At 42.3% G+C, this 113390-nt stretch overlaps 2 protein-coding genes and 1 long non-coding RNA gene across 5 annotated transcripts; 1 reads left to right on the plus strand and 2 right to left on the minus strand.

Annotated features, from left to right (window-relative positions):
* Positions 1 to 956: 956 nt before the first annotated feature.
* Positions 957 to 3267, minus strand: LOC115200817 (extensin-like). The gene is made up of 2 exons (XM_029763944.1): positions 3262 to 3267; positions 957 to 1700 (listed from the first exon to the last, which is right to left on the minus strand). The coding sequence occupies exons 1-2, from the start codon at positions 3265 to 3267 to the stop codon at positions 957 to 959; spliced, it is 750 nt and encodes a 249-aa protein (XP_029619804.1).
* Positions 3268 to 13982: 10715 nt separating this feature from the next.
* LOC115201526 (homeobox protein SIX2) lies at positions 13983 to 17514 on the minus strand. 2 transcript variants are annotated; one of them, XM_029765229.1, is made up of 2 exons: positions 16289 to 17514; positions 13983 to 14836 (listed from the first exon to the last, which is right to left on the minus strand). In XM_029765229.1, exons 1-2 carry the CDS (start codon positions 16852 to 16854, stop codon positions 14533 to 14535), a joined length of 870 nt encoding a protein of 289 aa, XP_029621089.1. In that variant the 5' UTR covers positions 16855 to 17514; the 3' UTR covers positions 13983 to 14532. The 2 variants fall into 2 exon arrangements, with proteins under 2 accessions (XP_029621089.1, XP_029621090.1); XM_029765230.1 differs by having other exon boundaries at positions 16295 to 17498.
* Positions 17515 to 17535: 21 nt separating this feature from the next.
* Positions 17536 to 64076, plus strand: LOC115201527 (uncharacterized). Of its 2 annotated transcripts, XR_003879756.1 has the most exons (6): positions 17536 to 18247; positions 20666 to 20764; positions 21214 to 21285; positions 60047 to 60168; positions 62984 to 63036; positions 63451 to 64076. It is a non-coding gene; the product is annotated as an uncharacterized LOC115201527 (long non-coding RNA). The 2 variants fall into 2 exon arrangements; XR_003879755.1 differs by lacking the exons at positions 62984 to 63036; positions 63451 to 64076 and adding an exon at positions 61097 to 61253.
* The last annotated feature ends 49314 nt before the right edge of the window (positions 64077 to 113390 follow it).

A 113390-nucleotide genomic window follows, 5' to 3' on the forward strand; every position in this document is an offset into this window, starting at 1 on the left:
TGTACTCTACTGTATTCTGAATTAAATCAGAACAAGCAGCTAAATTGTTCATGAAAAACCTTCATAGGCCTACATCATTTTATCAACTAAACAATCCCACCCTCATTTTGAACCCTCCACCTTCCAAATTTGACCTTGAGCCATTCTGTACAGGCACACAAAAGGCAACGTTCCATGTGTCAACTGAACTATGCATTACCAGTGCAATGGCTTAAGGTCACTGACAAATACTCTGACTATCCCTCTCTCTTTCTCTTTCCATCCTCAGTTCTGTGGAGGAAAATTATACCCATGGCATGTTTTCAGCATCTCTCAGTCACTACACAATTGTTCACCATTTTTGCGGGTGCCTAGAAGCTATTGAGGCTCAATGGAGAACTAAATCAAGCAGCAACTGAATGCCAACAAAACAAGAAAGACTTCAAACGGCTGCCACTGTAAAATTTGAGAAGACCTCAGCTTGGAAACCAGTCTGGTGTAAGTTATCGGGAGGGAAGGAGGGAGAGAAACAACAGAGCCTGTGAAATTGGGGGAGGGGAAGGATAGTGAGAGGGAAATAAAACAGAGGGAGGGAGAGAAAGAAAGAGCAATCTGGTTTGCCAGCAGCTACTGTGCAGAGCAGCTGAGCCATGAGTACTAGAGTGTGAATGAGATGTTCAGTTGTTCATTCAGAAAAGCATGTGTGTATGACACTAGAACCCTTTTCACACTATTACGTGACCCAAACTGTACTGTGCTGCCAGCCACCAATTTGTCTCTGTTCCCTTTCAGTCAGTCAACTTCAGTACATACTACGGGGAGTATGTACTGGGCGTGGGGTATGTGGTGTCTCCTGGGCGTGGGGTATGTGGTGTCTGCATGGGCGTGGGGTGTGTGGTGTCTCCCTGGCGTGGGGTATGTTGTGTCTGCCTGGGCGTGGGGTATGTGGTGGCTGCTTGGGAGAGGGGTATGTGGTGTCAGCCTGGGCGTGGGGTATGTGGTGGCTGCCTGGTATGTGGTGGCTGCTTGGGCGTGGGGTATGTGATGTCTGCCTGGGCGTGTGGTATGCTGTCTGCCTGGGCGTGAGGTATGCTTTGGCTGTCTGGGCGTGGGGTATGCTGTGGCTGCCTGGACGTGGGGTATGCTGTGTCTGCCTGGGTGTGGGGTATGCTGTGTCTGCCTGGGTGTGGGGTATGCTGTGGCTGCCTGGTATGTGGCGGCTGCCTGAGCGTGGGGTATGTGGTGGCTGCCTGGGCGTGGGGTATGTGGTGTCTGCCTGGGCGTGGGGTATGTGGTGTCTGCCTGGGCGTGGGGTATGTGGTGGCTGCCTTGGGCGTGGGGTATGTGATGGCTGCCTGGGCGTGGGGTATGTGATGGCTGCCTGGGTGTGGGGTATGTGGTGTCTGCCTGGGCGTGGGGTATGTGGTGGCTGCCTGGGCGTGGGGTATGTGGTGGCTGCCTGGGCGTGGGGTATGTGGTGTCTCCTGGGCGTGGGGTGTCTCCTGGGCGTGGGGTATGTGATGTCTTCTGGGTGTGGGGTATGTGGTGTTTCCTGGGCGTGGGGTATGTGGTGTCTCCTGGGCGTGGGGTATGTGGTGTTTCCTGGGCGTGGGGTATGTGGTGTCTCCTGGGCGTGGGGTATGTGGTGGCTGCCTGGGCGTGGGGTATGTGGTGTCTACCTGGGCGTGGGTTTGTGGTATCTCCTGGCTAAAGCCTCCTGGCTAACATGCTTAACTTCCGGAGAGTGAAACTTACAAGCTTTCCTCCGGCGTTATGGCAACCCCATTCCTATTTTCAGTTTCTAGAGTTGGAGGGAGTGAAGGAAACAAGGTTTGTGTGCACCTCTGATGAAGAATAAGCCCCCCGAGCACTTGGCTGGGGTAACTCCCCTGAGCAAGGGGCCTTGGTACGGGTCTGAGTGACCAGTGCACTCCTCCGCAAAAACATTACTATGACAACAATGGGTACTACATCAGCCATTGCCAGAGCCCCCAGTGCTCATAAAAGGGCTGGACTTCATGCACGCTATACAGTCTCACAGCGTATGTTGGAAGCAGGGGGGCAAGCAGTGTTACACACATCCATGCTACTGTCCCATATTCAGTCTCTAGGCGTCATAAGAAACCAGAGAAAGAGCTATCTGCCTACATCTCAGTGCATTCTGTCTCTAGGTCTCGAGCTATGCTCGCTCACATATCGCGCGTTTCTATCCCCACTGAGGGTGTCCGGGTGCATCTCACAGCCTAATAAGTCAGTCGCTTCAGGTGTCCCTGTCAGACCTACGGGCCATGGCACAGTGGTGAGAACCTCTGCTATTGTCAGGGGTCTCCCATGTGCTGAGTTGTATCCTGCAAGGTGATCACGACAGACGCATCTCCCCCAAGGGGACTTTTCAGGGGGTATGGACACCGGAGCGGAGCGCACTGCATGTCAATTACCCAAAGTATCTGGCACTCAGGCATGCTTGTGCTGGTCAGAACCGACAATATGTCAGTGGTGGTGTGCATCAACAGATGGGGAGGGACTTTATCTCTCCCTCGTAACCTTGGCTTGTTCCCTATTGCTGTGGAGCAGTGCGCACATGCTTTCCCTTTGGGGGACGCATGTTCCCGGTTGCCTTAACTTGGGTGCAGATATTTTATCCAGGTAGAACCCTCTCTTGCAGGAGTGGAAGCTCTCCCAGGTAAGGGACATTTTCGGCAGGGGGCATCGCTGAGATCATTCGCCTTTTAGGCGAGGATCCATGGAAACCTCCGTTGTGCAGGGACCTGTTGTCCCAGGCGCATGGGCAGGTTTGGCAAGTGAGGCCTGAGATATGGTTCCTATGGGCCTTGTCACTAACAAGGTCAATGTGAAGGCTAAAGTTTTACCTCCGAATGTTATTGCTACCATTCAATCTGCAAGGGCTGTATGCGTATAAGTGGCAAGTGAAACATAAAGGACTTGTTCCTTTCAGTGCTCTGTGAGGGACTTCCTTATGTTCCTACAGAAGCATTTCAAGTATTCTCCACTTTAAAAGTGTACATGGCCGCTGTCTCAGCTTGTCATGTGGGAATTGATGGAACCTCACCGGGGTTCCACCCCCTAGTGGTGCGGTTCCTGAAAGGTGTATGTAATCTCGGACCGGTCTCTAAACCAATTGCGCCCACATGGGACTTGCTGCTGGTTTTGGAGGCACTGTGTGCGGCCCCCTTTGAGCCTCTGGAGTCAGTAGATCTGAAGATCCTTTCATACAAAACCTCCCTGCTCATTGCTTTGACCAAGGCTAAATGTGTTGGGTACCTCCATGCGTTATCCGTACACCCTTCCTCTACTCAGTTCTCCCCTGGCGACTCTAAGGTGATGTTGCGTCCAAATGCAGCCTTCGCCCTGAAAGTCATGGCTATGTCCTACAGGTCCTTAGCTTTTGAGCTATTTCCCTTTTTTTGCCTCCTCCTTTTGGTACTGAAAAGCAAGAGGTTACATGCCCTGTATCAAGTGCAAGCTTTACACATGTACATACGGACCAGGATATCCGGTTATGTGACCAACTTTTTGTCTGTTTTGCTAATCCAGCTGGTGGGAGGTCGCTCTCATATAGCAGCAAGGGGCAATGGTTACTTAGCGGTGTACGAGCCCACTCCACCAGGGGTCTGGCAGCATCTTGGGCGTTATTTAAAGGGTTGACTATAGGAGATATTTGTGCTGCAGCGAGTTGGGCATCACCACATACTGTTGTGAGGCTTTAACGCTTTGATGTCACTGCTCCTGGTATAACACACAGTATGCTTACGGCTGGGACAAGGTAACGTCACTAGGCAGCACACAGTATGCTTACGGCTGGGACAGGGTAACGTCACTAGGCAGCACACAGTATGCTTACGGCTGGGACAGGGTAACGTCACTAGGTAGCACACAGTATGCTTACGGCTGGGACAGGGTAACGTCACTAGGCAGCACACAGTATGCTTACGGCTGGGACAGGGGAACGTCACTAGGCAGCACACAGTATGCTTACGGCTGGGACAGGGGGACGTCACTAGGCAGCACACAGTATGCTTACGGCTGGGACAGGGGAACGTCACTAGGCAGCACACAGTATGCTTACGGCTGGGACAGGGTAACGTCACTAGGTAGCACACAGTATGCTTACGGCTGGGACAGGGGAACGTCACTAGGCAGCACACAGTATGCTTACGGCTGGGACAGGGGAACGTCACTAGGCAGCACACAGTATGCTTACGGCTGGGACAGGGGAACGTCACTAGGCAGCACACAGTATGCTTACGGCTGGGACAGGGGAAGGTCACTAGGCAGCACACAGTATGCTTACGGCTGGGACAGGGGAACGTCACTAGGCAGCACACAGTATGCTTACGGCTGGGACAGGGGAACGTCACTAGGCAGCACACAGTATGCTTACGGCTGGGACAGGGGAACGTCACTAGGCAGCACACAGTATGCTTACGGCTGGGACAGGAGAACGTCACTAGGCAGCACACAGTATGCGCAACGCCCAGACTGTCGCATCTGGCGGGGTCAGGTCTGGGTGGCCTGCCATGGGCCGTTTCATCTAGTATCCATTGGGATCAGCTTGGGGCATGATTATATTTCTCCAAAGTAGGTTTTACCGAAGTTGACTGACTGAAAGGGAACGTAACATTATGACTATAACTACTCTTCCCTGAAGGACGGAAATTAGGTACAACACCTGTTTGGCCCCGCATCCCCCATTCCTGGGCTCGGTGAAGAGCGGTATTAAATTGAAGAAACAAATCCGAGCCTCATGCTTATCACCTTGGGAAGGCGGGGCTTCCAGCAAGGCACAGATTTCATTGGCCTTGTCAGGCGTGATTGTTAATCCTTCAACCTATGTCGCGAGAGTGTGACTCCCCATAGTATGTTGTACCTCGTTTCCCTCCGTCATAGAACAGTAGTTATAGTAATAAAGTTATATTCAGTAGTGTGAAAAGGGTAAAGGACTGCTTTTAAATGGATTCTAACCACTTCAGAAGCAAGGGAAATGAGTGACCATGTGAGAACAAGAAAAAGGCAATTGTATCTATAGATATTTATATTTATATATTTATAGTTATATACTTTGCACGATATAGATTCAGTAATTTATCCTGTAAAGTCTTGTGCATAACAAAACCTCCCTATCAACAGATACTGTATTACGATGTAAAGTAATGTATTGGAATATGGGTGCTGGTTAAGCTTCTTTCCTCTAGAGGGTGCAAGTGTTCAATGCATCACTGCCAGGATGGCTCCAAGCGACTCACCTTTGAATAAAATATGGTATTTTGTCAACATTAGGCTAGAGGGTGCTGTTACTCAACAAACTGTGTGTGTGTGTGTGTGTGTGTGTGTGTGTGTGTGTGTGTGTGTGTGTGTGTGTGTGTGTGTGCGTGCGTGCGTGCGTGCGTGCGTGCGTGTGTGATAATGATGGAAAGGGCAAGAGAGAGTGTGTGCTCATTTAGGATTCCACACTTGTCTGCAGTGATGAGGTGTAATTGTTATGGTTTCCATTGCAGCAGGAAGACAGACACACATGCATCCTCCTCCTCATCGTCTTAGGTTGACCCTGGTTCACTTACACAGTCACCCTGTTTAGGCTACCACAGTTTCCTCCTTGTTAGAGTAGGGAGGGACTAGCTGTATCCTAGACCTAAACCATATTATTTACCAATGTTGAAGATGAACTGTATCTCACTAGGTTACCTTATAATTTCCTAGCCCTCGTTTATGGAGCCAACTCAGACATTTCATAAATTCACTACAGGCCCTAAGTGCCACGTATCCATCCTCAATGATAGTTTATATTTATGTTATTAGCATTACAACGTTTTCTGCGCAAATGCACAGACCACTCTTTCAGGTGTTAAAGGTGGTCATGCTCTCTTTATATCTTTGAAAACTTGCCTTTAAAGCACCTAAAGCCAAGTACACTGTATATCAACATAATACACTTATATATATTTTCTTTCTAAAACTGTATTGTCTTGATGCTGCCAACCAACATTGTTTTTGAGTGACAGTGCATTTGATGAGGAACAGTTGTTCTGGGCATCGGTTTGACTTACTCAGTCTACCTAGTAATACCTGTTTGGCTGTTTTTCTGGAAACAAATAAGAGCCAACTGTACACAAAAACTATCATTCTCAGTGATCTGTGATGGAATAGTAGCTATTCCACCTGTTTGTCTAATAGTATCAAGGCTGTAAGGGGTGTTGTGATGTCATAATGAGGTGGAAAATGGCTTCCATATTGATTTAGAATCCTATTGTCTATTATACATAACAATAGGAACACTATGATGAGTATTATGGTGTCACAGACTACAGTCATACATTCTAGCTGATGTCACACTTTGGCATGTGACTTGTTCTATCACAAGAACCTATCATCATCCCCACCCTTATGACACTTTTTGTGTGACTTGGAATAATAATGATATGTTCTATGAAGTGTAAAAATAGAAATCATATGATATACTGAACATTCTGGACTATGCTGTCTATCACAGACTACTGTGATATTTTCTATTTGATTTCAAATGTGAGTTGTGATATCACAAGAACCTACCATTACTACCCCTCTGTCCAGCCACGACAACCATCTATAGAGAGGCTGTAAAAACCAAACAGCATCTTCGACAGTTTAGTAAGATACTATGGATGACATTTTGAAAAGCAGCATCTGTTGTTAGACCAGACCACTTCACTTCATATTCCTCAACCCATCAGTTATTCCAAATAATAGTATCAGTTATTCGAGTGTTAAACAAACCCCCATAGATGGAATGTTTTTTTGTCACTATAAATGCAGTAAGTATAATGAGAGTAACTAGCACCCTTCCTTACGTTATCAAAAGGGCCCCTATTACAGAGACTGATTAGACCACAAAGAATGGAACGGTACACCTAATACTGACACACTCAACGTTAAACCTAAACGAAAAATGTTTATAAAATGTTCATTCAAATATTTTGGGTCTGACAGTCATTTCAGGATAGTCCTAACATAGGCCTATGAAGAATAATTGGACCTAGCTGCTGAGTGGAGATGTAAAACATGTTTATGCTGCCAGTTGATATATAACATCAAAACATCAGCTAAATCCGTTTCAAATATTTTTACTTTCCAATGTAGAAAATACTGTGTGCTATACTTAAAGGTCTGTGAATGGTTTAACCTGCCCATTGTGTTCCAAAGAATAGTGTAGTTATTCTCTGGAGTGGAATGATTTTATGGTAGGGTGTCATATGACACCTCTGGAAAAACTATTGCTGCTGAACTCATTGGAATCAACATGGCCAGCCACATCTGAATTTCTAAATTTACAATTTACGTGAGATGGAGTAGTTTTTCATACAACCAGTTTTTCACACAGCCAGTTCAACTTCCACTCCACTTGTGATAGGGTTCCCATTGTGTTGCGATAAGACTCAGGAGGAGTAGGCCTGAACAGTGACCTTTTACTCAAGCAAAGGTCAGTGTCTGTGATAGGCAACAGAGGTGTACTGTAACTGTATGCGTCCGGTACGGGGGAGTTCAGTGCATTAATGCTTAGCCTCTGGTTATAGCCTATTCCCCTGCCCATTTGAGTGCTCTTTGTTGACCGTAACACAACACCGTCCGTTTCCCCCCCACTGGTTTAATTTGTTTTATGGGATGCACCTGATACACTCAAACTGCATTATAAGCCAAGAAATGTTGTAATCATTGTGTCCATCAATACACATCCCACTGTACCTCACTCCATGGAACGGTTCTCAACTCTACACAAAACATTCCATCACACCTATGTAACAGATAGTTATTAATGAATGTTGATGACTAGTAGGCTACGACAATTAAAAAAAATAATGTATAATTAATATTATAAACCTGGTAGTTTGGGTCCTGGATGCTGACTGACTGAAAGCCGTGGTGTACCAGGCAATATACCACAGGTATGAAGCACATTACTTGTTTACTGTTCTAATTATGTTGGTAACCAGTTTATAATAGCAATACGGCACCTCGGGGGTTTGTGGAATATGGCCAATATACAGCTAAGGGCTGTGTCCAGGCACTCCGCTTCACATTGTGCCTATGAACAACCCTTAGCCGTGGTATATTGGCAATATAACACAACCCCTCAGTCCTTATTGCTTAAATATATAACGACAGCAAGAACAACAATGGATTATTAAAACTAACATTACTACTATCACTACTACGACATTTTACATTTTAGTCATTTAGCAGATGCGCTTATCCAGAGTGACTTACAGTAGTGAATGCATACATTTCATGCATTTTTTAATTTATTTTTTGTATTGGCCCCCCGTGGGAATCGAACCCACAACCCTGGCGTCGCACACACCATGCTGGCATTGCAAACACCATGCTCTACCAACTGAGCCACAGGGAAGCTACTACTACTACTAATACTACTATCACTATTACAACTACTACTACTACTACTATTATTATTATTACTATCACTACTATCACTACTACGACTACTACTACTACTACTACTACTACTACTATCACTACTACTATTATTATTATTACTATCACTACTACAACTACTACTACTACTACTATTATTATTACTATCACTACTATGACTACTACTACTACTACTACTATTATTATTACTATCACTACTATCACTACTATGACTACTACTACTACTACTATCACTACTACTAGTACTACTACTACTACTACTACTATTATTATTACTATCACTACTACGACTACTACTACGACTACTATCACTACTACTACTATCACTACTACTACTACTATCACTACTACTACTACTATCACCACTACTACAACTAGTACTACTACTATTACTATCACTACTACTACTATCACTACTACTACTACTACTACTACTACTACTACTACTACTACTACTACTACTATCACTACTATCACAACTACTACTACTACTAATAATAATAATAATAAAAATAATAATAATAATCATTCTAATAATAATAATAATAATCATTCTTTGGGTGTCTTTTAGTCAATGTAAAAGGACATATTTATATAGCCTGGAAGTTTTGGGGATTAGAATATTCTTTAGTTGTCTTGAATATAATTGGATGTTCTCCTTTGTCAACAGAAGTCCCATCTATGTGACTTTATAGTCCAATAAATATAGGAACAACAACCGAAAATAAACTAAACAGTTGAAATTCCATCCGTCTTGTGCCTTACGTTATCTAGCTAGTATACTCTGGTGACTGGAGCCTGTCAACATGCATATAAACAAACATTTGTGAGTTTAGTATCAGAACACTGTCTCAATTGTACTATAGGTATAGGTAGGCCTAGCTATAGGTCATGTAACATCCTCAAATTCCTATATGTCACAGAATAAAATGAAAGGCAACACCTTCAAATAACTTTTGGTGAAGATTTCAGTGATGATTGTGAAAATCTCTATGTTCTAAATGAGTGTACAGGTAATAGATTGCCTTAGATCCGTTGACGGCCGTGGAGTGTGGCTATATTGGGAGTTTCTCCCATTCTTCTTTGTTGATCCTCTCAAGCTCCTTCAGGTTGGATGGGGAGCGACGCTGCACAGCTATTTTTAGGTCTCTCCAGAGATGTTCGATCGTGTTCAAGTCCAGGCTCTGACTGGGCCACTCAAGGACATTCAGAGACTTGTCCTGAAGCCACTCTTGCGTTGTCTTGACTGTGCGCTTAGGGTTGTTGTCCTGAGCACTCTTGAGCAGATTTTCATCAAGGATCTCTCTGTACTTTGCTCAGTTAATCTTTCCCTCGATCCTGACTAGACTCCCAGTCCCTGCTGCTGACAAACACCCCCACAGCATGATGCTGACACCACCATTCTTCACCGTAGGGATGTTACCAGGTTTCCTCCAGACGTGATGCTTGGCATTCAGGTCAAAGAGTTCAATCTTGGTTTCATCAGATCAGAGAATCTTGTTTCTCATGGTCTGAGAGTTCTTTAGGTGCCTTTTGGCAACTCCAACCGGGCTGCCATGTGCCTTTTACTGAGGAGTTGCTTCCGTCTGGCCACTCTACCATAAAGGCCTGATTGGTGGAGTGCTGCAGAGATGGTTGTCCTTCTGGAAGGTTCTCCCATCTCCACAGAGGAACTCTGGAGCTCTGTCAGAGTGACCATCGGGTTCTTGGTCACCTCCCCGATCAAGGCCCTTCTCCCCAAATTGCTCAGTTTGGCCGAGTCTTGGTGGTTCCAAACTTCTTCCATTTAAGAATGATGAAGGAAATTATGTTCTTGGGGTCCTTCAATGCTACAGAAATGTTTTGGTACCCTTCCCTAGACCTGTGCCTCGATACAATCCTGTCTCGGAGCTCTACGGACAATTCCTTCTCACTCATGGCTTGGTTTTTGCTCTGACATGCACTGTCAACTGTGGGACCTTATATAGACAGGTGTGTGCCTTTCCAAATCATGTCCAATCAGTTGAATTTACCACAGGTGGTCTCCAATCAAGTTGTAGAAACATTTCAAGTATGATCAACGGAAACAGGATGCACCTGAACTCAATTTCGTGTCTCATAGCAAAGGGTCTGAATATTTATCTAAATAAGGTATTTCTGTTTTTTATTTTTAATAAATGTGCAAATATGTCTTCAAACCTGTTTTCACTTTGTCATTATGGGGTATTGTGTGTAGATTGATGACGAAAAAAATAAGGGTGTAACATAACAAAATGTTGAAAAAGTCAAGGGGTCTGAATACTTCCCGAATGCACTGTACATGCCTAGAAATCAATACTGTCTATGCTTATTAACCCCTATCTTTTATTCACGTGTAATTAAAAGCTAGCTACGGGTGAATTGTACCAACATGTCATAAAAGATTTTAAGTGAACATGTTGCTTGGTTAGGAGACTAGCCCAATCACAATCAATAGCATTTTAGAAAACAACAGCGTTGTTTACATAAAAATATAGTCCTTAGTCTGTTATTGATATTTTGTTAAAATCTAAATTTTATCAGGAAAACTATATCAGATTAAATTACAAAAAATAAAACATGAGAAAAATGTCATCCCCAAATCTTGACCAGCACTATATTGTCTAGAATGACATTTCAATTGACTAAAATCTTGCATTTAAATACATATCGGATATACATAATTAGTCATATTTGACAATTACAGAACAATGCGAATGTCATTCAATCCTGCATATGAGTAATTTGACGCGTGGGCATGAACAGAAGAATTAGGCCTACAGACTAATCACATATTCCAATCATTTCCATGATAAAGGCCAGGCTAAACCCATAGTTAAAGTATAAGGGCCCACAATATATTACCTGGTGTAAGGTCTAACAGCAGGCTACACCAGTGCCTGTGTGAGCGAGGTTTCCGTTTGCGTAGAAAGACATTCGCCACTGGATCTGGTGTGGCCCGTGAACCATAAAAAATATTCGTCTGTCAACATTCCTTGGTGGAAATAGAAGAGTCTCACTTTGTATATATGCCATAATGTTATACAATATTGGCAAAGGGGTGCATAAAGATAACCTGTGCGTAAATATTGCATTGCGTAAAGCATGCATTGGTGTCGATGAGAGATATGCGCTATAGTAATGCGTGATTCAACCTTGAACTGAATAGTCATTATATTTATGATTATTTGCATTCTCATTTACTAATTAAGGACTTATTAACTGGCTACTTGGAGTAGGCTCACGTGACCTATAGTGCTTTTTAGAGAGAGAGAACAGTGGAATGTGCAAAAATGCACTATTGTTTATTCTGTTTCCATTACTTTTCGTTGTTGCAGTTTGAGTAATGTTCCCATAAACTGGCTTTCCAGCATTAAATCAACATGTTGCATTGCATTTATAACCAAGGGGTCTGGTTAGCCCAACTCATGCCGAAAGAGTTTTGTAACATTTTATGCCCAAAAGTTTAACAACCTCTCTGCCACTCTTAAGGCACACATGCTGCACTCACACAAACTAGTTAAAATTCGGATTTCAGCTGTTGGAGAAAGAGAGAGAAAGTCAAGAGCAGAACTTTGCACTTCCCAGGAATTAAAATATTTGTTTTGTGAGAACCAAAGTATTTGGTGTTACGCCTATACCCAAACACAGACGGTATTATGGGGCATGGTTGTTTTGAGTATCCACTAAAATGTTTGCTAATAATGAAGTGAGAGAGCTAAATACCAGCGTCAATAACTTCATGGTCCATAAGCCAACAAGGTGTGATGCTCACCACTCAATACAAACGTTTGGTTATAGCCACAATTATAAGAATACTGTGTATAACCTATACATGCACACTTTAAGCCAGCATCTTGCTTATATCTGAATACGTAGTCCAGGGCCACACAGCAAAATCTTTTTTTCTTGTAAAGATCATATTCAGTACATGGAATTGGGTCCATAGGGCATACATTCAATTCAACTTATAATTGCGTAAGGTATCCATGCCTAGGACTCGTGGAAGGGGACTGATTTGAATAAAGAGATGCAACTATCATAACCTATGTTAGGACTAAAACATTTCATATAAAATACCGACAATTCCTGAAAAGAGGAATGAATAGGCCTATGTAAATGTTGTTTTTAGAAATATTCTACAAGACTTTGAAAGTAGAAGAGATTGGATGACGGCAGGTTGTGGGTTGAAGTTGTTCAAACAAAGTGTCCTCTTTCAACACACGTTTCTAGTTTTGTGTTTGTCTCCGTGAACACCGCAATTTTGTTCTCATCGACAAGAGGAAAGAAAAAGTGTCATCACATGAACATCAACCTCCGTTATGGTCTAAATCATTTGTGTCAGATTTTATTGATAATTGGCAATGCACTATTCAGTCCTGTTTTTAAAAGAATGCCATAGACTGACAGCCGTAGTCAGGTTCATACTTTAATTCTATTCCATAGGCATATGACATAGTACTGTAAAAATATCGTAGTGTAAGAAATATTATCTTTGCACCATATACATAGATGAGTAGGCAGAACTGACCTGACACGCATAATACCAAAAAACGGTAGACCCTACCGACTGGGCACACACTGGTTGAATCAATATTGTTTCCACGTCATTTCAATGAAATTACGTTGAACCAACGTGGAACAGACGTTGAATTGAGGTCTGTGCCCAGTGGGTATCTACACCATACTGCAGTCCATGCATGTAGTTAACACACACAATGGACAATGTCCCATTTCAGCAAGTTGCAAAATTGCTGCACTTGTTTTGCATTTAAGATAGATTTCAATAGAGTTTTCATTATCTTTAGCCTATATTGGAAGGGGGGAGGGGGTAATATGTCACGGAATCACAGCACAGCAGTAGGCCTAGAATATAGGCCTAGAATATAGGCCTAGAATATAGGCCTACAGCAAACCTCTCTGTAAAAGTGTAATACGCATAGGCACTGGGGTTCTGGGCCTATACGCGCCATACACCTTCATCATATATCTTCAAACACGAAAATAACAAGACAAGGAAAACGGAATAAACATATAGGCTATAAAAATATATATATTTTACGTTTTCAAAGACTTTGTAGGCTACTTTGAAATGTTGTCTGGTCACATAACATTTCGAGAAATGATATAGACCCAGGTCTAGGCCTAGAGTAAGAAAAAAAAAAAAAAAAACAGGTCTCATATCGGCTGCCTTTGCATCCGGTTTAATGGCTACCTTAGCCCACTTGATAGCCCAATGTTGCAACACGATACTATCGAAATCGGAATCATAACGCGGAGACGTAACACAGATGTATTTTCAGGTTAGACATTCTGTCGCCTTTCCAAAATAATGAATCAACGAAAATCATGCTCCTCCTAGGCTACTTTACGCACTGGTTGACATTATGGTCAACAATATAGTTTAAAATGTGAGTGTGGTTCTAAAGCATTTTGCAAAACATCGTATGAAATATATCTTAATGGTCAACTATGATGTGCAAAAACAAACTCCACACAAAAAAATGAATTGCCATTTTTCAAACAAAAAGCTGAAATAATATAAATCAAACAAGTTCTCCTTTTAAATGAATGCATTTCTTTTTTTTATTGTAAAGGGTATATGAAACTATAGTGAGATCGATTTGTTTATGTTTTATTATTAATCGCAGAGTTATCATGCAGTCGCTTTCCAAATGAAAATACAAATAATAAGATATTATAATCTTTAATCGTTCACATACGGCTCTCATGATAGTAAAACACTTAAGCGATGATACCCCAAAACAAAATCAAACTGAATATGGCTCTCTTGGAAAACCTATGTGTAAACAAAAGGTCATGGGGTACCTGACTTGGAGTTTACGCATCTGTTGATATCTATCCCCTAAAATAATAACGATAATAGTAACAAGAATTAAGACATTTTATTGTTATTGTTTTCAACAATATAACATGTTATTACATTCCGGTAAAATACCTTTCAGCTAAACGCCTACCATCTCACCTCTCACCGTGTGAGCCACATTTTCCTGACTGTCTTTTCGCCTTTGCATCTCGCCTCAGGTGCCTGAAGCTTTTCTCAAACATCCACGTAACTCAGAAAGTCCCTTTCCAACCAGGGTCTCGTGTTTAAGAGCCGAGGTCGACCAGGTTGGACGACATAGGGTTCAGTATAGTATCGTGCAAAGAGTGATGATGGTGCACAGAGTCATGGCTGGACACTGGCATGGCGCTAGGCCCGGGTGGAGGCGCTAGGCCGTGCATCTGCAGCCCCGAGTTTGAAGCGATGAGCATAGCCGGAGTCGACGAGGTGTTATCCGGAGTCCCTGAAGGCGTTTTGTCGTCGTCTGAGCTCCCCAAAAGTGTTTTATTTCCATTCATGGAAGAAGTCAATGGGTTGTGGCTGTTGGTGTTGGAGTTTTCGTTGTTTTCCCTGTGGAAAGGAAAGATGATAATATGGTAAGTCATAATGAACCCTATATTAGCCCATATTGTCAGGTAGCCTATACAAACATGCATTCGCTTGCAAACAACAAATAGTCTTATCATAATTATACCGAGCTATGTTTGGATGAACAATTTAGTACAGATTTTAATATACAAGTTTTAGGCCTATAGACTAAAAGGAACTGGTAAATGAGCAGTGTGGGATATGTCGACGCCGTCATCGGTCTCCAGGATTTTTAATAAGAAGTTATCATATAGCTAGGCTATGCAAGTTAAACAACAACGTGTGAAATTCATGAGTCAAGGCCTATTTGAAACTAGTAACAATGTTAGATTTTCTTGCATCATCTAGTTTCATTGTGCAGATGTTGTTTGCCCGCATAATAAAAACGGGAGAATCTAAGTTCAGGAAATACATACAGGGTTATTTATACCTATGCATTTGGTGGAGTGTGCATGCAACTTATTTTTGAATTCACACAGACGCAAACGACACACCCCTAAACAGAAATGCAATGTGTGAGAGATTTATATTAGTACCTTTACTGTTGCTATATAATTTATATAATTAAATGATTATTAGAAATCTGCAGTGGATTTAGCCGTTTCTAAACACATTTCATCAATCACCACCCTACCCTTAATGAGGACGAATAGACGAATTTGTCACTACTGTATTTCACCAAGTCAATGTTAGAAAAAAAATATGTTAAGCCATTTGAACTATATCTAAACTGGTGTAGGCTATTAGTTTGGGCCTATGGGTATGAAGGCATAATGGAAAACCTTAACTGTGTACACACAAGCTGGCAGGCGCAAATGACAGGCCCAATTATTGCTAAACGTGTATTAGGCATACATTTACAGTCTGAATCCCAATGACTCATGGTTTTAAAGTGGAAAGACATGATTTACGCAGTGGTTTCAGTTTGAATTAGTCGCCAGCGGGAGAAAGCAGACACCCTCCGAGTGAACACCTGACTAAATACATATTAAAGCTCTTCTGTACAGTATCATTTCGAAACTTGAAATGTAGGCCTACAAACAGCTCATTAAGCAATAGCAAAATAACTACCACCCTCAAGCAGAATAAAAACGTCTTGACATTCAAGGAACTTTTTTGAAACGAAATATATGATCTACATTTACATACTTTCAGATGTGATCATGAAGCCAGAGTTAATATTTGGCATCTGTTGATTATGGATAGTTTAAATGGCAAAATAAAAGCATGGTATTAGTTTGCTTTAGCTATCAAAGTTAGAATGATTATCAATGGTAGCTTATAATAAATTATACTATAGTTTACCGTACCCTGATTTGAAATGAGAGGTTAGCATATATAAATCAGTATTTCCTAACAAATAATCCAAGTTAAAGTCAGCGTCCAGACTTTTACGCAAACAAGCAATAAGACAAGGAGTAAACATTCACTTACTCGTACCTTTCCTTAGCTTCTGCCGCGCGGTCTCTTTGCCGTCTGTTTTTGAACCAGTTACTGACTTGCGTGGTTGTCAACCCGGTGCCTTCGGCGAGCTCCCTCTTCTCTCGCGGGGAAGGGTAGGGGTTATGCGTGTACCATTCTCTGAGTACGCTCCGGCTCTTCTCTTTGAAACAGTAACTTGTCTCCTCGCCGTCCCAGATAGACCGAGGCAGGGGGAACTTTCTGCGGACGCGGTACTTTCCCACAGCCCCGAGAGGGCGGCCTCGGAGCTTCTCCGCCTCGACGTAGTGCGCTTTGAGCCACAGCTGCTGCAGCTTCGGGTGATTGTGAGGGGAAAATTGGTGGCTCTCAAGAATCTTATAAAGCTCTCTGAAATTTCCTCTGTGGAATGCGACCACAGCTTTAGCTTTGAGAACACTTTCATTTTTGTGGAGGTGCTCACACGCGGGTAAAGACCACAAAAAGCGCCCGAGCCGTTCAATGTTTCCACCCTGTTGGAGGACCTCGCAGACGCAAGCGACTTGCTCTTGCGTAAAGCCAAAAGTTGGAAGCATAGACATGATTGCAAGTTAATAAACAAGTATGTTTTTCTCTACTTACACGTACCCTTTTATGGCTAAGACATTAAAGCAAGTAACCGACACTGTAAGTCCACAAACGACCATGAAAGTCTCCAAAAGTAGGCTGTATCAAAAATGACGAGGATAAAATCCAATCGAAAAGAAAATATGAAAGTCCGGTTTATGAATAGCAGTACAAAATGCACAGCATTCCCCTCAAGGTACACCGAGAGAAAGTGTTTACTCCTTCCACAGTCGTTCTCCACCTTTTCTATGTCGTTTCAACATTACCTACTCCTGAAGACCAGGCTCGCTCGCTTGTTTTAATAATATTATTCTAAACTGGCAAGAAAAGCGATTATGTGAACTGTGATTGGTTGGTTATCTGACCCGGGGATGGTGAGGATAAGACAATAGTTTTAGTCAAATTATTTGCCATGGTTACGCTGTCATTCAATGTAACCCGATATGGGTTGAGGTGGCTCCCTGGCCCCACTGACTGATTGTTCCCTTCTATTCAAGCCCTCCAACCAATAGAAATATTGCCCAGATTTTTTCCTGTAAATGGGTTTTTTTTCTCTCTCATGTTTGACAGACACTCGAGGCAGCCAAAGAGCGCGAGGCTGTGTAGCAGTGATCCCTCTTTCTGGGGAGGATGGCGCCAGAGCGTGCGACAGATCATGCTACCCAATGTTCATGTCCATAACCAGGAACCACATGTGTATGCACAGTTTCTACAATAACTGCTTATTCATTATATGTCATCTAACGCTTATTACATTGTAATAAGGAATTGTATGTAGGCCTAATTCACCTGGAACGTCGTGGTATAGAAATTATATTTAAACTATAGGCTAGGCGTGAATAAACATATACAGATAGTTTCACCACATATTTTGCATTATTTGCCATGTTTTGACACAGTGACAAAAATCTATAGATACAGTATATCCCCAAGTATGAATAACTTGGGCCACTGTTGACACGTGTTCCAGGAATGGGAGACAATTGAATTAAATAGATTTCTGCAACAACAAAAAAAATCATAGAAAAGTGCCCAGTTTTGAAGACAGTTCCCTCACCTTCAAATCCTAGTTTAACTCCTGTTAGATCATGTGCGCATTGATAACCTCTGGTGTAATTAACCATGCATTGTAGAGTATTTAATGCACATGCGGGTATGACAAATTAACAAGGCAGGCAGGCAGGCCTCCTGTGGGCACACATCCCCAGGAACTGTACAATGTGGAATACTGTAACATTAGAGCAAACGCACAAGGTGCCTGAATAACAAACAAAGGTTGAGAGAGGTGTATTCTGCTATGAGAGCGCGGAGAGCTCGCGCTCTCTACGGCTTTCTGAGGGGAATGAAAGCTCCTACTTGATGCTGCCGGTAAGACAAATTAACCTCTTGTTTGGAGATGACAGGATATAAGACATATTTTACATGTTAATAATGAAATATACCTATGATGTCTTTTTAAACTCTCAATAATAATAATTGTTCTGAGTGAGAGTGCCATAGCTACCTGTTGTGAAGATGTAATTTTGTATTGACCGATGGAGTGAAGAATTGACCAGTTGATAGATTTATATTGCATCACAGAGGGACCTCTTCATTAAGTACATTTACACTCACTAGTATCATATCACACGAGGCCAGGTCTCTTTCCATCCACAGATCTTAAACGCATCTCTGGTATCTGCTTTCTGTAAAATATAACGCAAAAACCTGTTTCAGCTTTCATCCGAAAAGCTTTTTGATCTAACTTAATAACACCTCAGACCACAAGAAAGCTTAGCAAAATTACATTTTGTGTGAAATTATAGAATCGCTGACGCTTGTAGTATAAATGGAAAGGGTGGTAATATGGCAAGAGATGAAAACGTGTTCTGCTCTGTGTTGTTTTGCCTTCAATGAAAATGGACCTCGGTTGCCTTCCCTCTTTCAGGCGAGCTCGAGCTGCTCCAACCTGCGGGGCAGTGATCACAGGGTAGCCTTGCGCGGCGCGGGAGCAGCCTGGCGGGGCTGCTACACAAGTTTCGAACGAAAGTGTAGCCTACTCGTCTAGTCAACAAATAAGATGCGTAGGCCTATATTTTTGGGTAGAGAAAAATTGTCAACGACGAATGTTTCCACGCATCAATTACTTTTAGATGTTAAGATTGATTGCAATTAGGCTAATAGGCCAAATTTGAATTTAGGTAGGCTAATCATCACGCATCCAAAATGATTTGGATATATTTGTTCAAAAAGCTATAATATTTATGGTAGTATCTATTTCTCTTTAATATTGTAGCCTAGTTTAGTTTTACTCTTAATTCAGACCTATGTGCTCTAAATAAGACCCAGGAAACCGAGCCACTTAATTGCAAGAAAATCAGTCCTTAGTGAAAGGACTGTGGTCTGTCTCGTATGCACCTGTAGGTTAAATTGCATGCATAATTTATAGCCCATAGTCATACATGAAATCATGCATTTTAACATGCCGATCAAAGAAAGAGGTGTTAAACAAATGAAAAACGCACACTGACTAGTTTCCATTTTATCATTAAGATGAATTATCTTGTTAGAAGACCCTTATCCGTTTTCATGTTGTGTTTTCACTCGCAAAAGGAACGTGTTTAATACATTGACTTGGGTTTCGCCTGAAGCCAGTTTGCAGAGTGGTATTTCGGCATTAGCTTGACTGATGCTAATCATCAGGGGACAAGGCTGCTGAAATGGGTATTAATAAAAACAACGCTTCGATTTAATCGTGTAAACGAGTAGCCTATATGAAACATTCCTAATTTAACCATATTAGACTGAGCATTAATGAGTTATATATTCCCCGTCTTCGTCCACTTAAAAATAAATTCTCACAAAGGAAATGTAATAATAATAATAATATTAGGCTAATAGGCTATATGCGTGTAATAATTAAACAAGTATTATCATAAATCCCAAGGCTACAAGATGAAAGGGAAACTGTGTAATAAATATTTAATAACTATGTTTAAAAAATAACAATTGCATATAACTTCCAATTGCCTATATCAAATGTATAAGTTCAGTCAATGACACGAAATAGTGCTTCAAGACGGATCTAAAGGAGGGGTTAAGAAAACCCTTTTCATGGAGCAAAAGTGAGAACCCAAACGTTGTTTGACAGACCAGCCACTTCGAGCGCTTTTAAATTCGCGTATCTTCTCTAACAATCTAGAAGAAACAGCTAAATGTCTCTGAATTGAACCATAACATGCATAAAGCTCCCAAATCGTTTATGATAACTTTTGCGATGACCGTGACAATGGTCGTCTGTACCCCCCCCCCTTCTTTTAGCACCATGTCTGATAATGACTGCTTGTGGGTGGACTATTTGACTATTGAGAAACGTTATTTTATTATCGTGTCTAATTGGTCATAGACTGTATAGGCATATAAAGACCTAGGCCAATTGCTCTAGCCACCATATAAAATAATATTTCATGAAATCCATTTGAAATTCTGTTCTGACATATAGGCCTTTATATATTAGCCCATGTGAAAATTGTTTGAGTTATTAGGCCTAGCTATATGCTACTAAAAATGTGTAATTTCACGAAAATCACATCAATCAATACGCCATTCTGTTTGCGAGGGCCTTTAGGGATCATGAACTGAAAATGCTAAGAGCCAACTAGGCGTGGGCTACACATGGCTACAGTGCAACTACAGAATAGGCCTATAGCCTATGGTTCCACCTCCTTGTCAACAGCAATGCAATGTCCTATACAGGCCTAGTCCTTCTTGCAGCTAAAGATGCGCCTATTAATTTATTCCTTGCAGGCGGAAAGTGCGCGCTGTAGGGCGACGGCGCAGTCACAAGCGCCCATCAAAGCCTCTGCTACAAGCGGGAGGAACCTGGCAGTGACAGGCCGAATCAAGGTACCCGTCTCGCCTTGACAGTGTTTGTAAACCTCTTGTTTCCATGGATCATTTTGATCAGAGCTTCGCTGGGCCCGCGTGGCTCGTCAGAGCGGTGATTATTACAATGCTGATGAATGGGGATCGCGTTTCTTCTAATAGCCGCCCCCTATTTTCACAACCTCCCACCGCTAACCCGAGAGCTCTCTGCCACGACCTCCACTAATTGGACTGATTATTGCAAGATGTTTTGGGGGAGCGCAGGGTGGCTGCGGGACGTGGCTTTTCCGTGGCCTACCCCGAGACAGGCCCGACGTGGGTTGATGAGTTACATTCTTTCAGACATGTCATGTTGGGCAGACAGAGAGAACGAATTAAACCCAGGCGTTTGGTGTCTCTGCTGTTTAAGGATCTATGAATGAGGGCCTATGCAATAATTAAATGTTTATATCTACCTTGTTACCCAATAGGCCTACACAGGAAGGAGTACTGGAAGGACTGAGGAGATCTTGTCTTAATGTACAGACAGACCAGGAGGCAAGGTTGGTCAAATATGGTTCACGCAGTAGATGATAGGCTATCAATAACACAGACCTAGCTGATTTTTAGAGCTGTTTTGAAATAAGACCTACGCTGCTCACGAATATGCCAGGTTATTCTATATTCTCATTAAGAAACACATATCGAACAATTGACTATGAGTATAGCCTATCCCTATAGGCTATGTAGCGTAAGATTTAGGCTACTCTGATTTACAGAATTACGCATGGACATTCTCTTGGGTATTGTATACAAATCTCAGATCGCAGATTAGATCTGCGCCCAACGCAGGTGTGAGCGATCACTGGAGCAACAAGTGGCTTTCTTCAACCTTTCCACGGGGGCTGGAGTGTGGGCCCTGGGCCGCTACTGAGACTAATTATTTCAATCAATCATTTGATTTGATTCCTGTTTATTTTCAGTGCTCGCTTAGTTACTTCACCCGTACACTGAATCTATTATGCATTTTCCCTTCACATCCATAGCACGAACTATAATTTGAAGTGGAGTGCTACTCCAGCACCCCTGATACTTCACGCTTGGTAACCGTTATTGTCCCCGGAGACCCAGGCTGCGCGTGACATCTCATGGGCTGCCTCTTGTCAAGGCGCTGGGTGAAAGCGCAAGTAGCTGTGTGGATACAGCTACCTTATGTAAAGCTCGTGCAGTTTTGGAGACCAATTTAGGCCCATTAACTCTGGTCTTATAGGCCTACATACACGGACAAAATTTAGCCTATTCCAGAGCCTCTCAAAGTGTGATATTTTTTTTTATTATTATAGGCCAGCGTCTGCGTAAATTGCATTAAAAAAACTTTTAACAAACAAACGCCGTCTGAACCGCGGGCATCACTGTTTTGCCAGGAAGAAGACCTTTGAAGAGAGGAGAGCACCTGCGGTCTGCATTTTCCCCTGTTGATAGGCATATCTTCTCCAAAACAACCAAAAGGGTTTTAAGTTGTTTAATGAGAAAACAAACTATTGTCTACATTGATTCTCATAAGGGCTAGGGTAGTCTTTATAGTTTATACTCACAGTAAGTGCAAAGTAGAGTGAAACATGTAGACATTTTTATCAAACATTTGAGGGTAGACTTACATTAACTTGCCACTACGCTATAGAAATCAACTATCGATGATTTACACAAAAATATTTGATGATAGAGATAGTGAAGGAAAAAATGAACAACATGGCCCATAGAGCGACACATCAAACCTCCTGATACCATGTCCCAGCACTGTATAACATCTCTCAGGGACCAATGCACGCGTTCAAAGGCAGGTTTGGCGAACTACATGGACAAAACACATACTTAATTGGCATTTTATTGAAGTCGTTGCTGGTGGCAAAACACATTGTGATTTGACTGTCAGCTTGTTTTGTCTATTGACCTCTCTCACTCGTCATAGCATCCTTGTTCTTTAAGATGTGAGACTAATGATATATACACTATAGATGGTGAATCTTGACACAAATGTTAAATTCCCTGAAATATTGGTGAATAAACACGTTCTTCTATTTCTTTCAAGAAAACCAAGCAAACACTTTTTTAGAATTACTGAAAAAGTCTGCTTCAGACTTCTCCCATTTATTCAAATTGTATTTCAGCATTATCTGCCAACTTTTCTTACTAAGCAGTACATTTATTTTCTCAGCGTTTCGCCATAGACTCAATTACTATTTTAGTCATTTTAGTATTATTTTTGGATGATCATGTAATTATTTAACCCTTATCCAAAACATCATCCATTCAGATTCTCCAAACAAGGAACAGGCAAGTGGGAGATACATCTTATAGCTACTCGTTTCAGTACTTATTACAATTTCAGATTCACATTCAAATTCAGAACAAGAAAATCAAAAATGTATCTTTTTTCCTCCTGAGTTGATGTTATTGTTTAATGAGCATTAGACTAGATTAATACACTGGTTGATAGGGAAGGGTTTCTTTACAGTGCCCTCATTACCTCTGCTTCCCCATATGGGCATCTGATAGACTGGATAGGTGTACTGCACTCATCTGCTGTGTGGGACAGAGAAAAGGCTTTTACCTGGGCACATAACAAGGAGTGTAGGGTCAGCTAAGATGGCTTCTACCGCAGAGGATGTTGTTACAATCTGATGCCTCTCATCAACCAGCTTGTGCTCTTTTCTCAATCCCTCCACTCGCATATACTATGACTACAATGGCCTGTTACAGTCTGGGAGGGTATCTCTTTACGTATACTGTAATGCAGTTCGCTCTCTGGTCATAGAAACCTGCAACATCGCTTAATGTTTTCCCCTTATGCAAGGTCCCTTTTATAGCACATGGACTTTATATGTCAGGAAATATTTTATTAACATTGATCCACAGTAATTAGTTATGTGCTAATGCTGAGTTTGTATACATTCCTCTCCTCTGGATTTTACTGCGATTTGTGGTTTCACTTGAAACTAGCAGTTCATGGGGTGTCACAAGCCACATGGCCAGTAAATACTTCCACGATACAGTCAGTTGTAGTAATGTATGATACTGCTGCACCATATAAGTACAGTACAGAATGCAGGATATACTGTAGGCCTACATGTTTTTGTCATATACAGACCATTGACCAATTGATCTTGACTCATTGCTAGCTATTATCATGTCATGCTTTACTGTACTTTGAAGGACTGTTTTATGTGTTTGCGTGCAGCATTAAAACATGTTCACCTCCTTCCAGTACAGTAAGTTCATGAGTTCAAGCAGTGTTTCCCCTAGGATTTTTTTCAGCAGCGATGGGGGCTTCCCCGACCAAAATATTTAAAGGCCCTCCTCTTGGCCCCGGAGACAAAATGTTGCTGTTTTAAAGCTAGTTTCATGCAGTTCTACACATTTTGTCAAGGCTTATGCAGTGTTGTTATGCTATCTGAGTGACTCAAACATAACAAAATCAATGGAGGCCCCATGCCATGCTATTCTTGGAATTTTAGATTCGCTCTGACTGTCTAGTTTTTATTTGGGTAATTGTTAATTCTCAAATATGATCTTATTAACAAATATATAGCTCCATTATATTTTCTACATACTATATTTCTGGTTTTAGTCTTTTAAGTTTACACTGAAAACTTTTCCATCCTGAATTATGAATATTTTTTTGAGTGGCAGCAATGATTTAATGAACATAGGGGGAACACTGAGTTCAAGACAACGGCAGTTCTTGCCTAGTTTTCTCTATGTATAGCGGAATAGCGTACATTAGAATCAATACATTAGAACTTCTATAGTGTCTTACACCAATCCAAACTATGGCTGATCCATCTTTCTGAACATGTGTCTTTAGCATCAGAAAGAAAACTCTATAATTGTATTATTTTCATAATAATGAGTTCCTTCTCAAGATTTCAGATTGTCCGTCAAGCATGTCAGTATTTACAGTGGAGTGCCTTTAATTGTGTTATATAAAAACATGTAGAGATTAGGCAAGAGATATTTGATTTGTAAATAAACGTATACATACTTGTTTATATGGAGGAGTGGAATTTCATGATTGTTTTTTAATTCGGCCAGTCTGGCAAATTAAACGCCTGCAAAATTCAGGAAGCTAACAATTACAATCAATTTGAGTGTGCAACCACAGAAAACGCCAGGAAATGGCCCATATGTGTCATTACAGATACAGTAGTTTTCCTTTCTACTGCTGTTTTTGCTAATGTTAACATGGAAATTAATCATTTTCCTGTTGACCAAAACATTAGATATTTTTTAACACAACTCATTTAGATTAATTCCTAGAACGGATCCTTCTTTGTAACAAATTATTTGATTAATCAAAATGGACTTAAACTTTTCCCATAAAAGTTCAGATGTTCTGAGTCGACTATGTAAGATTTCTTCACCTTATTTCTTCCAAAGTAATAACATATGGCCCTGTAACTGACCTCAGATATTTCACTTGTTTCTCACTTCTGCAAGTCAGTATCACGTTCAATCATCATTGAGGTGGCATAATGTGTCAGATTGTGAGCTTAATGGTCAGTCTGCCTTTCAATGTGGATAAAACTCAACACACTGGTGTGTGGTTCTGGGGTGAAATACCATGAAAAGTTTTATTATGATATTTTGAGAATGTTACTCATTTTACATTTGATAATATTGACATTATATTGTTATTCTTCACCTTGTGTTATTCAAACCCTGATTGTCAATGAGCAGTATGAAATAAAATTAAATGTACATTAGTTGAAGTTCAATAAATCATACTGTACTGAAAATTCATTCTTAAATTGTTCTTCCTCAGCTCTTAATGTTCCTTGGAGAACTCTTGCCCAAAAAATAACCGTTGAGTGAAGTGTGGGGTTCTTGATGTGGCATCTACGGTTCTTCAGAAATCTATGGTTCTTGAAATGTATGGAAGCCTGCAGATGTGTCCCTTTCATAGGACACTGCAAATTGGCCAGTGTTAAATAGTGTTGAGTTTTCAGTGTAACATTTCTACTGTTGATTCAAGAGTTAAAGTAACACTGTAAAGAGTTAAATTAACACTCAGTGGTGTAAAATAACCCCAGGGTTGGTGTTAATAACCACAGTTGAACCAAAACTACACCTATCATTATCATATTTCCCAGCATGCTCTATTGCCGGTATATTTTTTTGAATTGTTTGTTTCAATATCAATGTTTTTGCATGTACATTGATTGATTAATTAATCGTATGCATCTCAAATATAAATAACAAGCACTTTTCTGAAATATTCCAATCTGTTACTTGGCTTATTGCACCTGATACTGAAATGGTTGTTCCAGTTGAGATGTTTAAGGTGTTATATCTTAGTTTTTCCAAGTCTGGCAGTCATTCTTGATGCAGGTTGCAAGTTAATACAAATTCTAAATAATATGACTTGCAGGCCTGATGTGGCCTGTAAACTGTGAGTTTCAGGCCACTATATTAGGGTAAAACTAGACCCTCAAAAGAAGGCCTTATAAAATATGCTGAGTATACAAAACATTAGGAACACCTGCTCTTTCCATGACAGACTGACCAGGTGAAAGCTATGCTCCCTTATTGATGTCACTTGTTGAATCCACTTTATAAGTGTAGATGAAGGGGAGGAGATAATTGAGACATGGATTGTGTATGTGTGCCATTCAGAGGGTGAATGGGCATGATAAAATATTTAAGTGCCTTTGAACAGGGTATGGTAGTAGGTGCCAGGCGCAATGATTTGAGTGTGTCAAGAACTGCTACGCTGCTGTGTTTTTCATGCTCAACAGTTTGCTGTGTGTATCAAGAATGGTTTACTACTCAAAGGACATCCAGCCAACTTGACACAACTGTGGAAATCATTGGAGTCAACATGGGCCAGCATCCCTGTGGAATGCTTGACACCTTGTAGAGTCCATGCCCCAACAAATTGAGGCTGTTCTGAGGGCAAAAAGGGGGTGTGCAACTCCATATTAGGAAGGTGTTCTTAATGTTTGGTATACTCAGTGTATGTATTGTATTGTCTTAAATAATTACATTTCAATTACAACATATTCACTTAGGATCTCACTTGGTGAAGGTCACAGGACTGAAAATGAATGAATGCAACAACCATGTCTTTGTCATAAGCAAACACAGTCATGGGTGGTACTGGTATCTAAAATCCACTCGAATGGCACACTGGGGAATATGCGAAAAAGGCCCTACAGCAGGGCTATTCAATTCTGGTCCTATTTTGTATGGTTCTTCAGAGACCCTAAAATGGTTATCCTATGGCATCGCTCTCAAGAACCTTATTTGGTTCCAACTTGCACCTTTATTTTTAACAGTGTGATATGAAGGCAATGCTAACTGTTTTTGAATTGTTTGTTTCTTAAAGACTATTTTCAGCATTATTCATTTAAAATCAGACAAACCTGTTTTAGCAAACATATTTATGTATAATTAATATCTCAGTAGAAAGCCCTTAAGTATTTCAAAAACAGGGATAGTTTATTAGGCCCAAAAGGAAACGATATTGAACTATGATTATTTCCTAGATAAAAAGAACACACATACAACTTCAGAATGTGTAACAACATCTAACAGTAGAAAAATGTAGGTGTGTCTGTTTCTGACGTTTTAATGGGATTGATTAATAGTTCAAAAACTGCTATTGTAAGCATGTCTCTAGCTGTCTACAGCAGAGCCATATATTTAAATATATGTCTTTGGTCTACAGTATATACAGTATCATGGTCTGTACATGAAGTACATATAGCGGGGGAGTATACATTTTTTGTAGGATGAGGTTTACTGAAGACGTGCTTCCCTGCATGCAGAGGAAAATATGGCCTTCACTGGGAGAGGGGGATTACTGTCAGTTGCTCACAAATTGCAATAATACCCGGAGCTCGGCCACCCACACACGCGTTGAGAGACAAGTGATAAATTGCTACATGTGTCCATTCCACATTGGCAACTCGTGACGCTTAAACGGGCAACACTATATCCATTCTTTTCACTGACACTTAGAAAAAGCTTGTGTGAATTACCAACCCCTCTGAAACCTGTTTATTTATAATTGGTTATAACATGTATGAAAATAATGAAATATATTTTTCTTTCATTTAATGTATTTATTGATAAGATGACTTTGTATATGTACTGTATACCATCTAATGGGTATCTTTAATGAGTATAAACAGCTTCAGTGGAGCAAAAACACCGATCAGGCTACCATACATGTACAGTAACATCCCCACTCCTCTGTTCACTCTTCTCCCCCACAGACAGCAGATGGCTAATCGAGTAACAGAATTTAATGAGCACTGCTGAAAGTAATAATGAAATATGGCCCTTTTGTCTTCATATTGTCATCTTAACTGTCAAGACCTGCATCCATTCAGCTTATAATATTAATCATCTAGGAAATGGGGAAGCTTATACCACATTCATATTTGTTTCCTGTCTTGGCTGGTGGAAAGGCACAGTGTTCAAATTGTATCTCCCCTCAGTGTATCAGTGAAGGAATGGAGTGTGAGTGGTGGACTACATCTGTGGGGGGCGGGGGGGCTCTTTAGCTCCAGCAGTGAAGACAGTAGAGAATTCAATGCTCAGGCATTAAAGCTGACTTAACACCCTCAGGTCAGGGCACATGAAAGACCTAATCACTAGGAGTAAGATCCGTCTGTCTGCACACACTCTGCAGCTGGCGCAGGAGGAGAGGCAAGGCGGCAGGCTATGTGTGTGTGCACACATGCATAAGTGAATGTGTGTGTGTGTGTGTGTGTGTGTGTGTGTGTGTGTGTGAGAGAGAGAGAGAGAGACTGAGCCTCCCCGTGCTACAGAGCATGTGTGCAGTACACTGTACCGACCAACAGTACACACAGTGTCTTCAGAAAGTATTCACACCCATTGACTTTTCCACATTTTGTTGTGTTTAAGCCTGAATTTAAAATGGATTAAATTGAGATTTTGTGTCACTGATCTACACACAATACCCCATAATGTCAAAGTTGAATTTTGTTTGTAGAACATAAATTTAGAAATACATTTTTTTTTAAAGCTGAAATGTCTTGAGTCAAAACTCACTTCACTCCTGCATATACATAGAGTGATGCTTGTGCTGCTGGTGCTGAAGAACTACAGAACTGAAGTAAATCGCACAATCTGGCCAGGTTAATATCAAGATTTTAATTTGGTAAAATCGCACAACGTGACGTGATAATCGTCAAATACTGAATCCGATGTACAGTGCCTTTAACAAATTGCATAATAAGTTGCATGGACTCATTCCGTGTTCAATAATAGTGGTTAACATGATTTTTGATTGACTACCCCATCTTTGTATCCCACACATACAATTATCTGTAAGGTCCCTCAATCAAGTAGTACATTTCTAGCACAGATTCAACAACAAAGACCAGGGAGGTTTTTCAATACCTCGCAACGAAGGCATTCAAAATGCCTTGATAGACGTGAATAAAAAGCAGAACAAAAAGGATGTTGAAGTCATTAATTGGGCTTTGGAAGCTGTATCAATATACCCAGTCACCACAAAGATACAGGCGTCATTCCTAAGGGCATTTTTTTAATGGCTGTGATAGGAGAAAACTGAGGATGGATTAACAACTTTGTAGTTACTCCACAATACTAACCTAAACGACAGAGAGAAAAGGAAGCCTGTACAAAATAAAACATTTCCAAAACATGCATCCTGTTTGCAACAAGAGACTTAAGTAAAAAAATGTGGCAAAGAAATACACTTTTTGTCCTGAATACAAAGTATTAAGTTTGGGGCAAATCCACATCACTGAGTACCACTCTTCATATTTTCAAGCATGGTGGTGGCTGCATCATGTTATGGGTATGGTTGTCATCGGCAAGGACTAGGGAGTTTTTTAAGATAAAAAGAAACACAAAGGCAAAATCCTAGAGGAAAACCTGGTTCAGTCTGCTTTCCACCAGACACTGAGAGACAAATTCACCTTTCAGCAGGACAATAACCCAAAACACAAGGCCAAATCTACACTGGAGTTGCTTTCCAAGATGACATTAATTGTTCCCAGAGTGACCTAGTTACAGTTTTGACTTTAATCCACTTGAAAATCTATGGCAAGACATGAAAATAGCTGTCTAGCAATGATCAACAATCAACTTGACAGAACTTGAAGAATATTTAAATAATAATGGGCAAATATTGTACAATCCAGGTGTGCAAAGCCCTTAGAGACTTACCCAAAAAGACTCACAGCTGTAGTCACTGCCAAAGGTGCTTCTACAAAGTATTGACTCAGGGATGTGAATACTTATTTAAATGAGATATTTCTGTATTTCATTTTCAATACATTTGTAAAAATGTCTAAAAACATGTTTAATTTCAGGCTGTAACACAACAAAACGTGGAATAAGTAAAAGGGTATGAATACTTTCTGAAGCCAATGACCTTTCAACTCTCTAGTAGCAATGAGGCCTGCAACCCCAAGATACAGTTCTGTGTGAAGTTATGGCCTAAAATAAAATAAAATAAATCTATAAAGCAGTACAAAACCTTTGTCAAAAAAGCAGGAGGATATTTATTATGGCGAACGTCACTTACGGGCTTCCTGCAAGCGGCAGCCTGTGCTGTGTGCTCCACCTCGGGGAGCTGTGCGCGGGGGTCAGGGTTTGGTTTGCAGGCCAGCCTCGACCCACGCTGAGGAGGAAGGCCACCGCAGTCATATTTACATCAAGTACTGTAATATTATCAATAAAAGCCTGGAGCCAGGCACCTTGCTGTAACTCACAGCAGACAATTGGCTGTGCAGCTGTTCTGGCCTCGTCCTCCTCAGGGCAAAGGGGGGAGGACGCTGGGTCGGTGAGGAGGAGAGGAGGGAGGAGGGAGGATGGAGGTGAAAAGGGGAGGGAAGGGGAGAGGAGGGGGTGAAAGACGGGCGTCCCAGCTAAGACTGTGCACAAATCTAATCCGCAGGTCAAATTGTGGCTTGTTGTCGTTTGTGTGAGATTTGGCAACACGTCCAGGGAGATGGGAAATATTAATGAGAAGATATACAGTAGGTGACAACAAGTGAATTTGTGAGTTTATTTGGTTATAATGAGGCAAAACAGTTGTACTGATCTCATTGTGTATTTGGTGAATTCGTCATTAGTTGAAATGATTGGATAACTTACAGACAGTAGCTTTAAAATCAAAAGTAGAACTATTATTTTACATGATACTGCAGTGACTTTCCACTCTGTCCCTGGTAGACAGTGTTACTTGGCTTCCAGCAGCAGGTTATCTATATGACCTCATTACATGACCTCATCAGCCAGAGATAACAGCAGGCCTCAGTCCACCTGAGCTGGACCAAATGAAGAGCATGAATAATAACCAGTCTCCTTGTCTCCCTATCTGAAAACACACCCCTGGTACTGTAACAGCGCATTGTAAACAGGTCATTTTTAAAACAGTTCCACGAAGTGAACATAAGGATACATATACACATATTTAATGAACAAATAGATTTCATGAATAAATATTTGTGAGATAATTCAGAGAAAAAGTTTGATAGCGAGTTTGATTGAAATTCTCACTAAGTTGGAGGAGGTGGGGTGGGAAGGCTGAGTGTGTATCATTTACATGTTGCGAGGGGAAGTGGCATGAGATACTTAAAGAAGAAAATTGCCCCACTTAGCCAAACAAACTGCCCTGCGTTAACCCAAGCTCTCTAATGGCCAATAAAACCAGGATGTTCGTCTCCCTCCTTGGTCTTGCAAAAACTAGGCAGAAATTAGCCAGTGTAAATAAATTCCAGTGGAGGTCGAGTTAATGACTGCTTATTTCTGGACGTCTCGTGAAGGTCAGTAAGGTCTGGAACAGATAGGATGTACATAATAGGCCTAACATGCCTTTTATAAGCCCTTGCTCGTTTGAACTTAAAACCACTGGGAGAGAACACAGACCCTCACATAAAAACACACAGAATTCTGAACGTCGACTTTGAAGTTTTCTGTCTGACCTCTCTGTTACAGGCACGTCTTCCCCCCTCTCCCTCTCCATCCCAAATTCCGCCTGACTCACATTCAAATGATCATCCAGTGTCACTCAGTAAATTCACTTTCCTTGAAAACTGTTTGAACTTCACATTTTCCCCTTTTTGTCTAGATACACAGAACTCAGTCATTCTAAGTTGATGAATAATGTCGTTTATTGGGGTGGTGGTTGAGGTGGGGATTGGGGTGTGGGGGCCTGGGTGTCCTTCTAATGGTTTCTTTGGAAACCATATGTCCTTCATGTCAGCTCTACAGTTACAGTTTAGGCTAGAGTGACAGACAGACAAGTTGTAAAATAAGAGGCCTTAGGGCTTTTTAAAACAGATCTCACTGTATTTCCTTACCGTCAATACATTTAGCCCTGCGATAGTGCTGATATAAATTAAGGGTCCTGTTCAGCTGTAACTATACATCCCAAGGTGTCATTGTTGCAGCGGCTCCGCGTCTCACTGCACACTCACACATTGGGTAATTAGAGGGCCACTTCTCCAGCCAGTGCCTTTTCTCTCTGGGTCACTGATAGCAAAGGGGTCTTAAACTTTATATTCCCTGATGGAGCGGAAAAGCTAGCGCAACCTTACAGTTTGATGTTTTGGTAAAATCTCATTACGGACCCTTTCTTTTTTAGGGCGTAGAGTGTTTAACTGGAGTGGAAGGGGTAATTGTAAGATCCAGGGTGTCGTTTCCATGTGCTGGCCAAGTTTGAGGGCCTCATAAATGCTAACAGATACTGCAAACCCAATTTAGACTCAATGTAAAAACTTTACACTGTACATGTAAAAGGATGCGAGGGAAAATGTTTGTTGTATTACCCAGACTGTTCTTATAGTTCACAGCAGGCGTGTTTCCCCTGTATATTCACATAGACAAATAGAGTGACTGGATAAATACAAACAAAATTAGATAAATATATAGTCTGTTCATCTCTATGATAAACCACCCTTATCTTTAAACATTTATAAAATACAAGTACACATTTTATTGTATTGAAATAATATTTATTAAAGTGAATAAGTCATATATTATTTTATCATAAACATAACTATTGTTATTATTAATATCATTAGTAGTCATAGTCGTTGCAGTAGTCACATTTGTATTAGCAAATATTTCTACTCTAATAGCTATCAAAGCTACTGTGTACATCTTCAGTGAATCTCCTGGAATACTTTTTTTAAAGCTATTTCCTTAGTGGAAGAGGATAAATGTGGCACTTAGTTTTACAGGATCCACTGAGTGAAAACTGCCCATGAGCAGTAATTTCCATTCAAAAATGCTCTCTCTGTGAATTACCAGATAGGCAGCTTTGAAAGCTTATCTTGTGCATCTCAGCATATTTGAAGACTTTTTCATATGTAATCTTGGAAGTAATTTAATAAATTCAGTCAGCCCCGTGTGGGATTAGAAGACGTTGGCTCAGTCGGCGAAGGCTTTTATGGAAAGACATTCTAGCCAGAGTCAATGCTAATTGAATGATTCGACACATTTACCTGTGTCTCACCTTTCCTGTTTGTAGCCACACTCCAAACTGCACTTATGAAAGACCCCATCCAGTTTGTTTTCACAATCTATTTATTTTTTCCCTCGAAAATGAAATATTCTGTGTTCGTTTAAGCCGTTTCTTGCCAGGACGAGAACTTCTCCTTGGAAACGGGGGTTAAGCTTTCGACAGACAGAGCAAGGAAAACCTTTTGAAAGAGGGATCCAAGAGAAATAGAAAACACTCGCTTTTGGCTCTGTGGTCAAACATGGGTGTAGAGGACAGGCTGGCACTTGGCCCGGAGAGTGTGAGCGCCCCTGCCCTCTCCGAGACTAAACCGTGCCAGCAGTCACACTGAACAAGTGGGCACAGAGGCACAGGAAGAGAGACAGACAGACAGACAGACAGACAGACAGACAGACAGACAGACAGACAGACAGACAGACAGACAGACAGACAGACAGACAGACAGACAGACAGACAGACAGACAGACAGACAGACAGACAGACAGACAGACAGACAGACAGACAGACAGACAGACAGACAGACAGACAGACAGACAGAGAAGCTCAGGGTGGATCAGCAAATAAGGTCGGAAAGACTTGGAATGGTGGAACAGGAAATGATACGGGATCCTCTTATTTCCCAAATGTTTTCTGCTGCTGCAACTAGAACGGTAAGGCCTGCCTGCTCTGAGTGACAGTGGTGCGGAGGGAAGCTGACATTGTTGAAGTATGAATTTCACAGTTTGTGTTTTGGGAAAAACAGCGAGTCAGATCAGTCCCTCTCGATTGGGGAGATGGGCCTGACCCGCAGTCGACCTGGCGGTGGAGACCTTTTTTTTTATTGGCCAGTCAAGTTAAATTTATAAAGGCAAAGCAACTCAATTCATGGTTTCTCAAAACTACAGTTCATCCCACGTTTAGGGTTAGTGCACACACACCACTGTCCATATTTTTCACTGTCTCTGGCACTTTTGACTTTGATGTAAAAATCCCATGAACTTTTCCTAAATAGTACCGGCGAATAATCTGAAATCTTGGGTTATATGTCTAGCTACACATAGACTAGATTATAGAATAAAGTCTAAACAAATAGTGTATGCTCAGAGAAGTGTGCAAATTACACAACAGGGGCACAACCCATACACACACCTCCACCCACACCTCCACCCACACCCACAGACACACACACAGACAGACAGACACACACACACACACACACACACACACATACACACACACACACACACACACACACACACACACACACACACACACACACACACACACACACACACACACACACACACACACACACACACACACACACACACACACACACACACACACACACACACACATACACACACACACAGCCAAGGTGTCCTCTAAAGGACCTTCTCCTGAACCCTCCACAAGGGAAGAGCTCTGAGGTATTGCGACAACCCTTGTGATTGATGGGTAAAACAAAACCTTCCTGTAATAAAAGGAAACTCTGTGCAACAAAAGATGGCATTCTAAAAATCCTCTCTCAATATCCAAATATGGATCACTTTAGTATGAGGAGAAAAGAAAGGAAAACTATATGGTATTGTGTGAATTCATCTGGTGAATAGACCAGGCCAGTGCAGGATTATTAAGTGGAGGACAGATTCATTTTCAGGACTAGAAAACCAAAGTCTGGAATCAATCTGTGATGATACCTTTTGAGCCACCCCATGCTATTTTACAGCCTCCCAAGTTTATGCCTTCTGTTGTTTTATCAGTTGTGGATGATACATTTTTTTCACTCTACCTGCTCACAACTTCTTTACCAGAGAGCTGAAACATTATAGCGGTAATAAATACTGAAAGGGGTGTAGCTTTCTGCCCCTAACTCGTCCCTCGGCCCCTCTCTGTCCCCTGGGACTTGGGCTGATATGCATCAGTCTCGTCCTACCCTCGGATGCACATCAAACTCCCACACACTTCTTCTCTTTCTTCCACTCTGGCTCTTTCCCTCTTTCTCTCTCTCTCCCTCTCTCAGATAACTTAGCCTATTGAATCATGTCTCAGTTCAGTAGTTGAACAAGTGCAACAACACCTATGTTGGGCCAGAATCTATCCAGCAGGGCTTTATGGTCAAGGAAGAGGCTGGATTTATAGAGCGAACAGACTCGCCGGCTGGCTTCAAGTTCTGACCGCAGCTCCTTGAACAGACAGACGGCTCATTGTTCCTCAGTGACTCGCCCGGTGCGCTTAATTAAAGCTAAATTGCGGGAATGCCCCGCAACTTTGGAACACAGGCCCTCTCCATCCACCAAGGATTGGGCTTCCTCTAGCTCTCCTCTGAGGATGTCTGGATTCTGTCTTTTATCAACTTGTTCAGGAAATTAGAGCCACCCCTACCGCACTCGACCCCTATGGAGTTACATACACACGCACACACAAACACCAGAAAGGCAGCATCCAGCCATGCACCACACACACACAAATTAAGAGAGTTAATTCAGGTAAATTGGTCATGCATGTGGGATGTCTGTTCCCTACTGGCCTGCTTGAGGGTTGTGGTAGGATATGGGTTATAGCACGTCAGACTTGAAAACAAGAACAGAATTAGAATAGAAGTGAGTCATTCCATGTCATTTCAGCAAGCCATGACACCCACCATCTCAGGTAGTTATGAAATTGTTTCTGTAGTTAGAAACAGGTAAGATTCACATTCCTGAAACATTATTTTGTTTAATTAAATTGTATCTCTGAGAAATGAAGCTAATTGATTGCACCCAAATTGGCCATTTTAATTTATAGGATTCAGAAAATATTAAATAAAGAAAGTACCCAACATTCAATTTGAACCAAACTTCTTCCTACCAATGAGTAAGACATGAGGAATCCCCAAAAATTGTCAAAAGCTACCTCCGGACCCCCCCACACCCCAACAACCAGTATACATTATCAGTTCTCTATGTTTGACAAGTAGAATGAAGCTGTGGCTTGGAGTATTGCTTCTCTATACTATGTAATGTATTCCCTATGAATCTAGTGATGTTTTTTTACCCTCTTCAGAGAAATTTGTCATTGAAGTTGCATGCATAATTTACCATAAAGTAGTGTGAAAGCACCAGGTTTTGACCACTAGATACCACTATTCCTGCTATACCGCCACACTATTTTATCCATTTTGCTGTTCTCTTGTGTTTATTAAATAAATCACAACATTTCCTTCACAACATTGAGTAGAAAACCAATAGATTTCACTCATGATGAAAATACATTGTTTGGTCATCCTCACAATTCAAGTCAGTCTTTCATGAAAGCAATTCAGTTTGTCTTTCTTTTAAGCTTAATCCGTGTCAAGGAAACGGCCCCTTCATGTGTGGTTTATTCCCATCAAAAAAGGTCTGGATAAGTTCCCTGTGAACAAGTGAACCATTAGGCTATAGCAGTGGTTTCAATGTTATTGTCTCTATTGGTCTTCAATGCTCCCAAAGACACACTGTATAGAGTTCTGCAATTGTAATGGTATTGGGTTAGACTGGGTTTAATGGCAAATGTCACTAATCACAATACAACTGTTTCCTAATAATACAATTAAAAAACATGACTGCCATGCAATTAATTATTTTATTAGGGCTGTCACATTTTAGGCCCTACCCCATTTGTCCATCAAAGTTTTGGGCTTGTAGGAAAAGTATTCATATGAGAAAGGCACCATAGGGATAGCCCTCTCAGAGAGTGGCCACTTGTTGGGCTATTCAAGGAGTTGAGTTGAGGCATTAGGTTGCTAAGAGAAGGACAAACTGTATTGCTTTTGCGGAGGACTGGCTTGGTACATGTTACATTCACACTACATTATGGTAAATAATACTAGCAACTTCAATGACTAATTTCTCTGAACAGGGGAAAACAACTATCGCCAGATTAACATGGAATACATTACATACTATGGCGAAGCAATACTCCAAGCCACAGGTTCATACTACTTGTCAAACATAGAAAACTGATACTGTATACTGGTTATTGGGGTGGGATTGGCATGAAGTGTGGGGGACCGTGAGTGGTTTTTGACAATTTTATGGTATTGGTAGGAATAACTGTGGATCAAATCAGATGCTGGGTACTATATTTATTGAAAATGATCTGAATCCTATACATTAAAATTGACAATTTGTGTGCATTCAATTAGCTTAATTTGTCAGAAATCTAATTATATTTCAAACAAAACAATGTTTCAGGAACCCTAATTGTATTTGTTACTAACGACAGAAACAATTTCAGAACAATCTGAGATGGCGGGTGTCGAAAGCCTCTTTCTTTTACTTTTTCAGGTGGAATGACCCTTGTGAAACAGAGGTTAGCGAGAGAGAGTTGTGTGGACGGTATAATCAAGAAAGTGATTACTCACCACCTCCTCAGGCTATGGGCTGGCCACACACTTATGTATGTGCTCTAGTTCGAGCCACTGTCTGAGGTTAACCGTATAACCTTAACCATGAAACTTGACAGAATGCTAGAGTAGAGGAGTAATTACATAATTATTTCCCAATTGGTGAGTCACAGCTTAAAGGGTCAATCTGCAGTTTCTACATACATTTTTCTACATATAAATTAATGATATGTACCCATTGATTCTTGAAGAATATAACATAAATGCCTCATGAGCTTAGTTCAACTGTCGTACCACGTCAGAACCCAAAATGTAGCTTGTTTTACTCCAATGTTTGTAAACAAAATAAATGTAAACAATGTATAGCCTCAAAATATGGTTAAAACTATATTTTGATATCATGGATGGTCAGTCCTTGCATCCATAGCTCTGTCTATTTCTCCAGCCTCATCCCTCAGCTTTTTACAGAAACAGTGGCAGGGAAAACGCTTTATTAATGTTTCAACTTTGGATTGCCCCTTTAAGACAAGACAATGGTTTTATGTACTTGGTGGGTCACAAGAAATGTCGCCAAATCTTTATCTGGGTGCAGGTGTTAAAAACATTTAGAGGCCACTGTTCTCAGTCTAGTGGCATTGTACCTGTCTGACTGTACATTTACCCAATTGTTTATTTTTCAGTCACTCTCCTACTTCTCTTGTTCACTGTCTCCCTGTTGGAGTCTTTGTTGTCTATCTCTCCCAGGATAGAAAATCCCTGTCCTGCTGTCGAGGATATCTTATCAGTTGTGGACAGGCTTTAGTGATCCCCTCCTCACAGTGAGTGAATTGAGTTATTGTAAAGTGATCAGACATGGCCAGCCATAGGTCACAGAGATAACATTTGGGAGGCCACCTGCTGTTAGTGTCAGCTTCCTGGCTGAGAAGTCTCATCTGACGCTGTACCAACAGGAGACGTGTGTCCGTTTGTATACCTTCAGCCAAGAGGGGAACCTGTCCTTCTCTCAAAAGCCAAACAGCAGGGTTTGATTACTTAAACTGTTATAGCAACACACACACACATGTGAGTGCACGCACGCACGCACGCACGCACGCACGCACGCACGCACGCACGCACGCACACACACACACACACACACACACACACACACACACACACACACACACACACACACACACACACACATTATACTACTCCATCTGGCAATCTATGATATAGGGCAAGTCCAGCTATGGCCTGTCTGGCCTACCCCACTGGCCATTGGTTAGTGAGGCAGGCTGTGGCCAGCACTAGTGTACACTTATTAAAGTGGACATTAACAAGGTTGTGTACCAGCCAAAAGCCTTGTAACTTGGTGGAGCAAGGTGTCGAGATCATTAATTTTAACAAGGAAAGCTGATATAATCTCAGCGGAGCGCTTATTTCACAGACGTCCTGCTCTGTTGTTGGTGTACTACAGAGCTCTGGGACATAGAGGAGGAAACACAAACACACTGAAGCCCCTGAGACAACACAGCCTGGATGCATAACCCATCAGTGTTAGTTTAAGCTCTATTACTGAGAGACAGCACTTAAAGCAAAGGAATCCGCAACTCGCTGCTTCAATGCTGCGGCAGGGGCAGCCAGCATCGGAATTTTAATTGTCTGAGACAAAGGAGGTTTTAATTTTTCCCCAGCCCATCTATCTTTCGCTCTGGTCCTTTTTCCCCCTGCCTTCCATGAAACAATAAAATTGTCGGGCCTTAAGTTATGGAGATCTTTTGAAGTGCTGGAGGAGCCCGTAAATTTCGCGGGCACCTTTGGGAGCCGGTGCAGTGGTGCGGCCTACCTCTATTTCATAGTCATGCTGATTTGTGGTCGTCTGCATCCGGGTTTCCGAGGAACAGTAAATCTTGGGGCCTGGACGGCTGTCATTAGGGGTGGGGGTTGGTGGAGGGAGGGCCATTTCTCTTCTCATGGGCTAACACTTTCGGTCATTTTACTCCTGGGCCCATTTTAGGGGAGCTACAGTATCCTCCACCCCCCCAGACTATCCGACCCCGCCCGCCCGCCAGCCGCTGTCAGACAGTTTGCCCACGCGGCTGTCTGTCTGGGTCTCTGCTGGGTCTTCATGCATTCCACTAGTGCAGACCTGGTTGTCCTACATGCTCGTAAAATACCATATTCCTATTAAGTTATAAAGGTTTTGTAACAAATGCACAGTTTCATGGGCTTGAAAGAGTGGGGAAATATCAGAGGAGGGATAAAACTGAGTTACTGTTTCCAGTTTCACAAAGCACAGCAACAAGTTACAGATGAAAAGAACAGGGTACAGAGAGATAGAAGAGGGGAGAAAGATGCAGGAAGGTAATGCGTTATCTCCTAACCTCTTTCTCTCACCCTCCCTCCCCCTCTCTTCCATAGACACCTGTGCGAGTCTAATGTTTCAGCTAGCCCCTGAAAAATAAACGCATGTCTCCAATCTCTTAATCTGAGTGGCTCTGTGGAGCGTGGTCACATGATACGGTCTGGGGCTGGGGGGGTAGCTTAATATTTTTTAATTCAAATCAAGGAGGTCCCTGGCGGGGCGCTGGGAAGATACCCTATCCGCTGCAATCAGGCTGACCTCCACTCTGAACAGCGCTCTAAATGATTAATGGAGCTGCCTCCCCGCCCCGTCGCCATGGCAACGGGAAATCCGATAGCCCTCAGGAATTCGCTGCTCGTCCCAAAGTGTGTGTGTGTTTTGCCAGGATAGAGCTGGGTGGGTGGTTTTAGTGGAGAAAGAGGGCGCTTCATGGAGGGTTGGCAAGGAGAGAGGGTAACTATTGGGAATCATTCACCCCAGACCACTAACTAGTCTGGGGGTAAGGAGGTAGACAGGGTTTGGAAAGAGAAGGAGCATTTCTGGTGAGGTTTAGGTAGGGCTGATGTGTTCCGGGACAAATAGCGTGAGAGAGAATGGATGGTACAGAGAGCTGCATTGGCTACTGATGCTCTGAGGCCTTCATAGGAAGGTGAGCGGTGGGGTTTCCAGACAAGCAGAAACAACACCTACTGTTTTCAGTCAGACTGCATGTTATTGGCAATGGGTGTACAACTAGAAAGTGTATCTCATGCAACAGAGTAACAAATAAGCATGGCAGATGATATATCAATCTGTCACAATCGCCAATAAAAGTCCACTTCCATAACTACTGTAGCTGATACAGTCAAGACAAATACAGAAGTCCACTTCCATAACTACTGTAGTTGATACAGTCAAGACAAATACAGAAGTCCACTTCCATACTTACTGTAGTTGATACAGTCAAGACAAATACAGAAGTCCACTTCCATAACTACTGTAGTTGATACAGTCAAGACAAATACAGAAGTCCACTTCCATAACTACTGTAGTTGATACAGTCAAGACAAATACAGAAGTCCACTTCCATACTTACTGTAGTTGATACAGTCAAGACAAATACAGAAGTCCACTTCCATAACTACTGTAGTTGATACAGTCAAGACAAATACAGAAGCTACAGCTATTACTGCGACTACAGTAGCTGCCAAAAATACAGCCACTGTTACCCCTCTGTTTGAGCGCACTCAGACCTGCCGTCCAGACAGTGTGGATGACCCTGATTGAGGGCCAGTCCCGTCCAGTGTGGAAGACCCTGATTGGTGGCCTGGCCCGTCCAGTGTGGAGGACCCTGATTACTGGCCTAGCCCGTCCACTGTGGAGGACCGTGAAATAGTGGCCTGGCCTGTCCAGTGGGGAGGACCCTGATTGGCGTCCTGGTCTTAAATAGTAGGTCAGTCAGCCCCTCTGTCCATTGGTCCAGAGAGCCACTGATGAGGAAATCTATGTTAACAAGATGGGACCTCTTGGGCTCAAGTGCCCCTGTGTCAGTTAAGAGGCAAGGTGGGGATTGCTACTTACGGCCCACATTGATCAGAGTGTCTGGGGTATTTGAGTGAGGCCTATGTCTATCGGCAGGAGAAAGGAAACTACAGCCCCTGAGTCGATAGCAGCCCGATTCAGGATTGAGTGTGGTGGCTCGAAAATACATCAGCGCTACAGTTAAATTCAATACTTGCAGCCGGCATAGACTTCTGTGGGTGTCAATGGGCAGCGGCTAGCACTCATCTAACAGCCAGCCTCCCACACTTCGGTGAAGTCAGCCTGGGCCACATGGAGTGAGCGCTAAAGGACCCTTTCCTGTGTTCGCTCATATTCTGTATTATTTTGTCATAAAAGTGAATGCACATATTGTGAAAATTTCACACCTAAGACATGCGTGCATTATATTATGCCAAAAAAGCTGTGCGTGAGCGTGAGTATGTATATGTGTTGGTAGGTATCGTGTATCAGGCCCATTGTGGCAGTTGAATGATGAATCAACTGCTTGGCTTTCACAGGAAACCACATAGACAGCTCACTGAAAACTCCATGCTGTCCAGGCTGTGGATTGAAATACCATCCTGTGTGTGTGTGCGTGCGTTTGTGCGTGTGTGTGTGTGTATGTGTGTGTGTGTTTGTGTGCATTCCCTCTTGTATCTAAATACCATTCGTTGGTTGCTCATGATATCCCCTTCAGGTAATTGTATATTTGCTTTCACCACAACAGCATGTAAACCTCTGGTACTTCCACAACTCCGCTCTTTGTTCGACAGGGTTTCTTTTAGGGGGAAACAAAAAAAAACATAACTTTTTCTCCTGTTCTTGTGGGAAATGCTATCCTTTGGTACAGCTCCAAAGTGTGTAACAACGCACTCTGAATACATTCAACCTGTTTACACACAATCAGCATTGTGTTGTAGTCTTGGTGTTCTTAGAGATTAGTTTTATAGGAACAAACAAATGAAATAATTGATATGCTATGACTAGAATTAGTTAGAGACCACAATCACCACATTGCATCAGGGAATCATCAAAGGAGATAGGGGTGAAATGGAAAGGAAAATGGCCAACTAATATTGAAGGAATGAACAAAGCTGGCTTTCTTAAAGTACTTTATCTGTCTGTCTGACTGGCAGATACCAATTATCTCTGTGTATGCGTCTGTGTCACTTCTGTGTGTGTGTGCCCGCATCCATGTGTGCATGTGTGTGGCGAGTGACAGACGCTATGGGGATATCGGTGACAAAGTGACAGGCATATAAACCCAGCCTGACCTGGTCCACTCCAGCCCCTGGGTCCCACACACTCCAGACTCTGGTTTCCCCACTTCCTGTGTTCTGACACCAGCCATTAGAAACCTGTGCAAGACCCTGCCGAACCAACCAGCAAGCGTGTGACATACCCCTCAGTCATGGCCCCACCTTGGCTATACCACAGTGAGGCCAGTCCTACCCCCTGACTCACTTAGGCTTACACTGGACTCACAGAACACAATGCAGCTACAGTCAGTCAGTCAGTACCTGAAGGTCAGCTCGGTTGGCCCAGTTCCAATAGCGTTCTACTCTCAGATGATTCACTAGAGTGCTGTCTGTGCCCTTAACCCCACTAGGTACAAACCGCTGCTCTAGCTCTCGTTGCACTGAGATCTAATTAGACAAGAAGATCAGGCCTTTTTCCATGTTCCCAGGGTGCTGTGTTTACGTTCATAAACAAACCAGCCAACAGGGGAAATGAAGACAAATTCCCAGTGAAACGCCACCACCGCAGCAGCAGAAATATTTAGTCATAGTGGAACTGAAAAATGTGTAGAGCAGAAAAAGAGCAGGAGGCCTGTTGGGCGGAGAGGGGTGGTGTGGGGTGGGCTTGAATGTCGAGCACTAAGCCAATTATCCATAGAAGACGAAGCAGAGCGATTTATTAGGGGTAAACACAGCAAGGGGAATGTTTACAGTGAGATGCCTCATGGGAAATGGGCTTGTAGGGGGCTCTGAACGATGTCGCCGTATACCGTTTGTCCTAACCACAAGACAGACACTACACACATGGGACACAGCCCGTCAACATAATGTCACAGTGGTAGACAGTGTTTAGGGCCCTAGAAAATCCACGTTGCGTAGAACGTGGACGGAATCACGGAATCCAGACATTAAAATGGAATTCAACAATATTAAATAATTTATTGAAATTAGTAGGAAATCAACTAAATGTATTGAACTTGAATTAGAAATGTCATTAATGTGCCCAAGTTAATCGTAAGACATGAACAAAATGCATCAGTGATATGTATTTTCCTGCAACTTTCTGAAATGGCACAGGAATGCCCCTGTCTGTGTGTGTGTGTGCGGTGCGCACATTGTCTACACTTTGTGTAGCCATTAGCATGATGTTAATGATAACCTTCTTCTGTTGGAGATGGAAAGGTTTTCCCAAAAACCTTCTCAATTAAATGTTAACTACAAAGTAGCCTATGCCTACCTGGCAGAAAGATATCATGATTATTTGCATCAATTCGGTGGCCATTTGCTTCATAAACTCTGCAACCACATGAGTGCTACAGAAACATCACTAACCAAACAACAGTCTCTTGCTGGTGTATATTTGCATTAAAGGGTAACTACACAAAAAAAAACTAAATGTCTTATATTTTTCCCAGACCTCAAAAGTGGTCTCATGATGTGGTTTAAGCGTTGTTGTGGACTTACAACATCCAATTTTGTTGTTTTTCTCAATAAAAAAAAATGATTTAGAGAGGGCGAAAACCTGAAAAAATTGGGATGAACGTAAACCTGGAAAAACAAAACAGAGAATTTGGGAAATTTGGGCTCTAAGTCTTAGTATCCCGTCTGTCCATATGTGGTCATGGTAGTCATACAAGCTCCATCTCCGCACACATTAGTGATGTGCAGTTCGCTAACGATTCCTTCTTTTTTTTACTGACTCGAGAGTCATGATGAATTTTTCTGAGTGTCTCGTTCATTTCAGTCGTTGGTTTGATCTGCTGGCCACAATGACTAGGTCTACAGCAGGATTAACACGCGCTTCTCCAGCTCAGTGGCTCCGGAGACGTGCTCCGATCATGAAGGCAGCATAGATAGACAAAAAGTCATTGCTTGACTGCCATGAGGGTGATGAGCACCTGCCATGTGGGTGATGAGCACACTTTCACAAGTCTCAGTCACAAATGACAGCTCCAATAAGCCCCTTATGGTGAACGACATGTGAACAAGAGGCTTGTAGAATCATGAATCTTTTGAGTTTTCAGTTCATCGTTTGCCGGAAGGGGGTCCTGCGTGCTATATGCATTGCTGACTCAAATGAACGAAATGAGTCGAAAGATTCGTTCTTTTGACTGAACCAGTCGATAAGATCAGAGTTAGTAAAAATAGGTGAACTTCCCATCACTAGCACACAACCCCCAAAGGATTTGCTCCACAGCAGAACCCAAAGCATTGCATTCTCATAGCTTGTGTACCTCTATTTTGGTTCTTGAATATTCAGTTCCTCCTTCAATCTTTTGAAGGACAGTCTCTCTCCTGCTCGCTTCTACCAACCATATCTCTGAGCATAGGCTAAAATTAGTCATACAGTAATGCAACTGCCTGGGCAATATTTCCTCGAAACTCAAAAAAAAAAAAAGGATCATACAGCTGCAATCATTCCCAACCGCAACAACATCAGAGGCCGCTCGTCCTCCAGAGTTTACACGGTGCCTGGCGCAGGGAAAAGAAAGAGGTCTGACAGGCCAAATGAAACGCAGAGGCAGAGAGGGACGGCGTAAATCGGGTTACATGATTAATGATAGGGGGAAATGGGGTCATGTTGTATTAAGAAAATGTGTGTTTAAACCCAAAACCGGCGCGTATCAGCAGACTAATGCATCAGCTATCGACTGGACACCTGAGAGCTAGAGGCTGTTAGCACGGTCCCAACGGTGAGCAGATCGATCCTAGGCAACCTCTCCTTTCCTCTCCCCCTCTATATTACTCCATTGTCTCCTCTCTCTCTCTCTCTCTCTCTCTCTCTCTCTCTCTCTCTCTCTCTCTCTCTCTCTCTCTCTCTCCTTACTCCCCCATCTCTATTTCTCTCCCTCTCTCACCACTACTGTAAACTCCTCTGTGGGTGTGTACACACAGCACAATAGCCTCTGTGTTTCTGTGTCTGGTTTTGACCAAAGTTCATTTTTGGCACAAGCATGATTGCCAACACTCAATCCCTTCTGAATCCCAACACTAGACAGTAATTTAATCCCTGTGGCTTGTTAGGGGTACAGTAGCGCTATGCTGCCTCAGGGGCAGTAGGAGGGTGTGCTGCTGGTGTTTGTCTCACTACAGGCCAGCCAGGGTGCCAGAGTGATGAGCTAGTGTGTTTGGTTAAGTATGTGGCTAAATTGATTCTGGAATATTCAGAAAAATAATCTGCTATTGAAAATATATTGATGTAGATATGTAAGTGTAACCGATGTGAAATGGCTAGTTAGTTAGCGGTGGTGCGCGCTAATAGCGTTTCAATCGGTGACGTCACTCGCTCTGAGACTTGAAGTAGGGTTTCCCCTTGCGTCGCAAGGGCCGTGGCTCTTGTGGGTGGGTGTCAGTTGTTGATGTGTGCAAGGGTCCCTGGTTCGAGCCCAGGTTGAGGTGAAGAGAGGGACGGAACCTACACTGTTACATTGATGCTGTTGACCCGGATCATTGGTTGCTGCGGAAAAGGAGGAGGTCAAAGGGGGGGTGAGTGTAACCGATGTGAAATGGCTAGTTAGTTAGCGGTGGTGCGCGCTAATAGCGTTTCAATCGGTGACGTCACTCGCTCTGAGACTTGAAGTAGGGTTTCCCCTTGCGTCGCAAGGGCCGCGGCTTTTGTGGCGCGATGGGTAACGATGTTTCGCTGGGTGTCAGTTGTTGATGTGTGCAAGGGTCCCTGGTTCGAGCCCGGGTTGGGGCGAAGAGAGGGACGGAACCTACACTGTTACATAAGTATATTTCACATACAGTACAGAAGTAGGTACTGGGTACTGTATGTTGCAAGCATGTTTTAGTTTAAAAAAATGGTCTTCTCGTGCACGAGCACACACGTGTGTGTCCTAGAGGAAAGGTTACAGTGATGTCTCAATTTCAGGATGAGCAGTCTGTTTTTGCTGTGCTCAACTGAACCATCATTTTCATGGAGGGAGTTTACTTTGAAACGTTCAGTTATGAAACAAATCAGTAGCATGGACAATCATTCAACAAACAGTCGCTGGGGTGGAAATCAAAGTCATACAGAAGAATGAACAAATAAATCAATAAATAGAGATAATATCAGGAGACAGGGTAGTCAAATGAACGCAAAATAAACCAAAACACGTCCTAAATATATAGAAATGATACCTGCAGCATATATATAGTGCCTTCAGAAAGTATTCAATTTTGGAAAATTAAATACAGGAATATCTCATTTCCATAAGTATTCACACCCCTGAGTCAATACATGTTAGAATCACTTTTGACAGCTGTGAGTCTTTCTGGGTAAGTCTCTAAGAGCTTTGCACACCTGGACTGTACAATATTTGTACATTATTATTTTAAAAAATCTTCAAGGTCTGTCAAGTTGGTTGTTGATCATTGCTAGACAGCCATTTTAAAGTATTTTCAAGACGATTTAAGTCAAAACTGTAACTAGGCCACCCTGGGACATTCAATGTCGTGTTGGTATGCAAGTCCAGTTTATATTTGGCTTGTCTTTTAGGTTATTGTCCAGTTGAAAGGTTAATTTGTCTCCCAGTGTCTGTTGGAAAGCAGACTGAACCAAGTTTTCCTCTAGGATTTTGCCTGTGCTTAGCTCTATTCTGTTTCTTTTTATCCTAAAAAAGTCATAGTCACCTCCATGCTTGAAAAGATGAAGAGTGGTTACTCAGCGATATGCTGTGTTGGATTTGCCCTGAACATAACACTTTGTATTCATGACATAAACATTTTTACTTTAGTGCCTTATTGCAAACATGATGCATGCTTTGGAATATTTTTATTCTGTACAGGCTTCCTTCTTTTCACTCTGTCATTTAGTTTAGTATTGTGGAGTAACTACACTGTTGTTGATCCATCCTCCTTTTTTCCTATCACAGCCATTAAACTATGTAACTGTGTTAAAGTCACCATTGGCCTCATGGTGAAATCTCTGAACGGTTTAGTTCCTCTCCGGCAACTGAGTTAGGAAGGATGCCTGTATCTTTGTAGTGACTGGGTGTATTGTTACACCATCCTAAGTGTAATTAATAACTTCACCATGTTCAACTGGATATTCAATGTCTGCTTTTTTAGATTTTGACCCATCTACCAATAGGTGCCCTTCTTTGCGAGGCATTGGAAAACCTCCCTGGTCTTTGTGGTTAAATCTTTGTTTGAAATTCACTGCTTGACTGAGGGACCTTACAGATAATTGTATGTGTGGGGTATAGAGATGAGGTAGTCATTCAAAAATCATGTGAAACACAATTATTGCACACAGAGTGAGTCCAGGCACCTTATTATGTGACTTGTTGAGCAACTTTTTACTCATGAACTTATTTAGGCTTGCCATAACAAAGGGGGTGAATACTTCGAAAAACATAATTCCACTTTGACATTATGGGGTATTGTGTGTAGGCAAGCGATACAAAATATACATTTGTAAAAAAATATATTCGGGCTGTAACACAAAAATATGGAAAAAATTCAGGGGGTGTGAATACCTTCTGAAGGCACTGAAGCTCATAACTGATTCTTGATTGTATTTAATCCAATCATATTTACAGCAGTATGCACCAAACATTTGCTAATTTCGCATACATTTTCCGAGAGGAAAAACTTCATAAATGTTTTGCATTTATGAACAGGTCATATTTAAAATGTTCCACTGTGTTATATTTTTCTCCGCTCTTAAACAAATAAAAAAACCTGCAAGACAGGCTCAGTTTTTCCAGAGCTGGTTTCACAAACAGGCTCTATGTAGGAAGATAAGATGGCCTGTTTGTGTGTGACTCTATCCTGCTGGCCAAAGAGCAACAGGGATGTTTTAAGGCACATGCATAGTTACAGTGTCCCAAAAAGGTCACAATTTGCTCCAATTTCTGACAAAATGATAGAATGAAGAATATATTTGCAAGCAGGATAAAAGGAATGTCATGCTTTCATTGCCATTGTACTGTTCTCAATACCTCAAACTTAGTATTATATACATTATTCTAACTATATTTACTGTATATCTAATGAACATTATGGTAACTACTGGAAACAAAGAAACAAGCTTAAAAGGTTTTCAAGCTCATAGAAACTGCACATGTAATAACCTGCTTGTGATGCGTGCAGGACAGCAGAAATGTGATCTGGTGGTAAAGGTCATGGGTTAGACAGCAGAACTATAGCACACATGACTATACTAGACACCGAACAAAATAGTTTATGTATTATGTCCTGGGTTTGGTTCTCCAATAGTCCTGTCATTACAGCATTCATTAATTGTGTTAATACTGTATATTGAAAAATAAGTTATATGAAAGAAAACATATTTTGTTTCATTACTTTTCTTTATGATAGAGTGCAGAGTTAAGAGTGTGTTGCCGCATATAAGTCACTCACTGAAATCTGTGAAATTTGAGTAAAATGTCCCATTGATTTTCTCAAAGCCATTTTTTCTCTGGGCCAAAAGGTGGTGTTTCTCCTCCATTAAAAGCCTGTATTACTGTACATTAGCTAAGGGCCTAGATTAAAAATAAACGGCATTGAAACTTTATTCAATACCACAATGTCCGCAGAAATGTTTTGTTACACATTGGAAACAGGAGGAGCATTTGTTTGTACTCAGTGATTCCTTTCAAAGTAAATGTAACGTTCGGCGTCTGGTGACGAGGAAGCGGACCAAAACGCAGCTGGGAGCGAATACATGTTTATTCAACACACTAGAATTAAACATGTACACAAAAATCAAGGAAAAACTGCCAATACGTTACGTGCTCAAATAACGAGACAACAACCCACAAACATCGTGGGGGGAAAAGGAACTTAAATGTGATTCCCAATCAGACATAACTAGCGACAGCTGTCTGATTGGAAATCACCTCCGAGCCCAACATAGAAAGGCTATAACAAAGAAAGGCTATAACAAAACATAGAAAATAAACCATAGAAATACCACACCCTGACCAAAAATAGCAGAGTTCCCCTGGTCAGGGCGTGACAGTACCCCCCCTCCAACGGTGCGTACTCCCGGCGCACCAACCTAAAGTCTATTAGGGGGGGACCCGGGTGGGCGCCTCACCCTCGGTGGAGGCTCTGGCCCCGGGCGTGTTTCTCTCCCTGCCTCCACCCTAGCCCTACCCCTCTGGCCCGGACTGGACCACGGTGGAGCGGCATGCTCAGGCTCCGAAGCGGAGCCGCCGACCGGAACAGGACTGGTCACCGGTGGACCGGACACAGGCCGTGCCGGACTGTGGACACGCGCCGTGGGCCTGGTGCGGGGAACAGGGACGGGCCGGACAGGACCGGGGACACGCACCACCAACCTGGTGCGGGGAGCAAGGACGGGCCGGACTGGCCTGGGGACACGCACCACCAACCTGGTGCGGGGAGCAGGGACGGGCCGGACTGGACTGGGGACACGCACCACCGGCTTGGTGCGGGGAGCCGGGATGGGCCGGACAGGACTGTGGACACGCACCACTAACCTGGTGCGGGGAGCAGGGACGGGCCGGACTGGACTGGGGACACGCACCACTGGCTTGGTGCGGGGAGTAGGAATGGGCCGGACAGGACTGGGGACACGCACCACTAACCTGGTGCGGGGAGCAGGGACGGGCCGGACTGGACTGGGGACACGCACCACTGGCTTGGTGCGGGGAGCAGGGACGGGCCGGACTGGACTGGGGACACGCACCACTGGCTTGGTGCGGGGAGCAGGGATGGGCCGGACAGGACTGTGGACACGCACCACTAACCTGGTGCGGGGAGCAGGGACGGGCCAGACTGGACTGGGGACGTCTGGCAGCTCGGGACAGTCTGGGCAGTCTGGCCACTCCGGCAGTTCAGCGCAGTCTGGCCACTCCGGCAGTTCAGCGCAGTCTGGCCACTCCGGCAGTTCAGCGCAGTCTGGCCACTCCGGCAGTTCAGCGCAGTCTGGCCACTCCGGCAGTTCAGCGCAGTCTGACCACTCCGGCAGTTCAGCGCAGTCTGACCACTCCGGCGACTGTTGACTGGCGGGCAGCTCCGACGACTGTTGACTGGCGGGCAGCTCCGACGACTGTTGACTGGCGGGCAGCTCCGACGACTGTTGACTGGCGGGCAGCTCCGACGACTGTTGACTGGCGGGCTGACGCACTATAATCCTGGTGCGTGGTGCTGGTACCGGATATGCCAGCTTGGGAACACGCACCTCTAGGCTAGTGCGTGGAGCGGGAACAGGATATATAGGACCATGGAGGCTTACTGGCGGTCTCGAGCTTAAACCTGGCATCGCCCTTTCTGGCTGAATGCCTACTACCCCCTGGTAACTGCGGGGCGCTGGTATAGCGCGTACTGGCCTAAAAACACTTGGCCTTGCCATAACACCCATTACCCCGAAGCATAAGACCTGTCCATTAACTGGCCTCCGAGAAACAGTCCGGGGATTTGGCCTGGGGCTCCAAACTTGCCCCGCCAAACTACCCATATGCCCCCCCCAAAAATTTTCTTGGGGTTGCCTCTCGGGTTTAATCGCCAGTCGTGTTCCTCGGTAGCATTCCCGGTCTTTGCTCCATTTCCTCCATGTATCCAATCCAAATTCCCTCTGCTCCTTCCTCTGCTGCTTGGTCCTTTGGTGGTGGGTTGTTCTGTAACGTTCGGCGTCTGGTGACGAGGAAGCGGACCAAAACGCAGCTGGGAGCGAATACATGTTTATTCAACACACTAGAATTAAACATGTACACAAAAATCAAGGAAAAACTGCCAATACGTTACGTGCTCAAATAACGAGACAACAACCCACAAACATCGTGGGGGGAAAAGGAACTTAAATGTGATTCCCAATCAGACATAACTAGCGACAGCTGTCTGATTGGAAATCACCTCCGAGCCCAACATAGAAATAAACCACAAAGAAAGGCTATAACAAAACATAGAAAATAAACCATAGAAATACCACACCCTGACCAAAAATAGCAGAGTTCCCCTGGTCAGGGCGTGACAGTAAAAGGCTTTCCACTAGATGTTGGAACATTGCTGGAGGGACTTGCTTCCATTCAGCCACACGAGCATTAGTGAGGTTGGGCACTGATGTTAAGCGATTAGGCCAATTCATCCCAAAGGTGTTTGATGGGGTTGAGGTCAGGGCTGTGTGCAGGCCAGTCAAGTTCTTCCACACTGATCTCAACAAACCATTTCTGTATGGCGCTCGCTTTGTACACGGGGGCAGGAAAGGGCCTTCCCCAAACTGTTGACACAAAGTCGGAAGTACAGAATCGTCTAGAATGTCATTGTTTGCTGTAGCGTTAAGATTTCCCTTCACTGGAACTAAGCGGCCTAGCCCGAACCATGAAAAACCGCCCCAGACCATTATTCCTCATCCACCAAAATTTACAGTTGGCACTATGCATTCGGACGGGTAGCATTCTCCTGGCATACGCCAAACCCAGATTCGTCTGTCAGACTGCCAGATGGTGAAGCGTGATTCATCACTCCAGAGAACATGTTTCCACTGCTCCAGAGTCCAATGGCGGCAGCTCCAGTCGACGCTTGGCATTGCGCATGGTGATTTTAGGCTTGTGTGCGGCTGCTCAGCCACGGAAAGCCATTTCATGAAGCTCCCAATGAACAGTTCTTGTGCTGACGTTGCTTCCAGAGGCAGTTTGGAACTCGGTAGTGAGTGTTGCAACTGAGGACAGACGATTTTTACACACTATGCGCTTCAGCACTCAGCGGTCCCGTTCTGTGAGCTTGTGTGGCCTACCATTTCACAGCTAAGTCGTTGTTGCTCCTAGACATTTCCACTTCACAAAAACAGCACTTACAGTTTACCAGGGCAGCTCGAGCAGGGCAGAAATTTGACAAACTGACTTGTTGGAAAGGTGACATCCTATGAAGGTGCCATGTTGAAAGTCATTGAGCTCTTCAGTAAGGCCATTCTACTGCCAATGTTTGTCTATGGAGATCGCATGGCTGTGTGCTCAATTTTATACAACTGTCAGCAATGGGTGTGGCTGAAATAGCCAAATCCACTAGTTTGAAGGGGTGTCCACATACTTTGTATATATAATGTATATATCCAATTACTCCAAAGTTGTTATTTTGAAAAGCTAATATACAATAAAAATGTACAAATTATTTAAATTCTTTGGAATTTTGTACATAAATTCTAATCTATAGTCAAACTGACATTAGTATGAACAGTGTCAAATCTAATGCAATATGGGACTGCTAATCATCTAGTCGAACAGAAGTATGCATTTAATGACTGGAGAGATTGAGTCTACACTGCAGATGTATCTCAAACGGGATATTTGGCTTGTGTTTTTAGCCAATGTAAATATACCATGGATTATATGTGTATTGCTACTACAAATTAATGTGAAATGCAATGAAAAATGTAATGTATAATGTATTGTGTAATTCAAAATTATAATAATTTATCTAAATAGAAAAAAGAATACATGCTAAAATGTACTGTATGCTGTTTGACTTTGACGTAAGACATTGTTTCTTATTTTATCAAATAATATGTTATCAAACTTCTTTACCCATGTGTTGGGGGTGTGTTGGGGTTTACTGTAACCCTCGGAGATATTGCATTGCGTAGACTGTCAGAGTGTATCAGATAATGTACAGATTAACAGTGGACCGACCCCGCACACAAACAGGATGTAATGCGAGATTCCGTTGGCTGCATTTTTTCCTCTGTTGTCATCAGTCATTGGGGTCAAAGGTCACACGATTAATCAAAACTGTTTCTGCGGTGTGAGATACACAAATGAGCCTCTTAGGATTACCCATGGCTGAAGATGGCCCCGTCTGTTTATATCTGTCAGACCGCAGGGTTACATTAAACTCCCCATTTCCATCCTGGTGTGAACTAATCAGCCATTCCATTTGAGTGACTTTACTCTGTCCTCCATTTCTTATTCTGCTGTCACGATGGACCTCGTATAGGCCTCGTATGGGCCTCGTATGAGGTCCTGCTGGTTACATTAGCTGGTGTTTGGACATCTGTAGGGGCTTGGCTCAATGAGGAGGCCTGTCAACGTGGCTTTTGTAAATCGAGGGATTGTCCAAACACTCGGACACGCGGTAATAAAAACAAGCCCCTGTTCCCTGCATTAGCTCTGCATTAGTGGAGAGGGATGGGTCTGAGTGATGCATCATACATGTCTGTTACAGTTAAAGGGATATCTTCCAACCACAGTTGAAAGGAAAATTATTGTCCTCCTCAACTTTGTGTCAATTAGTAGGATTGTGGGTAATGGTCTTTATAAAGCAGATTGTTTACATTTTATATAAAAAATGCTGAATTTTGTTGACTTTTAATGAAGTGTATTAAATTATAAATTGGGCCATAAAACCATAAGTTTGATACCCTTTACACTCTTACCCGAATACGGGTTGACAATGGCAGATATGGGTACTAATAAGCGCCTAAATTGGAACGTAGTACAATGCTATACATGACGTCAGAGCTCTGGCTCTGCACTTCACAGCTCTGTATGGGTTTTGATGACAGCCGTTCTGAACTTGAGCACTGCATTCAACAAGAAGTTGCCCCCATCCCTCCCGCTAATTGGGCTACTTTTTTGTTGTCTGAGTGAGGGAAATGCTGTACATTAAGAAGACTCTATGTATTTAGAAAGATGAGGCGTTGAGGATTATAATAAATACAGCTTTGATGTCATACAAGCAAGCCAAACATGCGTGAGTCCAAATGTGCACTTCACATTTCCATACCATAAAACTCATGTCATATACAATGTCACTGTTTATGATCACTATGTTTGATGTACAGTTGCAAGATGACAAGGCGTCATATCCTAGGTTGTTCTGAACAGAATGAGCCTGCACCTGAATGCACTCATGATGACTCCTTTCTATGCCTCCTTTCTATGACTCCTTTCTATGCATCGCATAGAGGTCTCTTTCTCTGAATCGCCTTGTGAAAGCCTAACACTGTAAGATCGTATTTTATAACTTAGCTAGTCATGTTGGTAATAGAACAAGCCCACCTGATCCAGATAGCGATTTATAAAAGACCATTTTTGGATTTCGTAAACAACAACAGAAATTGTGTGATGGCGAGGATGCAGGGTTGTGTTCCAAACGAAACAACTACAAGTGTGCTTGCTCTAGTTCCTCAACGGCACAGCTAGGAGAGCAAAAAAAAGTACCTTGTAGTTGAAGACTCTTCTTTGAGTCATAAAAGTGCATTGAAATTACTTAGAAACTGTGCACACTTTGGAGAGGTGTGTGGCCACTTGGGGACATCAGTTAGTCCTGTCACTCAAACCCTTGTAATTCTTTAGACTTTTGTTGTACCTACCCCACATTTTCCAGGACTATTCTTATCATATTACTGAATGTATCCAGAGTATTTTCAGATTTTGTTATCAACAAATGCGGTGAAATGTACAGTAAATGTAAAATGCACATAAAATCAACAGTGTAATATTTGGATTCAGTCTTATGTCAGGTGAACCTTGGTCTAATAATTTTCCCATTATCTCCAAACTGTTCCCTATGCTTTTTATATTTCTTCTCTATAAAACATTTCAATTTAGCCCTATCCATTTAGGCCAATTCCCACGAGTGTAAAGGGTTAATATATCATAATAATAATAATAATAATATATGCCATTTAACAGACGCTTTTAACGAAGCGACTTACAGTACAGTCATGTGTGCATACATTTTACGTATGGGTGGCCTCAGAAGCAATCAAACCTACTACCCTTGGTGTTGCTATCTAATTTACTGCATTTGAACCAGTGTCATATGAGATGATACAATTTATTTTTTATCACATGGTAAATATGAACTGCTCAGAAGTTTTGGGGGGTAACATAAAAAGTGAAATATCCCAATAAGTAATGACCATTATAACTGCTTCCTTTTGATTTTATGCCACAGCGATCTCTGGAAGCTTTAAATTATGCCCTGCTTTATTTTCAGAGGAAAGGCTGAATTAGCAGAGTTTAGCCAACAGCCTAAATAATGGGCCTTATGGGAGATTTGAATAGTTGTGGAGAAATGTGAGAAGCGAGAGCTCTGGTGTCTGTTGCTTCGTGATCGGCTATTCCTATCCAATAGGCTACTACATGTTTCTGTGTGTTTTCAGGACCAATGGGTAGCATTGGTTATATAGATTGGTCATGGGTATAAAAAGTAATGTTCTGGGCATGACATTTATTACCTTCAACAAATAATGTAGCAATTTTTTTGCAAGCATGGAAAATAAAATCACCTCATTTCCTTTGCATAACTTTTGGTTAGCAGAAAGTTTTTCGAGGTGAATTAAGGGAAATGTTGCACTACATTAACTCATTTATTTACATAGGAAAATGACATTTTCCAAGGGTGACCAACACTGTGTAAGTTCTTAAACACACTGTAATCCATTTATACAGTTGGTTAGAATTTGGGCAAGTGAGGTCAGGGACGTAACTCAAAGTGACTATATTAGATTTATGTTCCACATAGGGTTTCAGTGCTACATTGTGTTTAAGTTATTCTTTACTTTGCTTTCTACTCCTCGTAGAAAAGGTTGACCCATATAATCTCTGGTCCCAAATCAGTAATGCAAAAGCCAATGATAGGCGATGATGAGCAGTGTCACTCCTCACTGAGAAAGATGTTGTAACACTCCTCTAATGGAGGCTGCTCACTTAGGAGTTGTTCACCCCTCCTCACTTCTAAACAAGTGTTTTTGTGTGTGTGTGTGTGTGTGTGTGTGCGTGTGTGTGTGTTTTTGTGTGTGTAATTCAGTACTCTGGACAAATTACAATAATATCATAGCATAGCATAATAAATCATTCAGCTCACCTCATTCAATTTTTTCAATGGTTTCCATTCTGCACGTCTTAGTCACACCGTAGATGTCGTTTCATCCGGTGTGAAAATCTGTAATAACAACATAAATAACAATAACTGTTAGAAAGGGAAGATAATGTCATCAGATTGCATTTTCAGTCCCAGAGGAAAGGGATGGAGGGCCACACTTGGCAATAGCTGAGTGTGAGATGGAATTTATCTTTTATTAAAAATGGTTTCTGACTCGGAGTGAATTCATTATCAGTCTATTATCTCAGAAGATAGTAAATATGGAGCCGAGGAGGTACCAACACCTCCCTCAGGCAACTCTCTGTCTGTTATGCTGATGTGAAATCACAGTTCATAAAATGCCAGTTAATAAGGGATCGTGAGACAAAGATTCAACTCTCTTCCCTCAACACACACACACACACACACACACACACACACACACACACACACACACACACATAATTTATCAGCAGAGCAGATGTTTATTTTAGGAACCGAGAGCTTTGGTGAAGTGCAGCTCATCCTCATCTCGGCCAAGCCTGGATTCAGTGTCTTCACAGGCAGAAGAGCCCAACTCACGCCCACCACTGGCTTATCTACTGCCACTTTATTGGGTACTCTGTCTACATTGAGTTGTTTTTCAAGACATCTAAACCCTGCAAAAAGCTTTCTGTCTGTAGCCTATTCCTCAACTCAGAAGGAGACAGGGGATGAAACTCCATGAGAGAAAGAACGAGGAATTAAATACTGAAAGACTAAAATAAGGGATAACCCTTTATAAATGTCAACTTGTCACAAAGAAATCCACCATATGGAGAGAGGAAAGACAATGGCATTCATTATTTGTATCCATTGCAAGGCATGCTGCAATCTAATGTGGTAGCCTACTAAGACAGTGCATCAAATGGACAAAAACTGTGAACAAATATTTTAGCTACACCTTCTTGAATAATATGCATGACTACCTGTGCAGAAGCTTCTAGTCCCGCATGCTCAGTGCATAGTCTGTCCGTTGACTTTCACTCAAAAAATGTACAGTATAACCTACATTCATAGTTCTAGTCTTAAAACTACATTGGCATTAGATAAAGATGAGTCTGTTTCAAGTTTAATATATTTGACACAGTAGAAAGGCTATTTTAAATCGACCTGGCACTCAAGAACACAACCTATAGACTATGCTTCAGACCACATTATACATATTTTTGGGACCATGTGCGCACCACAATGCGTGGATTTTGATGCTTAATTTAGCCTCATCAAAATATTTTTTCTCCCTTCAAAGTGATAGACAGTAGCTAGTCTTCCATCCAATTGGGGGGGGGGGGGCAGTGCCCCTGTGACAACAATTTTGGACCCCCTTGTGCCCCCCCTAAATGTGGATTACGAAATCATTTTTACATAACTAATTTGCTATCTTTTTTTACATCCTATTAGACAGTGGCAATGCGGAACATGGTATTTTGCCTACCAATGCCTGCAATGCAGTGAAGAAAACGATATGACAACAATAACGTTTAATGTAACTGGCCCCTCTAACAGTACAACTGGCCCCAGCTTGGCCCCCCCAGTTGAAATGGTCTTGAACCGCCACTGGCGTGATGACGTATGGCACATAAAAATAACATTTGCAGTTAAATTTAAATGGGTTTCAGTCGGATTTTTAACTCTACTAAAGGTTTATTAAAAATAAACCTTGCTATAGAGAATCTCTGGTCTTGGTATGCACGCTCTATAGCCAACAGCTCGCAGATACAGTGTGGTTAGGCGACCTACATGATGAGAGCGAGATGTCAAACGGCAGCCAAACATCGCTCATCATGTCACCACAATAAGACCGTAGATATTTATTGGAAAGGAGCATCAAGCTCATCACAATGCACTTTCATCACCCTGTGAAGTTATCATAATTGATTTAATCTAGCCTAATAAACTGCATGTTTTCCCGAGTCTTATTGGGAGGACAACATAATATCTTCGCGTAACTCCAAGTTTAATTCGAAATGATGGTTATTATAGCCTATCAATATTTGCGTATAATGGCGTTTCCATCGCCATTTCTCTCATCATTAAATATCCCACCTTTGTTTTGTCAACATTTGGAAAGTTTAGTGACAAATGTTCTGTTTCCATCAGTCCTGTCTTGTCATGTTTTATCCTACATTGATATTGTTTCATCCTTTTGTGTCGTTCTTTCAAGTTGCAGCGTCGACCTCGCTACTGGCTGGCTCGAGCCATGAGTTCATTCCCAGGCGCGCGTGAGTCGAGCCGACTTCCCGCCTGCCCTGGCGGACCATCAGGCTATGCATCTCAAATCATCTACACAGATGTTCTTTTTTACCCATCACAAACCATGTTTCCAACTAGAGTTTTTATGAGAGTAAAGTCAAACAGGAAGTTTCGGTACAATTTTATAAATGTCAACAGATAATTGTTCATTTGACATGGTGGGATCTTTTTGTGTCGTAAAATGTATTATGCGAGAAATGGCGGTGGAAACTCCTTTATAAAAATATTGATAAAATAACCATCATATCAAAGTAAATTTGGAGTCATGCGATGATATGGTGTGTAGTCCTCCCACTAGGACTGGGGAAACAATGTCGTTTATTAGGCTACATATGAAATAAATTATGAGGAACTTCACAATATGGTGAATGTGCTCGATGGTTATCGCTCCTTTCCAATAAATATCGAGGATCTTATTCTAGTGACATGATGATTGATGCTTGACTGCCATTTGACAAATAAAAATATTCTCGCTCAATATCCATATTCATCTCATCATGTAGACTAGCCTACCGGCACAGCCTACCAGCACTGTATCTGCGAGCTGTTGGCTACAGCGCACAAGACCAGAGTAGGCACATTTTCTATTTAACGCAACAGTTTTTGAGATAAAATTATTGGTAGGGTTAAAAATGCAATGGAAACATATTTAACTTAAGATTTTTAATATGTACATGAAAACTTAAGCGAAAAAGTACATTTTGTGTGAACTACGTCATAACGCAGGGATTTCTATCCGCAAAAAAACTATTTGATGGAAACACATATCTGTTGGAAAAATACGCATACTGTTTTACGCTGATTCTAGAGTATTCGCATGAAAATAAGTTCCCAATTGGATAGAAACCTTGCTAATTGGGTAAATAATGTTGTAGCCTAATATATATCTACTTCAGGCTTTATATTATTCCAATCCTGTCATTCGAATGATTTGGCAGACTAGACATTAGGCCTGTTTCCATGCAGGCATATGTATATATAATAGAGAGAATTTGGTCACTCACTGCATAAAAAAGGGAAAGCAATGTAGCCTAGCTCATTAACCCATTTGCCTACATTGGCCTACTAAAGGCATAAACTCCTAGGTTTTAAGATGGGCATAGGTCTAGGTTACAGAAAATATAGGCTTATACCAATTGAAATGATGCTGAAGGAAATAGGATTAGGTTACTGATTACTTTTTTGTGTTGTTGAACAATAAAAATTGCCAATATTATGTGAAATATTAGTCTCTTTATTTCAATGTGACATGGCACTCACTTGACTTGTATCTTCTCTGTTTCCATGGCAGCTGGCAGCAGAGAGAGGTCACCTGGGCCTAAGAGGGGAGGCCTACTTTTAACATCACACATCCTGCAGGATACTCACTGTAAACAATGGCTAACCCCACCCCCAATCTCCAGCTTCAGCCAGGTATTTATTGTTCTCTGCACTGATCCAGCTTCCTCCATGGAACACCTCAGTCTTGTCTCTCGTCCTTTTCCTCCACTGTTTTACTCATGGCTTGGAAGTGAAAAAAGTTTGGTTTTACCAGGTGTATTCAACTTACTATAAAAAACAAAACAGTGTTGTAAAGATTAGGAATGGGTTTTCATGTATTGTCATTAGATTTGTTACTTAGACCAATTGTTGATGATCAGTCTTGCTTGGTTTGTCAGGGTATCTTTTGTCTCTGTATAACGTACATAGATTTTGACACAAGTAAACATTCAATAGTTTTTTTTAGCTGAATGAATCAATCATATGACTTTATTGATGAAGTAACCATTTGAACTGGATCTTTAAAGTTTGCCTAAAGCAGGTCTAGAAGTATGAAGTTGTATCTGATAGTTAGTAACAGTAAAACATGCTAAGAGGCCAATCAGAATCTGTTTTGCAATATACAATAGTTCTAGGCTATTTAGGTTATATTACAGGGAATACTTTCCCTTCCACAGAAGTAAACATTTACAGAAACAGTTGAACATGAATATGCAATGTAGGCTATGTAATAATTGTAAATGAGAACTTGTTCTCAACTTGCCTACCTGGTTAAATAAAGAATAGTTGTACGTTTGTTACATTGACTAAATGGCTTAGTGGGATGGTAACTGATCATTTTACGAGAGCCGTGATACATTTGAAATCTGTGGCTATGCAGGGCAATACTTAAAAAATATTTGACTTTCAGAGTTGCAATGTTGGCTTATACGATGTGATTGAGATATTTTACAAATAGGCCTAATGATTTCTTCTTTCAAAGTAAATTGCCTCACAATAGTCCAGACAGAAAGGAAATCTGTCATATTACGTCTCTTGAACAATGTATGAGACTGTTTTTATTTATCTTTTAATTTCACAGAAATTGACCTGCCACCACAGTGGATATGGACAGAGAAAGCTGCGATGTAGCAGGTTTCTTGGCAAGGACAAGACCTAGCGAGCGGATTGCCTATCCGTGTTTGGGGGCGATTAGAACCAGATGGGTCAGGTTGTGCCCTCCCGCCAGTCTAGGGCAGTGGAGTGACTGTCACTCAGACCCATCTGGGGGGGGGGGGGGGGGGGGGGCATGTTATGGCACTGAGGGTGTAAGTGTAAACAGTCTCCGGTATATGACTGACACTCAGTTTTGGTGGTAGACCTGACATCCTCCATTTAACACAGAAACATAGAGGAATACAGCTAGAGCCAGCTAGAGAGAAAGGGAAACATGCTGGAGAGAGACTGGAGAAGAGAAAAATATTGATTTTGTAAAATTAGCACCCAGGGTAGTGAGATGGCAGGAAGAAGGGAGATACACATTTAGAAGAGGCCTTTTAAAGATTGTCATGAAACATAGATGCATTTTAGCTTTGTCTACACCTGATGAGGTTTAAAGATAAGCACACATAGAGAGGGAAGGGGGAAGGAGGTGCAGTGGTGACTTACCCTTCTCTTCTCCTTCCTCTCATTCTTTCATTCCGCCACTCTGCCGATCCGGTTTCTCCCGGTCTATCAGCTGAGTGGTCGTGTGGGGTTTGATCAATGGCAGGAAACCAGCGGATCAAATGGTCATTTATCTGAAAAAGATAGGCTAGCGTCTACACAACCATGCCTCTGAGCTACAAGCTCTCACAGTCTCACGCCAGAATTAAACGTTCAGGATTTTCAAACGTCAAATTTAGAAGTTGTTCCAATTAAGTTTGGGCATTATCTTCGAATTCTTAAGGTTAGACATTAACTCAGAATGGTTAAGGTAAGGTTTGGGATAGGATTAAAACAAAAATATCCAAAACAACTTTCTATTGCTGGTGGTTCTCCTTGTGATGTGGGTGTTGTGTGTAGTGTTTTTCCCCATAGTACACAGTAACGCTGAGGCTGGATGCATACAGCACACCTAGGGGGTTATTTAATATGCACAATTATTACTCACTCACACTCCTCCAGCTGTATGCAAATATACAACATATTGCCTTGGGTCTCTGTGGAGAACCTCACTACTCGCTCAGACTCACAATAGGCTTTTATCTGTAATTAAACTACACACTAACTTCATCTCTAGGTTTATTGATTTTGATATTTTTTATTACCATTGTTCAACAATGCGCAATAAGGGATTGCAATGGTGTTTCCATTTGGCAGTTGTTTGCTGTAATTCTCAAATAGTTTAAACCAGTTGATTGTATTATGCATCTTCAATACATGTTATGAGCTGATATTGGATTAATTGTCCACATTCTCAGAATGTTATATATTATGATATATTAAAGTACTTAAATAGGATACGTTTGCTCACGTCTAATGGATTTCAGCAGACAATGGACCCCCTTCTTGTGAATTAGAATCGGCCCCAAGGGCAAAACTCCAACTGAACTACAATGTGATATTGCTACAATGCTTTCCAAGAAATAAGACAATATTTAGTATTTATTAGGATCCCCATTAGCTACAGCCAAGGCAGCAGCTACTCTTCCTGGGCTCCAAATATGAATAAAAACAGTTGCATCTAAACAAAACAACCGCCTGCATCATAAATATAACTATATATAATGCAATACATTATTACATCCTTACTTGAATATTACACATTTACAATATAAAATCTACAATACTACAATACTACAATATTACAATGTGTGTGTTTCTAGTGTGTGTGTTAGAGTGTGTATGTGTATGCGTTTGTTTGTGTGTGTCTCTTCACAGTCCGTGTTGTGCCGTGAGGTATTGTTTTATCCGTTTTTTAAATCTGATTTTACTGTGCGTTTCCCAGAGTTTTATGGACTTGGGGACTATGAAGAGACCCCTGGTGGCATGTCTTGTGGGGTATGTATGGGTGTCTGAGCAGTGTGTTAGCTGTTTGAACAGACAGTTTGGTGCTTTCAATACCTGAATTCCTCTCACAAAAACAAGTGATGAAGTCAATCTCTCCTCTACTTTGAGCCAGGAGAGATTGACATGCATGTTATTGATATTAGCCCTCTGATATTAGCCCCAATACTTTATTTTCTATGGCATATCTGGAAACACTTAATTCCACATTTCTGACACCACAATGCCTTTATAGTAATGATTTGTATCTAATCTACTAACTGAGCTGAGGGATTGTTCTTTCATGAGGAGAGGGGTGTTTCTAATCTGAGCCCCATACAATGTGGTGCGGTGTTCCTAATCTGGGACCCTTACAGTGTGGTGGGTTCTCCTGCCACCCCTTGTAACTCTTTGCTTCTGTCAAAACAGACATTCTCAAATTGAATTAAGGTCCTGTTCTGTGCTGCACCCCCTCGGACCCCTTCGAGAGCCCCCCTGAACCCCCTTGGCCCGGTCCTGTTCCCCTCATCCAGCCGCCTCGGACTAATTAAAACTGGTGTGGCCTTGTCTTCGCTGGATTAACCCTAACGAGGATCCACTGACTCCACCAGCATGTGCCTCTTGATGAGAGAGAGAGAGAGAGAGAGAGAAACAGAGACAGACAGAAAGAGAAATGGGAGGATTTGTCCAGGCAACCTTAGCCTTGAAACCCAACACTTAATTCACTACAGATGATACAGAAAAGGTGGAAGAGAGAGAGAGAAAGAGACAAATATACTTATGTTGATAGTTTAAATCACTTGTGTGTGTAGTGTTTTAAAAACTGTTAGTGAACTCATCGAAATGTGGCCTTATTGTGAAGAGAGTCATAAAACGGACCTCTTGTCAGCCCTCTATGAATCCATTTGATTTCATCATACAGAGAGATGAATGCCAATTCTCTTTCTTTCTTTGTGTGTGTGTGTGTGTGTGTGGGTGTGTGCCAGGGGCAGAGCAAAATTCAATTCTCTGGCTTTGATAATGCATTAATAATAAAATGCAATGTTAAAACATTTCTCCAAGTGTGAGTCTCATTAATCATAATGGTTGACAACTGTTCTGGAGAGTGTCTGCGTAATGACTGTAATGTGTAATAGGGTTTGGTTGTCGGGAGCTGAAATCATGGTGTTTGAGAATCATACTTTTTCCCAGAGGTTGTAAAGTTAATCAATGCAACAATAGTTTTTCTAGTATCAGCAGATAATTATTTTCAGAAAATGATGTAGCATATTTTGATATGAACACAAGGTTCCATTATTACAAATCAATGGCTACTCATTTTATATTATAGTTCTTAGCTAATATAAAAAGATAATTATATATGTGATAAGAAATGTATTTTTGATAAACACATTTCTACACAGATCACCAACAGAAACACAATATTTTGGCCATTACAGTCATCATACAGTCGCTTTTGCATGGGTCTACCTGAGTTTCCCGCGGCCCTAAAATCAATTCTCTGTCTGTCACAGTTGAACGACTTCGTGAATGAAGTGTTCAAGTCCAGATAGTGCACAAGGTGTATGGGACAGAACCTTTGCGGTGACTATTCACTCACTGCTATATGCCTTCTTAACCATAATCCTTTAAACCCTGCTAACGACATATGTCACATCCCGGTGTCATGAAATCTCGGTGTTTTTGCTATATTGGATATGACACTGAAGTTTACATGAATTCAATTTCAAAATATATTGTATAACCATAGATGCTTAGGTAAACTAATCTAGCGCACAATAAAATATGCAATTATTTCAAACGAGGTTGTGCACTTGAATTACAATTCGGCTACCAAATTAATAAAAAACAAACGTCAGTAATACATCAGGCTATAATGGATTAAGAAATTAAAATCAATACTTTATTTTGCTAAATGTTAAGATTAACCTTTTAAATGGGGAAAAAGTGTGATATTAATTCGAAACGAAGGAAGAAAGATGCATGCATATGTTAACGTGTTGAACAATGTATTTTTATCACGATAATAAAATTCACAGTTTTAATGAGTTATAGCATTCAAGGCCATGTCTTCCCAGAGAAGCAGAAACATCTGAATATGACAGCAACAATTACACAGCCATAACAATTATATAATTACAGTATAATGACATTAATTACATGATTATTGTTCTTCTTATTATTATCTTTCCTACAATAATAATAATTATTATTAGCATTACCTTTCGTATAATAATAATAGTAATGATTATTATTTACTACTACTACAACTACTACTAATAATAATAATTATTGTTATTATTAATATTCTGGAAAGAGATGGGAATTACTGTAGCAGGCCAAGTACTGATCTTTAAAGTGGTTGTGACTTGTGAGCATGATATATTTGGCCTAAATGTGTCACTACTGTATGTCAATGCTACTGTTTCTAATAATGTGAATATGTTTAGCAGTACATGTTCCTGACTGTCTCAGTGTTGGTCATTAGGTTTGATTGGTGTGTGCCATGTCTCTCAGGGTTACCCCAGAGGAGCATAATTGTGTGTTGTGATATTGTAATGAAGCCCTCAGCTTCTCTTCAAGGTAATTACCCACTCTGCCTGCCTCTCTGCTTTGGTTAATCAGGCGTCCTGCTCAGTGCTCACTCAAGTCATCATAAAAGACACCAGGGGCGCAACTTTGGATTTAGAAGTGGGGGGGACATATTTTTTAATTTTTTTAAATCCAGTCAAATAAACACTCCAAACAGCCTTCCCCTACCCGTCCACTCGGAGGCGTCCTCATGGTCCTAAAGCACACCATTGCCTCGTTTTGCATCACATTCCAATGATAAAACTGGTGGGGGACAAAAATACAATTTCGGAATGTGTGTGTGGGGGGACGGGGGGGGGGGATGGGGGGCGGGACGGGGACATGTTCCAAGTGAAATTTGCACCTCTGAAAGGCACACTGAGCCTTCCTCTCTCATGTATCCATTCTATCCTAGTGTCAGTTGGCAGACCGCTGGGCTGTAGGGGCTTCTGCCACCATGGCCAGCAATACACACATTCCCCTGTGTTACTGTAAAGAAGAATTTGACCCTGTCCATTGGTGGCAGCAGTGGGATGGAATCCATAGTGGGGATCATATAGATGGACACCCACTCTGCTGAGGAAGCTGCTTCCTGTCCACCCTGGGGCAGGCATTCCAAGCATGTGGCGGATTCCCCTCTACATGGTAAATACTGGAGGCGTTATACAGTACAACATGCCAAGGCTGTGCTCCTGTGTCACACGTCTAGTTGGTCCTCTCCCCCACCCTGTGGCAACAGAAGATACCATTTTGTCAGTGAACTACCAATATCATTATTTTGCACTCAATGATGCCAATGATAAGCTGTAACTAACCAAACAAATTCATGCATATTATGGGTTGTTGACTCCAGGTCCATATTCAACTTTTTAGATATTCACAAGAGGTAGCGTTATAATTTGGGCCGATAATCTTGAATATTTTACTAATGTAGGTATTTAAATAAAATTTGACCTCTTTACTAATATGAAAAATTAGCCTGTGATAAATAGTTTGTTATACACATTTGTGTGTCTGTGGTTGTGTATTTTTATTTATAACCTATATAAGAATACCTAATAAAATGAAATGAATTAATGAATTACTTTCAGGGGATGAGGAATCTTACCTAGGAGCAAACATCACCCAGCCGCGGGTGATGTGGCCGAGGGTCAGCAGGTAGTCCCTGGCCAGCGGATGGAGCAGGACCACTAGCATGAAGAGGAACAGGCCCAGGGAGGTGCAGAGGAACAGGACATAGCCCACGTCCAGCCTCTGAGTATCTATTCAAGTTTTGGATAACATTTTCGTTCTTGCATGTTAGCTCTGCCTCCCCAAGGTGATATAAGGTGACCTAGACATGTCTCTGTCCTTGGATCCAGGGGACCAGCCAGGAGTTGTCACAGCTGCAGTGAAGGTAGAATAGCTGGGACCCCAGGCTGCAGGGTCTAGGGAAGCTCTCTATCACACTGAACTCTTCTAGAGATTCCACCATTAGCTGCCTACTCAGCTCCTCCTCCAGAGTTAGGATTCTGCAGGAGATCAGATTCTCCAGACAGGTCAGGTTGTGGAACATGGTGGCCAGCCCTGGTTGCATAATGAATCCACTCCCTTCCAAATCAAATCAAATGTATTTATATAGCCCTTCTTACAAAGTGCTGTACAGAAACCCACCCTAAAACCCCAAACAGCAAGCAATGCAGGTGTAGAAGCCCTTCAGCTTCAGAAACCTCAGCTGCACAAGCATGTTCAGGTCAGACATGTCCACAGACTCTGCTGAGACATGTGACTGGAAGTCAAAGTACTCCAGGGAGGTGAGGTACCTTCCGGTAAAGTGATGCTCACATAGAAGTTGATCCATTTTGGTCGTGAGGCTGACGACAGACTGGTAGAATGGCCTCCAGCAGTCCTGGAAGGATATAGTTTGAGCATGGAGCTGAAGGGCGAGGCCTGGTTTTAGGGTGTTGTCGCTGCCGATGATGATGGTAAGGGGGTATCTAATGGAGGAAATGTTCACATGGGTCAGCCCTTGAGGGAAGGCACCAAATATAAATGTCACATTCACGCTGGTCTTGACCTCACTGGGAGGAGGAAGAAAGTCTCATAAATGTATGCTCTTCAGCGAAGTGAGGTGGATGAATACATTTACATTTTACATTTAAGTCATTTAGCAGACGCTCTTATCCAGAGCGACTTACAAATTGGTGCATTCACCTTAAGATATCCAGTGGAACAACCACTTTACAATAGTGCATCTAAATCTTTCGGGGGGGGGGGGGGGGGGGGGGGGGGTAGAAGGATTACTTTATCCTATCCCAGGTATTCCTTAAAGAGGTGGGGTTTCAGGTGTCTCCGGAAGGTGGTGATTGACTCCGCTGTCCTGGCGTCGTGAGGGAGCTTGTTCCACCATTGGGGTGCCAGAGCAGCGAACAGAATACAGATGTAGTGATATGTACAAGGGGGTTCTCTTGTAACATTCTGGTCTCCAAGCTGTCCAGGCCAAGGAAACTATTGTCTGTAATGTAAGAGATCATGTTTAATGTTCGGTCTAAGAATCTCAATTTACCCAGTCCCTTAAATGTTAAGTCTACAATAGTGGTTAAGCCATTGTTTCCTAAGTCTAGCCACTCCAGATTTCTCAAGCAACTGAAATGCTCTGAGGTGATGTTTGGGGTGAGACAGGCATGCAAGGACGATCTCTTCAGCCATGGGACAGGACTGCTCTGAGTGTCACAAAGTAAAATTAAGTGAGGGATAAGTTTGAAAGAACTGTCACATCAGTGAGATTCTTCAAATAATGGATCTACTGTAGCCCTACTTGATGCTGTCACTATCTCTAGCAAAACTGGTGAGCTTCTTTATCACCTGACAGTTTCTCACTGCAGATAGTGAGTAGTTGCCAAGTTTATGGTTCCTTAAATCAAGTTTTGTTATTGAGAGTTTGTGTACTGTCGCACAAACAGAACCAAAGGAAAAGCTTTTCTCATCGAAATCAAAAGAACGCAATCTACTGATACCAGACTGCAGAAGCTGTGTCTGTCATTCATCAATGTCAGGCAAAATCAGAGCTGGGATATTTTCAAAGTATCTGAATGCACCTTTTACTATATGACACGGTCATGAAAAGTCTACTTCTTGCAGAAAAAGAAGTAGTATTCAAGAACAGCTCTGGTGTCTCAAAATGACTATTTCCTCTGAGTGAAAGGCTTGTTAATGACCAGGAGCACAACGTTCACTGGGGATGGGGGGGACATGTCCCCCCACATTTTGAAATTGCATTTTTGTCCCCCCCCCAGTTTTATCATTGGAATGTGATACAAAACGAGGCAACGGTGAGCTTTAAGACCATGCGGATGCCTCCGAGCGGTCGGGTAGGCTGTTTGGAGTGTTTATCCAACAAAAAAATTATAATAATAAAAAATAAAAACATTTCTCCCTCCCTGATATTGACTATCCTACATAGTAAATCAGACATCTCCTGTGTACATTGGTAGACTGTGAGTTCCTTCAAAAGAGGGATCCCTCCTAAAGCATCCGGTGCCATCACAGAAAGCCTGTAGTTCTCAATGGACAATGTCTCCAGATTAGTCAGGTCACTGAATGTGTTGGATGAAAGGGATGAATCGTAACACTTATTGGACTCACAGGACAGGTAGAAGGTCCTGACATGGGAGAGCCCCTTGAAGGTCCCAGGGAGAATCCTGGGCAGACAGCCCCCTTTGTAAAGGCTATCGAGGGCATGGAATCGAGAGAGAGCGCCAGCCTGCAGCATGGATCCACTTCTAAATTTGAGAGAAAGGGTTTGGTAGTGAGACAGGACGATGGACAGGTTGAGTTTGAGGTCACATACATCCCAGCAAGCGGCACTGAAGTTGATGTAATATTAGGCCATTTTAATAGATGTCCAATACTGATTGTCTTCTCATAAAGGATGCGTTTGTTACTCAACCAACCCAAGGAACCCAAAATCCAAACCGCACAAAATCCCAAACAGAGCAAAGACCAACCTCAGTAGTAGAGACACTTGCAGATGATGTTATGGTTGTTTTGTTTGTCAAGGGAATTGATTTCAGGAATTGATTTCAGTTTCTGTTTCTTATTCAGTTTAGTTTCATTTTATCCAGTGAAGGTCAGTTTATTCAATGACTGCAATAGCTCATTGACAAGCAGAATGCTTTATCCAATGGCATGAGACCCTGATGGGATTTCTTGTCCATAAGTTGAAGATCTGGAGTTCTTCCACTGCTTTGTCTGTTTCCTGTGTTCTATCTCCTCTTAGTCTTTTATATATGGCTTTTTCTATCTTTTCAGTCTCTTTCTGATCTTTTTTTATATTGTTTGGACAGAGAGAGAGGGGCTGTGAGGCACAAATAAGGTTATTATTGCTCACCATTGTCTAACGTCAGTTTCCACAGAGCACAGTCTGAGGACACCTTTGACTAACACTAACTTTTTTAGGCCCAGAACCATAAGTAACTATTGGCCCAGAACTATAGGTAACTATAGGCCCATAACTATAGGTAACTATAGGCCCAGAACTATAGGTAGCTGTAGGCCCAGAACTATAGGTAACTATAGGCCCAGAACTATAGGTAACTATAGGTCTAGAACTATAGGTAACTATAGGCCCAGAACTATAGGTAACTGTAGGCCCAGAACTATAGGTAACTATAGGCCTAGAACTATAGGTAACTATAGGCCCAGAACTATAGGTAGCTGTAGGGCCAGACCTATAGGTAACTGTAGGCCCAGAACTATAGGTAACTATAGGCCCAGAACTATAGGTAACTATAGGCCCAGAACTATAGGTAGCTGTAGGGCCAGACCTATAGGTAACTGTAGGCCCAGAACTATAGGTAAATATCGACCTAGAACTATAGGTAACTATAGGCCCAGAACTATAGGTAGCTGTAGGCCCAGAACTATAGGTAACTGTAGGCCCAGAACTATAGGTAACTATAGGCCCAGAACTATAGGTAGCTGTAGGGCCAGAACTATAGGTAACTGTAGGCCCATAACTATAGGTAACTGTAGGCCCAGAACTATAGGTAACTATAGGCCCAGAACTATAGGTAGCTGTAGGGCCAGAACTATAGGTAACTGTAGGCCCAGAACTATAGGTAACTATAGGCCCAGAACTATAGGTAAATGTAGGCCCAGAACTATAGGTAACTGTAGGCCCAGAACTATAGGTAGCTGTAAGCCCAGAACTATAGGTAGCTGTAGGCCCAGAACAATAGGTAACTGTAGGCCCAGAACTATAGGTAACTATAGGCCCAGAACTATAGGTAACTGTAGGCCCAGAACTATAGGTAACTATAGGTAACTGTAGGCCCAGAACTATAGGTAGCTGTAGGCCCAGAACAATAGGTAACTGTAGGTCCAGAACTATAGGTAGCTGTAGGGCCAGAACTATAGGTAACTATAGGCCCAGAACTATAGGTAACTATAGGCTGAAGAAATATAGGTAACTATAGGCCATGAACTACCATGTAATACCTTTTCAGTAAAGACACACATTAACAGAGGTTCTACAGATTTTTGTTTACCGTAAGGTTTAAGACAATAATTGTATCCATAGCTTAATTTTCCCATTCCATCCATATCCATATAATGTCAAAATAAATCTTTCCCAACTACATAACGTACAGTATGATTGCCTGCATATTTGGTGAGCTTCATACACAAACTTTTAAAGAAAAATGACATGAAAATAAAGCAAACTAACATTGTATGGTGTTAATTAGGCCTAGGTGTGCAGCACTCTTGTGCAGCATGGGTTTTGCATGTGTATGATGATGATGACTATGATGATGATGATGATTGGTTAATTGCAGGCAGGTTGTGATTGCAGTAAAATAACTTGTGCTGTGTGAGTGTCCATATTTCACAAGCTGGATTGAGAGGGGAATGGACAAGGGTGCCGGTGAGAGGCGTGTAATATGTTTAACTACGGTAAAGTAGTGTTTTGAGAATTGGTAATTGCTTACATCCCTCTCTGGCAACGGGGACACTGTCCAGAACTCAAGGTACACACGCACACGCAAACGCACACACACTTATGTGTTCTTGTGTAGCGTGTTTCAGGGCCTTCATGGCATAGAGCCAAAGCGTCACTCTGAAATTTCGAGGCATTGACTAACTGGCAAAAACAGTAGAAGAGAGGTTTTTCTGTTGCAGAGATAAACGCATTCAACACCATAGTAAAATCACCCAGTCCTCTGTTTTGGACTCCAGATTATGCTCATAACTGAATAGTCCACCTCTGAGTGGAGAGTGAGACAGTCAGACATAACCACAATACCACTTTTTGCATAAGAGGATCTTTTCAAACTCATAATATTTACTTTGATAATGTTTTGACGACGTGGCAAGTCAGAACTGTGAACCTCTCTCCAACATAGTAATTTAACGACAGAGTGGATAAGGTTTCTTTTACCTTCTTACTTTTGCAAATGTTCTTTGAATAAATAAGACAGCCTTGCAGGTCTTTCTATCTGAGCCATACCTTATGTGTGTCATAGGTTTGTTTACCATAACATGCTCACTTCTTAGAATCATTTTTTGTTTCAAGGAAATGGACACAAAAATATACAGAATTCTGTGTAATTATATGCGAAAGTTTATTTAAGTTTTGAAGGAAAAATAGAGAAAAAAACTAGACAAGGGTCTATACGCGTTCACAAGGAGTGAGAGCCTGATGTTGTCTAGGGCAATCTAGCAGGCTGAATGGTTTGAATTTACTGCTCTACGACAGTAAAATTGTCCTAATCACTAGGTAAACAGATACTTCCCTTCCTATCAGAGCGCACCGACAAATGGGGGAAAAAACTTTCTCTGTTAATTGTTGTTTTCCTACTTATTCTGATTCAAAAACACCAGCATAATTATTTGTAAGTACCACTTTGATTTTGTGAATTTGTTTGAAAGAGACTTAAGGTGTTTCACTGAATTATTCACTTAGGTTTGGTTGTGAAGTTTGCTTGCAGCGTTTTAAGTCAAATTAGAAAGGAAAGCCGGGAGCTGGGTAGTGTTACATAGCTTTTGCTCTTTTTGAATTACCTGATTTTAATCTGACCTGACCTCCTGAAGACCTTTTCATCTTACCCTTACATAAAATAATATCTTTGAAAGCTATACCCACTCAATGAAATATATAATTGTATTTATTTATTCTACATTTACTATTTAATCACAATATTTAATAATGCATAATTTCATATAGTATATAACATTTTTGATTTCCCCAAAAATGATGGAAAAAATCTATAACATTCATTTAGATATTTTCTGCAACAATAAGATGAATTTGAAGAAGAAAACTAACCATGGTTAGATGAGCCAGAAGAGAAGGAAGCAACACGACTCATCTACCTGTACTGAACAGTGGGCTGCTCTCTCCTCTCCAGTGCTGGCTCCAGTTGTTTCACTGCATGTCGGTGGTCTGGGGTGGTGTGCTGCTCTGGGTGTCCCGGGGCCTGGGGGTCTGGGACAGGCCTGCCAGCTTCCACAGGTGCCTGGCTGGAGGACGGAGGATTGTTAGTAGGGAACATAGCAGGGCTTACTGGAAACAAGAAGACAGGCCACACTCATTAATTACACTGGAAACACTCAAACTTGCAGGCCACTGAATTTCTCCAGCTCATGTGCCCATACATGTCAACACTCACACGCATACTGAGACCTATTACAAATGGGTAGTGTTATGCATATCAAATGGGTGGTGTTATGCATGTCAAATGGGTGGTGTTATGCATATCAAATGGGTGGTGTTATGCATATCAAATGGGTGGTGTTATGCATATCAAATGGGTGGTGTTATGCATATCAAATGGGTAGTGTTATGCATATCAAATGGGTGGTGTTATGCATATCAAATGGGTGGTGTTATGCATATCAAATGGGTGGTGTTATGCATATCAAATGGGTGGTGTTATGCATATCAAATGGGTGGTGTTATGCATATCAAATGGGTAGTGTTATGCATATCAAATGGGTGGTGTTATGCATATCAAATGGGTGGTGTTATGCATATCAAATGGGTAGTGTTATGCATATCAAATGGGTAGTGTTATGCATATCAAATGGGTGGTGTTATGCATATCAAATGGGTGGTGTTATGCATGTCTGAATATAGGCACAAAGTTACATGTACTCTGTCTCGCAGACTATTTCCGACCTCTGCAAGTAATGGCAGACATTTTAATTCAATCTAGTCGGTTTCAATGATTTGATGTTGCTTTTTAACACAAGTTCATGTTTGTTTGGAGGTCAAAATGTAATAAAAGTGTGCTTTCAAAAATGTCAATGTGATGATTTAAATGTGATAAATATATAACAGGGGATATTAAAGAACAACTAGTACTCCCTCCAGTGATACAGTATTTGTTTCTAACATTGAAATGAAATTCATCATTGATAATCACACAGGTGATGTAGTATGTACTTCAGAATATTTTCTCACATCTAATTAGGGGAAACATATTCAATGTCTGGTTTCCGCTGGTCATCAGTTAGACATCTACAGTATATCTTACATCAAAAGCATGAAGCAGCTTGTCTCAGTCTCAGTCTTGGCCTGGTAGTGTGTCTAAGTACTTGCCTGCATAGTACAGTGTAAGTAAAAGTGATTTAATGTAGAGGGGTAGTGAGTTTCTCTCAGAAACCAAATACTGGACTATAGAGTTTCGGCCATATGGATTATAGTGTGTCTGTGTCTTGAACCTAATATCTGAGTATAGAAAATCCCGGTCAGTGCTAGAATACTGAAGTATAGTGTGTGTTATCGTATGATCTGGTGTTGGAAAACATTTGTCTTATATTGTGCACAGGAATCTAATGTTAGATTACACAGAGTTGTGATAGTCTGGTTTCAAAATATACTTACGTTATTAGTGCTGTGATTTAAGATCGGTAGGCCTATTTGGCTCCAAATGTCATGCTATGACGACGCTGCTGTTTAATGTGTCTTTGTTCGAGGGGCACTCGAAAGCTCAGTACACCACAGGTGTCTGAATGCGGTTAACTGTGAAATGATTTGTATTAATAAGTACGGATAGGCTTTTAGAGTGGGTTTGTTTGTTTATTGGTTCATTAGGGATGGAGTTACACTAGAATTAGCTCTGGCGTTCAACTAATATAATTATTAGGAAAATAAACAAGTACCACTTGTAGGCTGTAATATCTTTCTCACCACCTTTCACTTTTTTCTTTGTCATCCTTTCTTTCTCTCTCTCTCGTTCTCTCTCGCTCTCTGGTTGTCTCTGTCGCTATCATTTTCTCTCTCTCTCTCGTTCTCCACATTTCTCTCATTTTTTCTCTATTTTCCGGTAGTAAAATGGTGCCAGCCTGACACATAAATGCAGAGGCCATGTAACTGAATCCTCTCCATTATACAGTAAAGAGGCTGAGCGGCGCTCCCAGTTTGAGGAGAACATAAAAACTCAGCAGCATGATAAGGAGTTAAAGAAAGACTTTGATATTTTTAAATGGTGAACATAAAAGGCAATCAAGATGGACATGGTCTCTATAAAGCTCTAATGGAGGATCAATTAAGAAGCCTGAGCTGCAAAGAGAGACGTTTACTGTGCCGATTGCCGGCAAAGAACCAACCTGTCATCTCTGAAAACTCAAGGTTGGAAAAAAAACACAGAGAGGATTTCTCGTTCTCTCTGTACATCCTTCAGCCCAAACCAAACATTATATTCTGGAAGAGGGGCAAAGGTCAAGCTGTGTTAGACATACCAGTTCTCTTTCAGTGTCTCCTGTTGGAGCGGAGGACCATCATGGAAATAATGCAATACTACTGTCTGATCATTAGTGGAGTTGAATGAACACTTAATTACCTATTTAGTACACAAACTAAAACAAATAGATGGACAATTTAGAAAGCTGGAAAATCCATGTCATACGTACGGTGAACCAGACATATGATGTCAATCCCAGTATTTATTGCGTGTTTGTTATTTTCCTGCCACAACATCCCTGGTGAACTGAATGACCGGCCTGTCCCTCTTGGCAGGAACATAAAAGATGTAACACAGTATATTTTTCCTATCGTCTTTGTGTTTATTTTCTGCTCACTGCAGACATTTGGGTTTTCCTCTGTGCTTCATATTAGCATTGACATTAGTCCTTAAAGCAGTGTGTATTTGTGTTTCTCTAAAGGTGCTGACCACAGTCACCTTGATTTGACCACCATATTTACAAAGCTCACTAATGAGAAGTTATTAAGGTGTACAGCCTGAATTTTCTTTTCCATGCCCAATTTATTTTTGCAGGTACATATTCATATGGACACTGAATGACAAATTAAATGATATTTGAAATACTTGACAACCCATCTGTCAAAAGGAGCCTTTTTCTAGTGTTTACAAAAGGCATTTCTAAACTTCTCTTGACCTAGGGTGTTTATATGCCAAGTTTACGTTGTGAGCATTTCAAATGTCATCAAAACCACCTTGCTGGAGGGGTCTAAATTGGTTCCATTCGGCTGTTCGGGGAGCCGGTGGCTGCTGCTGTGAGAGCCGTGCGAGGGGAAAGTGGAGAGAGGCTGGAAAATCAGCGTAGAAGAGGGACAGCATGGTCTTTCAGATGGCCTGGTGATGAGAGCCAATCATAGAGGAGCAGCAGTGGAGAATGGCATGCCAGGCCTCAATCAGCCACCCATCCTCTGGGCTGGGGGGAATGTGTCAATCAAACGACCTGCGGGTTGAGTGGGGCGAGTCGACCTTAGACTACAGTTTCACCTAAGGTCATTCTGGAGAGGGCATAGAGGGCAGACCAGGGCAATGAAGAGCAGAGATACAAGGGATTGAATGTAGACTCTTGTAGAGTTAGTCAAAACATTACATATTAAATAACAAATAGTTTGAATTGGCACAATTATTATTTAAACTAGATTGTGTGAAGCTGCAGGCACAACATGTACAACAAGTTTTTAACAAGCAATAACCTTTTTTTCATGCAGGATATAAAGCAAATATGGTGACCCATTTCATAATACTGTGACCCTGACTGTATAGCTTTTGTCAAATGCTCGAGACTCTATGAGAAATTACACAATAAAGCTTATTTTAACACACTGTCATTTTAGGTGCAATATACCGTAGGCTTACTGCCAAGATGGAGACGGATGTCTTTGTTTATGTTTAAGTATGGGTGACCATGTTTGTAAATGGACTGTATATTGTGAATGTATATAGTGTATGTTTGTTGGGGCTCTCTGGCCTGGGGTTAGTGTATGAGTGAGTATGTCCATGCACATGTCAGTATGAGAGTGTAGGAGTGGGCCTGGGTGTGGAAATGAGGCCTAGACACTTTCAGGAAGGACAGAAAGCAGATGTTGGGAACGTGCTAAATGACTGTCTTGTTGATATTCAACCTGCTATTAGAGAGGTATGTAGCAGTAGTCCTGCAGCTTGGAGAGGATTACATTAGTCAGATCCCTCCAGTGGACAAGTGGCTGCCTTACTCATAGAGGAAGTCAGACACACACACACACATGTGCACACACATGTACGCACCCACGCACACAGACACACAAACACACACACATTTGCACACACACACACATTTCTTGACAAATGACTCTCCACTCGTGTCCTCTCCAGTGCCTCTGCAGAGTGCAGACTGCACACCCAGTGTGTTCTGGGTAGAAATGTGTGTGTGTTTGGGCCGGTAGCTCAGGAGGTCCTGTAAACACAGCCTGAAGCGCTTTATTTGATTTCTACCAAATCAGGGAGGGACACAATCTCCTAACCCAACACATGGAAATGAAGACCTGGGGATAAGGTAATAGGATTATTCATTTTTTTATTTTGACATTTTAGTTATTTAGCAGATGCAACACCTATTCTCAACTTTCACAAAGCAGAGAGCGAGGGTGAGGAGGATAGCGAGAGAGAGGGAGAAAGGGGGTTGACTGAGAGAGAAAGATAAAGGGAGAGGGAGAGTAGGAGGGAGGAAGGATAGAGAGAGAGAGGGAAGGAGAGAGAGAGAGAGAGAGAGAGAGAGAGAGAGTGGGGAAAAAAGGACTCCGGTTCTGGCTGCGTTTGACCAGAAGCCAAGGTCTGAGACTTCCAGTTGTGGCCAGGCTCTAGTGAGACAGCTGCAACTTTTCATGGCTCCAACTCAGCAAATTTCCATCAGCCACCACTGCCAGAGACCACAAAACGCTTTCAAACAACGGCTCACTTCAAGAATTTTTGTCTCGGGGAGGGAAAAAAATGGGTCAGAAATGTGTCTTGGTGTTGCTGAGTGAGCGCTGTGCATTAGGTTAGCAGATTAATGAAAACGTCTCACTGGCAGAAGAGGGTGATTGCCATCACAGGCAAAATTGCTTGCAGATTCAAGGGGGACTTAGGAGGGAGTGACTGGGGGTTGGGGTGTGTGTTTGTGGGGGGGGCTAACGAGGCGAGGACAGCGTGTTTCGTCTCAAACCCCTCTCCCCATAAATTAACACTTGTCAGCATTGGCCATTAGACTCAAATCCGGTGCAGGAATTTAATTACCAAACCATTTATTTAATTGAAAGAAAAATAAATCTCTAAATGCATCAGGGTAGGGTGCGGATGTTTTCTGGAGAGGTTGATAACACCAAGGACCCCCAAATGACAAAAACCTAGTGGCTGAAAATAATGTTGCTTTTACTTGAGACAAGGAGCTCTCTTTCTCTATTAGAACCAGCTTCCCCACGTAAGTCATTCTTGATTTAAGTTGAAATTAAAAGAACAACGGATTTAATGAAGAAGGCTGTTTATACGTGCTGGCTACTCATCCGTACCGGCCATTGACAAAGGGGGGGGGGGGGGGGGGATAAAGGACGGGTGGCTGTCTCAATAAACCAGTGGGTTTACACAGTGGGCTTGTAAAAACAACTGGGCCCAATCGAATCGTGACCGGGAGGGACGACTACAGACAGCCTTTGTCATGTGCAGCCTGGTACGGGTAACAGAGGACTAAGGGAGAGAAACACAAATTGACAGCTCTCTTTAATGAAGGGGCACCAGGCCGGATTGTGAGAAAGTAAGTAGCTGATTTGGACTGGAGAGAGAGAAGGTTGTACGTGCTCTACGGGGCTGAGCCATCATGGAATCAGATGGAGAACACACTCCCTCTTTTTACCAAAGGGATCGAAATTGAAACTCAATGCAAAATGACTGAGGAAATCACTTGTTAAAGCAATGTCCATGTCCTCTCTCTCTCTCTCTCTCTCTCTCTCTCTCTCTCTCTCTTTCTCTCACTCTGTTGTCTCTGCCTTGTTCCAGGTCCAGTTATAATGCTGGTCTTTCGAACCAGGGAGGTTTGTTTGAAGTCTGGGCTGTAGAAGGGCTGCAGCAGTAAAGGGACTCCCCTGCCTTCCTCTGGCCATATAAATGACAGTTAGTCTGGGCTGTAGAAGGGCTGCAGCAGTAAAGGGACTCCCCTGCCTTCCTCTGGCCATATAAATGACAGTTAGTCTGGGCTGTAGAAGGGCTGCAGCAGTAAAGGGACTCCCCTGCCTTCCTCTGGCCATATAAATGACAGTTAGTCTGGGCTGTAGAAGGGCTGCAGCAGTAAAGGGACTCCCCTGCTTCCTCTGGCCACATAAATGACAGTTAGTCTGGGCTGTAGAAGGGCTGCAGCAGTAAAGGGACTCCCCTGCCTTCCTCTGGCCATATAAATGACAGTTAGTCTGGGCTGTAGAAGGGCTGCAGCAGTAAAGGGACTCCCCTGCCTTCCTCTGGCCATATAAATGACAGTTAGTCTGGGCTGTAGAAGGGCTGCAGCAGTAAAGGGACTCCCCTGCTTCCTCTGGCCATATAAATGACAGTTAGTCTGGGCTGTAGAAGGGCTGCAGCAGTAAAGGGACTCCCCTGCTTCCTCTGGCCATATAAATGACAGTTAGTCTGGGCTGTAGAAGGGCTGCAGCAGTAAAGTGACTCCCCTGCTTCCTCTGGCCATATAAATGACAGTTAGTCTGGGCTGTAGAAGGGCTGCAGCAGTAAAGGGACTCCCCTGCTTCCTCTGGCCATATAAATGACAGTTAGTCTGGGCTGTAGAAGGGCTGCAGCAGTAAAGGGACTCCCCTGCCTTCCTCTGGCCATATAAATGACAGTTAGTCTGGGCTGTAGAAGCGCTGCAGCAGTAAAGGGACTCCCCTGCCTTCCTCTGGCCATATAAATGACAGTTAGTCTGGGCTGTAGAAGGGCTGCAGCAGTAAAGGGACTCCCCTGCCTTCCTCTGGCCATATAAATGACAGTTAGTGAAACTGGATATCCCGATATCTGCACCTCCCTCTACGTTAATCAAATTCGCTGTAATTGTCATCTGCAGATTTTTAAAGACACGGAGGGGAAATAACAACTTGAACTGTGGCCCCTCTTCTGAGAGCTTGTATATAGTCATGCTCCACTGTGCATTACTGTCTGCAAGGCCTTTGGATTTCTGGGAGGGACTCTGTGTCCTCCTCCACTCTCTCTCTCTCTCTCTCTCTCTCTCTCTCTCTCTCTCTTTCTCTCTCTCTCTCTCTCGCTCTCTGTACTACTCAACTGTCTTCCCTCTCACCCCATAACCATTGCATCACTAGAACACAATTTGTGCCTCTGCGTCAAACACTACGCACACCATGATGCCTCTCTACTCACTTGACTCTGGTTGTGCAAGTGACCACAACCAGCCCACACCAGTCTACCCACCCCTGCCAGCCCATCCTAACCCAAACTGGCCATCTGTACTCTACTGGTTCCAGTGGGAGGGGTAGCAGGACTAGCTGGAGAGACAGGATGCTGTCTGGTAGTGTTCTGTGGGTTACTGAGTTAGGACAGGTTGGGTGTGTTGACTGACATTCCCTGACTACGCCACGGCCCTAATTCCAGGGAGGGAAGATGGAACAAGACGATATTAGAAAGAGGGTATTATGAAGGTGGAGAGAACAGCAGCAGAAGCTCCAAATGCTGTGACACTGAGAAGGCAACCCCTGTATATAAATGACAGATGACTGACCATAAAGATCCTGCAGTTAGTTGCTATTTTTGTGTTTTACTTGCAATGACAGTGACACATGGTTGTATTACTTATTTCCGATGAATGCGCTAGTTGTACGATTCTCTGAGTCTGAGTAAGAGCATCTGCTACATGACTAATATGTAATGTCATGTATGTAAGTGATAGGCACCACGGTTACTGCAGTGAGGGTGGCCCCTTCACCTGACACCACCGTCACAGGTGTCCCACCACGCGGGCAGCCGCTGGCCAAGCCGACTCCTCTGGCTTAATTCAGGTTGACACGTTCAACTCGCCAAATATGAGAGCCATCTGAGGCATGGAGCAAGGGAGTGCAGGAGAGCATGGGGAAGGAGGATGAAATCTGAAACAGTCCAATTGGAAAGGCTTGAGAACTTATGAGGGATTTATGTTAAAAACTATAGGCAACAGCATCAGTAAATCTTAAGCCCCTGCAAATAGATTGTACCAAAATGGAGCTGATTGCTCACATATAACTGCGGTTCAGAGTTTTAGAGGCATGAAATGTCAAAGCTAATTTTCATATAAAATATACCCCCATGACACCAACCTTCAGGATGTGTGTTCAGAAATGTAATATTCTGTTTGTAGATCAAGTTTGTTTGCTTTCCTGATTCCATATAAATTGGTATTTGTTGATATTTGTTTAGCCTGTGGTGTTATGGGTAATGGATTCCATGGAGACGTAGTGTGAAGCTGTTGAGGGTAAATAAACAACTCTTTTGTCTCATATCACCAAGTCAGTCAGCTACCAGCACACATACAGATACAGACCTTTCATCTTATTCACAGCTGAATAGCAGCCGAACTGGCTCTGAGCTTTCATTTAGAACAGACATACAAGGGAGGTGCAGAGAGAGTCAAAATCCGACCCTGAGAATGTCTCTCCTTCTCTTATTATGTCTGCTGACAGTAACTTTGGCTGTGGTTTTCATTTCTCTCCCTACTTGGAAGAGGACAGTGTCAGCGCTGGTTCGGCTCCAGTCCGACATGTGGCACCTCCATTGTGTTCTGAGTAGCTCTTTATTGGGGCGAGAGTTTCATAGGGAAATTAACCATATTACAGCACTGAGCAAATATGCACTTTATCGCCTCGGACTAAACGAGCACGTTTGATTTCGGTTACACTCCATTTCAATTGACATACACTGCTCTAGAGGTTTCATTGAGATGGACAGGCCCCTGGTCATGTGAACACCACAGCAGGGCTATGTGTGTGTGTGTGTGTGTATGTGTGCGTGCGTGTGCTTGTGCTTGTGTGTGTCTGTAGGCGGGTACATACGTTTGTATGTGTGTATCTGCGTACATGCTTCCACGTGTGTGACCGTGCATGCATACAGTATGTGTGTGACCGTGCATGCATACAGTATGTGTGTGCTCAGCACTATGTGGGTGTATTAGTGTTAGTGTACATGTACCCTGCCTACAGGTTTAACAAGCAGTGTGGGTGTATTAGTGTATTAGTGTATTAGTGTATTAGTGTATTGGTGTATTGGTGTATTGGTGTTAGTGTATATGTGTATTAGTGTTAGTGTACATGTACCCTGCCTACAGGTTTAACAAGCAGTGTGGGTGTATTAGTGTATTAGTGTATTGGTGTTAGTGTATATGTGTATTAGTGTTAGTGTACATGTACCCTGCCTACAGGTTTAACAAGCAGTGTGGGTGTATTAGTGTATTAGTGTATTGGTGTATTGGTGTATTGGTGTTAGTGTATATGTGTATTAGTGTTAGTGTACATGTACCCTGCCTACAGGTTTAACAAGCAGTGTGGGTGTATTAGTGTATTAGTGTATTGGTGTTAGTGTATATGTGTATTAGTGTTAGTGTACATGTACCCTGCCTACAGGTTTAACAAGCAGGCTTTTCTGTGATACAGAGGGCCGAAGTGTTTACCCAGTACTGTGACCTTCTATCTGTGACACTTTTACTGCTGATATAAATACCTGCGCCTCTTTAAATCACCCAGCAGTCACACAGGTAACGTGATCCTTATGCTCCATGGGCCCTCCTATTGGTCAAGCTCACGCATATGGGCCCAATCTGAACCAATGGAATTTCAGAACGTAGATTGCTGAAGGATATTTTTATACAGTTCTATTTTTATACAGTGTAAAAATGGTGTTAGGGTGACTGGGTGTTGGGTTGCACGTTAAAACCAGATAGCACTAAAGTCCAAAAGTACGCTAATTAAGAGGTGATAACGTGCTGATGCCAGTTAGAAGGAAGCCCCTGCTATTCCCAGAGCTGCACAAATGTTATATCAAGTATATGGAGTGTATGCCAGGTCGGGTGATGCAAGGCTAATACCAGACGCTGGAACCAGGCGGTCACATATCACATGGGCAAAGCATAGCGACCCCCAGCCTGATGGGCAGTGATGGCTGGACAGGGCGTGCTGCTGTTCCCTCAGTGAATAACAGCCTAACCCATGTCATGGTGAGTCAGCAGTTCATGTCTTTCACAAAAAATGCTAGGCTACATGTAGTAGCACTTAGTGGTGGGACTCAAGACAACACTGGAATAAAAAAACAGTCATTTATCATGTATAAAAGTAAAAGAAAAAGGCCAGAACACTTTAAATAGCGGCAGTTGATACTTGGGATGAGAGATATGTTTTTAGAGAGTTGACCACTGAGGTTTCTGTTAAGATGCATTTCCATAAAACTTTCATTTTCTATGGTAGCCATGTTAGCGCCTCATTAACATTACGTGCATGACTACAACACCATCGTTACGTTTGCTGATGACGCTACGGTGGTAGGCCTGATCACCGACGACAATGAGACAGCCTTTCCCTAAATCAGCATGACAAAAAGCTGATCTTAGACTACAGGAAACGAAGGGCCGAGCACGCCCCCATTCACATCGACGGGGCTGTAGTGGAGCGGGTTGAGAGCTTCAAGCTCCTCGGTGTCTACATTACTAAGGAATTATCATGGTCCACTCACAACAAAACAGTCATGAAGAAGGCATGATAATGCCTTCCCCCTCAGGAGGCTGAAAAGATGCAGCATGGGGCCTTAGATCCATAAAAAGTTCTATAGCTGCACCATTGAGGGCATCTTGACAGGCTGCATCCCCGCTTGGTATGGCAACTGCTTGGCATCCGACCGCAAGGCCCTACAGAGGGTAGTGCGTACGGCCCAGTACATCACTGGGGCCGAGCTCCCTGCCATCCATCGAACTCTATACCAGGCGGTGTCAGAGGAAGGCACATACGCTGCTGCTACTGTTATCTATCCTGTTGCCTAGTCACTTTATCCCTACCTATATGTACATATCTACCTCAACTACCTCGTACCCCTGCACATCCACTCAGTACTAGTACCTTGTGAATAAAGCCAAGTTATTGTTACTCATTGTGTATTTATTCCTTCTGTTATTATCTTTCTATAATTGCTCTATTTTTCTCTCTGCATTGTTGGGAAGGGGGCCGTAAGTAAGCATTTCACTGTTAGTCTACAACTGTTGTTTACAAAGCATGTGACAGATAACATTTAATTTGATTAGACTTTTTGACATGGGGAATATTTAAATAATGTAACGGAATCAGAATTACAATATAAACAATAAAAACAAGTTGGCCCAACCCTCTAAATACATGGCTCTGGTTGGGACTGTTGGCTTCTACCCCTTTAAAGGTGTTGTACATGTTGCCCCTTCATCTTCATGGTTTACTGTCACAATGACCCAGATACAGAACAGTCATGTGTACTCCAGATAGAGATAGATCAGGGGTTACCCTGTAGCAGGCTAGGCTTGGTCATGTGAGATGGGTTAGTACATGTAACATGGGCTATTCTAACTGTCTTGTCCATTGACTGAGACTGAGAGACTGAAATTGTAACAACTGCGGGCAGAACTGTACCAGCAGCTGTTGTAAGCTGTGTGGAAACCTATGGAAATATGTGGCGGTTTTGCAAGGTTTCATATTTAAAGTAATTTCCTTTTCATGTTTTCGGATTACGCTCAGAATTTCCACCCTGGAATTTTTAACGCTGAGAAAGAAAGTAGCAGAAAGGGAAAAGCAGAATTGGCCATTTCTTCTTTCTGTGGAGAAGCATAACCGCTCCCCACGACAACTTCATTTCCTCCAGCATGTACATTTACAGCACTCAGGATTCTTTATAAAGCAACTCAAAGTTCTGCTTTTCTATTTTAAATCCACCATCAGCGCTCTGCCCAGGTTCCTCTCTCCAATACCATGTGCTCTAACCAAATCTGAAGTGTCCCTGAACATGGTATTGATACAGCCATGGCACACCTCAGCTTCTGGGGATGACATTGAAGTAACACCTTGTACCAGAGATAAAACTATGATTTATATCTATGGTACACAAAACCAGACCTGGGATCATAGGGTACATAGTTGAATCCCCAGAGCTCCCATCCACAACCCCTGACATGTCTCTATTTCACCTCTGGAATCAGATGGATCAGACCTCTCCAACTCTCCCCTCCCTCAGCCCTGGAAGCCCAGCCCGGTGGATGTAAGCAGACACCACACCCTGCTCTACCACACTGCCAACCAGCAAGCCTCAGGATCCCACCCCAGACTACAGACCCAGATCTAGGACCCAGTACCCAGGGCCCAAAGTCTCAGCCCATGAGCAGATGGAGGAGGACTGGCCTCCCTGGCCCCATCCTGGGTGGGCATGACTCCCCAGGGAGAGAGGGAAGGGTGGGCCCTGCTGCAGCTGCCTGCCTGCCTGAGCTTACAGCCCCCTTCACCCAAATTCAATTACGCACATTAACCACAGCCATTCATCCCCATAGAAAATATTGCTTTGTGCCAATAAAGGTTAGTACTAAATGTACAACAGGGAGAGGGAGTGTGAAAATGTTGTCCGTTTTTGAGATTGTTACATTTTAAAAGTTGTTTACTGGCCTAGGTAAGAGGTATACCTAGCCCAGGCTTTTAAAAATATTCTCCCCGACGTTGGCGGCGATCACATTCACAGTAAACGATGCGCGTTAAATGTCAAGCTCGCTATAATGCAGATCTAGCGTTCCAAAAGCCGACTTTATCAAACAAAAAACATTAGTGCTCCTTCAGTGATATCTTGGACATGCACAGACAGCACTTCCCATAATTCATTGCCTTCAGCTACAAAGGTCAACTATGAACATGCAAGGCAATGTGAGAAAGGAGCTCTGTTCCGCTGCAGTTCACTGTTTATTGATGGCTAATGGATTTTCTGCAGTTAGTTCATTTATTTTCTCTGTAATCCAATCTGCACATTGTTTATAGCTGGGCTTCAAAATAGAAGCATGACTCTGACCCCACTGAACACGACTGTTTGTGACCCAACACCCGTCTCAGATTGCAGTGAGGAAAGTGGAGGAGGTAGATGGTTGTGGTGGCTCGGCCAGTGAAGTGGGGGTGGAGGGAGAAAAGGGACTGAGCTAAGGAAAGGGGAAAAAAGACAGATTTCAGTCCAGATTGTGTCAGTCTCATTTTTCTCACACCCTCACCTCTACTGGTCACAAAAAGCATAAACAAGGTTTCAATAGGACCGATCAAAAGTCCACCTTTCACCTCCACGTCTGGCTCTGACCCTGACATGGACCCGCTACAGACAGGACACACAGACAGACTGACAGACACAGACACATATAGAGTCCAGGCAGTCAGAAAGACACCCGCACATACAGACACAGGCAGGGAGACAGACAGGCTGGCGAACAGACAGACAGAAAGCAGCTTCAACTGGCCGACCAGGTGACCGAACGACTGACAGACAGACAGACACACACAGACAGACAGACAGACAGACAGACAGACAGACAGACAGACAGACAGACAGACAGACAGACAGACAGACACGCAGACGTTCTGACTGAGTGCTTTCCCAGACCGAGGGGCTCCAGCAGTAGTGAGTCATGACAGGGTGTCTGTGGTACAGTACCTGTAGACCGTCCCAGCGGGCATTCCTCATATTCACTAACCACATGAAAAGGAAACCGTATGAGAACTAGGAATTATGATGGGGATTTCAATTGAGCTCTCTATAAAATAAAATATCTGACGACTACATTGAGTTGTAAAAGTAGGTTAATGGGGGACAGTAAGGGAGATGAAATCCTGTACTCTAAAAGAACTAGGACTGAATACTCAAGCATGTGACTGTACTGTGGTATCTGACTGTGTACTGTGCTGTAATGTAGTTATACTTTTGGGCAGGACAGGCTTTGAAAAGTATTGGACACCTCTGCAGTAATCTCCAGACGTTGGGGGAATAGCTTTCAAAGACCAGGGCTGAGAATGTCTGAACAAAAGCTCAACCTTTAGGATTTATTTTAATAGGGTCTCCAGATCCAGTGTTTAATCATTGTGTGTGATGGTTTAGAAAGGCTGTCTCCAAAACATAACCTTGTCTCTGTAATCTAAGTTGAATAACCATATAGATACTTTGACCTGTGAGTAGAGTGGGCTTGATGTCAAGGTAGTCTGACATTAGCACAGACAGGTCACACCTTGATTGGCTTCAACGTCTCTGAATTGACTGTGACCGTGGAATAGAGGAGACCTACCTCCCGGTCCACAATGTTTTAATCTCTCGATTTCTCATAGGAATCAGGAGAGATGATCGTCAGCGTTTAGCAGCAGTGTGATTCACAGTGGAGCGTTCCAGCCGTGAACTCTCTGAACACTCTGCAGTCTGTGCCAGCAGCACCGACCTTCTGGCATTGTTCTCCGTGAAAAAAAGGAGATGGATCGTCTTACCTTTTCAGGAAGATAGAAAAAAACACTACAACCTAAAACCCTCCAGAACACAGGAAAAAAGGGGAAGCAGTTGAGAGAGAGAGAGCTGGCGTGGCGTGCCACAAAATCAGGGCTTTACATCTGTCTTCCAATCTGTCTTTCGGTTTGTCTGTCCATCTGTCGGCTGGAGTCCCTTCCTGTCCCCGTGATTGTGAGACTAATATCTGAAGAGTTAATTACTGCACCAACAAGTTGATGGTAACAGCGCTCACTGTTGCCCCTAGTGGCTGGTTTCCAGGTCATCTCCTGACATCCTCAGATAGAGATTGGACGTCGAATACTGACTTGTATCACGGGTGACCTGCCTGACTGCACGCCCTGTATTGATCCTTACAACGGAAAATAACTTTGACTTAAAACTCCAATAGTTGCCTCGGCTGGTCACTTTCTCTAAGTAACCTGACATCTGGAGTGACAGAGTGATGGATGTGTGTGTGTGTGTGGCTCTGCCCTGTTCTCATTATGTCCTCTCCAATCTCAGCCATCACACTACTGTCCAGGGACCACAGGTTCCCACAGAGTGTAACCTACTGTAACTCAATACACACATCATACACTGGCTGAGGCTGCTGAGGGGAGGATAGCTCATAATAATGGCTGGAGCAGAGCAAATTGAATGGAGGTGCGACTCAAACCATGTGTTTGATGTATTTGGTACCATTCCACTTATTCCTCTCCAGCCATTACCACCAGCCCGTCCTCCCCAATTAAGGTGTCACCAACCTCCTGTGTTATACACTTGACACTCCAGAATGCTGAAGTATCACATACAAACAGAAATATGCACGACCGTTCACAATAATGCACATACTTGGCACAACAGCAACCATTCCCCTCCATGTCAGTGTGTTAAGAGCACCTCATTCTGACCTAGTCTCACAACAATGCCATGAGTGATTCATGACATCAATTATTACAGATGGTGCTAAATGCTATTAATAATCTCATAATTATCACGATCACTGTCATCAACTGTCACTGGTGCCATTGTGAGGCCTGTCTCTGGGGCCTCCCTGCCTCTTGGCTGTTTCTTGGGGATTTTTTGGTAAGCTGAGATCTTTAAGACACAAACAGGATCTTATCAGACGGATCAGGTATGTATGGGAAAGCGATACAGAGACTCACTTGCCCCCTAGATAAGGAGGTACAAGGTTCCAGTTTGAGCTGCAGGCGTTTCCTGTTACTAATACTGATCCGCTTTTGTTGCTCTTCCCCCAGGACCAGGAACATCAACTTCCACCATCGCCCCTGTCTCTCTTACCCCCTAGTCTCCAAGCTCCACCCAGCCCCCAATCACACGCACGCACACACACGCAGGGTGTATATTGTTAATTAACCATTAAAAACGACTAAAAATCATACAAATATAAAGTGATTGTGTAAGGTTTGGCCTATTTCAATCTGTCTTGACTCCCCCAGTTAGAGACATGCAGAGACAGGTGCGACTCAGCTGCTTCTGACAGGGTCAAAGGTCATAGAAGGATGAGCAGGGTCATGTGAATTTGCCCGTTAATCTTCTTCATTCTTCTGACCTCTGACCTTACTTTTAGCTCAGTTCATCCACCTGTTTATCCTGCTACCCCCTACTGCCCCGGAGATTCACCTGAGCAGGTAAACACCTACACCAATGAGTACATGCATTGCACACACAAAAGCCTATGTCACACACACACACACACACACACACACACACACACACACACACACACACACACACACACTATACAGTATGATGAACTTTAACAGTAGTGTCAGTTTTTATTTATTCTTTCTAGGGCTGTCAAACGATAAACATTTTTATTGACTTAATTGGAGGATTTGCTGTGATGAATCACAATTAATCACAAATTCAGAATTTGATAAAATTGAGCTGTAATTTAAGATTTTTTTATGCAAAAAGTATTACAACTATTTTGACGTTTGATTTTCTCCAAAAAAATCTGGTAAATTGATAAAGCACACTTTGTTTAACCTCAATGCCAACTTGTTCTAACATTGCATTGTTGTTCTTAGCTATATACTGTAGATGTATTTTGGATGTTTTCAGTGTATTTTGAACGCTTTCAGACAATGCCATTAATCACATAAAAAAGGGTGCCCTAATATTACAAAAAGTGAAATGGAGTTAACTGATTAACACTGACAGCCCTAATTATTTCACTAACCACCTGGGTCAAAATACATGGCAAATGAAGGTAGTTCAGTTCTGCTTGATTTATCTGAATTTGAAATTAGTTTTCAATTTGTGACTATTCCAACATTTCTATTGAACTAGACAAAGTAAATCATGTGCAGCTCTAGTATTGTTTTTCTTCTTCTCTTTAGTCAGTCACCATTCCAACATTTTATGTTTACTATTGTATTGGTTACGTTAATAAAGTAAACTAGAAAGGGTAATTTTCCTGAAGAAAAAATGTGCGACTTGCTTCAGCCAGTGTAGTAGTAGAAGTAGTGACTGTAATACAGTAGTAAGATAGTAGCCTTTAGTCTGATAACAACAGTAGAAGTAGTGACTGCAGTAGTGGTACCTGTAGCCCAGTAGTAGTACAGTAGTAGTAGCAGTAGTAGTAGTAGCAGCAGTAGTAGTAGTAGTAGCAGTTGTAGTGCAGTAGTAGTACAGTAGTAGTAGTAGCAGTAGTAGTAGTAGTAGTACAGTAGTAGTAGAACAAGCAGTAGTAGTAGTACAGTAGTAGTAGTAGCAGAAGTAGTAGTACAGTAGTAGTAGTAGTAGCAGCAGTAGTAGCAGCAGTAGTAGTAGTACAGTAGTAGTAGTAGTAGTGCAGTAGTAGTACATTTTACATATATATATTTTTTTTACATTTTATTAATTTAGCAGACGCTCTTATCCAGAGCGACTTACAGTAGTGAATGCATACATTTCATTTCATGCATTTTTTTTTTGTACTGGCCCCCCCGTGGGAACCGAACCCACAACCCTGGCATTGCACACACCATGCTCTACCAACTGAGCCACACGGGAACAACTACTACTACTGTAGTAGTACAGTAGTAGTAGTAGCAGCAGTAGTAGTAGTGCAGTAGTAGTAGTAGCCGCAGTAGTAGTAGTACAGTAGTAGTAGTAGTAGTACTGTAGTAGTAGTAGTAGCAGTAGTAATAGTACAGTAGTAGTAGAAGAAGAAGTAGTAGTAGTGCATTAGTAGTAGTAGCAGCAGTAGTAGTAGTACAGTAGTAGTAGTAGTAGCAGTAGTAGTACAGTAGTAGTACAGTAGTAGTAGTAGCAGCAGCAGTAGTGCAGTAGTAGTAGTACAGTAGTAGTAGTAGCCACAGTAGTAGTAGTATAGTAGTAGTAGTAGTAGTAGTACTGTAGTAGTAGTAGTATCAGTAGTAATAGTACAGTAGTAGTAGAAGAAGCAGTAGTAGTAGTAGCAGCAGTAGTAGTAGTGCAGTAGTAGTAGTACAGTAGTAGTAGTAGCCACAGTAGTAGTAGTACAGTAGTAGTAGTAGTAGTACAGTAGTAGTAGAAGAAGCAGTAGTAGTAGTACAGTAGTAGTAGTAGCAGCAGTAGTAGTACAGTAGTAGTAGTAGTAGCAGCAGTAGTAGCAATAGTAGTAGTACAGTAGTAGTAGTAGTAGCAGTAGTAGAGGTACAGTAGTAGTAGTAGTAGTACAGTAGTAGTAGTGGTAGTACAGTAGTAGTAGAAGAAGCAGTAGTAGTACAGTAGTAGTAGTAGTAGTGGTAGTAGTAGTAGTAGTAATAGTAGTAGTAGTAGTATTAGTACAGTAGTAGTACAGTAGTAGTAGTACAGTAGTAGTAGTAGTGGTAGTAGTAGTAGTACAGTAGCAGTAGCAGCAGTAGTGGTAGTAGCAGTAGTAGTACAGCAGTAGTAGTAGCACAGAAGTAGTAGTAGCAGTAGTTGTAGTACAGTAGTAGTAGTAGCAGCAGTAGTAGTACAGTAGTAGTAGTAGCATTAGTACAGTAGTAGTAGTAGAGGTAAAAAAATAAATCATGCTCTTGGCCCAGTCTGTAAGAGTTCCTGCTGTTACATTTTCATTTCAATTAATTATGTAATCCCACAGATTTTTAGAAGATAATAAAAAAATCCTTATGAGTTCAGTACAACTTTCTTACTTTATAATAACCCTTAAATCTGAGGTCGTAGTACACCTAGGACAACCACTGCTGGAGTCCATTCAATTGCAACTTAATAGTGGCTCTGGCTACATACATTCAAGTGAATTCTACTGATTAGTAGCTGTGGCAATAGAGGCACCTGTATCGTATGCTGTAGGACAATTACAGAAGGTCTCCTCTGCTCTCTCAATCCACTCTCTCACGCTTTTCATCTCTTTCTTCCATTTTCTTCCACCTCCACCTTTATTTGCTTAACCTCCTTTTCTCACTTCTCCTCCATTTCCCTCCTCACTTCCTTCACCGCCTTCTCCTTCTCCAGCTTCATCTTCTCCACCTCCTTCTCCAGCTTCATCTTCTCCACCTCCTTCTCCAGCTTCATCTTCTCCACCTCCTTCTCCAGCTTCATCTTCTCCACCTCCTTCTCCAGCTTCATCTTCTCCACCTCCTTCTCCAGCTTCATCTTCTCCACCTCCTTCTCCAGCTTCATCTTCTCCACCTCCTTCTCCAGCTTCATCTTCTCCACCTCCTTCTCCAGCTTCATCTTCTCCACCTCCTTCTTAAACATGTCCCCCTTTTCTTTCATCTTCTCCATCACTCCTTTCAACTCCTCTCGGACTTCGTCCACATCCTCTCTCTTACAGTCAAACTAATTTCTCTCGTTTATCTTCTCTTCCACTATCACTCTCTCCATCTTCCACTATCACTCTCTCCATCTTGGTCTTCCACTTTTCCTCCGTCCTTACCTTCATAAGCTTCAACCTCTCTACCTCCATCTTCAGCTTCTCCTCCATTTCCAACTTCACACGCTCCACCTCCTCTTCCTTCCTCTTCTCAAACTCCTCCCTCTCTCTCTCCCTTTCTCCCTCTCCTTTCCCTCTTTAATCTTCTCCAATCCCTCCAACTCTTCTTTCACTTTCTTCACCTCCATCTTTGCCTTCCACTTCTATTTTCATTCTGTCCATCTTCTCTTTCTTTTTAATAATCTCTCCTGTTCTTGTAATTTTCTTCAGTCTCTCAGTCTCTCATCCACATCCAGTTTCAACCTTTCCACTATGATCTTCTTCTTCTCCAACATCTCTTTCTCTTTGTCCAACTCCAACTTTCCAACTTTCTCCAATATTTCCAGCTTATCGCTCTTCTTCTCCAGTTTCTCTTTCTGTCCATCCAGCCCCTTGTCTTTCATCTCTACCTCCTCCCTCTGCTTCTCCACTTTTTTCTTCTCCTTCGTCACCCTCTGTTTGTCCTTCTCCACCACATCTCTCTGCCTGGCCACCTCCGTTTCCTTCCTCTCTACCTCTTCCCTCCTCGACTTCAGTGCCTCTTTTGCGTTACTCCACTCCCTTCTCCAACAGCTTCTCCTTTATTTCCACCTTCTCTCTTTCCTTCTGGATCTTCTCCAGCGGTTCATAGAGAACCTCCACAGTGGCTTCCTTCATCTCTGCATCCACACTCTCCTTAACTCTCTCTATCCCCCTCTCCATCTTTCTCCTAGAGCCCTCTTGCTCCAGCTGAGGAGCTGGCTGGGAAAGAAAATGTAAAATAGACTAGAAAATTAATATTAAACTGTAGGGGTTAGTGGTAGCTTTGAAGGAAGAGGCACGTTATTATCCGGGGGCGATCTGGTGCACCTGATCTGAGGAATTCCAAGTCTGGGTGAAGAATATCTAGCAAAATGTGATCTGCTCAGTCAGAGGGCTGTTGGCAGGAAAATCTCCGGTGCCACCTGTTGTTGTGCCTTGGAGCACTAAACCCCTACAATACTCCAGGAGCGCTGCTCTGGGGCTGGTTCTCTCTCTACGGTGTCAGCTCGGTTAGGTACTGGGAAAGCAAAACACATTTTCCAGTGAACAATAATTATGGGTTTCACTCAGTCCAATAGGTTTCTGAAAGATTTGCTTGTGCTCTGCTCCAAGTGTTCAGAAAGAGTGTATGTTGTCATGACAATGGCATTATGATGCTCCAGAATGATGGCCACCCCAGTGTTCTGGTACTGTCACATTGCCTACCTAGCAGTGGAGGCTCATCAGAGGAGGAAGGGGAGGACCATCCTCAGTGAATTTCATAAAAATATAAATAGTGAAACATTATAAAAGTTATCCTTTTTAGATAAAACTATACTAAATATATTCAAATTCAAATGTTTTACAATGAAGGTCTACAGTAGCCTCAACAGCACTCTGTAGGGTAGCACCATGGTGTAGCCGAAGGACAGCTAGTTTCTGTACTCCTCTCTGTACATTTACTTCAATACAAAACCTAAGAGGCTCATGGTTCTCACCCCTTCCATAGACTTACACAGTAATTATGACAACTTCCGAAGGACATTCTCCAACCTATCAGAGCTCTTGTAGCATCAACTGACATGTTGTCCACCCAATCAAAGGATCAGATAATTAATCTAGTACTGAAAGCTTAAGCTACAGCTAACTAGCACTGCAGTGCATAAAATGTGGTGAGTAGTTGACTCAACGAGAAATTGGACAATAGTTTAACAGTTTTGAACAAATTAATTTGTTTTTCACTTACTTAGCTAGCGAATGCAGCTGGCTAATTTAGCCCACTCAAACATCTGGCTCAAACAGAGAGGGATGCTATGTTAGCTTATTGGCTATGGCTATCCAACATGGGAATTCTTCCAACTTAAGGAAAGCTTTTGGTTTTATTAACTGCTAAACTGCTTGCTAACTACACTGTACTGCATGATTGTTGCAGGTTTACTAACGGTTAGCGGTTAACTGTTATGATATGAAGGTTTGGCTTGGAAAGATTTTTTCACCTGGTCACCAAAGTCCACAGGCGAAGGCAAAAGGGGAGAAGAGGAGAGCATGTAGATACGATAAGGAATTATAGTTACAATGATCAAAGTGATCGTGCTGTTTGTATGTGGCTGCTATGAAAGTGAACAGTGTTAGCGTGTGATCAGGGGTGTATTCATTCCGCCGATTCTGTTGAACAACGTTTCTTAAATGGAAGCAAACAGAACAAAACGGGGATAAACTACCTGAATTTGTCCAATACAAACTCTCGTTTGCAACTGCTGGATTAACGATTACAGACTAGATTAGCTAGATGCAGGCAAGAATGTGCAAGGCGGTCTGTCACCTTGATTACTCAAATGTATGTTACATTGAGCTGGGAGAATAGAATAGGAATGGCAGTCATCCAATATGCTGTAATATAAATAAGGCCATGCTAATAAAAAAATAATCATCCTCCTTCATCTTAAACGGCACTGACCGCCACTGCTACCTAGGTCATAGAATCACATTATACTGTAGGATATCTGTGGCCTAGGCCTACTGTGCTGCCATAATTCCCCATAGAGACTACCATTTCATACATGTATGTGTAGCAGAGTGATGTTGTTACCATAGATTATGCACAGGCATTTTGTTTTGATGCAATTGTACAGCAAAGAGGACTGGGTCAATGGGTCACCTCAAGAGGTGATACATTTATTTTTTTATTAATTTACATTCCATTGTATGTTTATTATGTTATCACAGCTGGGTTGCGGTCATTATTCTTTATGTAAAAGCACTAAACTGTATTATATCATCTTTAAAAAAATGGTAATGTCAGGTTTGATAGCACATCCTTGGTTGGTTTGTGTCAGGTTGTGCGCCACTGGTAAAGAAGTCAGGTGCAGGAGAGCAGAGAGTTGTGATCAGGCGCACACTTTATTTGGCAGAAGCAACAACAGACGGACGCAACTACGTCAAAAAACCTCCAGCCAATGGAAAAAATGAAAAGCGCGACAACAGTCACAATGATGCAAAATGTTTAATAATTAAACATACTTTGGGTTAAACACGGTACCCGGGGAAAAAACAGCCTGGCGCGTCACACAAAACACGTAACAAAACAATTCCACACAAAGACATGGGGGGAACAGAGGGAATATATATGTAGTGTGATTAGGGAATGTAAACCAGGTGTGTGAGGAAACAAGGCAAAAACACATGGAACAATGAAAAGTGGAGCGGCGATGGCTAGAAGACCGATGACGTCGACCGCCGAACGCCGCCCGAACAAGGAGAGGAGCCGACTTCTGAGGAAGTAGTGACAGTTTGATCCATTTGTTTGGTAACCGTTGGATTCCCTTTAATCGTCCTCTCTCGTCGACCTATCCTTGGGAGAAGGTATGTTGTCCTCTGCTCCTCTATTTTTAAGTGTAAAAACATGTAAATATGTTCTTTAAGTGGAAAAATAAGTAATTTAGATAAATATATTTTGCTGCAATTCTCATTGTACAGAGTTATATTTGACATGCACATGCGCATTTTCTGCAGGTATGTTGTGTTTTGTACTGCGGTGTATGTGTTGTGGTGTGCTAGGTGCACGACATGTGCACACCACAATACATTTCTGTGTGTCCTCCGTCGTCTGCCTATCCTTGGGAGAAGGTGCACGAGAGCATGTGTGCAACAGATGACACGGCAACCTGTTTTTGTCAACTCTCTAGAGGTGGCAAACACATCCCCACAAATCAATCCAGTTCTGAGTGACTTTATTTCCAGACACAATGTAGAATTAAGGACGCTACACATGCCTCAACACCAAATATTATTATAAATAATTCAAAAACAATTCAATAAAAAAAATTGAAACATTTATTCCCTACACCAAATATTCTAAATTATTAACAACATCCTATGAAATAATTGTTTATTTTCAATTTGTGTCTACATGAACTACACTGACCAAAAATATAAAAGTAACAAGTAAAGTGTTGGTCCCATTTTTCATGAGCTGAAATAAAATATCCAATAAATTTTCCATATGCACAAAAAGCGTATTTCTCTAAAATGTTTACATCCCTGTTAGTGAGCGTTTCTCCTTTGGTGGTGGCAGCATCATGCTGTGGGGATGTTTTTCAACAGCAGGGACAGGAAGATTAGTCAGGATTGAGGGAAAGATGAACGGAGCAAAGTACAGAGAGATCCTTGAAAATCTGCCCCAGAGCTCTCAGGACCTCAGACTGGGGTGAAGGCTCACCTTCCAACAGGACAACGACCCTAAGCACACAGCCAAGACAATGCAGGAGTGGCTTTGGGACAAGTCTCTGAATGTCCTTGAATGGCCCAGCCAGAGCCTGGACTTGAACCCGATCGAACATCTCTGGAGAGACCTGAAAATAGCTGTGCAGCAACGCCCCCCCATCCAACCTGACAGAGCTTGAGAGGACTCCCAAATACAGGTGTAATTGCTGCCAAAGGTGTTTCAACAAAGTACTGAGTAAAGGGTCCTAATACTTATGTAAATCTGATATTTCCAGTTGATTTTTATATACTTATGCAAAATATTCTAAAAAACAGTTTTTTCTTTGTAGTTATGGGGTATTGTGGGTAGATTGATGATGGGGGAAAAAACTATTTCATCCATTTTAGAATAAGGCTATAACGTAACAAAATATGGAAAAAGTGAAGGGGTCTGAATACTTTCCGAATGCCCTGTATATGGCGAAGGCTCAATCAAGCTAGTCGTCTTGACTACTTATGTCATTCTGCCTGGGACAGAATACAGTTGGACATTGAAATAATTTCCATATACATTACTGTTACAGACTTTCCACGTGAGCGAGGATATTGTAAATTTAATCAAAGCCTATTGCATGACAACTTGTTTTTAACGAGGACAGAATAATTTATAACTGACGTTTTATGACATAACATCGGTACAGCAGATCCCCTTATAGTATGGGACACTTTTAAACGTGCCTTTTAGAGGCTATGCAAGTCAATAGTCATCTTTAAAACAAAAGCAATTTAGGTCAAAAGAGATCATATTAGCAAAGGAAAAAGAGGGACTAACAGTACAGATAGATAGTAATAAAAACGGTACCATAGAGGCACAGAATAAGTTAGAGGAAAAACAAAAAGGAGGAATTTATTCAAGAAAGATCAAGAGTAATATATTATAAAAATGGATGGACTGGATGGAATATGAGGGAAAATGCACCAAATTATTTTTTAATCTTCCACATGGAAACACTATCAAAAATTATTTACTGAAACTTGTAACATATGACAGAGTCACCCATGATTCAGCAAACAATATTTTGGAAGAGGAAGCAAATTACTTTAAGCATGTGTTTTCGTTTCAGTCTCCTCCATCTCCACTAACTGAAGTTAACTGTAAGGATTTTCTTTCTATTAATAATGTAAAATTAACGGGTGTACAGAAAGACTCGTGTGAAGGCAAATTACGGAGAGAGGAATTTCTTGATGCAATTAAAGCCTTTAAGTCTGGGAAAACTCCAGGGCTGAATGGCATACCAGTTGAAGTATACCAAACATTTTTTTATGTACTCAGAGGACCGTTATAAGCATGTTTTAATCTACCATTTTTATAGGAGTGGTTATCAGACACTCAACAAGAAGGTCCGATTTCATTATTACTGAAACAGGACCCAAGTGGTAAATATAAAGATCCAGTCCATTTAAAAAATTGGTGGCCACTTACACTTCAGTGTGGTGATGCAAAATGTTTTGTAAAATGCATAGCGCATAGAATTTAAAAGGCATTGTCAAATATTTATCATCCTAATCAAACAGCTTTTTTTACATGGACGATACATTGGAGATAATATAAAACAAGTACTGGAAACAATAGAACACTATGAATAATCTGGGAAACCAGGAATGGATATTTAGCTGGAGCTTGGTGTATCCGACTTTGAAAAAGTTTTCTCATAGAGTACAACTGGAATTTATATATAAATGCCTTGAATATTTCAATTTTGAAGAATCTCTTATACAATGGGTTAAAGTTATGTATAGTAACCCTAGGTGTAAAATAGTAAATAATGGCTAGTTTTCAAAAATGATTAAACTATCAACAGGAGTAAAACAAGGTTGTCCACTATTGGCATATCTATTTATTATGGCCATCACAATGTTAGCTATTAAAATCAGATCCAACAATAATATCAAGGGGCTAGAAATACAGGGCTTAAAAAACAAAGGTGCCGTTGTACACTGATGATTCATGTTTTCTTTTAAATCCACAATGTGGATCTCTCCACAGCAGTGGCGACCCGTTATTCAGGGCAGGTGGGGCCCCACCTGTTGTGAGCCCCACATTTTTTGGCAAAAAAATTATAAGAAATGTGATTTTGGCATTAATGTCCCATATCAGTTTGCATACAATGTAAAAAAAGATATATCATTGAGTTAATAAAGCTGCATACAAACATGGTCTCTTTTTTGTTTTCTTGAGTAAGGCAGTTCCAAAATGCATGTGTTTCAGCCTAGCTCAATGCTTTCTCTGGTGGTGGGGCAAGCCAACAGAAAATACGGAGCTTTGCGCCGTGACTGGCTCAGTGTTCTGTCACTCATGGGGATATTACGTCACTGCCAAGTCTAAGGGTAGACCTCAAAAATTCTAGCCCTTTGTGTGCTGCCATAGAGTTACATTAGAAGTGTCCATCCAAGAAGGCTCCAGGTCACTGGCCACAGATAAAATGATGTCAAATCACGTTATATGTACAGTAGCTTTGATTGGACTGTCAATACATCATACTTCCAAAATCTTAACTAGCAGTCATCATCATGAAACAAGTCGACAATCTACTAGCAAATCTTTTTTAATCCTTGTCATATAAAGAGAAATGATAGATTAAACATATCGTTGCTCATCGGCAATTGGACATAAACATTACACAACAACTTGGAAATCACAAATTCACCACTGAGTGGTTTGGAAGGAATCAGTGACAGTGGCTGTGTGATCCTAAATCTGGGATAAAGGGGCTCTTTTACAAGTTTAAAATGATAAACATTCAACATTGGCCATGCTGTCAAGGAAGCATGATTTGTGCCGTGATCAAAACAACTGTTAACTCGGAACTGAAAAAACTTCACTTCAGTGAGTTCAAGACAACTGGGAAGTCGGGAATAAACAAGTTCCGACTGGGAAAATACGGTTTGAACGGTCGTCCAACTCGAAATTGTAAATCCGGCCTCTTTCTAGACCTACGACCTGAAGATCAATGATGTCATCATGATTTAACCTTGCTTTTTCCTAGTTCCCAGTTGTTTTGAAAGCACCATAAATCCAGAGAATGCCAGACTTTGATGACAAAATTTGTCTACGAAGAACAGCCGCGCCACCTTCCTGTTCAAGTGAGCACAGCACACAAACATCTATTGTATGCCGCTGCATAAATTATGCAATATGCCAGGGACATATGTATACTGTAGTTAAGAAAGTAATACTAAGTGTATTTTGTGTAGTAAGATGTTAGTAGCCCATGTGCCTCACCCTAATAATTTGGTCTATTTACCCCTCTTCATTTCACCTACTGTTCTGACTAGGTGGTGCAAATGTAGCCTATAACCTGTTTAAGAGAAACGTAATCATCGAATATTGCAAGAGCTTTCATTGTCTACTTATATGCCCCCTTTATTTATTCTATGGTTCTGACTTGGTGTACAAGGAGAACACCATAAGAATGGTCCATGTTCTGAATTCTGTCGCTGTAAATTTCAAAAGTGCTAAACAAATAGTTATATTGACTACGTCTGTCCTAGCTCGCTCATTGTCTTAATCGAAATTACGGATTGCCTCTTATCCCCTTGTCGTCCCCTTATGTCATAGTTTGTACATCTCAATTGTCATTAGAAACCACATTTGTTTAAGCAAGTCAGCCATATCATCTATGTTTTTTTTAAATGCAATAAATGAGGCTGAATTAACAGTTTCGCTGCCAGACAAGGCTCCTCTGATAGCCATATGTTGCAGTGGAAAGATGTTGGGACTGCTGTTGGGACAGCTTTACATAATCCTTAGCAGTTTGTGGGCACCGTTTGTCACCGTTATAGTGCAATTAATGTATTGTTTAGTGTTGTGTTGTAGTGGCTTTGCTGGCATGCAGTCCATTTTTTTCCCCCACACCAATATTTACATGCTAAAATCGCCACTGCTCCACAGCCTCATAGAAGATCTTGATAATTTTTCTAACCTCTCTGGATTACAACCAAATTATGGTAAATTTACTATATTACGTATTGGTCACAAAAAATAGAACTTTTACATTACTGTGTAGTTTACCAATAAAATGGTCTGACGCTGAAGTGGACATACTCGTTATTCATATCCCTAAATAAATAATCTCACTACAGTACATTTTAATAGAAAGTTTGCAAAATTAGATCAAATCTTGCCACCATGGAAAGGAAAATACCTATCTGTTTGTGGAAAAATCACCCTGATTAACTCTTTAGTCATATCACAGTTTACCTATTTGCTTATGGCCTTGCCTACAACTAGCAACTTGTTTTTTAATTTATATGAGCAAAAAATATTATATTTTATTTGGAACAGTATGCTAGACAAAATTAAACTGTCCTTTTTATGTAATGAATATGAATTAGGAGGGCAGAAATGATTAAATATTAAAGCAGTAGACCGCTCACTAAAGGCTTCAATTATGCAAAAGTTATACTTAACTTTGGGATAAGCGTACCGCTAGCGCCCGGCCTCGACAACATCCGGTGAATTTGCAGAGCACCAAATTCAAAATACATAAATCGTAATATTAAACATTCATGAAAATACAAGTACCATACATCATTTAAAAGGTTAACTTGTTGTTAATCCAGACGCTCTGTCAGATTTCAAAAAGGCTTTACGGCGAAAGCACACCATGCGATTATCTGAGGACAGCACCCCACGTACAAAAGCATTACATACATTTTCCAACCAAGCAGAGGTATCACAAAAGTCAGAAATAGCGATAAAATAAATCACCTACCTTTGAAGATCTTCCTTTGTTTGCAATCCAAAGGGTCCCAGCTACATCACAAATGGTCATTTTGTTTGATAAAGTCCTTCTTTATATACCAAAAAAGTCAGTTTAGTTGGCACGCTTCATTCAATAATCCACCGGTTTCCCCTCGTTCAAAATGCATACAAAATGAATCCCAAACGTTACCAATAAACTTCGTCCAAACAACTCAAACAACGTTTCTAATCAATCCTCAGGTACCCTAATATGTAAATAAACAATACAATTTAAGATGGAGAATAGTATGTTCATTACCGGAGATAAATAACGAAGTGCGCGGTCTCATCCACGCGCGTCATAACACTACAGCCAAAATGGGAGCCACTAAACTACAAATTCTAGCTCATTTTTCAAGAAACAAGCCTGAAACTCTTTCTGAAGACTGTTGACATCTACTGGAAGCCCTAGGAACTGCAATCTGGGATGATTTCCATTTATTTCCCCATAGACAGGCATTTTAAATGGTGTCACCTCAACAAAAAAAAAATATGGATGGATTCCCCTCGGATTTTCGCCTGCTATATCAGTTCTGTTATACTCACAGATATTACTTTAACAGATTTGGAAACTTTAGAGTGTTTTCTATCCAATACTACCAATTATATGCATATCCTAGCTTCTGGGCCTGAGTAACAGGCAGTTTGCTTTGGGCACCTTTTTCATCCAAACTTCCAAATACTGCCCCCTATCCCTAAGAAGTTATTAAATCTGAACTGGTTCTCAAAGAGTTTATTAGTAAAAATGTCTCACCCCATGCTCAAGAATGTCCTTTTTCCCTTTATTCAGATTTCAATCTCCAAAATATTGCTATTTTTATAACAAGTCATGGAAAATTGGTTGCAATTTCAGTTTAATCGACCAGAAAAGACTATAAACGGTATAATCTTTGTAAATGATATCATAAATAGGACGGTGGAGTTATGTCACTAATGCAGCTAACAAAAATATATGGAAATGTCTGCTCTATGCATTACCGCAAAAACCGAAGAGGCAAGTGGAAGGGGGAGAAAGTAAGGAACTTCTCTGTCTGCCCTGCATTAAAGACAAAAATTGGTTAAAGAAAATTGTGATAAATAAAAAAGTATACCCGTTTCATTTAAGGACAAAAAATTGACAGCTGTGCCATATAGATTGCAAAATAGTTGGTTAAAGAATTTCGATGTACCGATTCTATGACACATGGTTAATGAACTGATACACAAAACAACGCCGGATTCAAAAGTTGTGTTTTTCCAATTTAAATTATTATACAAAATTCTTTGAAACCAATAGGATGTTATATATATGGGGGATGTACGATCCCTGCTCTGCAGATATTGCTGCGAAGAGACATAATCATTAGATAATTTGTTTTGGTACTGTCCATATGTAGCTTGTTTTTGTTTGCAGGTTCAGGAATGGCTGAAGAATTGTAACATTTACATGGAGCTAACTCTCTCAAATAGCACTGCTGGGTGATTTGAAAAGTCCTAGTCAATCGATCAATAATATAATAATACTCATAGCAAAATGTTTATCTTTAATTTACAATCTTTAGAAATGATGAGAATAGAAAGGTTCAGAACTTTTGTGAAACATCACAGCACAGTTGAAAAATATATGGCAAATAGAAATCAAAACTGGATGGTGTTCAGAAATAGATGGGAGGGGTTGAGTGGAGCTAAAGGGTGGGACTAAAAATAACAAGATAACTAATGCTCAATATACTGTGTTCGTAAAATGTATATAGATTTAGAAGTTTTGTGAAAGAGCACAGTTGGAAAATGTATGACAAAAAGAAATCGAAACAGAATGCCTTCAGAGATAGATAGGAGGGGTTGAGGGTAGCTGAAGGATGGAACTAAAATCAAACAAAAGATAACTGTTGTAAAATATACTGTGTCCGTAAAATGTATATAGTATAATCTGGAAGTAGATGTCACGTCCTGACCAGTATAGGGGTTATTGGTTATGGTAGTTTGGTCAGGACGTGGCAGAGGGTATTTGTTTTATATGGTTCGGGGGGGGGGGGGGGGGGGTTATGTGTTTGTGTAGCTGCCTGTGAGCAGCCCAGAACGTCACGCTTCGTTGTAATTTGTATTGTTTGGTGAGTTTCATATTTATTAAACATGTGGAACTCTAAGCACGCTGCGCCTTGGTCTACTCCTGTAGACGATTGTGACAGATCTACCCACCAAACACGGACCAAGCAGCGGAGGAGGGAGCAACGGGTGGACTGTCACGAATCATGGACTTAGGAGCAGATTGTGGCCGGAGAGGGCCCATGGAGGAAGTCTGGTGAGGACCGGGAACGCTACCGGGGAACACGGCTGGCGAGGAAGCCGGAGAGGCACCCCCAATAATTTTTTGGGGGGGGCACACGGGTAGTTTGGCTGGGCCAAGGGTGAGCACTAAGCCAGCTCCCCGTGCTTATTGTGAGGAACGTATGGAGTGGAGGGCGCCGAGATATGCAGAAGTGCGCACGATCTCGCCCATACGCACGCACAGTCCAGTGCGAGTGATTCCAGCCCCTCGCAAGTGCCGTGCTAGAGTGGGCATCCAGCCTGGTAGGAGGATGCCTGCGCAGCGCATCTGGTCACCGGTGCGCCTCCTAGGTCCAGGCTACCCTACGCCCGCTCTACGCACAGCAACCATCAGGCCCCTGCACAGCCCAGTTCGCCCTGTACCAGCATTCCGCTCGTACAGGGCTACTAGTTCCATCCAGCCAGGACGGGTTGTGCAGGAGGTGCAGTCAAGACCGCCTGTGCGCCTCCACAGTCCGGTATATCCATAGCCAGCATCACGCACCAGGCCTCCAGTGCGTCAGCCCAGTCCAACTTGGCCAGTTCCTGCTCCCCGCACTAGCCCTGAAGTGCGTGTCCCCAAACTGGCACATCCAGTACCAGCACCACGCATCAGGCTTCCAGTGCGTCAGCCTAGTCCCGAGTGTCCGGCAACAGTACCTCGTCCAGAGTGTCCGGCAACAGTACCTCGTCCAGAGTGTCCGGCAACAGTACCTCGTCCAGAATGTCCGGCAACAGTACCTCGTCCAGAGTGTCCGGCAACAGTACCTCGTCCAGAGTGTCCGGCAACAGTGTACAGTCCGGCACCGAGTGAGTCTGCCTACAGTCCGGCACCGAGTGAGTCTGCCTACAGTCCGGCACCGAGTGAGTCTGCCTACAGTCCGGCACCGAGTGAGTCTGCCTACAGTCCGGCACCGAGTGAGTCTGCCTACAGTCCGGAACCGAGTGAGTCTGCCTACAGTTCGGAACCGAGTGAGTCGTCCTACATCCCGGAGCTCCCAGAGTCGTCCTACAGCCCGGAGCTCCCAGAGTTGCCCTACAGTCCAGGGTCATCAGTGAATGGCCTCAGGCAGAGAATTTCAGTGGGGGTGGATGGGTCAGGTAGGGGACTGAGGCCGGAGCCACCTCCATTGTAGGAGGTTTGGGGGGGGGGGGTGAAGCACAGGAGCTGTCGGTGACAGCAGCCACCCTCCCTTCCCTCCCTTTAGTTAGGGGTTTATTTTGGGGGGTTTTGTTGTGAGGTGCATCCGGGGTCTGCACCTTTGGGGGGGGGGTACTGTCACGTCCTGACCAGTATAGGGGTTATTGGTTATGGTAGTTTGGTCAGGACATGGCAGAGGGTATTTGTTTTATATGGTTCGGGGGGGGGGGGGGGGGGGGGGGGGTTATGTGTTTGTGTAGCTGCCTGTGAGCAGCCCAGAATGTCACGCTTCATTTTCATTTGTATTGTTTGGTGAGTTTCATATTTATTAAACATGTGGAACTCTAAGCACATTGCGCCTTGGTCTACTCCTTTAGACGATCATGACAGTAGAAGCCGAAGTGTTGTTGTCCATTAGTTCACTTCAATTAGGGGAGGGGTGGTAGGCTTAGGTGGAAATAATAAAGTAAACATATACAAATATGTACATACAGTGAGGGAAAAAAGTATTTGATCCCCTGCTGATTTTGTACATTGGCCCAATGACAAAGAAATGATCAGTCTATCATTTTAATGGTAGGTTTATTTGAACAGTGACAGATAGAATAACAACAACAAAAATACAGAAAAACGCATGTCAAAAATGTTATATATTTTAATGTGGGAAATAAGTATTTGACCCCCTCTCAATCAGAAAGATTTCTGGCTCCCAGGTGTCTTTTATACAGGTAAAGAGCTGAAATTAGGCGCACACTCTTAAAGGGAGTGCTCCTAATCTCAGCGTGTTACCTGTATAAAAGGCACCTGTCCACAGAAGCAATCAATCAATCAGATTCCAAACTCTCCACCATGGCCAAGACCAAAGAGCTCTCCAAGGATGTCAGGGACAAGATTGTAGACCTACACAAGGCTGGAATGGGCTACAAGACCATCGCCAAGCAGCTTGGTGAGAAGGTGACAACAGTTGGTGCGATTATTCGCAAATGGAAGAAACACAAAAGAACTGTCAATCTCCCTCGGCCTGGGGCTCCATGCAAGATCTCACTTTGTGGAGTTGCAATGATCATGAGAACGGTGAGGAATCAGCCCAGAACTACACGGGAGGATCTTGTCAATGATCTCAAGGCATCTGGGACCATAGTCACCAAGAAAACAATTGGTAACACACTACGCCGTGAAGGACTGAAATCCTGCAGCGCCCGCATGGTCCTCCTGCTCAAGAAAGCACATATACATGCCCGTCTGAAGTTTGCCAATGAACATCTGAATAATTCAGAGGACAACTGGGTGAAAGTGTTATGGTCAGATGAGACCAAAATGGAGCTCTTTGGCATCAACTCAACTCGCCGTGTTTGGAGGAGGAATGCTGCCTATGACCCCAAGAACACCATCCCCCACCGTCAAACATGGAGGTGGAAAGATTATGATTTGGGGGTGTTTTTCTGCTAAGGGGACAGGACAACTTCACCGCATCAAAGGGACGATGGACAGGGCCATGTACCGTCAAATCTTGGGTGAGAACCTCCTTCCCTCAGCCAGGGCATTGAAAATGGGTCGTGGATGGGTATTCCAGCATGACAATGACCCAAAACACATGGCCAAGGCAACAAAGGAGTGGCTCAAGAGGAAGCACATTAAGGTCCTGGAGTGGCCTAGCCAGTCTCCAGACCTTAATCCCATAGAAAATCTGTGGAGGGAGCTGAAGGTTCGAGTTGCCAAACGTCAGCCTCGAAACCTTAATGACTTGGAGAAGATCTGCAAAGAGGAGTGGAACAAAATCCCTCCTGAGATGTGTGCAAACCTGGTGGCCAACTGCAAGAAACGTCTGACCTCTGTGATTGCCAACAAGGGTTTTGCCACCAAGTACTAAGTCATGTTTTGCAGAGGGGTCAAATACTTATTTCCCTCATTAAAATGCAAATCAATTTATAACATTTTTGACATGCGTTTTTCTGGATTTTTTTGTTGTTATTCTGTCTGTCACTGTTCAAATAAACCTACCATTAAAATTATAGACTGATCATTTCTTTGTCAGTGGGCAAACGTACAAAATCAGCAGGGGATCAAATACTTTTTTCCCTCACTGTATATATTTTATATATACATTAACAGTCGAAAGTTTGGACACACCTACTCTTTCAAGGGTTTTCCTTTACTTCTTTTACTATTCACTACATTGTAGAATAATAGTGAAGACACCAAAACTATGAAATAAACATGTAGTAACCAAAAAAGTGTTAAACAAATCAAAATATATTTGAGATTTTTCAAAGTAGCCACCCTTTGCCTTGATGACAGTTTTGCACACTCTTGGCATTCTCTCAAGCAGCTTCACCTGGATTGCTTTTCCAACAGTCTTGAAACAGTTCCCACATATGCTGAGCACTTGTTTGCTGCTTTTCCTTCACTCTGCGGTCCAACTCATCCCAAACCATCTCAATTGGGTTGAGGTTGGGTGATTGTGGAGGCCATGTCATCTGAATTCTAAATAAATCACTGACAGTGTCACCAGCAAAGCACCCCCACAACATCACACCACCTCCTCCATGCTTCACAGTAGGAACCACATATGTGGACGGCATCCGTACACCTACTCTGTGTCTCACAAAGACACGGCGGTTGGAACCAAAAATCTCAAATTTGGATTCATCAGGCCAAAGGACAGATTTCCACCAGTCTAATGTTCATTGCTCGCGTTTCTTGGCCCAAGCAAGTCTTTTCTTCTTATTGGTGTCCTTTAGTAGTGGTTTCTTTGCAGCAATTCGACCCTGAAGGCCTGATTCATGCAGTCTCCAGTTGATGTTGAGATGTGTCTGTTACATGAACTCTGTGAAGCATTTGTTTGGGCTGCAATTTCTGAGGCTGGTAACTCCTCCGCAGCAGAGGAAACTGTGGGTCTTCCTTTCATGTGACGGTCTTCATGAGAGCCAGTTTCATCATAGCGCTTGTTGGTTTTTGGGACTGCACTTGAAGAAAACTTCTTGCAATTTTCTGGATTAACTGACCTTCATGTCTTAAAGTAAGGATGGAGTGTCATTTCTTTTTACTTATTTGAGCTGTTCTTGCAATAATATGGACTTGGTCTTCTACCAAATAGGGCTATCTTCTGTATACCACCCCTACCTTGTCACAGCACAACTGATTGGCTTAAACGCATTAAGAAGGAAATAAATTCCACAAATTAACAAGGCACACCTGCTAATTGAAATCCATTCCAGGTGACTACATCATGAAGCTGGTTGAGAGAATGCCAAGTGTGTGCAAAGCTGTCATCAAGGAAAAGGGTGGTTACTTTGAAGAATCTCAAATATAAAATATTTTGATTAACACTTTTTTGGTTACTACATTATTCCATGTGTGTTATTTCATAGTTTTGATGTCTTCACTATTACTTTTGTCCAAACTTTTGACTGGTACTGTATATATATGGGGGATTGGAAATGATGCAGACAATTACATTGATGGAAGCCACAGTTTATCTATCTACAATACTTAAACTCATCTAACCCCCCCCTTAACCCTTTTCTTTTTGTGGGAGCTGTCTGTTGGTGAGAGCTGTCTGTCTATGGGAGCAGTCGGTCTGTAGCAGCTGTCTGTCTGTGGGAGCTGTCGGTCTGTCGGTGGGCCTGCACCATCATGTCATGCTCTGTTCACAGCTTCACAGAGTTAAGTTGTCATGGCCGTGCAGGACAGGGTTCCAGGCTTGGCTCCAACTCAGCGCCCTGCTACTCTCACCTGCACAGGTAGTCATTAGGGCTGCCCACAAGCACCCCCCACGAACCCCCCCCCCCCCCACGCGCCCAGCTGTTCTGCCCCATCAACACTCCTAATCTAGCAGCCTAAAAGCACTTCACAACTCTAAGTCGACCTGCTTTCACAACCTCAAGTGCTTTTAATGCCAAATTAAAGTTTTTTTAGACGGATGATGCTGTAATATGAGAAGCAGCAAAAAAATTCTGGTTGAGGTTTGTGTCGGGGGAGAAAAAAAAAGTTTTTCTTCTTTTCTGGACAAGAACAGCATGTACAGTCAGGATATTAACAGCAGCTTACCTCGAGGTACAGTAGGTATAAACCAGGGTTCCCCAACTGGCGGCCCACAGGGGTTTTTATTTGTCACCCCAAGTTTTTCGATCAGAAATATAAAATAAATAATATATATATATATATATATTTTATTATTTTTTTATTTATTTTTATTGTTGTACATAAAAGACAATAAAAGCACCAGGAAATCAGCTCCTGTGGGCCGCCAGTTGGGGAACCCTGGTTTTAATTTTGGAAATCTGTTCCCATGTATTCCCACGCATAATAGAGAGACGTGATCATATACAAATGTAAGAAAGGTTTGAAATTATGATGTTTTAGTCAAATATTATATCTGTTTTGGCTTCTTGTGGGTCAATTTGCATTCTACAAATTATATGTAATTATGTTCCGGGCCCACGACCATCCGCTCAAGAAAAAAATGTCCCGAGGCTGAATCTAGTTGATGATGCCTGGCGCACACACACACACAAACACACACACACACCAATCTATCAGTCTACAGTAAACAGACATCATGTCCCTCCATCCATCAGCCACCTGGCACACTGACTGACTGCTGTGGGAGGGGAGGAGGTAACCTGAGAAGGGCACACACTGGATTAATTCATTACACACACACCTCTCCATAGACATGGTGCAGACATACTGTCTGAAGCCATTGTTCATTTATTCATATCATGTTCAGTAAAGGCTACGACTAACAGGTATTGCAGGCTTAGTCTGCTGCATTACAATGTGCTTAATTTGGTTCCTGCTGCACCTTTCACTCAAGATGATCGTTTCTGCCGCAGTCTCACTTCCTGTTGTCTCAGCAGTTTCCTGTCATCCTGAGGATTTATTTCCTGGGTGTTGTCCTCTGTGTGTACCCCAGCTGTAACTCAGGAGTCCTGTGCCGTTCTGTCTCAGGTGTGTAGCCACAGTCATGAGAATGCTGCTATCCGAGACATGACACATTCACCAGAGTGTCAACGAGAGTTCATCCAAGCTGAAGAGAATGGCTGCCAGACTAGTCATGCCTGAACACACTTCAACAGGAAGGCTTACAAGTTACTCTCCAATATTGTCTGGCAGCCAGGATGCTTTTATATAGGCTACAGTAGTGCCCGATAGAGCAGAGAGAGAGAAAGACGTCTGCCAATAAACACACCCAACAGGACTTATTGGAGTGCTTCTGGCTTAACAAATACTGTTTTTCGTTGGGGTTATCCTAAAGCACCTTGTTTGGAGGAGAATCCATATTTGGTTAAAGGGCCAGGAAACTAAACTAAAGCAGGGATTTAATCTGATTGCGCACTGTCGATAATGCATCTTTTTAAGGCAATGTTCCCGTGTTCGCGGCGATCGAATTCACGGTAAACTGCATACGTAGGCTCAACTGGAAACTACCTTTAAATGGTAAGCACGGTAGAACGCTGAATCGGATTGATTACCGGCCTAAAGCCACAGAGTGAGTGAGTCAGTGTGTTTGCCTGCATGCTGTTTACAGCTGTGCCCTCTCTCATCTCCCTCTGCTGGCTAGCTATGCTGCAACCACATCCTATCAACACAGCAAACAGACATCAGTTACAGAGCCACATTAAAAAAAGTGTCATGGCCTAGTGTAACAGATACAGCAGCATGGATGGATCATAAGGCTTATCCACAACCACCACCTCTCTGTCCCTCAGTGCAGTCCCTGGGTGGTGTTTCACTATGTCCCTTTGGACCCTGGAGTCTCCCTAATGCTGAAAGCCGACCTAGTCTGCGACGCTGGGCTACGGTCCCCAGAACACGCCCATTTCAAGGGCCTGGTTGTGTGGATAAAAGAGAATGTTTCTTGGGCAAGGCCTGTAAAAGGCCCTGGTTGTGTGGAAGATCCCTCAAGTGCTAGTCAGGCCCGGGCCTGGGGCAGGGAGGTGCTAAGTGTGAGGGACTTACTGCAAGCCTGGGGAGTGGGTGGAAGTGAAGGGGCTGCTAATGCCTCCCTCACTGGGAGAAGAGGAATGTCAGGCAGGGTAGTGGAGGGGGCCTGGTTCAGGCAGGCTGGCTGGAACCAGGCTGGTCTGTCTGTGTCGGACCACAGAGGCCTCCGCGTCTAGTCCACACAGGACTTCCATTAGAGAGACCCAGGAGAGGAATACACTCAGCACTTCATTTATTAAACACTGAACACATCTATCATCTGGAAACACACACACACACACACACACAGAGAGAGAGCTCTTTCCCACATTTTTCATAGAGAAGAAAGAAAACACAATGAGTATTGGAGCTCTAAGAGCCACACTTATCCTAAACACTTTGTTCTTCACAGGACTCTGCTTTCATCTATCAACCTTCCAACACGCAACCAATACCTATTCTCAGTGGATTGTTCACCAACACACTTCAATCACACCATAAAATAATGCAATAACCTAAGTCATTATACTGTAGATGTGTCATTCATGAGACCAACATTAATCAGGGCTACCGTATTGTGGGGAAAAAGACAGTATTAGTTATACTGAAATGGAATCCCCCTAACAGACTAATCCAACTTCCCCCTGGTCAGTTTGCATGATCAGGGATTTCTGCTCTTTTCTCTTCCTCTCCTCTCACAACAATGGAAGGGCGAGGAGAGGAGAGGAGAGGAGAAGGAAGAGCTTCGCTTGTGAAAATAAACATGTGAAATAAACACCCAGTGTGTCCGTCTAGAGTTACAGTGGTGTAACGATGAGGAGAGGCAAGAAGGGAACTGCCTGTGGTAACGTGACCAGGTCTTCAAGCAGCTGGGTAGAGAGAGGGTCCACTAAAATCAAATCAAACTTTATTGGTCGTGTACACAGATTTGCAATGTCATCGCAGGTGCAGCAAAATGTTTGTGTTTCTAGCTCCAACAGTGCAGTAATACCGAACAATACAAAACAATACACACACAATACAAAAAGTTTTTAAAAAGAAATTAAGAAACGACGAAACGAATCCAATTAACAACCCAAATAGCACAGTAGCAGTAACGTATTCTATACGTGTCTACCCAGGATGAACTGAAACAAGATATATACAGTTGAAGTCGGAAGTTTACATACACGTACAAATCAACACATACACATACAAAAATCACTTGTGTCATGCACAAAGTAGTTGTCCTAACCGACTAAAACTATAGTTTGTTAACAAGAAATTTGTGGAGTGGTTGAAAAACGAGTTTTAATGACTCCAACCTACAGTTGAAGTTGGAAGTTTACATACACTTATGTTGGAGTCATTAAAACTCGTTTTTCAACCACAAGTAATTCTTCCAACAATTGTTTAAAGACAGATTTTTTTACTTATAATTCACTGTATCACAATTCCAGTGGGTCAGAAGTTTACATACACTAGGTTGACTGCCTTAAAACAGCTTGGAAAATTCCAGAAAATGATGTCATGGCTTTAGAAGCTTCTGATAGGCTAATTGACATCATTTGAGTCAATTTGAGGTGTACCTGTGGATGTATTTCAAGGCCTACCTTCAAACTCAGTCCCTCTTTGCTTGACATCATGGGAAAATCAAAAGAAATCAGCCAAGACCTCAGACAAAAAATTGTAGACCTCCACAAGTCTGGTTCATCATTGGGAGCAATTTCCAAACACCTGAAGGTTCCACGTTCATTTGTACAAACAGTAGTATTCAAGTATAAACACCATGTGACCACGCAGCCGTCATACCGCTCAGGAAGGAGACGCGTTCTGTCTCCTAGAGATGAACGGACTTTGGTGCGAAAAGTGCAAATCAATCCCAGAACAACAGCAAAGGACCTTGTGAAGATGCTGGAGGAAACCGGTACAAAAGTATCTATATCCACAGTAAAACGAGTCCTATATCGACATAACCTGAAAGGCCGCTCAGCAAGGAAGAAGTCACTGCTCCAAAACCGCCATAAAAAAGCCAGACTACAGTTTGCAACTGCACATGGGGACAAACATCGTACTTTTTGGAGAAATGTCCTCTGGTCTGATGAAACAAAAATAGAACTGTTTGGCCATAATGACCATTATGTTTGGAGGAAAAAGGGGGATGCTTGCAAGCCGAAGAACACCATCCAACCGTGGAGCACGGGGGGGGCAGCATCATGTTGTGGGGGTGCTTTGCTGCAGGAGGGACTGGTGCACTTCACAAAATAGATGGCATCATGAGGAAAGGAAAATGATGTGGATATAATGAAGCAACATCTCAAGACATCAGCCAGGAAGTTAAAGCTTGGTCGCAAATGGATCTTCCAAATGAACAATGACCCCAAGCATACTTCCAAAGTTGTGGCAAAATGGCTTAAGGACAACAAAGTCAAGGTATTGGAGTGGCCATCACAAAGCCCCGATCTCAATCCTATAGAAAATTTGTGGGCAGCACTGAAAAAACGTGTGCGAGCAAGGAAGCCTACAAACCTGACTCAGTTACACCAGCTCTTTCAGGAGGAATAGGCCAAAATTCACCCAACTTATTGTGGGAAGCTTGTGGAAGGCTACCCGAAACGTTTGACCCAAGTTAAACAATTTAAAGGCAATGCTACCAAATACCAATTGGATGTATGTAAACTTCTGACCCACTGGGAATGTGATGAAAGAAATAAAATATGAAATAAATCATTCTCTCTACTTTTATTCTGACATTTCACATAATTAAAATAAAGTGGTGATCCTAACTGGCCTAAGACAGGGAATTTTTACTAGGATTAAATGTCAGGAATT

This window comes from Salmo trutta, chromosome 10, assembly GCF_901001165.1.
Source record: "Salmo trutta chromosome 10, fSalTru1.1, whole genome shotgun sequence".
Taxonomy (NCBI): domain Eukaryota; kingdom Metazoa; phylum Chordata; class Actinopteri; order Salmoniformes; family Salmonidae; genus Salmo; species Salmo trutta.

Excerpts from the sequence above, each read along its gene's own strand:
- LOC115201526 (XM_029765229.1), bottom strand. The coding sequence starts at position 16,854 with ATGTCTATGCTTCCAACTTTTGGCTTTACGCAAGAGCAAGTCGCTTGC. Across the intron at positions 14,837-16,288 it reads GAAGCTAAGGAAAGGTACGA|GGAAAACAACGAAAACTCCA; the intron begins GTAAGTGAATGT and ends TCCTTTCCACAG.